The sequence below is a fragment of the Taudactylus pleione genome, unplaced genomic scaffold, assembly GCF_031769625.1.
Source record: "Taudactylus pleione unplaced genomic scaffold, aTauple2 ptg000040l, whole genome shotgun sequence".
Classification (NCBI taxonomy): Eukaryota; Metazoa; Chordata; class Amphibia; order Anura; family Myobatrachidae; genus Taudactylus; species Taudactylus pleione.
Genome location: NW_028284442.1, coordinates 10,191,519 through 10,335,697, shown reverse-complemented (window position 1 = coordinate 10,335,697; position 144,179 = coordinate 10,191,519). Strand labels below are relative to the sequence as shown.

Here is a 144,179-nt window from a genome sequence, read left to right as displayed (position 1 = left end):
CCACAAGTGTTCCGCAATGCCTTAGAAAGTCCATAAACAAATTGTAGACAAGCGACTTACAGAACAATACAATACAGGACCAGGACATGGATAATATATATTGCTACATTAGTGACCATGACATTCTAAAAATACGTAGAGAGGCATAGAGACCATCTTCTGCATCTCTCTTCGGGTGATAAGCGAGATCCACCAATCTGCATTGGCTCTTCTGTGTCTGAAGGCGGAACCCAACTGAGAGAACGAGGCAACCTGGTGGGAAAGTTCTGTTCTCATCTCCGTTCTCATAGATGCCAGTCAATCCTAATGGCCTGCTGCATGAGGTCATCCAAGGACTCAGAAGAAGAATGCTGAATGAGAATGTCCTTGATGGCCTCAGAGAGTCCGAGACAGTATTGGCTGCGTAGAGCTGGATCATTTCAACCCGAGTTGGTTGCCCATCTGCCGAATTCTGAGGAGTAATCTTCCGCCACCTTCTGACCCTGTTTGAGGGAATGTAATTTGGCCTCAGCTATAGAAGTTCAGTCCAGGTCATCATATAACAGGCCTAAGGCATCAACAATCTGTAATGCAGCATGGGTTGAAGGCAACCCGAAGGCATAAGTCTGTGGATCCTCCTGAAGCCAAGAGATTACGAGTCCCACTCATTGCAACTGTGTCCCTGAAGAGACTGGATGAAGCCTAAAGTATAACTTGCAACTTTCGCGAAAGTTTAGAAACTGTCGGCGATCCACAGAAAACCGATCTGGCAGATTCATTTTTGGTTCTTGGAGATAAACAGGAAGAACAGAAGAACCACTCTCTTTGACACACAAGGAGAGCTCCTGGATCTTCTGAGTGAGAACCTGAATTTGAGCTGCACGCACCTGGGCAGGGTTCTGCGCCTGTTCCATGTTAGCCATAGCTATCAGCCTGATATTACTCTTTCTTACACTTCTTTTGGGCCGACTATATTGTTATGAATTCCAGTGACCACTCCTAGTAAGCCATCTAGAACTCAGGCTTTTGAGGTTTTCCGCCACTAACAACCACCCATTGTTCCCATAGAGATTAATAGCTCCCCGGTTCTTAGAGAGCCACTTGGACTTACTGCTCAGAGTAGTGGCAGCTTACAGGAGTATCGGTTGGAATCCTGTGATGAGGGAAAAAATTTGAACAGGAAAATTCAATGGTGTAGCTTAGAGAGGTGTGGCTTGTGTGCCGATGGTGCGGCAAATGTGCCGATGGTGCATCAAATGTGCCAATGGTGTGGCAAGAGCTGATGGTAAAAGCTGATTGGGTGCTATAGCTTTGAGAGCAGATGGTGTGACAAATGTGCCGATGGTGTGGCAAATGTACCGATGGTGCGACTTGTGTGCCGACAGTGCAGCAATAGCCAATGGTAGACAGTTGGTAGTAGATGCTGCAGCTTTGGGAGCTGATGGTGCAGAAAATGTGCCAATGGTGCAGCAATAGCCGATGGTAGACGGTTGTAGATGCTGTGGCCTTGGGAGCCGATGGTGCAGCAAATGTGCCGATGGTGCAGCTTGTGTGCTGATGGTGTGGCAATAGCCAATGGTAGAATTTGGTAGTAGAGGCTGCGGCCTTGGGAGCCGATGGAGCAGCAAATGTGCCGATGGTGCAGCAATTGTGCTGATGGTATGGCAATAGCCGATGGTAGATAGCTGGTAGAGCCGATGGCAGCACGGTTGTATTGGTGTGGCTAGGAAAACATAGGAGAAGCTGGAGAGCTGGGGACAGCATGGAAGCTGCTGGTGTGGCTAGGGTACCACTGCTGTGGCAAAAGCCAATTGTAGAGAGTTGGTAGTAGGTGCTTCAGCTTTGAGAACCAATGGCAGCACGGTGGTATAGGTGCAGCTAGGAAGCTGTAGGAGAAGCTGGAGAGCCAGGGACAGCACGAAAGCTGCTGGTGCAGCTAAGGTGCCAATGGTGCAGCAAAAGCCGATGGTAGAGAGTTGGTAGTAGGTGCTTCGGCTTTGAGAGCCAATGGCAGCACAGTGGTATAGGTGCAGCTAGGAAGCTGTAGGAGAAGCTGGAGATCCAGAAACAGCACTGAAGCAAGTATGGAAAAACCAGAATCTTCACCACGAGGAGGATAGAAAATTGACCATGCAGCCGAGCCGGGGGAACCCACAGCAATGCTATAGTTGGTGAGGTGACAAAAGGCCAGTGTGTACAAATAGAGGGACTATGCAATCACGCAGTGCTAAGGATAGCATGTGACATCCTGAGGCATACCGATTGCCTAGGAACTAAGGGAACCGGAACAACAACATCCAGGGAAGGTGATCTGCTTGAGGGAGACAAGTCGTGACCGCAACTTGTAACAAGTCCCTAATGCTAACCCTTAACCCTAAACCTAACCCTAATACTTACTGTCAGGATGTCAGAAGCTGGGATTCTAGGTCCAGGATTCTGACCACTGGCATCCCAGTCACCAGGATGCGACTACATCCCATCCTTTCATCCTGTGCCTGTTGCATACTGCTAACCCTGTGTCATCCTATGCCTGTTTCTACCAGTTAATAAACCATTCCCTGGTTAAGTTTGTCAGCCATGTGAACTAATCTCCATCGCACACCTACTACCATCGTAGGATCTGCCAATACAAAAGATCTGTCTGAAATCAGTCATATTTAAATGTACACAGAACTCTGTATGACCATGCAATTCCATTGACATGCGCGCTGTGAACTACGTGAGATTGCCAAGTTACAGTCAATTTACGCACCTTCATTCACAAGTGGAGATTTATTACTTCACTGTGTATGCTTGGTTCTACTACATGTTCAAATACAGTGAGATGCACTCCGCAAATGATGTATAGAACACAGGGCCTGATTCAGAGATGGACGCTCTGAACGAGCGCTCGCTCTGAATCAGGGCGTTTTTTGTTTTTTTGTTCGGCCTCCTGGCCGCTCGCATAGCTGTGGGTGAACACCCACACCTATTGTGAGCGGCCAGGTTGATGGTCACAATGGTCAAGACCATCGTGACCATTGGGCTTGCGACGAGACCCTTGTGGTAGGGTCTCGTGGCCGCAAGCCCCAGAGAGCTTTTGGCTCTAATAGAGCCGGAAGTTCTCTCACTGACATCACTGGTGATGTCAGTAAGGCCGCCCCAAAACGACAGGCGTTCCTTCGGGAACGCCTCCGTTTGGCCAGCCACCCCCCCTATCCGCCTACCAAACGGGGCGAGCTGTCAACCACCATCGACAGCTCGCCCCCTTTGGTGCGAGACCTGGAGCGACGGAGCACCCGTCGCTAGCCAGGTCTCGCGCATGCGCATGACGGAGCCGGCTCTGTCGTGCGCATGCCCAGTGGGCAAACATCGACCCATTTGCGAGCGCTCAGCGCTCACGACCGCGTCTGAATCAGGCCCACAGTGCTGGAAGCAATAGTGAGTGAATTGTATAAAAACTATGCAAGAGACCTGTGTGCAAAATATTTATATAATCTATTATAAAAATATCACATTAAAACACCATAAAAGTATCCACTGAACTGTTTCTTTGTATTTTACAAACAATCACACCACATAGCCAATTAATAAGCATGAGTGCCCATATGAAAATATGGTAATTACCAGAAAGTCCATGAATATTGTGAGTGGGAGTCCAAATTAGCAAAGGGTCCTTCGCTTTAAAGAGGTCTCCAATCCACTTGTAATGATAGTCACGAAGATATATTGCTGGAAACAATACTTGATTGAGTTTCCGCAAATGTACATACTTTAAACTATTTTTAATGTATATTATAATTTTCAATGATTTTTTTATACTTTTCTTAACTTACAATAAATGATTAAATTACAATCACCCGGTCTGTTCTCTTTATGACAATCATTCAGTGTTATTCAGCAACCATTTTTGGACCACTCCATGTGAATTTTGCATCAAGTAGCTCAAAAAATGCATAGCATTTTTTATTTCTCAGTACAATACTTCCTTAACTGGGAATAGCTTTCCATTGATAATATTTTACCAAGATTCATTGTAAGTAATCACTTACAGTACACATGACTGGAAGCCGTTTTCTGAATACAATATCCATTACTTATCAGCCAATGAAAATAATAACAAAACAATCTGTTGAAGGTCATACGTTGGGACACTAGTGTCACAATACAATTGATAGTCTGTGAAGGACACAACTTCTATCTATAACATCCACAAACTTATGAATGCAACAGCTTGGCAAATGCCTTTTTGAAGTACAGTATATAGACAGATACGTATGTAGAGTCTAGCAGCATGAAAATCCCAAAGGAATTTTAAGCCAGGCACCAATTAAACCAGACTGACGCTGCTTAGGGATTTAGATAAGAGTATTAAATATGTGAACTCACATGCATTCAATACATTAGTAGACATTGCCAGAGGGGCCTACTGAACATGTTTCAGACCTTTCTGCAGAAAAAAAGGTTCATAACTTAAAACTTTTAAATACTTAAAAGAGTACTTTTATCATATGCTGCAGTGTTACAACATGAATAATCTGCTTTGGAAAATAAATTAATATAGTGACATACTAAAAGTTATTTAACATAACATAAGTGTATTTGATTACTCAACATTTATTTTTTTATGTTTTTTACAATCCGCTACTCTAGATTTTATAACAGGAGTAAAAGGGTTTATTACATGTACAAAGAAATCAAGGAATTGTTTTAAAGACATGTCTGTAAATGTTAAAGTGAGTCAACACAAATCTTGTGGAAATATTATTGCCATATGTATATGTTGTTTTAATTATTATTATTAGTACCTGTTTTTCATCGGGCGTCATAAGGGTTCCATACACATCAGCACATAGGAAATAGGACTAATGGCAAGTTACATAAGTACAAACTGATATAATTACACAACTTTACATAAATACACATTTACAGTGTTCAATTATTTAATTATGTAAATAAGACAATGGAAAGAGAGCCCTGCTTGCAAGAGCTTGCAATGTAGGGAATGTGGGTGGATACAATAAGGAGACTATTTTTTCTTGTAGGAAAACGGACGTCACTTATGAACTGTAAAAATTAGAGATCTGCAGCTCGGTTTTCCTGAAATAGACACAACCGAACTTAGGGGTTCCTAGTTGAATCGTGTCCTACACTATCTAGACAAAAGTGATTGGACACTGAAAGCAAATAGATCAACAAGATTTTATTGATGTCAGTACTTTGTAGGTCTACCACATGCAGTGAGCACCCTTCCTGGCAAACTGTCCATAAGTTCCTGGACAACAGCATGTGGTACAGTATGTTTTGTCATTCTGCCTTAAGTACAGTGACCAACTGCGACACTGAAGAATGTTGAGACCAGGACTCTGAGCTGGCCAGTCCATCCATGTTACCAATTTTTCTGTATACCAGTCCAGAGTTGCCATGGAAACATGATAGGTGGCATTGTCATCCATTTGTTGTTTCTGTAGAACTGCAAGTCAGTGGGCCTCCCCACAAAGTGTTCTTGTCGAAACTGCCACATTAATGGCCATTTGATACTCGTGTGCAGTGGTATGCATGGTACGCATTTTGCTTGTACAAGGTTCCCCAATCACTTATGTCTACATAGGGTAGTTCGGAATCACTTTGGGGTTCCAAGTCGAACGGAGTACCGGTTCAGTTCTGTAGACAATTAAAAACTGAACTCGGGTTTTGGATTGTTTGGAAACAGGTCCAAAATAGCTGTTTCATCAATTTGTTTGGATTCATTAAAAAACTATGAAAATCGGTAAAAGATCAATAAAAATGTTTTACCGATTTTCATTGATTTTTTAAGGAATCCAAAATTAACCAAAACTGAATTCAAACCGAAAAGTGACCAACCTAGCAACAGGCAAAACGATCGTCAGACCAAGGTATTCGCTGTGCGCACAGCGATACCCACAAGCACAGACCTCATCTCTGTCTATACCTGCAAGTCTTCTATTAATCTTCCTCACTGCTCTCATCGGCAGCAAGATGCCTAGGTGACCCACACGAGCCGACAGCAGAAGCTGCTGATTATAGCCAGCCATTGTGTAGCCTGACATTCTCCCCTCCTCTGCACACTACTGAAGCAAGAGGGGTAATAGTAGATGTCCTACACTTTGGTTCACTGAATCTGTTCTATGTTGCTCCTTATCTACAATTTTCTCTAGTGTTATGTTTACCTACTTGGGGGGCTGGATGCACTCATTTAATATTCAATGTTCATGTAACAAATATGAAACAGTAGTAACTCACCCTCCATTACATACAAAGATTCATTTGGGATCTTTTTTCTGTGTTTGTATGTCTTTTGCCTTATTTTAATTATATATATTAAAATTGTATTTTATCTGTTGCTGATAACTAGTACCCCCATAAAGAGATTTTTTTCCTTGCCTTGTGCTATTTACCCATATAAACTCTAGGAGAGCACTGCCAGATTATCTATTTCCTGCCCCTGATGAATACAGGTTGGATAACACTTTATTCTGGGTAATACTTTCTGTACCTGTGCATAGGAAAACCTAGTGAGGTGCACCTGCATCTAGAGGCATGTTTTATAGGACCCCTAAAATTAGGTTTCTTTATGAATAGGCTTGTGAAAGCATTTCAGGACCATAACCCACCCAATATATCAAGTCCCCTTTAAATCTCCAACCTCATTACTCCAGATTTGTCCCTCCAGCCCACTCCACTCTGCCATTGACCTGCTCTTCTACTCCTACCTAATTACTCCCACCACCAGTGCCTTAGCTGTACTGCTCCCAACATCTTAAATGCTATCCTAAGCTCAATCAGACTTTAATTTTGCCACCTGCATTTAAATGTGCCTTAAAACTCAACTTTTCACTCAAGCCTATACTGTATCTCCTCCTAACTCTTAAGCCTCTGCACCTCACCATTCTGTTCCTTCTGTGTGTCTTCCCATTTCCCCTTTAGAATGTAGGGAGTTGCATTCAGGACTCTCTCAATTTTTTTTGTAATTATGTAATTTGTAGCTTCCTGATCTTTCTGTATTCTTGTTGCATGTTCTACATAATCCTATACCTATGTATTTTGCTATGGAACCCTTGTGTTTTTGTGTTTTCATATAACTAAAATAATAAATCATCATCATCATCAATTATGGATGAAAAGATAACAGGTTTGGGACATAAATATCTGCATGGAATTTTATTGAATGTAGCCAGAGTTTAATAACCAGACTCTACCCTGAGTTTGAACTTATTTAATTTTAATGTTTTGTAGGCAAATTACTTATTTTGGAGATGGCAAGTTCCAGGTGTCTATTTGAAAGGGAGTGAATACATAGTGGGAGTTGGGATGAATTATCATCTGCAGCAGGGGGAACTGGTGATCAGTCCCCCCTGCACCATGCTGCACTGCGCTTTGCATAGCGGAGGTGAGGGGGCAGTGCTAAGCATGGAGGAGGATGGAGACAGGGGGGGCATCTATTGGCACTAAGGGGGTTGTGATGAATGTTAAAATATTTATTTTTGTCTGGGGGAAAATATAAATATATATATTTATAACTAGAAATAGTGATACATGGGGAGGGGGTGCTAAACTGGGGACCCATTGTCCCTGGGGGTATAGTTGGGGGGCTCTGCCAATGGATTTGTTACCACTAGGGGGGTGGGGGTTTATATTATTGCTGGTGATTTTTTTTACACTGTGTGTGCTATTTTGCATGGTGGGTGGGAACTGAAATTTGAATGGGGACCTATGGACACGCAGGTTGGGGGGGTGCAAAACACCCCCTAAGTATATTTTAACTAGGGATGTGCAGGCTCGGATTAGTTCGGATCTGCACGCCGGGTTCGGATTTTTCCCTCCAAAAAACGGGATTCAGAAAGAGGCAAAACATCATCTTTCATTGACAAACATCATCATTCCTGGACTTTTGTCAAGGAATGATGATGTTTGTCAATGAAAGATGAACTTTTGCCTCTTTCTGAGTTCCGTTTTCTGGAGGGAAAAATCCGAACCCGGCGTGCAGATCTGAACTAATCCGAACCTGCACATCCCTAATTTAAACATATGTTTTTTATATTTTTAGAAATAGTTTTTAAACTTTATTAAATTAATAAAAAACTCAGCAATTTTGATGCAGTTTTTATGAAAAAACGTGTCGGTTAAGTGGTTAATGAAAAAAAGACTTAAAGAGCAATTTGTTATTCAAATCTAAACTTTATCCTCTGTCATATTGTGTTTGCCTCTGTAATGTGTGATATAGCTTAAAATGAGGCTTGGAAAGTGATATGGCTGGCAAGCCTTTGTATCCCTTACTCAATGCAAGAGAGATAAATTAAGAGGTCTCATCATGACCTAAAGTAGTGGTTCACAATCGATCTTGAAAACACAGCACCCTAGAGTATCAGCATTTTTTTACAGCAACCCTAGGCCAAAAGTTTCTTACTGAGTATTTCAGCAAAAAAGTTTAAACTAAGTAAATTGTGCTTACTTGTCATCCTTGTGGTGGACAGGGATGTGCTTCTGTTTGTTCAAAAATGTTATGCGTGACAGCCACCAGCACTGTTTTTTCCTATCCTACTGACCTTAAATTGGACCTTTGGTTTGGATTACCAACAAGTACCCTGTGACACTTAGTTTGGGGACCATTGAGCTAAAGTATACATTTATAAAGATGCCCATACATGGTGCGATTTTTTACACAATTTGGCCATTTTCGATCGATCGTAACGACAAATCATGTAAAAAGTGGCGTTTTCCTGGACGATTACGATGCAAATGTGCATCCCCGGCGTCGTGTATTGGCATCGTAGATCATCAGAACCTGCAGTAAGATTTCGTCCTAGGGTGCACGATGTGACACACAACGTTCTGTGTTTGTGCACACAGAACGATGTCATGCACAATAGAGATGCATTTATCACGGACGAGGGAGATCCGTGCTACATGCATCTGTGTCATTGACACAGAAGCACGGACACGTTTAGTGAGACCCGTCTGTGCTGCTGTGTATGTCAATGACACGGATGCACGCACGGACCATGGAGATCTGTGCTACATGCATCTGTGTCATTGACACAGAGCACAGATGGGATCAGAAATCTCGCCTCTGTGCTCTCATTCGGGAAGTACTGTCCTTATAGGACGGTACTAAAGTCTGTGTGTCTGCAAAATTCGTGTTTAATTTTGCCAAGTCCGGTGATGCCTACTCTGGAAAAATTTTTTACAGGTACTCTATGGAAGAGGACGCGAGGGGCTTTAGGGATACATAGGTGAGTATGTGTGCATGTGTGTGTACATGTGTGAGTGCATGTATGTTTTAATAGAATTTAACTTTGTTCGGCGTGTGTCCTGTGTTTATTTTAATATTGCTTTTTTAGGTGAACTACAGGTATTAGCGGCCCCATAATGCCCCGCATGCTGGTATTTGTGTTTCTCCAAGTACCAGCATGAGGGGCAGGCTTGCTGGAACCTGCAGTTCAACAGCAAAATAAAATATTTTTAACACTTTCAAATGCACTACACTACGGCACCCACCGCCCAGGGGTTTGGGAGAAAGTCCTGGTCTATCAGCCTAGGACTGGGGTGCCCTAGAGAAAGGGACCCCATTATTTGGGGGGTGCCCAGCTCTCCAAGGATCCCCATATTGTGCACAACCAGCACTGGGTCACTAAAAGCCCACATCTGGTTGCTCTATTAGGGGGGTCGCATGCCATTTTTTATTTTTATTTTACACAGGTTGTTTTTTAACTGCAGCAGCACAGACGGGTCTCTCTGATCCCGTCTGTGCTCTGTGTCATTGACACAGATGCATGTAACACTGATCTCCCTGGTCCAAGCCTGCATATGTGACATATCGCACCAGAGATTTGTCTGTTTTTGTGCCTGCAATTAGTCTCATCAGGTAGCATCTCCCATTATATATATATTCAGGGTGTGCAGTCCAGGAATCTTTCCCATATACTCCATATAATGTGCTTTATTGCACACCTGAGGGAAAGGAGACGTCCTCAGTCTGGATTAGCACCCCTACCTTATTGGTTTAAATGCATGGAGCCTGGTAATGTATATGCACACTAGTATTAGGCACAATTCTAGGTAAGTCCTACAAGTTATATACTGTAGTGCAACTTTGGTTCATTTTTGGGGCGTGGGTCCCCCTGGATTGCTTTGGTTGATCTTTTTCAGGGCACAGCATTATAACACATTTTTCTTTTATAACACATTTTAACCCTTCCCTGTTTGTTTATTATACATGTACTTCACTTTTTTATTTTCATTCTTTATATGCAGCTGTGGCTGCTCTTAACTATCTCTTTTACACTGCACTTTTCTTACTATGGTGGTGCCCTGGGGTGGCTTAGCTGGGCCGGTTTGGTGGTGTCCTGTGCCCTGGATTTGAATCCTAGTATGTTAGGGACCTACCCTAAAGAGGTTACCTGGATATGTGGTGGGTAGACCCATAACCTTGGCCAAGATTATTCTAAAAACCTCTATTGATTGCAAAATTGTATTGCATTTATATATTATCAATAATTTGGAGTTGTGCACCTGAGATTTGTTTTTTTTTGTGCCTGCAATTAGTCTCATCAGGTAGCACCTCCCATTATATATATATATATATATACATATATATTCAGGGTCTGCAGTCCAGGAATCTTTCGCATATACTCCATTTAATGGCAGGCACTAAAGGTACATATCCACTACACCAGAGTGGAACGACTGTATGATTACAACATTGTAATCGTTCAATCATTCATCATCCTGTGCAGTGAATAATGTGCCCACACTGAATGATATGTCCTTCAGGGCAGGCACCCTCCATCATCCCCGAACATGCACAACCTGTCGATATCGACAGGTTGGCCTGCATGGTCAGGCGATGACAAATGCCGACAACGTATTCACTGCACGATTAATGAACGATTGAAATATAATGATGTAATCGTTCAATCGCTCATTTTTCTCATGTAGTGGATATTCGCCATTAGATCTGAATTTACTATGCAGCACCCTGTGCCCCTTTCAGGGTATTAGGTTATTTTCTTTTTTAAAGTATTTTGTAAATTGTTGCTTTTAATAGATTTTTTCACTGTATAATAGACTCTTGGGGATCTGTGCAGTACTTTACATAATACGTATTTTTTTTTTTTTCAACGGGTACCTAACTTACCCCATAATGAATCTGATGGTTTTTATACTTTTAATTTGGGACAATCAGGACAGCAATTCTGTGCTGATATGTGTTTTTTCTGCATTTCTGGGGAAGATTTGATTTTAGTAGAAAATGTAGCAATCATCCTGGGATTTCAAATCTGATATTTAGTAAATTTCCTCCACATACAGCCTTAACTAAAGATGGTTGAACAGTGTTGTCACCACTAAATTTTAAGGACTTTTAGGTGTTTTTGAAGAAATAATCTTGATAAACTATATTATATTAATCCATGTTTAATGTGCTCTTGCATCCTGATTTTTCAGTGATATTAGGCTTTAGTAATGCAGGTTACAGTCACATATTACCATTATTGACATAATTAATAATTTGATATTTATATATAACAAACATATAACAATGGCTTTACTATTAGAAATTATCGAAGTTGCAGCAGAATATTTTATAAATCAATTTTGAAATAAAAAATATGGAACAGCTCTATATAGGAATAAAAATGTACATCCACACAATGCGACAAGACATGGACATGACTCTAAGAAAAAGTTGATAAAAAACAAATATGTATTTAGTAAAATATAATAATAAATAATTAAACATTTCAATCAATATTACCAAACATATATGAAACAATATGAAGGATTAATCATTTTGTATGTTATGTTATTCTTGGTATATATCTGTAGTTACAAATGGCACTATTAAGATTACAAATGACAAACCTTCTAAGATGTATCTAATTGTAGCCTCTAAGAGAAGCAAAAATTAGATCACATAATTTCTACTAATAAATACTGTAAGTAGTACCAATAATAGTAATGTTTCACACTAATAACATATAGCAGATTTTCTCTGTCAAATCATTAATATAATATATATATATATATATATATATATATATATGTATATATATATATATATATATATATACGCATGATTATTTATATAAAAGGAAACATATAATAAAGTTAGAAACATCCATTGTAATACAAGGCTACATATTGTAACACCTTCAAGATGACATTCATAAAGTATTTTTTTTGTTAATATCAGTCTGTTTTATTTGACAGGATGGTAGACAACTGCAGAAAATAGACATTTTTCCTTGGAATCCCCTCTACTAATCTAACAGAGTTCACCTTTCTATTAGATCAGCCGGCTTTTCCAGCATTGATCACCCCATTACAGGAAAAGTCCAGCTTTATAAGCCCTGAACTCCACCATAGCTATATCCTAATTGGTTGGTTTTCTTCTTCCTAAATCAGATGACTACCTAAGGATGACTATACTCTACTATACTCAGACACTTTTAGGGAGAGAAGTTTTGATCAAACCTAAAAGATTATGCTCCCAATCATTGATATACAGACTTCCACAACCAAGATTGCCGAGGGTCTTGTAGGACCACAGGGGGTGGGGAAACATGTGGGGGTGTGGGGTCCCACAGTGCATACAAGGACTCTTTAAAGCAGCTACATGCTGTAAGGGATGTGGTTCCTCCTCCCTGACAGACCTGGGTACTCTGCAGCCCCTCTCAGTGCATCTGGCCAAAACAACAAATGTGTAGCAACAATCACCATGATGATCAAAATAAATGAGGGACATAGATACAGAGGGGACAATTTCTCATTAAATATGTTCGGCTTATTCCCCAAAAACCACCCATTTTTTGGGGGTAATCGCAAATATTTATCACCCCTATGTATGAAGGATAGACCGCAGCAAATATCTACGATACCTGCTGCAATCCCTCCATTTCTGCAGGCAGTTGCATCCCCCATAGGTTTCTAAGGTGGATGCTGCCAGATTTACCAATATCCAGAATGCGTTACAGATCTGAAGATGGCATAAGTCTGTTATAGCTAATGGGCTACACATTGCTAAACTTACTGGGAGCTGGTTCTATAGGAGCCTGCCTCTGGTAATGGTGGCCACACATGTGCAGTAGCCCTGACAGCACTCTGGGCACAACGCAAGGACGGGCTCCTTTCCCAGATGGTACATTCCAGCGCTATGATCGCATCTTGCAGTATGATCATGGGCGGTAATACTGTGCCCAGATCTCGCATTACAAATACGATCATTAATAAATGGGCCACAGAGGAAGAAGAATTAGTGGCTGAGAAAGAAAACACATGAAAGACTAGCTGGGTTTACAAGTTATCTGTTGAGAAATTGCTTCCATTCAGTTATCTTTATTCATTTTCCATTTCTTAAATGATCCTTTTAATCAGCATACAGAACCAAATCTTTCTGATCTATTTATTGATATTTATTGATTTGTAAGAAAATTATGTTTAATAATGAAGGTATTTAAAAAAAAGAAAAATGAGAGCATCTGAAAATAAGTAAAGTGAAGTTTATAAAAAGTTGAATTAAAACACACAGTTATTTTGATTACCAAAATGTTTCCATATGTCCTCAATATGTTAAATAATGTTTATATTAGGGGTGTGCACCGGCCACTTTTCGTGTTTTGTGTTTTGGTTTTGGATCTGGATCTTTCTCCGTGTTTTGGATCTGGATTGGTTTTGCCAAAACCACCCTTCCGTATTTTGGGTTCTGGGTTTTGTGTTTTGGATCTGGATTTTTTCTTAAAAAATAAAAAAAAACGCTAAAATCACATAAAATGGGCCTTTTTTTGTTCCTACGCTATTAATAACCCCAATAACATTAATTTCCACTCATTTCCACTCTATTCTGAACACCTCACAATATTGTTTTTAGGCCAAAAGGTTGCACCGAGGTAGCTGGATGACTATGCTAAGCGACACAAGTGGGCGGCACAAACACGTGGCCCATCTAGGAGTGGCACTGCAGAGGCAGACAGGAAGCCAATCAGCGTTATGGTGCCCATTTGCATGTAGCACGAACCCGGGAGATCCGTGCTACATGCATCTGTGTGATTGGCACAGAGCAATGACAGGTCCGTGAGACCCGTCTGTGCTGCTGTGGTAAAAAAAAAAAAAAAACCTGTGTAAAAAAAGACAAAAATGGCGTGCACCCCCCCAAAAAAGAGCAACCAGCCCCGGGCATTAGTAACCCAGTGCTGGGTGTGCTTAAATACAGGGGACAAACGACATATGGGTCCCCTGTACTTAAGCACAACCAGCACCGGGCTAGTCAGAACCAGCGCTGGTTGCCAAAATACGGGGGACAAACGACGTAGGGGTCCCCCGTATTCTGCGCAACCAGCTCTGGGCTCTGATCCGGTCCTGGTTCTGGAAATACAGGGGAAAAAAATTAGTAGGGTTCCCCTGTATGTTCCAGGACCAGCACTGGACTTTTTCTAGCGGGGGCTGATGCCACAGCCAGGGGAGCCCTTTCACCGGGCCCCCCAGCCGCAGCATCAGCTCTGACCGCTAGTCAGCCCAGGCCGGGGATCCCTGGAGAGCTGGGGACCCCCCCAATAAAGGGGTCACCCTCTCCAGAGCACCCCAGGCCCAGGCTGATAGCCCGGGGCTATCCTCGCCACCCCTGGTGGCGGGTTGATTGTGTGGTGTGGTGTAAATAAAGAATATCAAACATTGTCTTTACAAGTAGAACTGCAAGTCCCAGCTAGCCTGCCCCGCATGCTGGTACTTGGAGAACCACAAGTACCAGCATGCAGGGCATTAAGGGCCCACTAGTACCTGTAGTTCACCTGTAAAAAAATTAAAAAAAAAAACACAGGACACACACACCGTGACAGTATAAGTTTATTAAACATACATACACACACACACACATGTACACATACATGATTAGTGTACCCCGCTGCTGAGAAAAAAAATAGATCTCTAACAATAATTTATATTAATTGAATATCCAATAATCAATTTTTAAATAGACAGAGTCCATTGAATATTCTCACAAAATTGTATTAAAACACATTTAAACATGGTCGCAATCCAATAATGACAAAACAAATCTTAATTAAATATTTTAAAGGTGTATAATAAAATGTAAGTAATAATTACAAATAATTTACCATATACAATATGAATCGTGGCCCAGAAAGAGTTTTCTCTTTTTGATTCTTCACATTCTCACAATATTTGAGTATGTAGTGTTCAACTTTTGTTCTTGGGTGCACTGCCAACTTTTGATCTATACTTAATTACATACACAAATTATTATATAGATAGGAGGCTTTACATCATTGTCATGACATGTCACTGGGGTACCTCAGATGAAGGACTGGGAGTCAGAGTACTAGAGTGTGGAGTGGACAGCAGGTGAAGAGTAGGTAGGACTTCCTCAGCTAGATCCGAGTGTTAGTGACACCTGACCAAAGGCAAAGAGTCTTACTCACTGGTTGTTTTCACCAGTTACCCCTCCAATTGGGATTTGGGCTTTGCGGCACCCAGTGAGCAGGTTGCGGCCCTCTGGTCAGGTACCCAGAAACTAGAAATGAGACAAGGTGACAACGTTGAGAAGAGTAAGTACTTGCACTGAAGAATACACTGGAGATTAGATACTAAGGGATCACACAACACTGGGAGTGTCACGTAGAGATTAATCACTAGGGAATGCCACAGATGAACTGCACTAGATAATAGATACACAGAATATCGTCAAACAGTGACACTTGGAGTTGACACATAGAATATTCCAAATACACAGAGGAATATTATACAGGTTAGCACTGGAATATTTTTTAGAAGATCCAGACACAGGATAAAGTAAATTCTTGAGATTGTCACTGGAGATCCAGACGCAGGATTAGGTAAACACTAGAGAGTGTCACTGGAGATCAATACACAGGATTAGGTAAACTCTTGAGAGTGTCACTGGAGATCCAGATGCAGGATAAGTACTGAAGGGTAACACAGGAGGTCCAGACCCAGTATAGTATTGAGGTATTCACTGGAAATCAGTACGAGGAATGAAGTATATAACACTGGAAATCAGTATGAGGGCTGAAGGTTGTAACACTGGAAATCAGTACGAGGACTGAAATATGTAACACTAGAAATCAGTATGAGGACTGAAACATTTAACAGTAGAAATCAGTATGAGGACTGAAATATGTAACACTAGAAATGAGTATGAGGACTGAAATATGTAACACAAGAAATCAGTATGAGGACTGAAATATATAACACTAGAAATCGGTAGAGGTCTGTAATATGTAAAATGTAGCACTAGAAATCAGTACGAGGACTGATGTATTACACTGGAGATCCTGATGCAGAGTAGCACCAGACAATATGGAGCCTGGGGTGATGTAACAGCCACCGTCACTGGAAGTAGTGAAGCAACGTTGTTCAGGCCCCTTCCTGCTTCCTGGAGTCCTGCTTTATACCCGTAGGTAGCTGTCCATTGGAGGAGAGAATCAGGTGAAAGCTGGCAAGGCTACCATTGGATGAAGGACAAGTCAGGTGATACAGACCAATATAGCTGCACCCATGACCACCACCACAGGAACCAGGACGCATGCATGGAAGTCCTAGCAGACCCCGGGGAGAATACTCAGCATGCCAACTGCTGCTGCACCTGGCATCTGACCACCTGGGAGATCAAGAATGCCACTCCCATGAGGAGAAGCAGCCGATCCCAGACTGCACCCTGACATTGACCTTACACACACTTTCCTCATCCTTGGGAAGATGTATCAAACCTTCTAAAGAAGACAAGAGGAGAAGTTGCCCATAGCAGATAATCAGCTTCTCCATTTCATTATATTGAATACACTTGATAAATGAAAGCCAGAAGCTGGTTGGTTACTATGTGCAACTTCTCTATTTAACATTTAAAAGGTTTGCTACATCTCCCCCTGTGCAAAAGCTACTCCAACCCCCTGTATTTAATTTAATGAAAAGTCAGAAATGCGAAAGTCGTGGAGGAACTGGAATAAACTAGGAAGGTCATCTCGGTGGTTGTGAAAATAAAGCAGCAATTTGCATAGACAGAGACTTTCAACTCCTCTCTAGTACCTAGATGATGAGTGAAGGGCACCATGTTCCCCCTATTAATCATTAAAATGCTGTTGAAGTCCTGCATCTGAAAAAAATCTGTGCTAAATTGTATATAATGAAAAACTCTCAATAAATTATTATTATTATTATTATTAGTATTATTATTATTAGTATCCTTTATTTATATGGCACCACAAATGTTCTGTAGCGCCTTACAAAGTACATAAATAAGTGAAAAAGAAACCAGTGAGTTACAGTACAGTACAATGCAGGACAAGGACAAAGTTTATATACATATGCATTAGCGATCATAACACTGAACTAAGCAACAGGACGTAAGCAACCAAGTATTAGGTGCCCAAGTGGGCAGTGAGGAGTAGATGAAGGTATAAGTAAGGAGAAGCACAAGAGGGTAGAAGGCCCTGCTTGTGAGAGCTTACAATTTAATGAGGAGGGGCCGACAAACAGGTGTGACACATATGGAGTAGACAGGGAGGAAGGAGCAGGTAGAAGGAGGTTAGAATGAGAGCTGGACAGCTTTGATGAAGTAGTCGGTCGAGTGCCTGTTTGAAGATTTGTAGAGAAGTGGAGAGTCTGATGGGGAGAGTGAGAGGATTCCAGAGGTAGCAGCATGGGCAAAATCTTGGAGGCCGGAGTGTGAGGAAGTAATCAGTTGGCAGAAGAGTAGGCATGCATTTGTTGAGCGCAGAGGGCAGGAGTGTGACAGGAGATGAGGTCAGTGATGTAAATGGGAAAGGAGTGGGTGAGAGCTTTGCATGTCAGTGTAAGAACCTTGATTTGGGTTTGGAAGAGGAAAAGGAGCCAGTGGAGAGCTTTTAGGATAGGGAAGGCAGATGTAGAACATTTGGAGAGGAAGATTAGCTGAGCAGCAGAATTGAGGACAGGTTGGAATGGAGAGGGGTGGGAGTCAGAATGGCCAGATAATGGGAGGTTACAGTAGTCCAATCTGGAGATGATGAGTGAGTTGATGAGGGTTTTAGTAGCATCGTTCTGGCGTAGCACTGAAATACACTGAAAATGCTGCACAAGAAATTTAGAGAAAAGTTTCAGATCTTTGTTCAGCAAGGAAAGATTTTGATTGGATTTTGATTGGATTGGAATAATGTGAGATCATTCTCTGGCTTGGGCAACACTATGATGTGAGTCAGGTTATAGTCTGCAGTCAAACTGTCACCAGCCAAAATGAAGTTATACAGACTCAGTAAGGGTTAAACATACAAAGAATTGTGTTGGTGTGCGAACCGTAATCGTAGTTCTACACCAGAACGTTTCTCACTGCAAATCACAAATTTACTAAGAAGCGTGTTTGGCTATTTGCATTCTTTGGTGATACACACCGTGTTGTGGCATGTGCAAGTTCACTCATATTGACCCTAAATCGCATATGAATTTGCAAATCCTGAATGCGTTGAAACTCACATTAAATCTCAAAAGGTGGATTATTATTATTATCCTTTATTTATATGGCGCCACAAGGGTTCCGCAGCGCCTTACATAGTACATAAACACAGTGCATAAACAGTTGAGCAGAACAAGAAAACAGTGACATACACTTGAACACGCAACAGAAATATCAATCTAATTGAAGGCAAATAACAAAACTCTTCTGAATGGTCCAAAGTCACACATGCTCCTGTGTCATCACCATGCCCTAATAAATATGCCACCAAAACATGAACTTGTAGCGATTGTATTAAGAGGAGTGTGAACTGTTGGCCTGATTCAGACCTGGTCGCAAGCACTGTGCGCTCGCAACTGGGTCGAAGGTAGCCCAGTGCGCATGCGCACGACGTAGCCCAGTGGCGTAACTACTGCCCCCGCAGCCCCCGCGGTGGCTTGGAGGCACTGGGTAGCTTGGGGGAGATGGGGGCAGTAGTAGTAACTACGGAGGGTGCAGGGGGTGCGGTCGCACCCCCCGCAACCTCCATCTGCCGGGCACCCGCTGAGTGTGTTACCAGCGGGCACCCGGCTCCTATTCAAACCCCCGGCGGCAGCCGGAGGACGGAGCTCCCTCCGTCTTCCGAGTCCCGCAGGGCACTATTGGAGTGACATAATGACGTCACTCCCATAGTGCCGAGGAGCGGACGCCGGGGACTGAGCTCAGGAGTGAGCTCCGTCTTCCGGGTCCCGCAGAGCACTATGGGAGTGACGTAATGATGTCACTCCCATAGTGCCAAGGAGCGAACGCCGGGGTATGGACGGCAGCAGCACTGGAGCGGGGATAAAGGTAAGTGTTTGTGTTTTTTTCTTTTGTGTGTGTGTGTGTTTGTATGTGTGCGTGCGGAGGGGGGGAGCAACTACAGGGGGCTAACTACAGGTGGCTAACTACAGGCGGCTAACTACAGGGGGCAAACTTCAGGCTGCTAACTACAGGCGGCTAACTACAGGGGGCTAACTACAGGCGGCTAACTACTAGAAGGGGCACTACAGGTGGCTAACTACTAGAAGGGGCACTACAGGGGGCCCTGCATAATGGGCACTACTACAGGGGGCATTACTTTAAAGGGCACTACTACAGGGGGCCCTGCATAATGGGCACTACTACAAGGGGCCCTGCATAATGGGCACTACTACAGGGGGCATTGCATAAGGGGCGCTACTACAGGGGGCATTGCATAAGGGGCACTACTACAGGGGGCATTGCATAATGGGCACTACTACAGGGGACATTGCATAATGGGCACTACTACAGGGGACATTGCATAAGGGGCACTACTAAAGGGGGCATTGCATAATGGGCACTACTACAGGGGACATTGCATAATGGGCACTACTACAGGGGACATTGCAAAAGGGGCACTACTACAGGGGGCATTGCATAAGGGGCACTAGTATAGGGTGCATTGCATTTTGGGGCACAACTACAGGGGGCACTGTATAAGGGGCACTAATTTGATACACAGTTTACAGGTTATAAACTATGTTCCCAATAATCTGGTTCTACACGGACATAAAAACTGTGCAACCTGTCTTGAGCTGAGGTGACGGACTGGCAGGAGCAGAAAGGAGGGTTGGTGAAGTAGATCTGTCAGGGTGGGATGTAATGGGCATTACTGTTTGGCATAATGTGTATTTGGCATTACTGTGTGCACAATGTGCTATTAGGGGCATTACTGTGTGGCATAATGTGTAAGGGGCATTACTGTGTGGCATAATGTGTTGTATGTGGCATAATCTGTTGTATGTGGCATTACAGTGTGGCATAATGTGAAATAGGGGCATTACAGCATGGCATAAATTTGTTATAAGCGCTTTACTGTATGTCATCATGTGTTATATGTGGCATTATTGTGTGGGATGTGTAAGGGGCATTGCTGTGTGGCATGATGTGTTGTAAGGGGCACTCCAGTGTGGCATAATGTGTTGTAAGGGGCATTCTGGTGTGGGACACTGTGTTATAAGTGGCATTACTTAGTGTGTCATAATGTGTAAAGCACGTTGCTGTATCATGTAACCACACACCTTAAACGTAGTCTTTGGGTGTGTTTGATCTTTGGGCGGGGGGGGGGTGCCTGAAACTTTTTTGGCATGGGGAGCAAAATTTATAGTTACGCCACTGACGTAGCCGGCTCCGTCATGCGCATGCGCGAGACCTGGATAGCGATGGGCACTCCGTCGCTCCGGGTCTCGTACCAAAGGGGGCGTGCTGTCGATGTTGAGTGACAGCACGCCCCCTTTTTGTTGGGCAGGCCGGGGGGATGGCTGCCCAGACGGAGGCGTTCCCATGGGAATGCCTACCGTCTGGGGCTGGCCCCACTGACATCACAAGTGATGTCAGTGGGAGAGCTTTCGGCTCTGTTAGAGCCGAAAAGCTCTCTGGGGCTTGCGGCCACGAGACCCTACAACAAGGGTCTCGTCGCAAGCCCGTTGGTCACGATGGTCATCATTATGGCCGCTCGCTATAGGTGGGTGGCCAGGAGGCCGCTCTAAAAAACAAGAAGGCCGGCCCTGATTCAGAGCGAGCGCTCTGTCAGCAGCCTCACGTCAAGCAGAATATGGCAACTTGTGGCAGGAAAGGCAGCCTGGGTGAGGATATAAGGAGCCACTGTGCAACATTATTCTGCCAGAATTGGTGAAGGGTATCCATGTGCATGACTGATCCCCCGCTCATGAGTAATGTCTTCATAATAACCTTTGTATTGTTAGATAAATGTATTATCTATGACAGAGGACGGGATGTACATCCTACCTCTCATCAGGTACATACTGCGGTTAATTACCAGGGTATGTACTTAGAAATGCAATGACAATTGCAAAGGACAGCACTTCTGGTAAGAGCTATCTTTTGCGATGCCCTAGGATAGCTAACACCCAGAAGTCCCTCTGGCTATGGGCTGTGGGGGGGGGGAATGTAAGGGATCCAATTGGATCCCTCACAGGGGAGGCATCTTAATAAAAAGCCCATAGGCTTTGGGTGGCAATATTTTAGTTTGTTTGTCAAACTCATCAAAGTACTATTTTATTTTTTCTGACAAAAATCTGGTAAAAATCCATGTGTATTTCTTTCAGCCATTATAAGAGTTTTAAAATGTGTGGTTCCATGGGGTAAAGGGTAAACATTATGGCTATACAAGGTACGGTAGCTTGTATTGTATTGAAAAGGTTAACCCATTGTACATAGGATTCCTCTCTGATAGATTTCTACACATGTCCATGCACATTTTGCCAGCCTACATACATTTCTTTTAAATATTGTTTAACCATTTTACATCACAGGCAAAAGTACAAGTGTTTGTTTGTTTTTATTATCTCTTAAGGTACACTTTATCAACCTCTTTGCATATAATTAATTAATTAGATAATACACATTGAATGAAGGGTTAGTTAAGGTTATTTAATTAATATGCTGAAAGTTATTTCCAACACTGACATATTGGTCAAATAGTGTGTGGCCAAAATACAGTTACATTGGTATAAAACACTTGGGGGTCTAGTTACTAAGCAGTGTTAAGTAACAGAGTGAAAAGTGATGTCTGTGATAAGGTGCCAGCCAATCAGCTTCCAACTGTCATCTCACAGGCTGTGTTTAACAAATGACAGTTGGGAGCTGATTGGCTAGCACTTATCACAGACTTTTCACTTTTCACTCTGTCACTTAACACTGCTTAGTAACTAGACCCCTTGACCACACATGTTGATGGTCTGGGAAAATGGCAAAATAATGTGCAGCAGAGAGACAACCTTAAGAGAGGCAACCTAAAAGTCAGGTAATTTACCATGTTTTAGACACAAACATTCTAGGCTGATGGGTTTGTTCAGTTTCAAAACACATAGGCAATAAAAGTACATGTGAAAAAAGGAAATTGGCATTACTTGAGAAATACAGTAAAAAGAAAGTGGAAAAGTGCTGCAAACACAAACATCATGCAATAAAAAGTAATTGATATATAATATAGTTGTTTAACATACGCTCATAAAAAATGGTGTAATAATACTCTAATACATATATACAGTATGGATATATCACAACACCAGCAACATATCACTCATGACAAATAGTAAAAAATGGAGCATCTATATGAATATTGATAGCACATACAATTGAAAAGCACTATTCACAGACTTCACCTAAACTAATAAATCCAATATCGCAACAATGTGCAAAAATATTGTTACTTAGAGGACTAGAAGAAAGTGTCCATATTGCTGGAAAGCAAATAAGAGATACGTCTGTAGAAAAATAATGTTCTGTTGTAATCCACTACTGTTTGTAGCAAAAGTAACGTGGCTATATTATAGCCTAAAGCAAATGTCCACACATACAGTAGTTCACATACCGGAAAATATCACCTCCTCGGATAAACAGATCTTTTTGTGCTGTAATCAATAAGCTCTCCGGCAGCACACTGGGATCGCTGTTCCTAACAGCTGGATGGTAACCTTATCAGTCAGCTGATTGATCCGTGTGTTTCGAGTGTAAATGGTCACACTGTGTATAGCCGCACCCCAGTTGAGGAACAGTATAGTTCATCCCAGTTGAGGTAAAGCATTATTTTAGAATTAAGTCAAGAAACAGATAATTTGTTCCATATTATTATTATTATTATTATTATTATTATTATTATTATCCTTTATTTATATGGTGCCACAAGGGTTCCGCAGTGCCTTACAAAGTACAGAAACAAATGAGCACACAAGACAACAGTTATTAACTACAGACAATGCAGGACAAGTACATGATTTATAAACAATGCTGCATAACACCTAAATAAGCAGCAGGGTGTCAGTAACCAAGTGTTAGGTGCCATTGTAAATGAAAAAGAAGTAAGGCAAGAAGAAGCACGTGAGGGAAGAGGGCCCTGCTCGCGAGAGCTTACATTCTAAAGGGATGGGTCAGACAAACAGGGGTGACACAGATGGGCTAGATAGTGAGGAAGGAGCATAGAATAGTGGGTTAGGATGAGCGCTGGGAAGCATTGAGGAAGAAATGGGTCTTGAGAGCCCATTTGAAGATTAAGAGCCAGGAAGCTAAGTGATGGAGGAATTTTGAACGATGGCCAGGGAGACAAAAAAAGGCAGCTACTTGAAGAAGTTGGAAGAGGCAAATGTCATTAGTGTCCAATGGAAAGAATGAGATTTAGGATTTAGAAGGTAAGACTTGTTAGGAGTGAGCCAAGGATAGCAGGACCCCAAGACCACCACCCTGGAAACCTCCAGGCCAGGGTGTGTGAGAGAATGTGAGGTCCCCAAAGGAGATAGCTGCAGGAGCAGTGGCGTCAGATTGGTAAATCCAGGGATTGGTGATGGCAAGGAGAATCAAGGCGTTGCAGATGAAGTGCTCATGAACGGGGACCAGTTTATTATAGACAAAACTGGCTTTCCAGAGGGAACAGGAGAGAGGGACAGAGTTAAGAGGCAAGAGGAGAATGAGATTATTAGGGTTGATGTAGTGTAGAGATGATATTGATCTAGAGCAGGGGGATAAGGAGTGTGGGGGTATGTGGCTGGCTTCTGAATGAGGAAGGGTGACAGCAGATGGTGGGTAAGGTGGAGGTTTAGTGTGGTGTGGGGGGGAGAGGACAGGTAACTTGGAGAAAAGAGAGGGTGCAGGGTTTAGTGGTGGTGCAGCAGGACCATGGTGGAAGAGAAGTGAATAATACTGGAGTTGTGGGAGAACAGTGGAGAGACTATGTGATGAAGAGAGACAGAGAAGGGGAAGAAGGGGGAGAACGTAGAGGGGACTACGGATGGAGAAAAGAGGTGAAAACTGGTAGAGGAGAAAATAACGTAAATATACTGGAATGGGTCTGGTTTGGAGGCATTTTGTTTTGAAGATGCTCTGTAACTTTTAAGACCAACATTTTTAGTGAAGGTTCAAGTACCAAAGTTGTGTAAGATACTTATAGGTGAAATAGCTGGCAATCATTGAAGACCTAAATTGCCTCTCACTTTCTGTGGTCACTGGGTCACTGTGTCGAAGCTGGTTTAGTGGCTGAGACAGAATCAGTGTAAAATTAGCTTGGAGCAACGCCATATTGCGAATGGAAACCAGACTCCATCTTAAAAATAAGAATCTGCAAGACGACATTTTAAGTTACAACTCACAAGCTAAGTACAGATGGCAATGTTTTTGGTAATCCCTTTAGAAGCCATGACAGGCCCATTCTGGGGACAACCTTGCATAGAAATATACCAAAACAAACACAGTATCAGTTAGCAACTAGAAAAACAGCATCCTGAGAAAAGGAATTAGAAAAAAAAACAATACACCAGGAACTGTGGGTGTTTTTGCATGTAAAGGGAGAGACCCCACATGTGGATAGGTGTAGCTGTGGCAATTGTAATATGGCCCAGACACTTGAATTTGACTGAATGAACAATGTCAGACAGACTGGCACCAGCACGGTTGGGGGTCTCCACCCTGTTTGAGAGTAAAGCTCACTGCCCATAACACATAACACAATTTAAAAAAATGTTAGTAAGAAATTTTATATATATATATATATATATATATTTATTAAATCCATCCTAAATAAAATCACATGCATAAACACCGCACATTACGCACAGTTGTGCTGTTAATATGACGCACATTAGCGAATGCACAATATCCTGCATGCGAACGCTGTTTATTAGCTGCATGCGTGCACATCTGCCCCAAATCAGATAAACCTAACTAGCGTCTTTTCCCAAACCCCTAATACTTACATAATGCACACTCACATAAAAGGTTCTATAGCTTTAAAGTATAAGATCCAAGTTTTATTCATTTATTACAAATGCTGTGAAATAAAGGCTATTTTGGTGATAAGTAAGCCATGTTTGGTGTTATACTGATCTGCACTTTCTCAACAGCTTTCCGGTATCATCGGTGTGAAGATTGCAACATGCATTCTCAACGTATGGACCAATAATATATAAAGCACCAAAATGTATTTTGTGAAACCAACAGCCTAGATTTGCATGCAGGGGAATAGAGGAGACAATAGGCTGTCAGAGGCTGACCTGTGTCCATTTGAATCAACCTGTTAAATGTGCTGTAACAAACGCACCGTGATGGGGAACCAATGGGATCAGCAACAAACCTCTCTATTGTGTTGTCTGTTTCTGTAAGGGTATAAATGTGTGTGTTGTGACCCCAGTCTGGAGTCTTCTTGCTGATTGCTGATTGACGGAAGTTTCTTGCTGATGCCGGTATCTGGTCCAGAGCACGTGGGTATGTATAACTGTATCTTGGGTCTGTATAATTCTTTGCGCTAAATTGTACTTAGAACACAGCATGTAACTGATTGTACTTTACTTGAATAATACTTTGTGCTTTGGAAACACATGTTCAAGGTCTAAAGTCTTTATTTTACGGTATGACTGCGTACGCAAATAGCGTCAATTTTAGAGGTTTATAGGCAGGTTTTAGAAGGTATAGGTAGGAGCGTATAGAGGTTCAAATTCAGTATCCTTAGTTGGCCACACGCAGGGTTTACCTGCAATCACTCGATGCTGAGAAGTCGCTACCCATTATTGTGTGAGTCAAGTTACGCTGACTAGAATCCAGGGACAAGAAAGGAAAAAGTTTGTTTTCCTTTGTTGATAGTATTTTACTTTTAAAAGGGTGCCGCAGTATTGTGTACACGGCTGAGTCGCATTCTTGCACGCGCAGTAAAGACACACTTTTGCGTACGCAGCTAAAGGGTAAGTCATATGGTTGTATAGTAGTCGCATTATTGTGTATGTGACTGGTCGCACAACAGCGTATACGTACTTTCGGTAGTGCTGCCACGTGTTTAAACAAAGCTGTTGAGTTTACATTATCAATTGTTGCCAATAACTGGGTTAACGTGTATTTTCTGTGCAGGAAAAAAGTGTGTAACTGTGAGTATTTGTTTAGGGTGTAACATGGGGCCTAAATGTTAAGGGTATCGTAGGACCCTTAAGTGCTAGGCGCAGGAAGTTGGCCTAGTGACTCGGTAGCAGCTTACCATTTACTTTACACAAAGCAGGTGTATGGGTTGATATTTTTGTTAGGGTTCGGCTCCCAGCGTGATTATAGCGTTCAGTAATCAATGTGTGTGATCTGTTAGGTTTATTTGAACACTGTAATTGAACCACATAATTTTGGTTAGATTATGATTGTGAGCTGGTGAGAGGGCGGACGAAATCAACTGGAAAATAAAGGGTACTTTGCTGCCCCCTAGCGGTTGAAACGTAGTCAAAAAGGGATTTCTGCGTGGGAGCAGCTTTTCTCCCATAGGTGAGTGGAGGCGTCTAGAGGTCCTCCAGAGGGTTCGTAGATACACCCATTTTCAAAGGCGTCCGCAGGTAAGTGAAAGTATCTTGATTGTCACCAGTTGAAATCTTTATTGAAAAATGTAGGAGTTGTCTCAAGATGGGAGCCACGCAAACAGTAGAGATGTTAGACAATGATGTGCTGCTAATGGAAGCGCCACTTGGATTGGCCCATCGTATTATGCATACTAAGTACGGTGCTTATGCAATAAGGTATTGTGACGTATGGTTTAAGATAACGATGAAGAGTGTTAGACCGTTTCCCAGAATTGGTAGTTTTGATAAGGATGTATTGTTAGATGTCCGGGATCACATCAGTCTGATGCATTCTCAAGTGAAAAAGGTAAAATATTATGAATGTTTAAAATTGTGGCAGCATGAAGGGGATGCGTGGCTTAAAAATGTGCAAGCGGCGCAAACTAGCATTGCGAAAGCACTACCAGAAAGTACACCCATAGCGCTAAATTGCAATGCGTGCGAACCGTGAAATAGCACGCACGTGCAGCAAGGTAGCATTGCGGAAGGTATTGCCAACAGTTCATGCGCACCACCACCTTATGTGGATGGGCGTGCAGGTACAGTTATTGAAAAAACCCATAAAAATGTAACAAGCAATTTGTACTCTCTCTTAAGTAACCATAAGGAAAATGTTTATGATGTGGATAATGAGTCTATTGTTATGTCTGCCATTTCCCGTGCTGTACACATGTTAAATGCTGCACCACGACAATCACAAGGGGTGCCACCATCTCCATCAGTAACAGCACGGGAAGTGATTACATCCCCTGCACCCGTAGAGGAAGTTGTAAATACTATACGTTGCAGCAACAGACTAAGGGCCTGATTCAGAGCCACTCGTAAGCGGCAGCTCGTTCGCTCCGAGCGATGTTTGCCCAACTGCGCATGCGTACGGATCGTTATACGCATGCGCGAACCAGTCAGTGCGGCTGAAATTCATGTGCTCGCAAAATAGCGAATGCCTGCTAATTTAAGTGACAGGATGAGGCGTATGTGGGTGGTAACAGGGGAAGGTGCTTGAAAACGGGGAGTGGAGATCCGAACGCAGGCATGCTTAAAGGTCAAAACGGGCGTTTTATGGGTGTACATATTTAAAACAGCAGCGTCATTGACCACGTCACTGGGTTATTTTTTAGCCAGAACTGCTCGCAAAATTGTGGTAGCAAAAACCAACCACAAGAATAGCGAGCAGCTCATACCCTGTTCGATGTACTCGATTAATCTAATAAATAGCGGACATGACGTAGGATGCGAGCGCCCACAGGGCGTAGTTTCCCAAAAAACGACCGCAAGTTTTGTTCGCTCGTTCAGACCTAGAGGTGTGAACAGACCGCAAACAGCGAACGGTTCATTTGAATAGCCACCCCTATTTTCTGGATGAGCGAGCACAAATAGCGACCGGCTCTGAATCTGGCCCTAAACCTCCAGCCAGGTAATAAGGTCAAAGGTAGCAGCGCGGCCAGTCTGCATCCCATTCGGACAATAACTGTTCCGAATGGAAATGCGGATGCGAATGGAACAGTGCCCACTAGGGAAGTGGTAATGCATTGTGCTTGGACAAGAGCGGAGCTAAATTCCATCATGAATGATTTCCCCGATCCAAAAAAGGAATTAGCCAAATGTCAAAGATTTTTGAGGAATTTGGGTAGTTCTCATGAGCCAACTAACAAAGATTGGCGTGTGGTGTTAAGGGCATGTCTACCACACAATATCGACGTAACAAAATTTATCACGGATTGTGTATTGGATGGTGACGTTCCCTTAACAGATGAAGTGAACCAAGGTAACATTTCCCGTATTATAACTCAATTGGGCACATATTTTCCAGTAGTAGTTAACTGGAACAAAATTTTCACCATAAAGCAAAAGGAGAGTGAATCTGCAGAAGATTATTGTGACCGGGATCTGCAGGCAATCACCCAGTACACTGGGTTAGAAGCTATTAAAGATAGCACTCAACACAGGGGAATGATTGTCACTATACTCATGGACGGTCTTAAAGAGAACCTAAAAACCAGGGTTCAGACCTCACAGCCTGGCTGGAGGGGAGTCACAATAGATACCCTCATAGAATCCGCCATAGAACATGACAAAAACATCTCAAAGAAGAGAGAGATCCAGAGCGAGAAACTACTGGCCATTAGTATTTAAGCTCTAGAAGTAATGCAAATAACACCGCAACGCACTTACCACACACGGTCAAAATACACACCCCACACAACATCCAAACTCATATCCTCATGCACAACCTCAATCTTTCCAATCTTTTCAACCTGCCAATGGATCTGTTCTAATGTAAAATGTGGACGATTTATTGTTGTATTTAGGTCATGTTTAAATGATATTAAACTGTTGTGCTTTATCTCTCACACACAGGACACAAGGTTGCTAAGGACAAACGGCAGCCATGCCAGGCTAAGGTCAAATACTCTGAATACTGTCCAACCCAGGGGCCCAGGCAATATTTAGAGCAGTAGCTATTGATAACAGGAGTTAATTGCAGGAATTTGTATGCAGATACGATATCCCTAGAATTATTAAAAGTGATAGGGGTACTCATTTCACAGGTGACATCTTCCAGAACATGTGTAAGGTGATGGGTATTAATATCAAGATCATCCCAGATTGTCTTTTTATCTGTCCCTTTTTGAGATACTGTTTAACAGGTAGCCGCATGTGAAAATATGATAATGAGGTTACTGTGCAGTGTCTCAGGAAGATGAGTAAGAACAACTGAAATTGAAAATGTTATTTTCTAACATGTCTGATGCAAACTCATGATGTCAAACCTGAGGAATTTGTTATTATCCAAAAATTTTTTAGCTCAGGTTGTTTGACTGATCGTTGGGAAGGTCCGAATCAGGTGTTGCTGAAGGTGGCCGAGAGAGATACCTGGGTCCATTCCACTCACTGTAGAAAGGTCAACCAACTGGTGGAGATATGGGGCGGATTCGAGGCAGATAACGTGAACCTGTCGATTGCGAGCCTGTTCCGGGAGGGTTAAAAGGTGCGGTGAGATACCTGAGCTAAAGAACCGTGTAAATCAGTTCTTCCAGTAATGGAGTGATCTGCTGTGGTCATCCTAGTTCTTTCTTCCAGAGTTTCTGTTGTGATGATCTGTTTGGGGATACCCAGTTTCTGTGATGGAGGACTGATAGAGGAGATGGGAGCTGATGGCAGTGCTGATGGAGTGGAGTCAGGAGGAGGAGTGCTATGCCAAATCAGGGGAGTGTCTGACCAATCTTAGTACCATAATTGTTATGTTATTTGGGAAGACTACTCCAAGAAATTATGACCCTTACACATGGTGAAATGCTTGGTATTCATAAAAACGCACCTTCACCATATCTTCACACACAGTATGAACACAGAGGCAAAAGAAATATGATACCTGGTGACTTGAATAAAGCCACTCAGTTAATTAGTGAGACAAATGGCTTTCAAGTTTTAGTAGCACGGGGTACACAAAATTTTAGATATATTCAGGATCTTGCTAAATTGATAGATAATATCACCGAGATGTATGATGACACATTCTTGTATGCTTGCAATTCCCTATGGCCCTGGGAATTGCAAGCGTACAAGAAAGAACTGGTGCAACACAGACTAGTGTTAAATTATTTAAATGCTGTCACTGGAGGATATTGCATAACTTTGGCCACCCAATTTGGAGTGAAGTGTTGCACCTATGTCACCAATGATACCAGCGATCCCAAGGAGGTAATAGACTGAAAGATGGATGAAATTCTGCAGCTGAAATGGGAATTTCAAAAGAACCATAACGCTTCAGTGGCTGAAGTAGAGGAGAAGGTAGAGGAATGGGTGTCATGGTTGAACCCTGTGAAATGGTTCTCAGGTCTAGGCGAGTGAGTCCAGGAAATGATCGCAAGCATAGGTAAACTCCTGATCCTTATACTGGGTGTCGTCATAGTAATTGGCATATGTGTCAGGTGTGTTCCTAATGTGTTGAAGTGTGGGAAATGTAAAAATAAGGTAAACCGGAAGGGCAAAATAATGATGGTGGTTAGTAGTGCCCATATGAATACTGAGGTAAATGTAGAACTACATTACAACCCTGAACTAGAAATACCACCATATAATGTATTACATTAAGAAATGCGTAGCGTGTATTATTAAAATGTTATTTTTCTCATTTAAACATCTTAGATGATGTAAGTCTCTATTCCCCTTCAAAACTTCCTTTATAGGACTGGTGCAGCCCCACATCTTTCCCATCATCTCCCAAGATCCGCCTTGTGCATATAATGGTAATTTTATGTTCCCCCCCTAGAGACCCATCATAGATGGATTGAAACCACCTTGTGCCATCCCATAAAAATAATGTTAAAATAATACACCATATGCAAGCCTAAAATTAATTTTAAAATCAGAGTATGATAGCATGTTGTTTGCTATCAAAGGGTGGACTGTCGAAGCTGGTTTAGTGGCTGAGACAGAATCAGTGTAAAATTAGCTTGGAGCGACCCCATCTTGTGAATGGAAACCAGACTCCATCTTAAAAATAAGAAGTACAGATGGCAATGTTTTTGGTAATCCCTTTAGAAGCCATGACAGGCCATTTTGGGGATAACCTTGCATAGGAATATACCAAAAAAAACACAGTATCAGTTAGCAACTAGAAAAACAGCTTACTGAGAAAAGGAATTAGAAAAAAAACATTACACCGGGAACTGTGGGTGTTTTTGCATGTAAAGGCAGAGACCCCACATGTGGACAGGTGTAGCTGTGGCAATTGCAATATGGCCCAGACACTTGAATTTGACTGAATGAACAATGGTAAGAAATCTGCTCTTTTAAACTCACTGTCAGACAGGCTGGCACCAGCACGGTTGGGGGTCTCCACCCTGTTTGAGAGTGCAGCTCACTGCCCATAACACATTTGCATTGCAGTTTTAAAAAATGTTAGTAAGAAATTTTATATATATATATATATATATATATATATATATATATTAAATCCATCATAAATAAAATCACATGCATAAACACTGCACATTATACACAGTTGCACTGTTAACATGACGCACATTAGCGAATGCACAATATCCTGCATGCGAACGCTGTTTATTAGCTGCATGCGTGCACATCTGCCCCAAATCAGATAAACCTAACTAGCGTCTTTTCCCAAACCCCTAATACTTACATAATGCACACTCACATAAAAGGCTCTATAGCTTTAAAGTATAAGATCCAAGTTTTATTCATTTATTACAAATGCTGTGAAATAAAGGCTATTTTGGTATCTAAGGTTTAATACGTGATAAGTAAGCCGTGTTTGGTGCTATACGATCTGCACTTTCTCAACAGCTTTCCGGTATCATCGGTGTGAAGATCGCAACATGCATTCTCAACTTATGGACCGTAGAGATATAAAGCACCAAAATGTATTTTGTGAAACCAACAGCCTAGATTTGCATGCAGGGGAATAGAGGAGACAATAGGCTGTCGGAGGCTGACCTGTGTCCATTTGAATCAACCTGTTTAATGTCCTGTAACAAACGCACCGTGATGGGGAACCAATGGGATCAGCAACAAACCTCTCTATTGTGTTGTCTGTTTCTGTAAGGGTATAAATGTGTGTGTTGTGACCCCAGTCTGGAGTCTTCTTGCTGATTGCTGATTGACGGAGGTTTCTTGCTGATGCCGGTATCTGGTCCAGAGCGCGTGCATATGTATAACTGTATCTTGGGTCTGTGTAATTCTTTGCGCTAAATTGTACTTAGAACACAGCATGTAACTGATTGTACTTTACTTGAATAATACTTTGTGCTTTGGAAACACATGTTCAAGGTCTAAAGTCTTTATTTTACTGTATGACTGTGTACGCAAATAGTGTCAATTTTAGAGGTTTATAGGCAGGTTTTAGGAGGAGTGTATAGAGGTTCAAATTCAGTATCCTTAACTGAGTCACCAGATGTAACAAATAGCCCTGACTGTCCCCTGTCTATTGCATAATTTTGTGGGGAAGGTTGTTGCAAGAACAGCTTATGCAATAGACAGCAGCTGAGCACAATGTTAGATAGTTTATCAAACGAATACAGCAAAATCCCACCAGACTTATCAAAACAGCGGAACCTATATTTTAATAGTCCGAATGAACATTCTATCACAGATCTAGTAGTCTTATTTGCATCATTATACTTTGACTCAGCAGTACTATCAGGAAGTGACACTGGAGTCAGTAGCCAGGAAAAAACGCCATAGCCCAAATCCCCTATAAGCAAAATGCAAAAATGCATGTGAAGATTAACACAGCATAATTTATAGGTGTGTTTTGACAGTGTAACCATAGGAATGTGTACTTACCCAGCAATCATCCTTCTGGCATTTGTCCTGCCTCAAAGTTAGCATAGAGAAATGACTGACTGAGGATAAAGGCATAATGACATGAGCCAGGGTAGGCAGCACAACACTCATGATTTGTTATTTTGCATCACAAACCACCTGTATGTTGGTCGAATGCCCATGATTGCAATTTTGGTATATGTGGACCCTAGCTCTAGATGGTCTCAGCCCAATGTATGTGCAGTCTATAGCACCCAGGACATTTGACATGCCTGAGATGTTACAAAAAGCTAACCTAACATAACGTCACTATGATTCCTGGCTAAGAAAGCAGATATAGGTGTAGTAGAGGGTCTTGAGTGTGGCTAGGACTACGGCCAGGTAGCAGGAGAAGGTAGCTTGTGATATTCCAACCACCCTCCCCATCACTGACTGAAAGTGCCCAGTAGCAAAAAAGAACAGACAGCAGTTTGTGTAGACCTGATATGTCTCATGACCATGTTTTAGCGAGGTCATACAGGTGCAATAAGCTGTTGCGGTTGAGGCGGGACATCTGGATGACCTCATCATCAGACACTGCATTTAGATTTAACCACCCATGGAAAAACCTACAGTAGACCTATGTAGGCTCTACAGCATCTCTACCTGCTGGTTCCTCTGTTCTGTTTCTTGCTCCGGGGCCTTTGAGTCAGCTGGTGCAATCCACATGTAAGAAGTGCCTGTGCCCACATGACAGAAAATCCTGTTTGAGCCATGTTTTGAACCACAGACAGTGCATTTTATAAGCATCATGATTGAGACTGTCCTAATTAAAATGGTTTTCACATGGAAACATGCCACTGATTTGGTAGTCCATTCATTTCATGCATTGTGTTATGATTTCAGTGCGAGTTCTGTCATGTTGTCTAATACAATTCTTAGCAAATTTGTGATTGTATTAATATCAATGTTAATAACGCAATGTTTGGTCCAATGGTGATATGCCATGATTTGGAGTGCAAAGTTGTGTTTGACATGCGAAAATCAAGCCCCATATTGAGGAGTCAAATGTAGAGCCAAAAGCTCCTAATATTCAGTGCTAGGTCCATTCCGGGCCTGGGATCTTACCATTTGCCAAAGTTTTAATAACCACCTGTAGCTCCTGCTCAGTGTCCGGAGCAGTCATTGAAGCATGGCCTGATTGCTTGTGGAGTCATACCCACCTCCCTGAGAAATCACATACTGAGAGCAAGATTGTAAGCCAGCATAGTGTAAAGTGTTTTCTAATAATGATAAAGGAATCAGCTGTATCAGAAGGGTCAAAAAGCTGCTCTAGTAATTGAAACAATGGACAGGGTTCGAGTGAAGGAGTATGAATTATTGTTTGGAGGGAGGGAGAATAGTGGGGCATTCCATGACTTGCGGTCTCCCTAATAAAGTAATTATTTCCACCCTCAATAACAAAGGTTGTGGCCCCTCCTCCTCACACAGTGCATGCCCCCCACTTTCTATCTGTTTGCCTCTCCTTCTCAGACACCAGGTTTCCAATCAACTATCGGCATCTTGTCATTTAGCTGATGTCATGGAGTAAGGTATATAAATAATGAGACATACTTTAATATGAATGAATTATATGGCATAATATAATTTCAGGGCACTGTGTGGAATAATGTAAACAGGGGCACTGTATGACAGAAGGTGAGCTGGGGGCACTGTATGATATAAGGTGAGCATCGTGTTGCAAAATGTAAACTGATGTTACTATAATGTGGCATAATGTAAACTGGGAAACTACAATATGACATAATGTGAACTGGGGGCACTGCAATGTAACATAATATGAACAAGGGACACTGTGTAGCATAATGTGAACTGGGATTACTAAAATGTGCCATAATATTAACTGGGGCCACTACAATGTAGCATAATGGGAATTGGGGCACTACAATGTATCATAGTGTGAACTGGGGGCACTGTGGCATAGTATAAACTAGGGGGCATTGTGTGGCAGTGACATGGGGAAACTACAATGTGGCATAATGTGAATTTGGGGGGACTACAATGGCATACAGCTATGGGGTATAAAATCAACAAGGGCACTATTTTGGGCATAAAAGCAACTAGGGAATTAATAAGGGGTATAAAATTAACTAGAACTCTATTATGGTCATAAAATGAAATAGAGCACTACTATGGGGCATAAAAACAGCAAAAACAACCTCTGCGGAGAGGATAGTCTCTTTAGAAGCATTGAGGGCCCCTTTAACGTGTGGCTCTGAGACACACATTGTTTTAGTTATGCCCCTGCCAGTTGGTTACAAGCATTGCAAGAGAATGTTCATATTTGAATGGAATGGAAAAATATACATCAATGTTTTCACATCCAAATTAATAATTGTATAGATATTTATTTACATGAAAGATACAAAAAAAAAAGCTGATAAGGGGTTGTCAGTCCCTAAAGACAAGTGTCAAGTATACAAAAAATGGAAATCAGCGCTTCTAGAAAATTATATCAATATTAAAAAATGTAAGAAACGGATGTGTCATGAAATACTGTAATAAAATCACATTTTTAATGTACTACAATGTGATATTATTACAGTATTTCAGGACACATCCGTTCCTTACATTTTTTAATATTGATACAATTTACTAAAAGTGCTGATTTCCATTTTTAAGTATACTATTAATAGACATGAATATACAGTCAGATGCATAAATATTGGGACATTGACAGAATTTTGATATTGTGGCCTCTATTCACCACTACAATGGCTTTGAAATGAAACAAACAAGATGTGCTTTTACTGCAGACTTTCAGATTTAATTTGAGGGTAATTACATCCAAATCAGGTGAACGGTGTAGGAATTACAATGGTTTCTATATGTGCCTCCCACTTTTTAAGGGGCCAAAAGTAATGGGACTATCGACTCAAAAGCTATTTCATGGACAGGTGTGGGCTACTCCCTAGGTGTGACATTTGTATGTGGAATCAGTTGCTGTCGACTCTCAATATGAGATCCAAAGAGCTGTCACTATCAGTGAAGCAAGCCATCATTAGGCTGAAAAATCAAAACAAACCCATCAGAGAGATAGCAAAAACATTAGGTGTGGCCAAATCAACTGTTTGGAACATTCTTAAAAAGAAAGAACGTACCAGAGAGCTCAGCAACACCAAAAGACCCGGAAGACCACGGAAAACAACTGTGGTGGATGACAGAAGAATTATTTCCCTGGTGAAGAAAAACCCCTTCACAACAGTTGGCCAAATCAAGAACACTCTCCAGGAGGTAGGTGTATATGTGTCAAAGTCAACAGTCAAGAGAAGACTTCACAAGAGTGAATATAGAGGGTTTACCACAAGATGTAAACCATTGGTGAGCCACAAAAACAGGAAAACAAGATTAGAGTTTGCCAAACAACATCTAAAAAAGCAATTACAGTTCTGGAACAACATCCTATGGACAGATGAGACAAAGATCAACTTGTACCAGAGTGATGGGAAGAGAAGAGTATGGAGAAGGAAAGGAACTGCTCATGATCCAAAACATACCACCTCATCAGTGAAGCATGGTGGTGGTAGTGTCATGGCGTGGGCATGTATGGCTGCCAATGGAACTTGTGCCCTTGTATTTATTGATAATGTGACTGCTGACAAAAGCAGCAGAATGAATTCTGAAGTGTTTCAGGCAATATCATATGCTCATATTCAGTCAAATGCTTCAGAACTCATTGGATGGCGCTTCACAGTGCAGATGGACAATGACCCGAAGCATACTGCAAGAGCAACCAAAGAGTTTTTTAAGGCTAAAAAGTGGAATGTTATGCAATGGCCAAGTCAATCCCCTGACCTGAATCCGATTAGGCATGCATTTCACTTGAAGACAAAACTGAAGGGAAAATGCCCCAAGAACAAGCAGGAACTGAAGACATTTGCAGTAGAGGCCTGGCAGAGCATCACCAGGGATGAAACCCAGCGTCTGGTGATGTCTATGCGTTCCAGACTTCAGGCTGTAATTGCCTGCAAAGGATTTGCAACAAAGTATTAAAAAGTGAAAGTTAGATTTAGGATTGTTTAGTTTGTCCCATTACTTTTGGCCCCTTAAAAAGTGGGAGGCACATATAGAAACCGTTGTAATTCCTACACCGTTCACCTGATTTGGATGTAATTACCCTCAAATTAAATCTGAAAGTCTGCAGTTAAAGCACATCTTGTTTGTTTCATTTCGAAGCCATTGTGGTGGTGAATAGAGGCCACAATATCAAAATTCTGTCAATGTCCCAATATTTATGCACCTGACTGCATAATTGAAGCCCACACATTACAATTACATTATTAACATTCTTTAATAAGATTGTTTATACATAAAAAAGTGATTGCTTCAAACACAGTACATTTTTTATTCTAACAGAGCTGCAATACAATGGGCGTGATTCTGTGTTGGACTGTTTTCCATGAAGCCGCAGGCATCAGATTTACTACCTTATGCTAATGTGAAATTCCGTACAGCTAATGCATCCTCAAGATGGTAGATGAGCTGCCAAACAATACCAAAAAGTAATCTGCACTTGCACCAGCCCCATGTTAGTTGCAAGAGCTCTATAAATAACAGGCTTCCACTCTTTGTAGACACAACTCAGAATTGCAAGGGGCATTAACTACTCGCCCATGACACTCCCTTGAGACAGATCTCTTGCATGTTGTTGCCCACTTCCTGCCCAGTTTCAGCTCTTTTCATGCAAAGTGAGATCCAGCATAGATCTTTTCTATTGAGAATTGGTCATACAGTACATACAGATCAGTAGACATAGGGGCGTATTCAATTAGAAGCGAAAAGTCCATTGCCGGACTTTTCACAGTCATCGCTGGTTTTGGGTGTGAAAAAGTATCGCGCTAGTCCCCGCTTATCCCTGTATTCAATTCCAAATCGGCGAAAACGAGACCTGGCGAAACTGAAATCACCAAAAAGTTCTGTCAGTTTTGGAGAAATCAGCCTGAGACCCCCCAAAAGATGCACTGACATGGGGAATAACTATTTGTACCCCCGAATAGCCCTGCTAAAGGTATGTGGGGTCTTTAAGCGGTCTCAATAGGTGCTATATAGCGTCTTTGGTAAAGTTGTGAAGAATAGCATTTACCAACTGTTTTTGGGAAAAATAAGGTGTCCCATCAAAATTGGGGTACATGAAAATGGGTACAAGCATGTTTTATAGTTGCTAATATGGAGTTTTAAAAAACAAGAAAAATCCACCTGCAGCAACTACCTGCAATCAAAAAAAACACCTGGGGCATACTTGGGGACCCCCCCTGAGTCTGTTTCACTAGTTTAGAAGTTTGTCCCCCAACTTTGTTTTTTTTCACCCCCAAAACGAAAGTACTTTTTTTGGGGTGTCCTAAGGTACTTTTTTATTTTTTTACACAGATTACCTTTAGGGAACTGTCCAAGGGGTGCAGGGTGGTTTTTGGAAGTCTGCACCCCAAAACCCCAATTGTGCACTTTTTCTCGCCATCTATCAATGCGGATACTTTTTCACCAGGTCTGTAGCATTGACTTTTGGCTACGGCGAAAAGTCTGCCAAATTGAATACGTGGAAAAGTGGAATCGGCGAAAATTACGTCATCAGCGAAATAGTATCGCCGCAACTGACTTTTCGCTTCTAATTGAATACAGCCCATAATCTTGCTTCTGTGCATGCGCTGTATGCTAAAATCTCTATTTGCATCCATGAGGAGAGATCCATCTGAATCAGAATGAGGCCCAATGTATGATTGAGTACAAACTAAAGTTTAGTTTAATACTTTCGGAAGAATCAGACTATCTGTTGTTTTGGATTGCTTGGATATCAGAAAGCCTGCCAAACACACAAATGATTTGTATGAGTGTTACCAGTTAAGGATACATGTATTTTTATAAAGAAAATGGCATATATTTATTTAGCTTTATTTATACATTTATTATATTGCATTTTTATATCCGCCCCCATAGGCTCAGTGTAACAAGAGGGACAACAACTGCTGAAGTTGTATATTGAAAAGTAGAGAATGGATGGAAGAAAATAAAAGCAGTAACACAGTCCATGTGCTTATTACATCACCATAGGATAACTCTATCCGCTGCCCTGATTAATATTTTAAAAACAACAAAGGGATGAAAAATGCATGGGAAACACCCTTGTGCTCTGACCCTTAGCCTTGGCTAGGGATTAGTGCACAGACAAAAATGTATGTCATTTATCTTATAACTGTATTAATGAATGCCATTCAAAACTACATTTCCATTTTGGTTGAATTTCTCCTTTGATTGAAGCTTACTGTAGTGTAGGAGGGGGGAAATAAAATAAAAAATTTAACTAAATAGGAAAAAATAAAGTATCAGTATTTTCACCCAATTTTTATATTTTTGTCTTGTAGGGATAACGTTGGGTGAGCTGAGATGATGTCTCATGCACTGTATGGACCACTCCCTGGGACCAGGATGATGCACACAGCTTGCTACAGCTTGTACTGAGGTGGAGAATTTGTAGCAGACACTCAGCGTTCAGTCTCCTCCCTCCCACTCATTCCTCCTCTTAACCCAGCTTCCAGGGAACATGTGCAGATCCGTCATCATCACACAGTGTACACACAGCAGGCGTGCTCCCTGACCACATCACCGGCCATCCCCATCGTCCTTCTCTTAGCAGGTAAGAACTGACCACTGTATCTGATTATTCTATTAGCATCCTACTAATGAGTGTGACTAGGGGCTAAAGGTGATGGAGCGGATGGTGCTTGGTGATGGTGAGCATTACAGAGAGCTGCAGGCCTGTTTGATGCTCTGGGTATTGTATGTCTTGTTGGCTAAAGATGATAGCAGAGGGTGGAGGGCACATGTGTGTAGCTGCTGGTCTCATGCTGCCTAACAGCTAATGCTACACAGTGTGTGCCAGCACCTGCTTATTGGCACTGATCACAGATATTGTGTAGCATGTGATAATACAGCAGGACGGCTAGAAGACACCGCTGCATTGCTTTGCTTCAATATAAATACAGCAATAAAGATTGTACATAACCCGGTAGAGGGAAACACATGCATGATCGCTAGAATGATATGTGTGTGATGCCGGCTTATGTATTGATGCAAATACAGTAGTCATACAAGACATTAGATGGATTGCATGGGCTAGATGCAGTGTCTGCTTCCCTCTGCGCAATGAAAATTAATAATTTCTATAGCTATCAACCAAAGGCGCTGTGAAGGTCGAAATGTAGAAATGTGGTTAATATGCTGATGCCATTCCCCTTTCAGGTAGCATTAAATCTCATTAGGACTATGCAGGTCCTAATCATATAAGCTGACAGGGCGGATGAAGGGATGAAGGTGCTGCTGACTGATGCAACATCCCTGGGAGATAAAGCATGCGTTAGTACATGTTATTGTGTGCAGCCTCCTAGGAATGTCTGGAAAGCTTGTAGTAAGCATGCCTGGCACGTTGACCAAGGGTAGTGCACTGCCTTCCAGTTCAACCTCCATTGCCCCCCTTCCTCCATGTAAATTAAAGGGGGGTTTCCGAATCTCCAATCTCAGAAAAAAACAAAACAAATACGGTACATATTTTAATAAACATTACATTATATATATATATATATATATATATACATATACATATATATATATATAAAATATATGTATATATGCACATTATGTGTATATATACTGTGTATATATATATATATATATATATATAGATGCACGCCTGTGTGTGTGTATATATATATATATATATATATATATATATATATATATATGAAATATATTCGAAGCGGCACTCCTCATAAACGCCAAATATAACAGATGCAATGCGGTGCCCTCCAAGGTCTGCACTGGAGTCGTGTAGCCACAATAGGATATCCAACCGGCGGCACTCAGACAAATGAGACGTACACAGGTATGTATACAAATATTTCAATGCTCTATTTCGGCATTTTCGTCAGGGTGCAAGTGCTTGCACCCTGACGAAAATGCCGAAATAGAGCATTGAAATGTTGGTATACATACCTGTGTACGTCTCATTTGTTCGAGTGCTGCCAGTTGGATATAATATATATACACATACTGTACATATATATATATATATATATATATATATAAATATATGTGTATACAGTATATATACAGTATATATATATGTGTGTGTGTAGGTGTGTGTAAAAATACCATTATATGTATATAGCTAGCACTGGTAACAAAAAAACACCATAAATGAATATATAAAATAAAAAGTTCCTTTATTTGTAATAATGCCAGGGCTACTGATGTATTGAAAGACCCTTGTAGAAGTATTCATTGGCAATTACTCTTGAAAACATCAAGGTTTTCAAAGAGTTAACTAACCATTGTGACTGTCCGGGTTGTGCAGAGAGCTCCATGCAGCAGCCAGCATGTGTAGAGGGGGAGGTTTCAGAAACCTGAGTGCAGAGAGAAGGTTCCCTTCCCTGCCTCAGCGACAGCTACAGTAAAGCTGGCCACACATCTAAAGATCTGTCCAACCAGCCAACTAGTTGATTGGTTGGAATGAAAATCTGGTAAGATATGAAAGCAAATGACAATCAGCAATTTGCTCTCAAACGCCAGAAAACGGACAAATACTGTTGTTTGAATAAATTGTTTAGATCAAACATTTAACAAACTTGTCTGAACGACCATTTTCATCTGCTTTCTGGCATTTAGGAGCAAATTGCTGATCATCACTTACTCCCATACGTTACCAGATTTTCATTCCAACCAATCAACTAGTTGGCTGGTTGGACAGATAATCTAGATGTGTGGCCATCTTAACAGAGCTAGGTTTTTTGACAGCAGTAGCGCACGCAGGGGGGGTTCTGAGTACCTAGAATCCCCCCCTGTGCACATACCGACAGCCCGAACCTTCCTCCGCACGGGCTGTCAAAACTTTGTTACTGTAGATACCGCTGAGGCAGGGAAGGGAACCTTATTCTCTGCACTCAGGTTTCTGAATGCTCCCCCTATATACATGCTGGCTGCTGCATGGAGCTCTTTCCACAACCCGGACAGTCACAATGGTGAGTTAACTCTTTGAAAACCTTGATGTTTTCTAGAGTAATTGCTTATGAATACTTCTACAAGGGTCTTTCAATACATCAGTAGCCCTGGCATTATTACAAATAAAGGAACTTTTTACATTACCGGTATGATGTTGTTCTCTTTTTTTTTTACGAGTGCCATGCTATATACATATAATTGTATTTTTACACACACACGTATATACTGTATATATACATATATATATTTATATATATATATATATATATATATATATATACACACATATATATATATATACACACACACACACATACATATATATATATATATATATATATATATATGTGTGTGTATTTGCAATGTTTATTAAAATATATAATTCTTAGTTTTTATTCTGAGATTGGAGATTCGGAAACCCCCCTTTAATTATCTTACGTTTGCCCCTGCATGCGGAGGTAGGTTCAAGCTGTCAGTAGGTGCACAGTGGGGGTTTCTAGGTACTCAGAAGCCCCCCCTGCCTGCGTAACTGTTAGAGTAAGCCCCAGCGGCCGGCTGCTGGTGCACTTGAGGCATTGGAGCTGGGTGGCTCGTATGTTTTAGTAACCGGCCCTCCTCCTCCCTCTGCTCTCTGTGTGTTCTCCTAAATGACAGGGTGGGCAGGCCCCTCTCTGCTCGCTGTCATGCCCCAGGTCATTGTATTCTTGTCATCTTTAAAACATGAACTCTCCAGTGCTCCAGCAGATGAACATTTGCTTGCTAATTAGAATTGTATGCCTGCTAGGAGTACTAGTCTTTCCTAAATCCTATTCTTTTCTCATAATTTCTACCGATCATGCCCTATAGTTGTAAATATACTGTATACTGCTTTATCTTTGTAAATAAAAATAACCCTGCATGTTCCTAGTATACAGAAGATAGGCTTTGCATGAGTCGCTCAAATTACACCATGCATCGTTTATTGCTAGCATGAGTCATTAGTACAGTCATCATTAGTATAGTCATCATCTTGTCTGTGTATTGTTAAGTCTTTGTAAGTTGTAGGTAGTAAACATGCTTGAAATAAATTATGGACAGTACAAAAAGAGTATTGACTGTATTTAGAGTTACAAATTGAAATGTGGGGTTATACTGTACATTTCAAAAGGGTGTAAATCTGCACTACAACTATAGAAAGCAACTATTACTAACTTGCTCTAGACAGATTAGCTAGGTACTGATTGGTTTTAGTGCAGATTTGTACCTATGAGTATAGATAATAAATAAGCCTCCATAGAGTACCTTTATTTAGGGTCTAGTCTTTTGAAACACTTAAAAATATATATGTGGATGCAGATGAAGGAAGTGGAGCTAGCATAATCATGCTGTACACACTGTACACATATGCTTAGTATAAACCTTGCATGTTGTGCCCTATACTAGTGGCTCAGATCACACGTACAGGCATATGAATAGGAGTCTAGACTATAGTAGATGCATTTATCAAATCCTCGATAAACATGTCTCTTTTAATTTATCTTTAAAACTGTTTGGGTGTTTACACACTGGGGTGTATGTATGTCTGTCTAGGTATTTGTGTGTTTCTCCGGCACTGGATATGACATACTTTTTTATGTAGTAGGAGTAATTAATTAGATCAACACTGTGCAAGCCATAGTAAGCATTTTGTGGGCTTAAATTGACCAGGAGAAACTCACAAATACCTACAGTATCTCTATAACCCTTTGGGACTTTTTGGGAAGTCCCTTAGGGATCTATTTACTAAGCAGTGTTAGGAGACAGAGTGAAAAGTGATAAGAAAGTGATAAGGTGCCAGCCAATCAGCTCCCAATTGTCATTTTTCAAACACAGCCTGTGAGATGGCAGGTGGGAGCTGATTGGCTGGCACCTTATCACAGACTTATCACATTCACTCTGTCTCCTAACACTGCTTAGTAAATACACCCCTTATTCTCCCTTTCTATCTTGTTTATTCATTTATTGTTTTTGGTATTACTCTGGTGGCACCTTTCAGAACACTTACCTATATGTGCATATACTGTATGTATGTAACACCGAGCCGGCTGCATGGCTGGTAAAATAGGTATCAAACTGTCACTTTTTCACTTAACACTTAGGGCTCTATTTACTACAATACGCATTGGTAATGCAGATTGTAGTGTGATATTACCGATTGAATTCGCATTGCGAATTCAGGCAATATCACAGGGATTTACTACAAATCCCTTGCAGGGACAGAGCTTGCGAGAAAGATCTGTCTCTGCGAATCCCCTCCGCACACTAGTCATGGTATTTTTGCAAAAAATACCGTGACTAGTGCCCCGTGCATGCGCCGACCGACCATCGCTGCTACCCCCCCTGGCGCTAAGCCCCACCCCCATCATTAAGTCTCACCCCCCGCAACCCCCCTCTCCCTTAATTACACTTACCTGCATGACCCGGGTTCCGGTGATGTCTTCCATGTCTTCCGGTCAGGTGATACCCCATACTGCACTGGGACCCGATCACCTGATGACCGGGCCACAGTGCATGCAGCATGGGAGACCAGCTGACCAGAGGGGAGTCATCACCGGAGCCCCGACCACCGGTCCATGGAGTCAGGTAAGTTAATTTTTTTTTTTAATTTTTTTTGCAGTGTATCAGCGTGTGGTCTGTCTAGACCACACAGCTGATCACTGGGGCCGGATCCTGGCTTTGCTCTGCCATTTAAAGCAGAGCAGGTGTCCGGTAACCGGGAAGACCCTGGATAATGCCACCTCCAGGTGACGTTATTATCACAGGGCTTTCCCCGGTATTTTTTTACAATTTATTTTTAGTAACTCTGGTCGGATCACATTTCCCATTACAATTATGGGAAATGCGATCTGCTTACTAAAAATAAGTGATACTTAGGGGTCGGAGTAGAATTTTACAAATTCTACTCTAATTGCCCTATAGTAACTGTAGGTGAAACTAAAATAATAAGAAAAGGGTGTGAAAACACCCTTTTTCACTTTATTTTAGTAAAAATAATGTTAATAAATAGAGCCCTATGTGGTAAATTTACTAAAGTGAGAGTTTTTAGAATTGGAGATGTTGCCCATAGCAACCAATCAGATTCTAGCTATAATCTTCTAGAATGTGCTAGTTAAATGTTTCATAGAATCTGATTGGTATGGGCATAGGCATCCCTATAATGGGTGCAAGGTGTGCGGAACCCATGGGCCCCTAGGTCCAGGGGGGCCCACACCGCACACCCTGCACCCATAGGTAATTATGCTTACCTCTCCAACGATCCCAATGTGCTGCTCCGCAGCACCGGACCGGCACTACAGAGCAGCAAACACTCAATGGGAAAATGGACGCGGCCATGGTCCCAGTGATCTGCGCATGCGCAGAAAAGATGTCCCCGGGAAAGTAAGCGCAGGTGCCATTTTCCTGGAGACCCGCACATGCGCAGTAGATTCTGGCATCAAGCCAGAATCTACAGCGCTCAGTGCTGCTCAGCCGCTGACAGAGAGGAGGGGGCCCTAATGGAGGCTGCACACGGGTCACCTCCTCTCTTAAAACGCCCTTGGCTATGGGCAACACCTCCACTTCTAAAACCACTCACTTTAGTAAATATACCCCTTAGGGTTCCATTAAAGCACAATCCTTTTAGTACTCGCTAAAGTGGTTATGGCATCCATTCTGTATTAAGCAAAAAGTAAACTCAGCTTACTGCTGTTTGTGGCAATACTGCTAACACCATAGATGCCGTTAGTGGTATGGTCCCCATTGCTGGCTTTGCTGAGTAACCACTTGGTGAAAGTTGCACGTTCACATTGCTCAGCAGCCCATTGCCAGCAGTGGCAGGTTGCCAGCAGAACAGAGGAGGACATCACTGCAGAGGGGGACACCGTATGACCTCGCTATATGTTAAATATGGCGGCATATTTGTTAGTATCACTGCAATAATAAACTAAATATGCAACTGGTAACAAGGATTGTTATAGACTGGAGCCCTTAATAAGAAGAATAGGGCTTTGATAGTGTATCAGTATTTACAATAAAGTGTCACTATAGATCAATGCAGGGATTAGGGATCATTATTTTAATAGATATTCTAGTGGCATTTACCATATGATCATCACAGCGCAAAATATCAGCGGGTACTGCACTTGGCTGAATGCCAATGTGTAATCACTTTTTTTTTTTTAAACATTCAACCTATTACTGGACATAAATGAAATAAATTAAAGTCTGTTTTTTTTTTTTAATAATACAACCTAAATAAAATCAACATTTATAATAAATTTGTTACGGAGGTCAAAGTTGTTTTCTATTTTTTGCAGATAAGTTTTGTTATTCTTTTGCAGTCATATATATCAGTAAACACATTAGATAAAGGAGACAGTGAGTTATTTTGGTGTGGTGCAAATCGGTTAAAAATAAATAGAAAATTAAAATTTTATTTGTATTCATTAAAATTATATACATTTTGTTATTCAATTTCTTCCATTTGATATTGTTAAGTAATTAGTGCCAATATACTGATCGTACTATTTAAAAATTTCCATAATTGGGTCTCATATTTGATTAATTTAGATAAATATTAAAAACAAGAAAAAGCTCATAGAAGATGTGTTAAGAAGTATAATGATGGTTAACATTGCTAAGTGTTTCATGCTTCAAGAATCTCTTATATAAAATATAACAGCAATGTGTGTGTAAAGGGGCCTACCCATTACGCGACCTGAAAAACTGAACGTCTAGCGTTCAGTCCATCAGGTTGCTGGGTGTGGTGCCCGCACTGAACGGTGCTCACTGAAGGTCATTCAGTGCAGGAGACCGACCGCCCTATCTGCGAACATGTGGAACCTGAGGTTGACCAGCATGTTCGGCAGGTAGTCGGGGTCGGCAAGGACCCAGCGTGCACGCGCAATGCTGGTCCTTGCTGGCTATTCATTAGACAACTTTCTAAACGATGTGTCCAAAGCTCCTGATTTTGGTTGGATCATTTAAAAAGTCGTCTAATGGATAGGCATCTTTACAGGTCCTCAGTCCACAATGTAGTCAGGGAAAGCTACAAAGTTTCATTGCTATGATACAATGTTAATTTGTAAAAGTGCCTTAGCTTACAACATATGTATCCAATAGCTGAAACTCTCTATTGTATATATACTGATTTTACTATTTAATAATTTCCATAATTGGGTCCCATATTTAACTAATTTAGCGAAATATTGAAAACAAGAAAAAGATAATAAAATATGTGTTAATAAGAAGTATATTGATGGTTAAAATTGCTTAGTATTTATTGTTTCAAGTGCCTAAAGCTGGGTACAATATAGAAGTTATGTCGTCCAGTCCTGCGGATTGGAGCAATATAACGGGCACATTGTCTAGTGTCTACCCGCTATGTCGCTGATGACGTGCACTTTCACGTCATCAGCGACATCCTCCATCGGCCCTGCATGCAGGTTCGACAGGCGATATCATTAGTGGGGGCCATGCTGCTGTATGCAGTCTAGCACCCACCATCGCTCCATCACTGCCGGCATTGGAAAGTGTGTATGCCGGCACCCCACCGGGTCCTGTCGCTAACAAGGTCGTACACCAGTGTTTCCCAACCTCGGTCCTCAAGGCACACCAACAGTCCAGGTTTTAGTGCTATCCATGATTGAGCACAGATGGTTAAATCAAAATAACTAGGGTACTAATTAACACACCTGTGCTCAAGTATGGTTATCCTTAATATCTGGACTGTTAGTGTGCCTTGAGGACCATGGTTGGGAACCCCTGTCATACACACTAGACATTGTTTAGTGCAGGGGTGGGCAATAAGCAACCCTGTAGCTGTTGAACTACAAATCCCAGCATGCATTGCATAATTATTAGCTTGACCAAACAGCAAAACTGTGTCAGCGCATTTGCTAGGATGTGTAGTTTTACAACATCTGGTGGGCCGCTTATTGCCCACCCCTAGTCTAGTGTGTACCGGCCTTAAGCTTGCAGCATATGTATCCCATAGCTGTGACTCTCTATGGTACTTAATGCCCTTTTTTCCTTCTGCTCGCGGGAGGTGTCTGTTCTCCCGGAGCTCGCCTTAGGACCCCTGCATTACAGTTTGACAGATGTGCTGCCCCAGTCAGACTCTCCACCTGCTACTGTCCCCCTGCCTATAATACCGATTGCTACTGTGCAGATCTCTGATGGTTACCATCGGGAGACGCAGAACAAATTTGGACGAATGAGCCAAGGATTTCAGTGGGCATTTCTGGGAAATAACAGGGAAGTGGCTAGGCAGACATGGGCATGTAGCAGGCATATTGCTACATCAACTGCATCTAATGATGCAGTAGCACTGGCTCAGAATACCATGTTCAGAAGGAGAAACTGCGTTTGCCATAGGGCCGATGCAAGTTTTGATGTAGCGACTATTGCTGCATTAGCACCAAGATGCATTAGCACCACTGCCTGTGGACTCTCAATAGGAAGATTATCTGTCACGGCATTAGCATAAAGGTGCAGATGCAGCTGCAGTAATGGATGCAGCTGCTGTTGTGTCTGTGTGCATCTCTGAATCATTCCCAAAAACTAATTAGGAGCTGTGCAGTTATGTAGAGATATCACTGGCTGGTCATATTCGTTATTAATATTTAATTGCAGGATTGTTACTCCCAGTGTGGATGTATCATGTTTAACCTTTCTGGTAATACCTTTTTTGTTAGCAGTGTGTAGATCTCCTGTTGCTATACCAGTGGTTCTCATTCTCAACCCTCAATGTTTCCGAACAGATCATGTTTTGATGATCTCTGTCTATGTAAGCAGGTGGGATAATTATTGACCGAGCAAAACATATTAACTCACCTGTGCATGTCTAAGGAAATCCACAAAACATGACCTGTTGTTGGTGCTTAAGGACTGGAGTTGAAAACCCCTGTCCTAAATTCTGAGATTGTAAGGTACAAATATGTCCTCTTGCATCTTTGCTACGTACAAGGCAAATCACGCCACCCATGGCGTGAAGCGTGCGCTCCATAGGATTGAATGATGTGATCACAGTGCGCGCCATAGCGTACCGTAGTGTAGGCTGCTGCTGGTAAACATATGGCATGATGAATGCGCACGTTCGTAACACGATTGGCAAGGATGTAAGAGGACACATCTGTACATTCATATAATGCATTCACTTATGTGTTATGTCCTTGCAGGACAAGAACACACTGTAATGGGTAAAAGTCGGCATCCAGACAGTCAGGATGCCGATGGTCACAATACCAGCCACAGCATCCCGACTATCAGAATACCGACAGACTGCGGAGGTAAATATTAGGGTTAGGGTTAGGCACTAAAGCAGTGATTCCCAACCAGGGTCCTCAAGGCACACTAAATGCCCCCATACATCAGAGATTGATTGCAGCAATAGTGCAATTTGCAATCGATGGTGTATAAAAATCTTTCCCTTTTTCAATCGATTGTGTCAATTCTGCAATTGATTGAAAAAGGGAAAGATTTTTATACACAATCGATTGCAAATTGCACGATTGCTGCAATCAATCTCTGATGTATGGGGGTCTTAACAGTCCTGTTTTAGTGATATCCATGTTTCAGCACAGGTGGTTAAATCAAAATAACTGAAGTACTAATTGAGTCACCTGTGCTCAAGTGGCTATCCTTAAAACATGGACCGTTAGTGTGCCTTGAGGACCGTGGTTGGGAACCCCTGCTCTAAGGGGAAGGTTAGGGTTAGTCTGCGGGACAGGAGAGTTAGGTAGAGTTTCTGCTAGGCTGTTTTAGTAAGATGCCACACCCTGCTTGATTTTAAAACTGTAAAAGGTGCCCTGTCCTTATGGTGGCACCCTGCTGAAGCAGAAAACAAAGAAGGGAGCGCATTATTTAGCGCCCATCATTTCTTTCCACAATTACACTGCAGAAACAGCCTGCCATCTGTGCCGTCTTCACCTGTAGGTCCCAGTGTCCAGCGGGTGGGAAAAGTTATGGTAAAACAGTCACCATTGGGTGAATAGATGCCAGTCACATGCACATGGCATCTTTTCACTCTGCAGGGAGAGCTTTGGGGCTGGCCAGCATCTTCGTAAGTGCTGGGCATGCCTCCTACAAAAAGGGGGTATATCTTAAGGATATTTAGTGCCTGTTTTCATGCCAGACACCCTGCCCCTTTCCGGCTCTGGGGTGAAAACTAGTTGGGGTTAGGTTGCGGAATGGGAGGTTTAGGGTTAGGGTAAGGGTTAGAAGACTTACCTAAATCGGTTGGGATTCTGACTGTTGGGATGCCACTATCAGTATTCTGAGTGTCAGCATCCCGACCGTCTAGATCCTGTACCCAACCCATTGTAACCTGTCCTGTGCAGCATTCACAAACATAAACATTCTGACCAATAAGAGAGTGAGCACAGTGAATGCAACATACATTTCGCTTAACCACACTTTGGCAAAGTATTAATCCAGAGATGACCAATCTATACCATTAAAATCCGCGTTTTAAGGATATCTATGCTTGAGCACAGGTAACTTAATTAGCACCTCAGTCTATTTTATTTAACCATCTGAACTTAAGCATGGATATCCTTAAAACCTAGACTGTATTGGTGGAGTTTGGGAAACTATATATTAAGCAATATATACCCTGTAGCGTACCTGCATTCAGGCACTTTTTATGGGTAGGCGGAATAGGCTACAGCCTAGGGGCTTCCACCACCAAGGTGTTCCCACCACCAGAAAGCAGGACCTATTGTATGCTAATATTATCTGGGTGACAAAATACATATATACCCAATATGTAAAGAGAGAGCCTATATAAGCATAACAATCCTACTTATGGCAACAGTAAACACTTGTTGGCCTTGGCCTGGAGGTCCCCTACAACATTCTCTATGGTGGTGCTGTGTGTCTCTAGTTGCACAAGTGCACCTTGATTTCTGCCAAAGTGCATATGATATATGTAGGCTTACCATACTATGGACCTCATTTACTAACGAGTTTTATCACCAAAACGAGTGATAAATTTCACTGTGTATGAATGGTGCTCCAGCCAATCAGCTCCCGACTGTCAACTGTTAGAAAAATGACAGTTGGGAGCTGATTGGCTGAAGCACCATTTATCATACACAGTGAAATGTATCACTCGTTTTTGTGATAAAACTCGTTAGTAAATGGGGGCCTATCCTTTTAAACCGGGACACTCATGAATTACACAGGTTCTGTGGCTGATTAAAACCAAGTGAAATGCAGGCTTGAAGTCAGCCAACCACATAACCTGTATAATTCATGAGGGTCCTATTTATAGGAATAGTATGGTAAGCCTAGATATACTGTACGGAGCAAGATTCTGTGTATGAACAGGAACAGAAAGTCTGGACTAGTCAATAGGCCTGACTCAGAGTTCTACGCAAATGCTGCAATAGCTGTGATTTCCGCACCTGCTGATGTGCAAAATTATGCTAGTGAACAGCTGCAGCTCACACAGGTGGAAGTGTATCAAGCCTTGGAGGGAGATAAAGTGAAGAATTTGCCCAAAGCAACCAATCAGCTTCTAACTATCATTTATCTAACACAGTCTATGAAATTACACTGGTTAAATAGGTATAAAACTATCACTTTTCACTTAACACTTAAGCTGCATACACACACAACGATTTTTTTAATGAACGATTTGAGTAAACGATTTTTTCCCTTGAAAAAATTTACTAAAATCGTTTACTAAAGTTGTTCATTTATTAAATGTCATGAACGATTTTTATGAACTACAAACGATTTTTGCATATTCCCTTAATGAAAATCGTTGAGTTGACAATTCCGACTGAACGACAAACTACAAACGACAAACTACAAACGTGAACGCGCATGAACGATAATCGTTCATCGTTTGACGATTGAACGATTTTTGCCATCAATTATCGTTAAACGATATCGTTTAACGATAATCATTAAAAAAATCGTTGTGTGTGTATGCAGCTCAAGGGGTATATTTACTAAAGTGAGTGTTTTTAGAAGTGGAGATGTTGCCCATAGCAAAAAATCAGATTCTAGCTATGATCTTCTAGAAGGTGCTAGTGAAATGTTAAGTAGAATCTTATTGGTTGCTATGGGCAACATCTCAATTTCTAAAAACTCTCACTTTAGTAAATATACCTCTTAGAAGCTGATTGGTTGCTTTGGGCAAATTCTCCATTTTATATCTCCCCAATGCATGATACATCTCTCCTATAGTGTGTTCAAGGCAGCACCACCAGGGGCGCCAAGAGGGGGGGGGGGGAGTGGGTACTAATTACCCAAGCCTGGGCTTGCTGGAGGGGCCAGGCAGGAGCTGCGCCCCCTCCCTCTTACATCACAGCAGCCCAGCACATGCTGGGAGACTGCTCACAGCAGCCGCAGCAGTCTCCTTTGCCTGTGGAAGGATCAATCACACTGATCGCGCCCCCCACTGGCTATGTGCCAGGCTGAGGGGCTCACAGCCCCCTCTCCACAGCACTCAGTACCGCTTTGCAGCAATGCAAAATTTTTTGTTTTTTTCCTAAGGGGACGTGGCCACATCACCTGCAATTAGGCCACGCCCTCTTCACCCTGACCCGGCTGTCAGTGTGCCTGAGCATGATTGACACTTTGAAGAGTCATGAGACGTTTACTGTATTATACCTCTTTTCCACCAAAAACCCAGGTCCGACCTGGGTTTTTGGACATGGTTCCAACCCTGGTCAGACCCAGGTCAGACCCATTTACACTGCACCTTTCATCTGGGTTACTCCCAGGTCAGCCCTGTTCACACTGAACTCAGGTCTGCCCTGCTAAACCTGTGAGGTCATTAAAAGTGGGAGGTGACTGTTCCACAGCCACCAATCAGCTCATTTTAGGCATGATCCAGGTCAGATAACCCGGGTTGCACCGTTTACACTGCACCATTACCCGGGTCCATCCTGGGTCCAACCCTGGTAGCTACCTGGGTTGGATTGCAGGGTCACTTGACCCAGGTTATTTTTCAGGGACCCATTTACACTGAGCTGCGACCTGGGTAGACCCAGCAAAAACCCAGGTTTTTGCTCTGGTGTAAAAGGGGTATAATAGTTAAAGCAGAATCCAACTAAATTATGGCCATCTCTTCTCTGTTTATCATGGACACATCTGTCTAATTTGGCAAAAGTCACCTGGTAATTACTCTTTCCTTGACAATTTGGAATAGAGAGATTAGGCTGTATTTGTTCCTGTTTCTTCACTATTGATCCCTATATTTAACCCTTTCTTAAACTAGCCTGGGTCATGTCCTCATGTCAAAGCTCATCGTTAGAAGTAGATGTTAGATTTTTATACTAATGTACATAACATAAACATTTTCCACAATAGGGTCTTCATGTTAATTTTAATCTTTGGAGTAAGAGTTTATTTTACTTTTTCAACTCTGAGATTTCCATCTCGCACAAAACATCTGCATCTTATTGCATCTTCTAACAACATTTGATATTTCTATGAGAAGTGCCCCCACAAAAGGGCTTACTTCAACTCTCTCTTCATAAACCTGCATGGGAGTGTTTATATTGGAGAGACATTAGATAATGAGGAATGGGCTGACATCTCGGAGTGTATTTCCTCCAGCTCATTCTGTGTTAAAATGAAAGAAAACTCATATAAATGGTTGTTCTGTAGGTACTGCTTTCCTATCAGAATGAATGACTTTTTACAAGACAAATCTGAAACTTCTGGAGAAACTGTGGGATACTCAGATATTTTATCCATATCTTTTATCCATATCTTTTATCCATATCTTTTATCCATATCTGAAGCTTCAAAAATTTTGGAGAGCTATGATGAGCCTAATACTAAATATTATCTGCTTCCTTTGGCTTCCTAGGAAGATAGAAAAATATGAAGGAGGATTGGGTGGTCATATATATATACAGTATATCTATGCAACGGCGTCCGAAAACAGTGAGACGCCTGTCACGAACTGATGCGATGAAACTGCATCAGTTTCATGCCCTAGAAGCCAGTGTGTCTTCCCATTGGAAATGTTCTGCTATTTGCAGCCTGGACTGGCAGTCCCAGGGGGAGAAAACACACTACCCTGGGACTGCCAGGCCAACTGCGATTAGCAGGGAGCACTTCCGATGGGAAGCCACTGCCACTGCAAAGGCAGTCCGGAGATTTTACTGGGAGGACTGCAGTCCCTGGGTAAAATCTGCAACTGCTTGTTGTATCTGCTAAAAAACTGGTATACTCTCTACATCATAGGTCTACTTATAATAGGTGCAGCGAATGCAGTGCACATAGGTTCTTGGGTCCAGTGGGGCCCGCACTGCAAACCCTGCACCCAGAGCCTTTGTACTCTTGTGCGCATGTGTCACTGGTAAGATGGTGCAGCAGAGGAGGATGGACTCGCTTTTTGTGAAAAGAAACCCATAACCTTATAGATGGCATTGCCTATATGGCACAAGCTCCAGGAAAGTTTCTTATTCTGGAGATTGACACATATGGGGATTGCAAAAAAGGGCTGTCCCGGGCGAGAACTGGGATGTGTGGACTGTTGTTGTGCCGTCTTTTAACAAATGGAAAAGGTGGCAAGAAAGCATTTCTCCAGTGTAAGCATTATGTGGCCATCAAAGATGTTGCTACCTATGGGGACTGCAGGAATATGAAAGGAAAAAGAAAGGATAGAGAAATCTGATTTCTCAGCACTTTTCTCTTTCCTAAATTTGGAGATGCAATGTTTTAGGCTTTCTCCAGCTAATATGCTGGCTTACACCATCTCCAGAACGGCATGGGTATGGGATCCCGGAGGTTGGGATGTCGGCAGTGGGAAAACTGACAGCGGCATCCCGACTGACAGAATCCCGACGCCCAAAGGTAAGTTGCCTAACCCTAAACCTAACCCACCTTTCCCACATCCTAACCCTCCCCCTAACCCTAACCCACCTGTCCCACATCCTAGCCCTAACCCTCCCCCATGCAGTCTAACCCTAACGCTCCCCATAGTGCCTAAACCCAAACCTAACCCTCCCCCTAACCCTAATACCGTCAGGATCCTGGTGCCGGAATTAAAAACTGCTGACGGGATTTCGTCACCGGTAATTTGAGCGTCAGCATTCTGACGGCTGGGTTGTCAACTACATCCCTCCAGAACATGTTTACCTTTCTCAAAAGGGATTTTTTTCTTTAACATAACTTAAAATCTTGTTAAGCAAAACAATGTGCATTATTGTGCCTAGCCCACACTCTGCAAGGGACACCGGATCCATCCTCCCATGTACAGATGCTGAATCCATCTGATTTTCCTCTTTTGCAAATTACCTTTATAGTGTACTATACTGTATATAACTGTAATAACACTGTGGAAAATTAGTAAACTCTCAAAATCAGGCAGATAGCAGTACCTTGTAAAAAGACATAGGCCCGTATTAAATTAGCCGTGAAAAGTCGGAATCCGCGAAAAAGTGTAGCGGATTGCGAGTTTTCGCCAGTCAGAAACATTTTTCGCCGTATTCAATTGCAAACATTTATCGCGTATGCGAAAACGCAATGCAATGTAAGAGGCAAAAAAGATTTGCTCTGAATAGGTGGAGAAAAAAGTGCAAAATCACTATTTACGGGTGCAAAGGTAAGGAAACCACTCTGCACCCTTGGGACAGCTCCCCAAAGGATAACTGCATCAAAAAACTCAAAAAAAGTGTGGAACACCCCAAAAAAGCACTTTGAAAATGAGTGTGAAAAAGTGTAAAGTGGGGGTACAAATTTTTAAACTAGCGAAATAGACTTTTGGGGGAGCTGAAAGTATGGGGGAGGTGTTTTTTGATTGCAGGTGTTTGCTGAAGGTGCGTTTTTTACATTTTTAAAAACTTCACTTTAGCGACTTTAAAACCATGCTTGCACCCATTTTCATGTACTCCAAATTTGGCAGGACTACTTATTTTCACCAAAAAAACTGCTTAATGCTTTTCTTCACAACTTGACACACCTTAAGTACCCCAAATATCTTTATTAGGGCTACATTGATCCCTAATGTTAATGCACCTTTTAGGGGGTGTCAGGCTGATTTCCCCAATTCTGACAGCACTTTTCGCCTGGTTTGCGTTTTCCGGTTGCGTTTTTGCGTGTTTTAGTATTGAATAATAGCGAATATTGGGGGCGCTCACAAAAACTGATCGCGGCTAAAATACATGATGTTGGCAAAAAGTATGGCATGCGAAAAAGTATTGCAGGTGCGAAACTAATTGAATACCGGCCATAGTCCTATAATAGACACTTTGGGATTTAATGCTACTAACTTAATATGATTTAATAAAACTGTGCAACAATCTGTTCCTGAATTATGGAAATGGTAATGGGTTCCTTGCGCACTGGATAATAAAGGTTTGGGGTTTGCTGCAGGGAGGGTAGAGGTGCCTCACCCCTAGGTTACTTATATAGTGTGAAGTTTTACCACGCTATACCCCTATATGTGGTGTGTGCACCTTAGTCTAATAAAGATTTTATAGATAATGAGTGAAAAAATCTGATTAATGGTTAAACACAGTGTCAACCACAGAATTGTAATACATATATTTGTGACAGAAACTATACAGGTGTGTAAAAAGATTGTACCGACTGAAATACAATATCACAACCCAGTAATAAATGTACAAATGAGGTTGCTCACAACAATATACACTCATAAAAAATGACGATACTACGGAGTATAGACAAGAAAATGAAACACAGTATTAGAGTAAATGCACACTGAAGTGTCCAGATGGTTAGCGAATTGACACTATGCTAGTTCATTCAATGATATAGGATAGCGGCGTCCCGCTTACCTATAGGTCTGTTCCGTTCCAGGCTGGGTACTAGAGGGGTAGTGCTGGTTAATGGCAAAAAATGATAGTCCCGACCAATGGTGTATGTGGGGGGGGGGTTATGGATGAGGTGGTTTGGTCGCTGGATGACACTTGTTACCTGCAGACTTGCTTTGAAGGAGCTTGGAGTGGAGTACTGCTGGTTGCCGGGATGTGCTGGCACCCCGGCAAGAGTTATGCAACCTCAACAGACAAGCCACACCAGGTGAAGCTTTTGTATTGCACCTTCATCCACAACGACATCATATGGCAATTAACTAAACTTAGAGAGAAGCAGAGACAGCCTGTTTAGGAAAGCCAAGGAGTATTGTTATGTTTCTAAAATAGTGCTAAATGCTTCAAGCTATCCCTAAATTTAGTTTGAAAATAAAATCAACATTATAGATTAAAAGAAGAACTCATCCAAAGTTAATATAAAAAAAAAATACCCACTACAAATGGTCTCTCATGTCAAGGGCCCATATGGTTCCAGATGGACCCCACTCCAGGAGAAAGGTGAAAAACCTACTGCGTGGTGCAAATCTTTCAATACTGATTGGACAGCTGCCTTTTACACCACATCAGCAGTACATTGCTGTATTCATTCACATTTATCCACCGTACTGAAAGAGCAACGTGCCAATTAGGTAAAAGGGCTGCTAGTCAAAAAATTACATTTGGGTGGAGTTCTTCCGTAACAATGTAAACATGCCTGAGATTTCCACTTGTCTTTCCTAATACTAACCAATATTCAGGGACATTATTAGAGTACATGTAAATATTTAATAGATAAAAACATCTAATTGATTGCTGACTCAGGGCACTGCTGTGACTTCTGTAAAAATCACATAAAATAATTAAGACTTTGTTTGCTCTAATCCTGCAAGGATTGCTGTCACATGACGGAAACGCCAAGGTTTTTTGGCCGACTTTTCAGACAATTGTATTGATAGCTTTGAAGTTGCTTTGGGGTATGTCATGTGAATAAGATATTTATGATATGCTTTGTCTTCCCAAATTACATTTTCTTTTAAATCATTTTTGAAGCAGAAGATATGAGATTTGTGCCCAGTTCAAGAGAAAAGTTGTGTTAAATGTATTAAAAAAATATTACATTAATCTTCAGTAAAAAAATGAGCTCCTGAATGTAAAAACCTCACATGAACATTAGTGTTAATCTGAGAAAATTTCATTTCTAAAATCTCAGAAGGTAAATCAGGGACAATTGGCAAGTTAAAGGTTTACTCAGCTTAAATGTAAAAGATCATTATTAACGGCCTTTGGGCAGAACATAGCAAATTAGTAATAGATGCTGATGGACTCCCACAATGTAGAGAAAGTCCTATGTAGTTTCACTCTCTGGTGGGTTGTATAAGAGTGCAGGGCTGTCACTGCTAAGCTGGCTGTCTGCTCTGTTTCAACTTGGATTTGAAATTACACCTACCTAAAAGTGTTGGTCTGTGTTATCCAAGCCTTGATCAATGTAGACAAGATGTCAAATGCAAATTGAAACAGATCAGACAGCCCTATTAAACAGCTGATGGGAGCATTAAAAGTCTCCATCTTTTCTCAGATTGCATGATGCAGGGATTCGAGTGAAGGTGAGTATAACTTCTTTATTCACTGCCCTCAGTGATGTATCTATAAAGGATACAGGATGTGCACTGCCCATGGGCCCATGAGTCAGGGGAGTTCCTGCATCCACAAAAACTGTTTAATTGTGACGTACATTGAACCTCACACTCTATACCTGCTGCCGGTGGCTATCTTCATCTTTTCAAAGATTGTGCCGTCAGCAGTAATTATGGGGAGAGGGGGATGGACTGCACAAAGGAGGGTAGTGTAGCTGCACACAGACCCCTATCTTTTAAAAATATCCCTGAATAATCAGATTCTGTACAAATTTATTTTTTATGCTTAGGTGGAGAACCCTTTACTTCACTGTTTCCTAAGACTGACCTAAATTTGACAATGTATATAATTTACTTTTTAACTTTTTATTTTTATAATATAACCCTTTATTGTTTAAAAGCTTTTTAAAAGTTAGGTGGCCCAGCAGCATTTAATTTTCAATACAGTCTACAGCCCATCAATGGGCATGCACTGCACTTTATTACCATCTGACACTTGTGTTGTGAGTTCCCATACTCAGCACATGCTCTCTGATGTCCTGGAGGTTTGGTGGAAGGTAGACTTCGTTTACATACTCTTGTTGCAGCTATTCTTATTCTTCCAGCATCTCATCCTGCAAGGATAACTGAGATTGTCACTCAAATGCACTCAGTGCAGGTGAAAGGTATAGTCCAAATATGATTTTAAAAGTTGAAATTAAATGGTTCAGCAAAATATGTAAATCAAGACATTTACATTATCTAAGTGTATATTATTTTTATCCACAGTAATGTTATATGTACAATCCCATTGTAAACTAATGGTGTTTAGAAATGTAGATTTGATTGTTCAATTTGATCATTTGGCTAGTTGACAGACTGTTGCAGATTGTACTGTATAGTCCTTTCCTGCTAAATCAAAATCGAAGTTGGTATAGCACAGTGCAGGGGCAAATTGAGGTGGTCTTTCTCAGGAGCCATCACTGAGTTACTAGAAGTTGTAGGGAAGGATTACCTGCAAGTATGCTGGGAACAGTTGTTCCACACCAGCTGGAGGACAACAGATTATATAATACTAGTTTGCTTCATAAGAACTGAAACAGTCAGTATTTTGCAATCGGTTGCCTTTCTGTTGCCTGGTATGTTGGGGCGTACTTCCATAAGTGGAGACTGCTGAGGGTGGTGGGAGGAAATTATCTTTGTGAATATGAACTTAACAAGGGTATGCATATAGAATGGTATGGTAAATGGTGCAGGAAAATTTCATTGTAAAGGCATTTTGGTATGGCTGATCAAAGGAGGGGTCTTAGGAGCTCATTCAGACATGATCGCTAAGCAGCGGGCGCTCGCTCTTGCCGATAATCGCACATCTGCGCTTGCATATGGTTCGCAATGCGCGTGCGCAAGCCAGTCTTAGCGATCGGGAATCGAGCGCTCATTGCACACAGACTGGCCGCTTCTTTGAGTGACAGATAGCGCCTTTTGTGGGTGGTAACAGGGGAAGGTGCTTGTGAATGGGGGTGTGTATGTGCGAACGCAGGCGTGTCTGGGCGTCAGAACGGAGTTTAATGGGTGTGCATAATTAGCAAAGTAGCGTCATTGAACACGTCACTTGGTTGTTTTTTAGCCTGAACTACTCACAGTGCTTGCGGGAGGGTAGGGTCTATCTCAAGCGCTGTGAGCAGCACTGATGGCTCTCGATGTTCAAGATTAAATACACACTTCCTGGAGATGACGTGTGCAGCGAGTGACAGGTGGAAGGTTTTATTGTCCTTCGTACGCTCACTGCCATCGCTCTCTAGGACAAAGTGCGATCGCTTGATTTGCATACCCGGCCCCTTCTACAAGCGAGCGCCCACTGCTTAGCGATTGGGTCTGAATGAGCTCCTTAGTCCTGCTCTGCCAACCTAACACTCCTCATATCTGTCATCCTTGTATTTTTGGATTTCCAGAATGACGATGGTAGGTGTTCGGACATACTCACAAACACCAATATATTGTAAGAGGATTCCAATTATGAAAAATATAGCAGAGTATGCATTTAGGGGGTCATTCAGACCCGCTCGCGAGCGGCACTATGCTCGCAAGCGGGTCGATGTTCCCCACTACGCATGCGCACGACGGAGGGAGCTCCGTCGTGCGCATGCGCGAGACCCGGGGAGCGACGGGCTTTCCATCGCTCCGGGTCTCGCACCAAAGGGGGCGTGCTGTCGATGTTGATTGACAGCACACCCCCTTTGGTGGGCGTGCCGGGGGCGTGCCTGCCAGACGGAGGCGTTCCCATGGGAACGCCTACCGTCTGAAGCCGGCCCCACTGACATCAGTGGGAGTGATTTTGGCTCTGATAGAGCCAAAATCACTCCAGGGCTTGTGGCAAGGAGACCCTACCGCAGGGTCTCCGTCGCAAGTCCGATGGTCGCGATGGTCAAGACCATCGCGAGCATCTTTTTGGCCGCTCGCATATCCTGTGGGTGATCACCCACAGCTATACGAGCGGCCAGTTATCCGCTCCATTTTCATGGAGGAGGGCCCTGATTCAGAGCAAGCGCTCTGGTCACAGCGTTCAGCTCTGAATCAGGCCCTTAGTGAAGAATGTCACTTGGTAATTACAATAGAAAACATTGATCAACAAATACAAATGTTTGATTGAGAGATCTCTGTAGGTGTAATATTTTAAACTCTGTTATAATAATGAGAACAATATTTCTAAGCTTGTGGAGAAATGGATATTTAAATAGGCATTAAATAAAATAAAATAAGTAGTGATTGTCTTTGGAAAGTACATAGAACTTATTACACAGAGCTTAAGAACATTTGTGAGAATTACGAGAACTTTGTACAAATTCCTTATGAAAATTATAATTCCATATTATAATACATTGTGAGGCTACTTTCCTAATGCTGTGGAAAATTCTGCATATTCCCGTGCCTTCCCGTATGCCATTAAGTGAAGTGAATAAAGGCATTATGGTTTCACAATGAGGAGTTAAAGCAAAATAATCCTTTCTAGCTAATATTACAGCAACTTTAATCTCATGCTTGGCTGTAACCCCGTTGTTAATAAATATTCTGTACTAATGCATTCTGTATCCTGTCTAATGACTATTGTAGAAAGTGAAATGCAGAACTAGAGGTGTTAAAATGACCATGAACAAATTTGACATTAATAAGGTATTTTATATATTCTCGTTGACTTTCAAGTGAATAAAATATATCTTTCTTTTCTAGATACCCGAGCACCATGGATCTTTGAAAAGCATTGTTTGTGAAATATAGCATTTCAAATAGTTTTGCCAAAACTGACTTTATGATAGAAAGTGGCACTTGTGGACTTTCCATTGTGATACCTTGAATAAATACGGAAAATACAGGCTTACTACTTCAGATGCCTAAGAACAGTAAGATAACTAAAAGAGAACTGGACGATGATGTTGTGGAATCAGTTAAGGATCTGCTTTCCAATGAGGATTCATGTGATGAAAGCTTTAAGAAAAGTGAGCTGATGGTCCATGATGAGTTAGAGAAAGATAGAGATATTGAGGATGGGTCGGATATTGAGGATGAAAGACCAGCCTGGAACAGCAAACTCCAGTATATCCTTGCACAAGTTGGATTTTCTGTAGGCTTGGGAAATGTGTGGAGATTTCCATATTTATGCCAGAAAAATGGCGGCGGTAAGGAATATACATGATTTTACTATGATTGCATATTGAATACAGCTCACATATCCACTATATTGTATTATCCTGTATTAAATACAACCAATACAGGACTGGGACATGAATGGCCCACCGGGGGAATGCAGTGGTGATGGCCCATGCTTAAATGGTGTGGTCATCCACCAGAGGGGGTGTGACCAGCCACCACAATTGCTTGGCTAGCAATGGGCAAATCTTGGTGTAGTTACAATAGAAGTTAACCAAGTCCCATGCTGATCAGTGGTCCTGCTCCACCAGGTAACTGACCATCTAATAGAGTAACAATCGATAATTTAAGGTCTGGAACCTAACACCTAGAGCAGGGGTGTGGGCCCACAGGCAGTGGGGGCCACCGCGGGTTTCCCCTGTACCCCTGTGATCCAGTCCAAACCTGAATAGAACTCATGTATTAATTACTAGAGTTTTGTCCAAAAATGGATATGCCCATCTGACCATGAATAGGAACTAAAAATAAATTTGTCTTGAAGTAAAGTCTTCCTGTCGTTATAACTTATTGTTGTTATTGAGTAGTATATCATTCTTTCTATTCATTTCTGCACTGATTATTATTTTACATAATATTCTATTTTTTGTTTTTATTTATTTATTTTTTAATTTCCTACTACAGATGTGTCCTCATACATCATTGCCGAAGCCGAGCCAAACAGCCCCTTCTCTGCTAGTGCCAGGTGTCTTTTTTGCATCTTACTTTCTCGAACATGCATCTTAATCGCAATGTGATCTGACTAGGATGCACCAGGATTAACTTGCACTGGTTAATTTGATATGCAACACTTGTATATCTGTGTGTGACAATCTCTGAATCTGTATAAAAGTGTTATGATGCAGCGTACGTGGCTTCCTTTGTGCTTCCTATACAGATTCAGTCGCATACAGATAAACAAGTATGGCAAAATAGTGCGTCTTAGTACATCACATTGCAACTAAGGCACATTTTCAGAAAAAAAGATGCCCGCGCCAGCAGAGTCACATGGGAGCTGGTAGCTTACTCATGCCAGGAATCTCGCACCACATGGCGCATTGAGGCTAGATGTACTGTATGAGGACACAACTGTATCCTCTACTGCTTAAAACAACTTTCTCCAGAATGTAAATGACTGTAAATAGATTCAGTAGCACTGTAATCATTGGCATTGTCAGCTTCTGACTTGAAAAATAGGCTCCACGGGCCCAGGTAATTTCCACTGGTCCCTATAAGTCCTATAAAGCCACACATGCCTAACCATTTGTATGTCCTGTTTTGTGCTCCCTTCATCTGCATATCCTGTACCTGTTTGATATGTATTATGTACTGTATATCCCACTCTCGACCCAAAAAAACTATGTCCTGTATTGTACACCCCCCAATTCAATGTTTTTGTCTTGTGCCCCCACACCCCTTATCTGTATGTTCTGTTGTGTGCTGCCTCCCCAATTTGCATGGTTTTAGTGTTCCTTCTCCTCTACCTTAGTCTCAAAATTTTTTACTGTATTTTCAACACAACCTCCCCCCGTCTGCTAATCGGACCCCTCCAGTTCTCTGCATTGGAATACAGTCTCTGCCCAGCAGCATTGCAGAATTATTAGATCATGTCCATGACGCTGCTGAGCACATGGGATCATGTACCTCTTATGGTGCCCAGAAAAATTACTGTATGACAGTGCAGGGGCAGTAAGAAAAGTGTAGTGAGTACACCAGTGCCACTGGGACTGGCTTAGCTTAGCTTCTGATTAGTTGCTTATTTTTAGCTGTCCTCCCCCCATCCACCCTGTCCTGCCCCAACCAGGTGGCCTCCATCCTCAACCTCACTCTCTCCTCTGCTCTCAGCTCTGCTGCCCCCTACATTGCTCCAAACCTCAGCCCTGGCACTCCAAAATAACCCGGTACCTACAAGAATGCATCGGCTCCACCAAACGCCACTGGAGAAATTCATGCTCCTGGGAAGACTTTGGCCCTGATCCAGAGCTGGCCGCTCTGAAAGAGCACTCGCTCTGAATCTGGGCGTTTTTTTTTTTTTTGTGCAGCCTCCCAGCCGCTCGCATAGCTGTGGGTGACCACCCACAGCTATTGTGAGCGGCCAGGATGATGGTCGTGATGGTCAAGACCATCGCGACCATCGGGCTTGTGACGATACCCTTGTGGTAGGGTCTCATGGCCGCAAGCCCCAGAGAGCTTCTGGCTCTAATAGAGCCGGAAGCTCTCCCACTGACATCACTTGTGATGTCAGTGGGGCCGCCCACAAACAGCAGGCGTTCGCTTGGGAACTCCTCCGTTTGTGAAGCCACCCCCCGGCCACGCCTACCAAATGGAGCGAGCTGTCAATCACCATCGACAGCTCGCCCCCTTGGGTGCGAGACCCGGAGCGACGGAGCACCCGTCGCTAGCCGGGTCTCATGTATGCGCACGACGGAGCCGGCTCCGTCGTGCGCATGCCCAGTGGGCAAACATCGACCCGGTTGCGAGCGCTCAGCCCTCAGCGCTTGCGACCAGGTCTGAATCAGGCCCTTTGTCCACTTTAAGTTCATCCTCTTGGTCTACAGTTCTGCCTTCTCCCTCGCTATCTTTAGTTAACTTAAACCCGTTATCTCTGCCCACTTTAATAGCTACAGGGTCCACTTAATATTTCCATTGTACCCCTTATATCAGTGGCTGTGTTGAGATTTGTAGTGTTATTTGTTACTTTTCAAGTGTATAGTATTGAGGGAATCGGTATTTAATGCCGGCTGTCGGGATGCATCCTGTCAAAATACCGACAGCGGCATCCCGATGGTTGGTATCCTGACAGGGGTTGGGTAAGTATACTTGTAGCCTAACTCTCCCCAGCCCGCACCCTAACTCTCCACGTGAGTGCCTAAACCTAAGTATCCCCCTAAACCTAAATCTCTCCCCTAAACCTAACCCTCCCCGCTTAGTACCTAACCCTAACCCCCCCCAGTGGTGTCTAAACCTAACCCTCCCCCTAGGGGTGCCTAATCCTTACCCCCCCCTCCAAAAAAAAAAAAAAATTACGCTAAATTTGCTATGCTATTTAAACCTAACCCCCCCTTGCGCGGCTAACAGCTAAGGGTGCCCCTGACTTAACTCATTCGGTCTGGCGTCCTTCTGGAATCCGGCATCGGGATTAAGATAGGCATCAGTATTTCAGCACCTATCTTAAGTCCCTTGTCGGGTTTCCCCCTTTGGGATTTAGACTGGCGGCATCATAACTACATCCTGTATTGCAGACCATGTGTGGCACCCTATAAATAAAGTGTAATAATAATACCTCCAAATATTGACCTATTGTTCTATATGTCCTGCAAGATTTGTATGGTTCGTGTACTATGTACATTTGCGTATGAAAAAGAAACTTTACTGTTTCTGTCATAATTCTTGATAATAACTGTTATTATTTATGTGGTCTGCTTGCACTATTTAAGCTTACAACATTTTTGTAGTTATTTTAGGGTAAAATATTCAGTGCTGTTGTATACTGTATAGGCTCAAAACTATACAAATCATAGGTTTGGTAGACAAGTGAGGTACTTAAGTAATTATATATGAGCACTTCAGATAACAGTGTCTGGTTATGACAAGTGAGAAGGTCAAATAACTGTGGACTCATCTGAACTCACAGCACCGATTAGGATCACAGCTGAAGTTTTGCTAAACCTATTATATTCCTTCTAGGTGCATATCTCGTACCGTATTTGATACTTCTCCTGGTTATTGGAATTCCACTTTTCTTCTTGGAGCTATCTGTAGGACAGAGAATACGGAGAGGAAGTATTGGAGTTTGGAATTACATTAGCCCTAAAATGGGTGGGATTGGGTTTGCAAGCTGTATTGTAAGTTTTCATTTTTATATATATATTTTGTATAACCTTCTACTATTTCAGTATAATGCAGTACTGGGTTTTAAACAATTTCTCCCTGAAAATGTGTTTCCTGTTATAAAATGTAAATGCATCAAATCCATACTAAATCCTTTTCAGTATTCCATGAATCCAGACTAACAGTTGCACATTACAGTGAAACAGAAAGGCTCTGACGCAAAGTTAAATGCAGCCATAATTGCTCCATTATTGCATGCATGGAGTTAAATCTGTATATTCATCCTTATGCATAGTTACACGTACTTAGAAGGGCAAACCTCCACTATCTGTACACTTAGTAAGATAGCCTAAACTTGGTGCATATGGTACGTCTGGAAACACTTTATACTTATGTCCAACTTTGCATAACCCGCATTTGGGTTGACATGCCTTTACTTAACTTTCTGTGCATAAGAACATTTTGTTACAGATAAGTTTTGCCCATTCCCTTGTAAATGGAGATGTTCCTGATAGTGTGAAAGCATGCAAGAAACACAGACAGGTGTACATTCAAACCTGCATTAGCCACAAAGAGCCTAAAGGCCTAACTCAGAGATGACGGAATGGCAAAGCCACACACACGCGGCTTTGCTGAAGCTTACCGCAGCCTGGCCGGTTCCTAGCAGCTTGCAAGGCCAGGAAATCTGTGTCCACCAACATGCCCTGGCATCGTGCCTTCTGGAACGCTGTTCAGGAATGCCCCTGCTCCACCTCCCAAACACTGCAGCCTGTGAATCAAGCTGGGAGGCACTGCAAGCAAACTCGCAGATGGAGGGCTGCACATGCACAGAACACATCCTGCGCATGTGCAGTCCTCTAACAATCGGCAATGTGTGCTAACCATCGGGTTAGTGTACATCTCTAAATCATGTCCTAAATCAGCTAATATCATCTGTAATTTACACCCTGTATATGGTTACGATGAATTGAGGGTCTAGATCTGGTTGGCTTGATTCAAATGATGAATCTTGTTAAAAATTGCTTCATATTTAGTTGAGTCCAAAAATGAAAATCCAACCAAATGCACAGTAGTAAGCCTAATGTTATAGAAGTGGCCGTAAAGAACCAGCCCCCGCCCCATTACTATTGAGAGGGCGTGGCCTAATTGTGGGAGACGTGACTACGCTCCTTTAGAAAATAAAAAAATTAAATCTATTTTCAGTGCCTGCGCACTGGGGAGGGGGGCGTTGTGACCCCCTCAGCCCAGCACAAATCCAGGGGGGGACCATGATCAGTGTGATCACACTCCCCACAGGCAGAGGAGAGCAGACTGGTCTCCCACTGACAGGTAAGAGGGAGGGAGGGCGTCATCAGAACTGGGCCCCCGCCTGATCCCTCCAACAAGCCTGAGCCAGGGCAGTGGCAAACGCAGGTTTTCCAGAGGGGGGTTTCCAAATGCTTAATTTTAGAGCGAGTGTGGCCTGTCAATGAAGAGGGCAGAATTAGTACATACAAAGTGTATTGTGTGTAATAATTCCAGCATATACAGGACCAGTGATCACAGTAAGCCATTAGATGCGTCAGTAGGCCATCCTGCCTGAGCTGAATGTATTTATTTTAGATGTGGGCACCATTCCAGACTATTGGAGCAAGTCCGGGAGTCTGGGGGAGAAGCAGAAGAACCTAGCACTGCCCTGGACATATTGGGCTCTATAGCAGTGCATCTCTAATAGTGCATGTTTTCCAGATCTTCTAGTTGGTGCACAGGTTATTTATTACTGGCTGATACATGTTAAAAGATCCACAGGTGGTGCTAATTATTTCATTTGTGATACTGCGTATTATAGCGGTAACCATCGGGACACGTGCAGTGCAACTTAGATGCATGCGCAAACTGAAAACATCGGCCACTGCTTCCCCCTGTGAATCAGCCACATAGGGGCCAATTTATCAATGAGTTTTATTATACGCAATGAGTTTTAAAACTTGTTGCGTATTAAAAATGGTGCTACGGCCAACCAGCCAATCAGCTCTCAAATGTCATTTTTCAAACAGATGACATTAAAGAGCTGATTGGCTGAAGCACCATTATCATACGCAATGAGTTTTAAAACTTGTTGCGTATGATAAATGAGCCCCATAATGTTTACAAATAGAAATTTGAAACAAAAAGGAAAGTAGCAATATAAGATCTGGCAAAAAGTCCTAGTAGTATGAAATTAGAACAAACTAATACTGGGTACACATTTGCAGATATATTGGGCGATCAATATATCGTATGTGCATTGGCCAGTGTGTACCAGCATTATGTCTGTGATCGACGTAGCTCACAAACATATTGCATCAGTTCTGCTGCACAGCCAATGCCCAATATATCTGCAGATCAGTGGTGTAACTAGGGTATTTGGAGCCCAGGTCAAATTTGAAAAGGGAGCTCCCCCCCTTCCCCCCATGTGCGCGCCGAAGGCGCGTGCGGCAAAAAAATGGACGTGGTCACTTAAAAATGGGGCGTGTCAACATGACACACCCCCTTATTTTCAAACTGAACATTCCTATCCATATGCACCTTAACCCCAGTAGTACCCCTTATACAGTACTCCCAGTATGCAGTTGTGGTCCCTCTCATGCAGGCCCATAGTAGTGCCCCTTATACAGTATCCCCAGTAGTGGTCCCTCTTATACAGCCCCCAATTAGTTCCCCTTACTCAGTACCCCCAGTAGTGGCCCCCCCAAATGCAGTTTTCCCAGTAGTGGTCCCCTTATGCAGGCACCCTGTAGTGATCCCCCCTATCTAGTGCCCCCTGTAGTGGTCCCCGCAGTGCCCCTAGCAGTAAGCCTCTTATATAGTGCCCCCAGCAGTAGTGTCCCCCCTCCCATGCAGTGCCCCCAGTAGTGGTCCCCCTGATGCAGGCTCCCAGTAGTGACCCCCCCCTATCCAGTGGTCCCTGTAGTGGCCCTTCCTATTATTGCCCCCAGTAGTGGTCCCCCGAGTGCAGTGCCTCTAGTAATAGGCCCCTTTTAGAATGCCCCCAGTGGTAGTCCCCCCCCAAGTAGTAGTCCCCAGTAGAGTAGCCCCCCCAGTAGAGGTCCTAGCCACACCCCCCCCAGTAGAGGTCCCCCCAGTAGTAGCCAACCCCATCCCCGTTGTGCAGATAGGTTAAAAAATAAATAAATAAATATATATAAAAATATACTTACCTGATTCCACGCTGCTCCTGCTCCTGTCCGCGATGCCGCTCCCGCCCGCCAGTCCGCCCGGGCTGGCGCGCTCAGCATTATGGGACTGACGTCATGACGTCATGACGTCAGTCCCATTACCCACTGCAGGAGCCGGACGGAAGTCTGGCTCTTGCAGTGGGTGCTGCAGCAGTCAATGAGAGTCTATCTGACTCTCATTGGCTGCTGTTTAACACACGCATCGCCGCCAGCGCTGGCGGCGATGCGTGTGTTATGCACAGCCTGAGCCCGCCTCCTAGCGCTATTGGGCAAGCGCTCAGGGGGAGGGAACGGGCTCAGGCGTGCAGCACAGGACCGGCGCTGGAAGCCTAGCGCCGGTCCTGTGCAAATGTGTAGCGCTGACCGCACTCATTGCGGTTGGCGCTACACTGGCTATCTAGGGCGGGCGGGCCGGTACCGTGGCCGGCGGCGCTCCCCCGCTCCGCCGGTCCAACGGCGCCCAGGGCACGAACCCCGCTCGCCCTGCCCTAGTTACGCCACTGCTGCAGATACTGTATATTGGTGCTTCGTGTTGTATGTACGGGCAGTCATACATTGTTCTGTGTATATATATGCATAGATCATTACATCACTCGGCCCTTCACCCATTCAGTTGCATCATGTGCTTTGCCATGGCAAAACCATGTTGCATTGCTGGTGGGGCAGATTTAAAATGAAGGGACAGATTTATAGTTAGGGAGGAGTATAGACTGGCTCTGGGGATTGGCTGCAAGGATGGGGGGTTAGGCACTAGGGGGAAGGGTTGTAGTAGAAGTTAGGGATAGGTAGTAAATAATAAGTAATAGTGTTAGGTCAACAATCTATCATGTCGTCATGTCATCCGTGTAGATGTAGATGAATGTTCACATGGTCATCACCGACATGCTAAACATGTCGACATGATAACTGTCGACCTAACATAGCACACCCAGCTAATTATATACAGTAGTGCATTTTGTTGATTTAAGTGACTTTCATTTAAGAGCAACAAGTTTTCTGTCAGAATACAGAATACAGCATGATTCGGTAAAGAAGCTAAATGTGTTATAATCTGCACAGTTTTTATTACGCTGTAGTGTGTGTAGAGTACTGTGCTTGCAGCATATTTACATGGAAGCAGCACTGTTCTTTAACCTGTTTTGCAAATGATGGCAGATACAGTATGTAAATGATGATTCTAGATCATTGGTGGCGAACCTGTGGCTCTTGAGCCACATGTGGATCTTCCGTTGTTCTGATGCAGCTCCCCTGACTGACACTGACTGCCAGCTCTGATAGGCGCACAGCTGTTCAGAGGAGGCTCGTCCTTTGATGCAGCAATCTGCTCCGCTCCGGAGGCATGAATGTGACACATGAGGGCGACTGGAATGACACATGGGGGGCTGGATTGTATTTTTTGTGGCTGTGGCTTTTTCAGCTTGTTTATGTAGATGTGACTTTTTCAGTGTATTATATGTGGATCTGGCTTGTTTCAGTGTATTTTATGTGGATCTGTTTTTCTTTCACATTGTTCTGGATTTTAATCTCCCTTTTAATTGTTACCTCCATGGTGATTGTGTGTATGTGCTTTTACATGCTCCTTCAAACATCATACCAGAGGCGTGGCCTATCTGACAAAGGCTATGCCCCTTTTTGCATGTGCGACTTCGGTGAGCGTATGATCTCGGCTCTATGACAGATATTTTTGGGCTCTTTGACTCTGACTGGTTGGCCACCCCTGTTCTAGGTGATTGCCAATATATGATATAAATATAATATAAATATATTGCTAAGAAGACTGGAGTTTCCTATTACTACATGAAATTTCCCTCGGAATGGCAAAAATGAATTATTGTTTACATTACATTACTACAAATTGTTTTTTATATATTATTTTACAAATAGGATAAGAAGGAGTCCCATCAGGTATCAGGATGGAAGTTAACCCTATTACCCCATGTCCCAATTTTTTTATGTTACTATTCGGAAAAAATAGTTATATTCTACACACATATGACATACAGTATATTTAAAATATACCATGTACAGTAGTAGGGAAATGGTTAATATGCCCTTATTATTAGGGGTGTGCACCAGCCACTTTTCGTGTTTTGTGTTTTGGTTTTGGATCTGGATCTTTCTTCGTGTTTTGGATCTGGATTGGTTTTGCCAAAACCATCCTTCCGTGTTTTGGGTTCTGGGTTTTGTGTTTTGGATCTGGATTTTTTCTTAAAAAATAAAAAAAAACGCTAAAATCACATAAAATGGGCCTTTTTTTGTTCCTACGCTATTAATAACACCAATAACCTTAATTTCCACTCATTTCCACTCTATTCTGTACACCTCACACCTCACAATTTTGTTTTTAGGCCAAAAGGTTGCACCGAGGTAGCTGGATGACTATGCTAAGCGACACAAGTGGGCGGCACAAACACGTGGCCCATCTAGGAGTGGCACTGCAGTGGCAAACAGGAAGCCAATCAGCGTTATGGTGCCCATTTGCATGTAGCACGAACCCGGGAGATCCGTGCTACATGCATCTGTGTGATTGGCACAGAGCAATGACAGGTCCGTGAGACCCGTCTGTGCTGCTGTGGTAAAAAAAAAAAAAAAAACCTGTGTAAAAAAAGAAAAAAATGGCGTGCACCCCCCCAAAAAAGAGCAACCAGCCCCGGGCATTAGTAACCCAGTGCTGGGTGTGCTTAAATACAGGGGACAAACGACGTAGGGGACGCCTGTACTTAAGCACAACCAGCACCGGGCTAGTCAGAACCAGCGATGGTTGCCAGATACGGGGGACAAACGACGTAGGGGTCCCCCGTATTCTGCGCAACCAGCTCTGGGCTCTGATCCGGTCCTGGTTCTGGAAATACAGGGGGAAAAAATTAGTAGTTATGGTCCAGAACCAGCACCGGACTTTTTCTAGCGGGGGGCTGATGCCACAGCCAGGGGAGCCCTTTCACCGGGCCCCCCAGCCGCAGCATCAACCCTGACCACTAGTCAGCCCAGGCCAGGGATCCCTGGAGAGCTGGGGACCCCCCCAATAAAGGGGTCACCCTCTCCAGGGCACCCCAGGCCCAGGCTGATAGCCCGGGGCTATCCCCGCCACCCCTGGTAGCGGTGGGTGGCGTGTATGTATGTTTAATAAACTTATACTGTCACGGTGTGTGTGTCCTGTGTTTTTTTTAAACATTTTTTTACAGGTGAACTACAGGTACTAGTGGGCCCTTAATGCCCTGCATGCTGGTACTTGTGGTTCTCCAAGTACCAGCATGCGGGGCAGGCTTGCTGGGACTTGCAGTTCTACTTGTAAAGACAATGTTTGATATTCTTTATTTACACCACACCACACAATCAACCCACCACCCACCACCACAAGGGTTGGCGGGGATAGTCCCGGGCTATCAGCCTGGGCCTGGGGTGCCCTGGAGAGGGTGACCCCTTTATTGGGAGGATCCCCAGCTCTCCAGGGATCCCTGGCCTGGGCTGACTAGCTCTCAGGGCTGATGCTGCTGCTGGGGGGCCCGATGAAAGGGCTCCCCTGGCTGTGGCATCAGCCCCCCGCTAGAAAAAGTCCAGTGCTGGTTCTGGAACATACAGGTGAACCCTACTAATATTTTTCCCCTGTATTTCCAGAACCAGGACCGGATCAGAGCCCAGAGCTGGTTGCGCAGAATACGGGGGACCCCTACGTCGTTTGTCCCCCGTATTTTGGCAACCAGCGCTGGTTCTGACTAGCCCGGTGCTGGTTGTGCTTAAGTACAGGGGACCCCTACGTTATTTGTCCCCTGTATTTAAGCACACCCAGCACTGGGTCACTAATGCCCGGGGCTGGTTGCTCTTTTTTTGGGGGGGGGGGGGGGCACGCCATTTTTTTTTTTTCACACAGGTTTTTTTTTTTTTTTTACCACAGCAGCACAGACGGGTCTCACGGACCCGTCAGTGCTCTGTGTCAATGACACAGATGCAAGTAGCATGGATCTCCTGGTCCATGCGTGCATCTGTGTCATTGAAATACACAGCAGCACAGACGGGTTTCACTGACCCATCTGTGCTCTGTGTCACTGTCAATCACACAGATGCATGTAGCACGGATCTCACAAGTCCGTGCTACATGCAAATGAGCACCATAATGCTGATTGGCTGAGAGCCATGACAGACGGCTCTGTCAGCCAATCAGCACTTTGCCCATTAAAGGCAAAGGCATTTTTTTTAAAATGGCCGCTCGAGGCAAAACCTTTAGATCCGACAGCAGATCTCGAGGTTTTGCCTCGGGAGAGGGATCCGGGGCAGACAGGGAGATCCGAGCTTGGGCTCGGATCGCCCCGGATCCCCGAAGTTCGGGTGGGTTCGGTTCTCAGGGAACCGAACCCGCTCATCCCTACTTATTATGTTGTCTCCAATACATAAATTAGAGAATCTGTTGGAAATAATCTGTGCACACTTGTCACTTGACATAGACCTAGTATTGGACTGTGCCACACAATTATATTGAGGTCTAGGACATATCAATGTATGTTCCTTCAAAAATGTTTGCACTGTTATTTTGCTATGATAATTCTACTACAGTGAAATTTATCAGAGCATCAACAGAATCATGGGGCTGGCACAGTACTATGTATGGTTGACATGGGGCTGCTATACTGGAATGGTGCAGTGTGCCATTTTCATGGGCCTGCTATACTAAGCCTTGATGATTTAGCATTTATTACTATAGATGACTGTTGGGAACATGAAGCTGTTATATTTAGGGCCTGATTCCGCTTCAGACGGAATAGCTAAGCTGGTTGCAAGCAGCTTAGCTATTCCTTCTGTGCTGATATAGTAATGCAGCAGGAGGCATCATGCCTCCTGCTGCATTATGTATTCGAGCTGCGTTGTCCAACGCAGCATCGGATACTCTGCGGACCATTGGCCAGCTAAGGTGACCCATGGGGTCACGCAGACAGCTGCCGCAACTGCAAAGAAGAGGCAAGCCGACGGAGATCCTGGCCTCTTCTCTCCCCCCCAATGGCGGCAACATGCCTCCGTTTCAGGAAATGGAGGCCATCGTCGCCCCCTCCCTGCCCCCAAACGGCAGCAGACTGTCAATCACTGACAATCTGCTGTCAGTTTACATGTAGGCTCGCAGATCCGTTCTGCACATGTGCAGAACGGGTCTGGCCCCTGCGCAGTTTCCAGAACACCGTGCACTGCTGAATTAGGTCCTTAGTCCATACCTATGTATGGTGTGCATTGGTAAAGTATGTATGGGGAGCATTGGGGCTGTTTTTGGCTAGGTGGGGTCTGTATGCCGAACATTTCACTGATTATGTGCATAATATATATCTTTCACCTTGCAGCACGCATTGCAGAGCATGGTAACTTATACCCCTTTTACACCAGAGCAAAAACCTGGGTTTTTGCTGGGTCTAACCAGGTCGCAGCTCAGAGTAAAAGGGTCCCTGAAAAATAACCCAGGTCAAGTGACCCAGCAATCCAACCCAGGTAGCTACCAGGGTTGTACCCAGGATGGACCCATGGTAATGGTGCAGTGTAAACGGTGCAACCCAGGTTATCTGACCTGTAGTGGCGTATCTAGGGCAGGGCGAGCAGGGTGCGTGCCCTGGGCGCCGTGGGACCGGTGGCGCGAGGGGGCGCCACCGGCCATGGTACCGGCCCTCCCTAGTTAGCCAGTATAGCGCCGACCGCAGTGAGTGCGGTCAGCTCTACACATTTACACGGGACTGGCGCTAGGCTTCCAGCGCCGGTCCTGTGCTGCACAGTTGAGCCCCTTCCCTCCCCCTAAACGCTTGCCCAATAGCATCAGGAGGTGGGCTCAAGCTGTGCATAACACATGCATCGCCGCCAGCGCTGGCGGTGATGCGTGTGTTAAACAGCAGCCAATGAGAGTCAGATAGACTCTCATTGACTGCTGCAGCACCCACTGCAAGAGACGTCTCTCCCATAATGCTGAGCGCGCCAGCCCGGGAGGACTGGTGGGCGGTGGCGGCAAGAGCGGTGTCGCGGTCCGGAGCAGCAGCATGGATTCAGGTAAGTATATTTGTATATTTTTTTTTTAAACCTGTCTGCACTACTGGGGGCACGGGGGAAGGGGGTGGCTACTACTGGGGGGACCTCTACTGGGGGTGGCTACAACTGGGGGTACCATTACTGGGAGGACCTCTACTGGGGGGGATCACTCCTGGGGGCAATAATTGGAAGGACCACTACAGGGGGCACTGGATAAGGGGGATCACTACTGGGGGCCTGCATCAGGGGGACCACTACTGGGGGCACTGCATGGGGGGGACTACTGCTGGGGGCACTATGTAAGGGGCTTACTGCTAGGGGCACTGCACTGGGGGGACCACTACAGAGGGCACTAGATAGGGGGGATCACTACTGGGTGCCTGCATAAGGGGGACCACTACTGGGAAAACTGCATGGGGGGGGAGTACTGCTGGGGGCACTATATAAAGGGCACTGCATAGGGGGGGACTACTACTGGGGGCACTATATAAAGGACACTGCATAAGCAGATACCACTACTGGGCGCACTGCATTGTGGGGACTGCTACTGGGGGCACTGCATAAGGGGGAACACTACATGGGACACTGCATTTGGGGGGACCACTACTGGGGGCACTGAATAAGGGGAACTAATTGGGGGCTGTATAAGGGGGACCACTACTGGGGATACTGTATAAGGGGCACTACTATGGGCCTGCATAAGAAGGACCACAACTACATACTGGGGGTACTGTATAAGAGGCACTAATGGGGTTAAGGTGCATATGGATAGGAATGTTCAGCGTGAAAATAAAGGGGTGTGTCATGTTGACACGCCCCATTTTTAAGTGACCACGCCCATTTTTTCAGTGCGTGACTTCGGCGTGCGCACATATCGGTGGGAGTGTGGGGGGGGCTCCCTTTTCAGATATGCCCTGGGCTCCAAATACCCTAGTTGCGCCACTGCTGACCTAGGTCATGCCTAAAATTAGCTGATTGGTGGTTGTGGAGCATTCACCTACCACTTTTTATGAGCTCACAGGTTTAGCAGGGCAGACCTGAGTTCAGTGTGAACAGGGCTGACCTGGGAGTAACCCAGATCGAAGGTGCAGTGTAAATGGGTCTGACCTGGGTCTGACCAGGGTTGGAACCATGTCCAAAAACCCAGGTCGGACCTGGGTTTTTGGTGGAAAAGAGGTATTACACCTACAGTACACCAGGGTTGTGTGCCCCAAGCAACACTCCATGTCGTTGTAAACATAAGAGTGTCATCTCTTATATGCTAGCAAACTTCTTCAGTAATACCCCTTTCACATCGCAAACCCGGCTCTGACCCGGGATTTTAAACTCGGGCCCAACCCGGCTGCGACCTGGGTCAGACCACTTTCACACTGCACCTTCAACCAGGGTTATTTCCGAGTTGGCCCTGTTCACACTGAACCTGTGATGGCCCTGTAAAACCCTGTGGATGTCTAAAAAATTTACTTTTTCAGCCTCACAAACATAAGATTACAAAAGGGAGGGGTGCAGACTGCTCACAGCATTACAGGAATCATGGCTGATGGATTACCACTGTGTAGTACTGAGTTCATGAGTGTGTGCTTTACTGCTATTTGATACAGCCGGTGACAGCATGATGCAGCTTCTTGCAGCATAGTGTACAGTTCACTACTTCGTCACTTAAATTAGCTATCACTGTAATGACAGTAGTGGTATTAAGTTTAACCCCTTTCAGACTGCTGGAATGCCACCTCTGCTGTTGTCTGCAGTGTGGGTCTGGCTGCTGACATCATCAAGTGAGACCCAGGAACATCCAATCAGCGTTGTTTGCTGAGTCCCGGGTTGGAAACTCGGGTAGGGCCTGTTCACACTGCACTTCAACCTGGTTTGTTCCCGTGTTCAACCCTGCTGGACTGCAGGGTTGAAATGCCAGGTTGCACGACCGGGGTCGGTTGGTGGCGTGTTCACACTACACCTCGACCCGGGTCGACCCGGTAATATCCCGGGTTATTTTTGAGGTATGAAAGGGGTATAAAGTAGGCTATACGGTTTGGATTTACCTAGTGGGTAGTTAGATGTAAAATGGTATAGAGAAATATATTTGTAATAATTTCTGTTTTGGATACAAAGTCAATCCAGCCAATACAAATATATTTATCTCTCTCATGAAAAGTCACAAAAAAGCAATACATAATATTATGGCTACAGATAGAGGGGTTCGGGTTAAGCCTATAAACAACAAGACAAGTGTTAGTGTGACCTTGTCCGTACATAGAAAACAATAATATATACAGGTTGAGTCTCCCATATCCAAATATTCCGAAATACAGAATATTTTTAGCATGACTGATATAGTGAAACTTTTGATTTTTGATGGTTCAATGTACACAAACTTTATTAAGGCACAAAATTATTAAAATAAAGTATAAAATGACCTATAGGCTGTGTGTATAAGGTGTATATGAAACATACATTAATTTCATGTATGTACACAAACTTTGTTTGAGCCATAAAATTATTGAAAATATTGTATTCAGGCTGTGTGTATAAGGTGTATATGATTCATAAATGCATTCTGTGTTTAGATTTGGGCCCTATTCCTAAGACATTTCAATATGGTATGCAATTATTCCAAAATATTCCGATATCCAAAATACCCTTGGTCCCAAGCATTTTGGATATGGGAGACTCAACCTGTACTGAGAAATATATCCAGCATACAGGACAAGAAAAGTGACCCTGACCCGTTGTCTATAGTTATAAAATTAGACCAGAACTTGTGAACTGAATGCAAGATACGTGACATGAGCTAAATAGAAAAGCATACTGTGCATTAGCAAGGATTTGATATAAGAGTAGCTGAACCAAGAAAACTGTATAAAACAAAAACAATAACTGAAAATGAAATCCAACATAAAATCCAACCGATCTTCTCAAAGTGATATATCTATAACCAAATAAAGTTATTCCACAATAAATCATCCTGATTATTATTATTTACTTTTAATAAGAAAGGCAGTTTTTAAACAAATAGCTATTTGAAACAAAAAGAAAAGTAGCAATACAAGGTCTGGCAATAGTATCCTTGAAGTATCAAATTATAGCAGAGTAATCCAATGGAAATACATTGTCAGATAAATGACTGTGGGTCTGACAGACATTTTATCTGACAACCTGAAACAGCCCCACATTTCCCCTGTTCCTTCACAGGAAAGGAATGGGGAAGTGTTTCCTCCCCAGGGAGGAACCCATATACCTACCCTTCAACATGACCCCTTCCATCAGGTACAAAATGCTCTGCTCCTGGACTTGCCACCTAATGTATAATTGCAGTCACCTGTGTTGAACTAGTCAATTGATGAGAAGGGTGTTTCACCACAGGTGGCTGCAATCATAAATTAGCTGGGAAGTCCAGGAACAGAGCATTTTGTACCTAATGGAACGGATCTTGTAGGAGGGTCTGCATGTACTGTGTGGCCATTCACTATGATATATATCACAGCATATGGCCACAATAATTGCTGGGTTTCAGGCTGTCATAAAATGTCTGTTGGTCTGACAGGCATTTTATCTGACAATGTGTACTGTACGCCCATCTGTAGGAGCAATACATCCTAATGTGCCGCTTCATCTGCATCACAGGAAGCTTCTTCTATCTTACAGTTTCTTCCATCTTTAATCACAATAATATTGTAGTAATAATTGTCACATTTCCCCTTTTTTAAAATGTTTCGCCCCCTCTCAGTGATCTCTGGTGTTGTGTTCACATTAACCTTTTCACTGCAGCGACATTGTCTGCTACCGCTGATGTGTAAAGCCAGTAGAAAAGGAAGTCCTGCAATTTAATTCAATAATATCGCATAACTTGCAATTAATGAAATTAAAAGTGATTTAACCAATTAAATTTCAGTGAATATGCCTCGGTTTCTCAGTAAACTGCTTGGCTTCAGGATGGTTGCCTAGCAACCATGGCTTCAACCAATACAATCAATGGTTGGTTTAGTGAAGCCACAACAGCTATAAACATGCCAGTTATGTTCTGCAGCTATAGTAAAACTGTTGAATGCTGTCAGGCCCCAGTAGGTGAACAATTATGCTGTATACTGTATATCATATTTAGGAGCATGTACCAGTGAACATTATCCTGTTACTGAATTAATATATTACACAAATTTGGGGTTACAAAAATTGTGGTTCTTTTAGCAGTTACTTATTTCATGGTTTGTCTCTAACATCCTTTAAATATAGACACTGATTAAAATGACTGATTTGCTGTAAAGACATTATAACTGCTACTGATATACTTGTTTTATTTTGCAGGTTTGCTTGTTTGTAGCTCTTTACTACAATGTTATAATTGGATGGAGTTTATTTTATTTCTCACAATCCTTCCAGCATCCTCTCCCATGGGATCAGTGCCCTTTGGTGAAAAATGGCTCTAATACCTGTAAGATATATCTATTTTCTCTAATTACTTTTATTACTTTTAAGTCAGATTCAGATATGCTTCTGTACTTTTAGTGCAGATGTGAAAAAAAACAGATTTTTACAGTACTAAGGAGCTCATTCAGACCCGCTCGCTAAGACGCATACTCTCGCCGCTGCCGATGGTGTGCAGTGTGTATGCATTGTGTGTATGCATCGTAGTGCGCATGTGCATACCTTAGCGAAAGTTTACAATGCATTTGCTCGCTGCACATAGACAGCCCAGCAGAGTGAGTGACAGGGGAAGCCGTTTGTAGGAGGTAACAGGGGCTGGCCATTAAAAACGAGGGAGTGGAGGTGCATACCCAGGCGTGTCTAAGCATCTCAATTGTGTTTTAGAGGTTTGCATAGTTATAAGACAGCATCATAGTACACGTCACCTGGCTTGTTTTTACACTGAAGTGCTCGGAGTGCTTGAGGCAGGGTATGGTCAACCTCAAGCGCTGCGATCACATCCGATGTTAGCCGATGTACCGATGGTTGCATACACTTCCTAGACATGACGTGCACAAGTGGGTGTCTTAAGACAGGCTGGTGGGTGTCTGCATACACTATGTGATTGCTCTCTAAGAAATACTGGGCGTGCTAATGCATTGCTGTGCGATTGCACTGCCTACGCAACATATCGTGCGAGCGGCTCTGAATCAGCTCCTTAGCACCATAACAGTCACATATTCTGTATTAGCCTACAAAGGAGGGATGTCCTAAGCTTTGGAGAGTGATAAAGCGGAGATAGATAAAGTACCAACCAATCAGCTCCTAACTGTCACGTTACAGACTGTGGACCCCATTTGTCATCGAAGCCTATTACCAGCGGCAGTTTTCATTTAGTATTGCAGTGATGCAAACGAAAATGCCACTGGTATTCATCAATACTTACCCCACTGGCAAGGGGTCCAGCAAGGTCCTACTCATTGGCGAGGTCCACCATTCAGCTGCTGTGTAATGTGTATGTGTGATGGTCCGTTTGCGCATGTAATAGAGCAGGAAGCACACTACTGACATCACTCGTGATGTCAGTAGGGCCGCCCCCACACGGCAGGCGTTCCTTCAGGAATGCCTCCGTTTGTCCAGCCACCCCCCCTCCCCGCCTACAAAACGGGGTGAGCTGTCGATCAACATCGACAGCCGCCCCGTTTGTAGCGAGCCCCGGAGCGAGTGAATTTCTCACTCGCTCCGGGGCTTGCGCACACCGCACATGTGCAGTGGCCGAACATCGACCCGCTGGCGAGCGCATAGCGCTTGCGAGCGGGTCTAGTACATCTGCCCCAAAATCACTTAGAAAACAAATACACTAAGTGGGTGGCTCAACAAAGACAAAAGTAATTGTGGGGTTGAGGAATCTTAAATTCGGCCATTATTCTAGTGAGTAGATGGGGAATGTGATTGTATGTTGGGGCATATGACTAACTGTTCTCTGGGGAGTACAAAAACACAAATCATACAAATTTTCTAACACAATTAACTATTCTAGTTTGTAATGTGCTGTCTACTTGTACATTAAATTACCCCTTTATGTGTCGCTGTTTAAAACAGCCTTATTGTAGCTTACAAATGAAAGTGGAACACCTTTGTACATTTTAAAAGCAGTGGCAGATATAACAAGTGAAAACGTAAATCAAACAAAGCCAATATTTCCTCTGTTTATTTACAGTACAGGACAAAGCGATATTTTCAACTGTCTGATATACAGTATATCTTGCAGATTCTAAATCTAGTGGAAGTACTTGCTAACGTATTCCTAGTTATATACTCATACAGTAAGACTTAGTCCAATTTAAATGATTTTTCATTACATTTCAGATGTTGAGCCTGAATGTGAGAAAAGTTCTGCAACCACATATTACTGGTACAGAGAAGCTTTAAACATTTCTGGCTCAATCACAGAAGGAGGAGGACTGAACTGGAAGATGACTCTTTGCTTACTTGCTGCTTGGATATTGGTGTGTCTCGCCATGATCAAAGGCATCCAGTCTTCTGGCAAAGTAAGTATACAGTATATGGGGATTCCATAGTAAGTCTACTGATAAAAGTTGTGTTACTTTACTTTGCAAGTAGTCTATCTAAATTAGACAGGAATTCTAATAGTATCCTGTTATTTTAATAGCATTTCACTTTTGCTATATATTATTACAATAAAGATAGCAATCATATATTATAATGAAGCTACAGAATATTATTAACTCTTTGTATTCCCTGCTGTGTGTTACCCTGATTCACTGTACAGTAAGTACCATACATACATCACAAAGAGAATATGTGCATAACCAGTGTGAAAGCTTCTGCTCTGGCATTGGCACAATCATCACGTGGCTGAGGGGAGACATACTAAAGGCAGAGGAGACTTGGATGAGATTTTACTCTTACTATAGATAGCATAAAATTAACACATTGCTTGTGCATTGGATAAAATAATGATACATCACAGAAGTTGTGAGTTAGAATTACTTTTTGAAGTTAAAATTAATATCTCATAAGTGGAGTAACCAGTCTGTGGGATTATGGGTCTGATTCAGCAGCGACTGTAATTGTGATTATTCTCACAATCGTCCGATTGTTGCGTTCTGCACATGCGTATACATCGAACTCCATTGCGATTGGGATGTGGGTCTCATTCAGACCCGGTCGCAAGCACTGATGTGCTCGCAACCGGGTTGATGGTTAGACCTGTGACCGCGCAGCGGCCGCACTGCGCGTGCGCAAGCCCCGGAGCGAGAGAGAAACTCTCTCGCTCCAGAGCTCTCGACAAAAGGCGGCTGTCGATGTTGATCGACAGCTCGCCCCGTTTTGTAGGTGGGTCGGGGGTGGTTTCCAAAACGGAGGTGTTCCTTAAGGAACGCCTCCCGTTTTGTGGGCGGCCGCACTGACATCATCAGTGATGTCAGTGGGGAGCTTCCTGCTCGATCAGAGCAGGAAGCTCCCTGGGGCTTGCGGCTGCCGAGACCCAACCTTAGGGTCTCGTCGCAAGCCCCGATGGTCACGATGGTGTTCACCATCGTGACCATCAACCTGGTCGGTCGTTAAGCTGTGGGTGGTAACCCACAGCTTATCTAACCACCAGGAGGCCACACTTCAAAAATGAAGCGGCCGCCCTCATTCAGAGAGAACGGTCGCTTCTTGCGACCGCCTCTGAATGAGGGCCTGTGATCGCCGTCAGGGCCGGATTATGGGAGGGGCGACAGGGGCGGTCGTACCGGGGCCCCCACACATAGAGGGACCCCACAAACAGCACAAAAAAAAATAGAGCACAGAGTTTAGCTGTCTGCGCTCTGGTCCCTTTTTCTGTTCCCTAACAGCAGCCGCCGAGGAGCTTCAGTGTTGTACAGTCTCGCGAGACTTCACGTAATCTCGCGAGACTTTGACTGCAGAAGGACCAGAGCAGCGGCTAACGGCCGCGGCTTGAGAGAGAGAGGCTGTCAGCTGAGCAGACTCTGACGTACCATTTTTAATCTGCTCCTCGGCTTCCCGTGGTGTGGTTGTGAGCTGACAAGCTCTCCTCAATCAAGGTAAAATTTGTTGTATGTATGCTATATATATATATATATATATCTATATATATATATATATATATCTATATATATATATACTGTATGTATATATGTGTATAAACTGTATGTATGTATATATGTATATACTGTATATATGTATATACTGTATATATATGAATATACTGCATGTATATGTATATATAATATATATACACAATATGTGTGTGTGTATGTATATGTGTACTTCACCAAACTGATAACTTTATTCCAACAGGTCACAAATTCATGGCAATGTTACATTACCCCACCGATACTGTCAGCAGGCTATGTGTATATATAAACTATATATATGTGTAGATAGATATATTTGAATTTTAAATTCCAGTTTGTTACAGCAATTGGTTTCAATTTTAATAAACTGGAATTTCAAGTTCAAATAAAGTTATCTACACACATAAATATATATAAAAAGAGAGAGAGAGCTATTTATTCATATACTGTGTGTGTATGTATGTGTGTGTATGTGTATATATATATATATATATATATATATATATAGCTAGATTTAAAGAAGCACACTCACCAGACTTGTTTAGAAATAGTAAGAAAAATTCCAACACTTTATTCTTTCATAGGAATACCCAAAGTAGTCATAGGTCGACGTTTCGGTCCCTGCAAGGACCTTTCTCAAGACCACCACTTCAGCATAAAGTCAGCACCATGTGAACATGGCCAGCACCAGGCACCCATTCACCTCTATATAGCACACAACCAGGAAGTGGCCGGAAATCACATTAACCGATTATCACCAGCATTTACCAATAACCCACTTATCACTCAATGTATTGAGGCTCATTACCTTAAATCACCATTGTAGGACCTTCAGATTGGTCACAGAAAACCGTCTATCACATAGGCGGCTTCACTCCAACCCACCGGAAGTAACGCGCCACATGCAGCATCCGGTGGTGTGGATATTACTGAGACGCACGCCATGTCAACACATGGCAGGCTTGCGTTTCACAGAGCCAGGAAATCAATCACCACATCGCGTGCGGAGCATAGTTAACAAAATACTTTGGGTATTCCTATGAAAGAATAAAGTGTTGGATTTTTTCTTACTATTTCTAAACAAGTCTGGTGAGTGCGCGTCTTTAAATCTAGCTATTGTGGACTGGGTCTTATGGACAAAGCCTGAAGAGCATCCCAGCTGTTGCAGACTTCAAAAAGTGAGTGGTACTCCAAGATTCACATATATATATATATATATATACACACAGCATAGAACATTGGTACAGTCAGCATGTGCTGAGTAGTTAATTTCTTGCCGCCCATGTTTGATATATATATATATATATATATATATATATATATATATATATGTATATATATATATACACACACACACACCTTGTAAGCGACGGGACCAGACGGGATGTCGGCATCGGCAAGTGCATACACACTTGTAGATGCCGCCAGCAACAAAGCAATGGCAGGGGCCATGCTGCATTCTGCAGCATTGCCTTCGCTAACAATGTCACCCATTGGACATGCATGTATCGGAGCGCGCATCATCAGCGGGTACACACTGGCCGGTGTGCCTGATGTTGCTCCAATACGCCTGATCGGACAGCATATCATTTAATATGTACCTGGCATAACTGTTTTATAACATTACAAATATATCACTTTAATAATGTTATTGATAGGGGCCCCCACAAGTTTGTTTCCCAGGGGCCCCCACAGACCTTAATCCGGCCCTGATCGCAGTGACTATGCAGACCCATCGCAGAGAGATTGATAGGAAGTACCGTTTGGGGGAGAAGATGGGGGGGGTGGTCAGCGAAACGCAGGCGTGCCACTGCGTTTGAACGCCATTGCATGGGCGTGTATAAATTAGCCACTGCGATGCCATACACAGCTTAGGCTTTCACTGCATGCAATGAGGTTAGCAATTCCTGAGTAAGGTCAGACCTTGTGCAAGTGTGCGTGAGGCTGCAATTGTACTCTATTTTACCGATGGCTTTGCGGTCTTGCTAAGTATTACGGATGTGTGTGTGCGTCCTTATGTAGTGCTGCGATGGCATAGCGATCTCAGAGGATTAACATATCTTCGCAGTGAGACTGCGTGCGTAATCACTATTGCGATCGCAGTTGTGATCCATACTGAATCAGGCCCTATGCCTGCTATCGCTGACATTCCCTAAAAAAGGATTCTAATACGTTGCCCATTTGTCAGCACAAATAGATCCAACATAGATGTTATAATATGACAATTTTAGCTTTACTTTCCTCCCGCATGTGCTTCCTTCCAATGAAAATTGTGAAGCACTCAGCACATCTGTATTATTATTATGTACAGTAAAGTCCATCCAAATCATTTTTAGTTTGGTTGGAATATCATTTAATTCAAAACTCCACTGGCTAAGCTAAAAGCGTTTCTGCTCACTTTCTGACCAGAAGATTATCTATATTTCTAAATGATTATTGCACTATTATTATGACTCCATTAATTGGCTACAATTCTCAGCTGAGGAATGATCATTTTAATCTCTATCAAATTTAATATGAATAGTTTTAGTTACATAAATGATCATTTATCTTTTCATGGTTTCCTTTATTGTTTGTCTAAAAATGGAATCAGTATGAGAGTGGGAAGTTCCATTACCCCAGTGCGACATTGACATGAATTGGTCTAAAAGGAATAGATTTATAATGATGCCAGTCCCATTCAAAGTTACTATTTGCAGTTACATTAACTAGCACATCTTGGGTTAAAAATAAATCAATCAAATATTTGATTATCATATCTATTAAAACTTGCAAGAGTGGAACTCACTTATTTTGTGTTTATTTATTTCCCCCAGATCATGTACTTCAGTTCTCTCTTCCCTTATGTGGTCCTTACCTGTTTCCTTGTGCGAGCATTACTTTTAAATGGCTCCGTTGATGGCATCCGACACATGTTTACTCCAAAGGTAAGAGTTTAGCACACAGGACTATCTCTAAGAAGCCAGAGCTGTAACTAGACATTTTGGGGCCCTGGGCCATAGATAGCATTGGCATCCCACCCCAGCCCCCCTATTTTTCAAATAGGGACATAAGACATGCACCTGAAAAAGGGCTGTGGCCTCATGGGTAAGGGTCATGACAAATCTGATTTGTCCTGTGCGATGATGAAAGGGTACCGATCTCGTTGTACCTCTGCTATCCAGGTATCACTGCCAAATACAGTGTAAATCCAATGGCTGCAGTGATCCCACAATAATTCTGCAGTGTAACTCGCCAACTCTAGAGGTAGGAGAGTGATGGTGAAGCTGAACCTGCAGCAGGATTTGTCAGAACAGCCATGCACAAGCTTGGAGCTGGCAGTTTAGATTATCAACTGAATGTATAGAAAGAGCGCTGCTTGTAGTGTATATGCAGCAAATAGCAGCGGGAAGATCTGTGTATGTATTTGGTGCCAGGGCTGCCACCAGAAATTGCGGGGCCTGGTACAGAGAAAATAGGAAGGGCCTCCCCTCATCACATTACTGTCTCCTCTCCCCCTCTACCCTCCACCCCCCTAAGTGTGATGCCCCCCTCCTCAGTATTACACTCCTAGTGTGGCCCCCTCCTCACTATCTGGCCCGTCCTATAGGGGTCGTTGAGCTTGAGGTGGAATACCCTCTTGTTCCGGGACCTAAGAGCCTGGCTGTCTCTGCTCCTGCAGTGTGCATCTGCAACCATGGAAAAGTAAACAGCGCTGCCGATGGCACTTCAGATATATGGTGCTGGCCGCGAGCCAATCGCAGCTCGCAGACCGGCAGTCAATCAGGAGCGGACGCTCCTGATTGGCTGCTGGTCTGCAAGTTGTGATTGATCGCGGCCAGCCCTGCAACGTACACCTGAAGTGCCGGCGGCAACGCTGTTTCTCACTGACTGCCGGTGCATATTTAATTCTGCACCACTGCAATCCGTGCCCCCGCTCTCTCCGGGCTCGGGACTATGGGCCCGGCAGTCCCCCCCTGATGGTGGCCCAGTTCGGCGCCGACAGCTAAACTTACCCCCAGCAAGGGTACTTAAGGTGTGCTGGTAACACCTGAGTCCGGAATCGGTGGCTGTGTTCAGGGCTGCCATCAGAAATTGTCAGGCGGATAGCTGTGTGTATTAAATAAAAGAGAATGTGACTGAAGGTGCATGGCCAGATGGAGGTGAAGTCGGCCATGGAGGAGATGGGGTGGCCAGGAGATGCTGGAGATAGGAAGCTACAAGTAAGAATGATAATAAACAAAAAATTGACAGGCCTGATCAGCACATGTTATACAACCCTAGTTACAGCTCTGCAAGAAGCTTCAGTAACTACTAACTGCAAATAGTTTTGCACAAATCAGACAATATGTCTACGTAGCACCTATTTAGGTACAATTTCCTCTTTTGCAAACTACACCATAAAATTGGGATGTGTCTACTTTTAGCATGTTCATAAATTACACTTGTGGATATATTTACTAAAGTGAGAATTTTTAGAAATGGAGATGTTGCCCATAGCAACCAATCAGATCCTACTTAGCATCAGGGTTACCTACACTTCCGATTCAGCTGGGCATGTCCCGAAAATTGTGTGCCCTCCCAGAATGGCAAACTAACCACGCATACCCATCCACCCCCCCCCCGCCCCCCGCGCTGTTACACTACAAACCCCCGCAGCAGGGGGGTCTGATGATGCGATTCACAATTAATTTCGGCATTGTGAAGAGGGGGTGGGGCCATGATGACACGATCACGTCACGTCTCATGCTCCACCCCGAACGGAGCATCACCGCTGCATCACACCCCCCCTGCCTGTGTAAGCCTGACAGCTCCCTCCCGGAAGGAGCTGAATGTAGGCAACTATGCTTAACATTTAACTAGCACCTTCCAGAAGATAATAGCTAGAATTTGATTGGTTGCTATGGGCAACATCTTCACTTCTATAAACTCTCCCCTTACTGTTTTGTGTATTTTTATTGCTTGTTCATGCTGATAACTATCAGAGCAGTAACTAGGGCTCTGAGTGCCCTGTGCCAGCCCCGCCCCTTTTCCGCGTGATGTCATGATGTTGCACATACTGGGGTGGGGCCGCCGGCACCTAAAAACCTTCAAGACGCTCCGGGCAGTTCTAATTATGGCAGGGTGCCTGCCTGTAGTGTACAGTGGTCGCTACAGAAAGCACTGCCACAATGGTGCTGGCTGCAGGCATTCTCCAGCCAGAAGCAGGGGCCATGGGATGGCGCTCTGTGCCGTTGCACCGGCCCCACACCCCTAGTTACGGCCCTGTTAACTATAACATGTTCATGCAAACTAGTTGTTTTGCTAGTTTCATAAAATTACTGTTCTTATTACAGTGAATTAAATGACAGAAATGTGACAGTCATATAATGTAGTGCTGTCATTAGCAAGAAAAATGTATATAAAATGTAAGTGCAGCTAGAACCATGCACAGTTTTGTAGTAGTGATTAGTGAATATAGGACTCGATTCAGACCCGCTCGCTAGGCTGCGTTCGCATGCTGCTGGCCGATTTCCACTATCTGCGCATGCGTATAAGATGCAGTGCGCATGTACAAACCAGTCACTGCGATCGGGAAGCGATCGCACGTTCAACATAGACGGCTCGCTAGAATGAGTGATGAAACGATCCGTTTGTGGGTGGTGATAGGGGGAGCTAGATGAAAACGGGTGTATGGTGATGCGAACGCAGGCGTGCCTGTATGTTATAACGGTGTTTTAGGGGAATGCATAATTTACATGCAGTGTTATAGTACACGTCACCTGGCTGTTTCACACTGCAGCGATCGCAGTGCTTGCGGTAGGGTATGGTCAACCACAAGTGCTGCGGGAATCAGTATGTATTACCGCCGGTTGCATGGTTCAAATCCCGACACTGGAAGCCCGGCAGGGGTGAAGATCCTAACCGCGGATTTCGGTAAGTAATGCTAACCCTACCCCCTAACGATACTGGATGAGAACCTCTATACACACCATCCTATACCTTCTAATATCCTGCCTATACCTTCTGAGGATAACACTAATTTGCGTACGCAGTCATACCATAAATAAAGACTTAGACGTGGAACCTGTGGTTTCAAAGCACAAGTGTTATTCAGGTAAAAGTTCACACAGTTACACGCAATTGATCTAGACACAATTTAGGCGCAAAAGGAAATTATACAGACCCAAGTACAGTATACATACGCAGCGCTTCCGGACCCAGAGATAGGCATCAGCAAGAGACCCCCTAGTCATACATACAGCGTTCAGCACGAAGACTGAGAACCAGCGTTCATGCACACATATTTATACCCCCCCAGAATAAACAGGACAATAAGGAAGTTTGTTGCTGATGTCATTGGTTCCCAGGGGAGAAGCATCTGTTACAGCACATTTAACAGGCTGGTTCAAATAGACTCTCCCTGCCTCTAACAGCTGGGGATCTTCCTCTTCACGCCCCCTGCAACATTCTAACAGTTGTTCATGAAATATACATTTTGTTGCTTGTAGGCTCTGCGATCCATAACTTGAGTTTGCATGATGCGACCTCCCCACCGATAACACCGGAATACTGTAAAAAGAGTACGCATCAGTACAAGACCAAACACGACTTGTTAAGCATGTAAAATACCTTAGTTATCAAATACCTTTATTTCTCAGCATTTAAACTAACTGAACCAACTTAAATCATACACTTTAAAGCTTATTGAACCTTATGTGTGAATATGTAATGTGTGGGTATTGAGGGTTTGATATAAGGATGCTAGTTAACTTGGGGCAGATGTGTGCGCATAAAACTAATAAAACAACGGTTTCATACAAAGTCCTATGCATTCGCTAATATGCGACTAATTAACAGTGCAATTGTGCGTATTAATGTGTGTATGAGAAATGGTTAAAAATGCAATTGAATGGTGCTAATAGTATCATCGCCACATGTACTAAAATGTGAGTTTATCTAAAATGGCGCTTAGGCGGCCATTCGCAAAATGGCGTCTTGCAATCTCATTTTCAAGATGGCATCTTGCGGCCAGTCGCAAGATGGCGTTGTCGCAATTAAATTTTAAACTGAACTTGTCTCAGCCAATTATTCAGCTTCGACAGTCCACCCTTTGATTGCAAACAACATGCTATCACAATCTGCTATTAGAATTTAATTTAGGCTTACAGTTACATATTATTTGGTGTTATTATGGGATGGCACAAGGTGGTTCTTAATCCATCAATAATGTGTCTCTGAGCAGGGACATAAAACTACTATTATACGCACACCGCGGATCTTGGAAGATCATGTGAAAGGTGTGGGAATGCTCCAGTCTTATAAAAGCAGTCTTGAAGGGGAATTGAGACTTTACATTATCTTAGGTGATCTTTGAATAACATTTCAATAATACATTCTATGCATGTCTAAATATAATACATTAAATAATGGTGTTTCCTAGCTCAGGGTTGTAATGCAGTTCTGTATTTACCTCGGTATTCATACTGGCCACCATCATGATTTCATTCCTTCGTTTTACTCTATTTTTACGTTTTCCACACTTCAACACAATAGGAACACACCGGACACATATGCCAATTATTATGATGACAATTAGTATAAGGATTAAGAATTTGCCTATGCTGGCGATCACTTCCTGGACCCATTTCCCTAGACCTGAGAACCATTTCACTGGGTTCAGCCATGACACCCATCCTTCTATCTTTTCCCCTACTTCAGCCACTGAAGAATTATGGTTCTTATGAAATTCCCATTTTAGCTGCAGAATTTCATCCATCTTCCGGTTTATCACCTCCTTAGGGTCGCTGGTATCATTGGTGACAGAGGTGCAACATTTTACTCCAAATTGGGTGGCCAATGTTACGCAATACCCTCCAGTAACAGCAGTTAAATAATTCAACACTAGCCTGTGTTGCACCAGTTCTTGTATGCTTGCAATTCTCTCCCTGTATACCTGAATGTGTCATCGTACATCTCGGTGATATTATCTATCAATTTGGCAAGTTCCTGGATATATCTAAAATTTAATGTACCCCGAGCGATCCTGGTGGGGTCCAATGCGACCAGAACTTGAAAGCCAGTTGTCTCACTGATTAACTGAGTGACTTTATGTATATCACCAGGTACCATATTTCTTTTGCCTCTGTGTTCATATTGTGTGTGAAGATATGGTGACGGTGTGTTTTTATGTATACCCAGCATTTCAACATGCGTGAGGGTCATAACTTCTGGGACTATTCTTCCCAGGTAACACAAACCTTCGGAACTCGGGGAGAGCCATTTATACGCTTTTATTCCACAGATGAAATATACATTTTCAGGGAGAACATAAGGAATGGTATACATCATTATCATTAAGCACATTTCCCTTGCAAACAATCCTATTTCTGGTTCTTCCATCTGGTACATGCAAGTTTCTGGCTGTATTATTTTAGCACAATAACCATTTGGCACCTTACCAATAATTTCTTTGGTGCAACTCAATGTATACCGGTACCTAAAATGTTTCCCACCAGACTTAATGGAGCGCAGCAGGTCATGGTCAATGGACTCATTATCAGCTCTATGTGAGAAGGTCATCGTCTGATTATTACCTGTCAGTTCCCAACTCCCAGGTTTATTGGGGTTGGTTATGTTTAGACACAAAAGTGATCTATCTACTTGGAATTGATGGAGTTTGAAATGAGGTGGTTTGGATGAGAGGAATTTTCCATTGATTTCCCTTTTTGCAATTCTAAAATTTCCGTGATATTCAGCGGAAATGGCACCAACCCTACATTATGCTGTCCCTGTGGCACATGTGAACACACCCAGCAATCGGTTTGATTTAACACCTTGCCTACCATGCTATGATAATCCTCTAGAGGATACCCACCCCAGTACGGATTATATTTAGGTTGGCACCGTTGGATACAATTCTCATCAACTAGGGACCCACAAAGCTCACAAATACAGGAATCTTCAGACGATAAACCTCCACACCTTCCCCGAGTATCCGGAATGACAGCTCTCTTAACAATAACAGTACTAAGATTGGTCAGACACTCCCCTGATTGGCATTGCACTCCTCCTGATTCCACTCCATCAGCACTGCCATCAGCTCCTGTTTCCTCAATCGCCCCCCCATCACAGACACTGGATATCCCCGGACTGACCAGGATGGTGAACACTCTAAAAGAGAATATGAAAATGAACACAGCATGCCGGTCCATTGTCACAACAAGAACTGCAAATTTCTCTCAGTTCAGGTATCTTACTACGACCTTTTCAATCCTCCCGGAACAAGCTCGCGAGCGACAGGTGCACGCTATCAGCTTTGTCTCCAACTTGTTTCTCCACCGGTTGATTGACCTTTTTGCAGTGAGTGGAATGGACCCAGGTATCTCTCTCGGCCACCTTCAAAGATGTAGTACTCGTCAGCAGCACCTGGTACGGACCTTCCCACCGATCAGTCAAACAACCTGAACGCAAGAAATTTCTGATCATTACATATTCCCCTGGTTCAACATCATGAAAGTTCGTTTCAGGAATATCATTAGACAACAATTTCAGTTTCTGCTACTGTTGCTTTAACTGCTTACTCATTGATATAAGATACTTCACAGTTACCTCGTTGTTACCCTTTGGATCTTCCTGTGGACTTATAATCAAATGAGGTTGTCTACCGAACAATATTTCAAATGGGGACAGATTCAGAGGAGGTCTAGGAGTGGTCCTTATGCTATGTAGGACCAAAGGTAACGCTTCTGGCCATCCTGGTCCAGTCTCAGTCATGATTTTACTTAGCTTATTTTTAATAGTCCCGTTCATCCTCTCTACCTTTGCACTGGCTTGTGGTCGGTAGGGGGTGTGAAGTCGGCTATTAATACCCATCAGCTTACACATATTTTGAAAAACATCACCTGTGAAATGGGTACCCCTATCACTCTCGATGATTTTAGGGATACCGTACCTGCATACAAATTCCTGAACTATTTTCTTGGCAGTAAACGCAGCAGTATTAGTGGCCGCTGGGTAGGCCTCAACCCAGTTAGAAAATATGTCTGTGCACACTAATACATACTTAAGGTTCCTGCAGGGCGGTAATTGGATGAAATCAATTTGTATCACCTGGAAAGGTCCATCAGTCGGTGGAATGTGGGGCGGTTCGGTAGGGATCGCTTTCCCTATGTTCTTTCTCAAGCAGGTCAGACAGGACATTGCTATCTTCTCTGCTTGTGAAGAAAAACCTGGTGCGCACCAGTATGCTCTCACCAACTTGCACATACCCTGTTTACCCAGATGAGTCAGACCGTGTGCTGCCTCAGCCAGGCTGGGGTAATATGCCTTGGGGGCTACTGGCTTACTATGTCCGTCCCTCCAGAGCCCAGAGGACTCTTGCCCACATCCCTTGGACTTCCAAATGGATTTTTCCTGAATTGAACACAAATTTTGCATCTCAATTAATTTCAGCATATCAATAGTTTGGAATTACATAATTGTTTCAGTTGGAGAAAACATTTTTAACCCTGCTGCCCATTTTGCAGCTTCATCAGCTCTGTTGTTGCCCAGTGACACCGGGTCATCCTCACATGTGTGGGCTTTGCATTTAATTACTGCCACTGCTTTGGGCAGTTGGAATGCTTCTAAAAGATGTTTTATGTGTCGGGAATGTGCAACTGGTGTGCCTGCTGCTGTCATATAATTTCTCAGACGCCATAGAGTCCCAAAATCGTGCACCACCCCGAACGCATACCTCGAGTCAGTGTAAATGTTAGCAGATTTGCCTGCTGCCAGTTCACATGCTCTAGTCAGTGCTACTAACTCTGCCACCTGGGCTGAGTGAGGAGGACCGAGAGGTTTAGCTTCTATGATGTCTGTGTCACTTACAACAGCTTGTACATAATTCACCTGTGTCTGTTTGTCTATGACAACTCCCATCCGTATAAAAAGTTACATCCACATTCTCTAAAGGTGTGTCATGTATGTCAGGTCTAGCAGTAAAGGTCTGATTCAGATATGTCATACAATCGTGCGTATCATTATGTCTACCGAACTCACCTCCCGCCAGCAACTCCTCTCCTTCCACCCTTTGTACATCATGTTGTACATATGGTAGGTATGTTGCTGGATTCAGTGTACGGCAACGTTTAATGGTAATATTTGCAGGAGCGATTAGAGCTAGTTCCCATTTGGTGAACCTAGCTGAGGAGACGTGTCTGGTTTGAGCTGAATTCAACAGAGCAGATACAGCATGGGGAGTGTAGACAATCATATAATGGCCCAATACTACGTCCTCACTTTTACTCACCAATTAAGCGGTAGCTGCTACACTTCTCAAATGGGTGGGGAGTGATCTTGCTACCGTGTCCAATTGGGCACTGTAGTATGCTACGGGCCTACTGGCATCACCATGTTTTTGTGTAAGGACACCTGCAGCACAACCATCGGCTTCCGTACAATTCAAATCAAAAGGTTTTTCATAATCAGGTATTCCCAATGCAGGAGCTCTTGTCAGACTATCCTTAAGATTAAGGAAAGCCTGTTCTGATTCCTCTGTGTGTATGACATGATCGGGCTTTGAGGAAGAGACTAATTCCTGTAAAGGTAATGCCAAAATAGAAAAACCTGGTATCCACATTCTACAATATCCACACATTCCCAAGAAGGTACGAATTTGCTGTTGATTCTGCAGCAGTGTCATGTTTTGTATGGCCTGGATTATATCTGTTGTGAGGTGTCATAACCCCTGGGTTAGGCAGTGTCCCAAATATTTTACTCTGGATTGGCACGGCTGTAATTTGTCCTTAGCCACCTTGTGTCCTCTTTGTGAGAGATGAAGTAACAAAAGTTTAGTATCATTCAAACATGACATAAACGAGTCAGAACATAGCAATAAATCGTCCACATATTGTATTAGAACAGATCCATTGGCAGGTTGAAAAGATTGTAAACAGTCGTGCAATGCCTGGGAGAAGATACTGGGGCTGTCTGTGAAACCTTGGGGTAATCGTGTCCATGTGTATTGTAAACCTCTGTATGTAAATGCGAATAGATACTGACAGTCAGGATGGAGAGGCACAGAGAAGAAAGCTGAACAGAGGTCAATGACAGTGAAATGGGTTGCATTTGGTGGGATCTGCATCAAAATGACAGCTGGATTTGGCACTACAGGGAATTGGCTCTCTACTACCTTATTAACACCTCTAAGGTCTTGTACCAGCCTATAACCCCTCCCACCACTCTTCTTTACCGGGAAGATGGGACTGTTGGCTACACTAGCTGTATGGACTAAAATTCCCTGTTGTAATAATTGCTCAATTATTGGAAAAACCCCTAATTCTACCTCCTGTTTTAGTGGGTACTGGGGAATTTTTGGAGCTTGCCTTCCGTTTTTTAAATTTACCATTACTGGGCTTACGTTTGCCATTAATCCAGTGTCCTGTCTATCTTTAGTCCAAAGGGAATCTGGAATTAGGGACAACATTTCATCTACCTGTGATGGAGTTTCTTTTAAAACTGTAGAGTGGTACATTATCCTTTGAGGAGTGTCTAACATATCCCGCACCTCATATACCATTCTCTCTGGGATATCTAAAAATACGCCATCAGGGGTGCAATATGTAACACATCCCATCTTACATAACAAGTCTCTGCCCAGTAGGTTAGTAGGAGCCGCAGCAGCCAGGAGAAAAGAATGCCTCGTATGCAACGGCCCAATAGTAACCTCTGTGGACTTTGTTAAAGGATAATGTTCCACTTTACCTGTTATACCCATTGTTGGTACTGTCTCGTTGGTCACCTGCAAATTAACGGGAGATTTTATCACCGACCTGGTCGCCCGTGTGTCTACAAGAAAAGGATATTCAGTACCAGCTACATCAACCATCATGACCGGTTCTTCCCTAGTACTTCCCGTTAACCTGACCATCTGAAGACTACAGGTATGACCTGACCCCTAGCGTTGGCTACCATTCCCCAATAAAGCATTTACGGCTACAATTGGAGCTGGTGCCTGCTGAACATTTTCTGGCCTCTGTGTATATCCCTTATGGGGATATCCAGGTCTTCCCTGATGTGGGATCCCTACTCCTTTTATTGTACAATTTCTACTTAATTGTCCTGTTTGTTTACAGTTAAAACATGTTCGTGTTTCGAGTGAAGACATGTGGTGTTGTGAGGTTTGCGCAGAGGGTAAAGGTGGTGGATATGGGTAAGGATAGGGAGGGTAAGGGTATTGTGGGGGATAAGAAGTTGGTGGATAGCCTGGGACCTGTGGTTGCATCGGGTTAGTGGGATAGAGTGGTGTTTGTTGTTGAGTGGGGTTAGTGAGAGCACATACTTGTTCAGACGTGAGTGAGTGTGCAAGTGCAAGTGTGTCTGTTGGCTGTGATGTTACAGTCATTTCCTCCAGAGCTTGTATACTGACAGCCATTAGTTTTTCGCTCTGGGCTTCTCTCTTTTTGGAGATGTTTTTATCATGTTCAATGGCGGTTTCTATGAGGGTATCTATTGTGAGTCCCTGCCAGCCAGGCTGTGAGGTCTGAACCCAAGTTTTTAAACTCTCTTTCAGACCGTCCACAAGTACTGTGACTATCATCCCCCAGTGGTGAGTGCTATCTTTAATATCCTCTATCCCAGTGTACTGGGTGATAGCTTGCAGAGCCCGATCGCAATAATCTTCTGCAGTCTCACTCTCTTTCTGCTTAATGGTGAAAATTTTGTTCCAGTTAACTACTACTGGAAAATATATACCCAATTGAGTTACAATGTGGGAAATGTTACCTTGATTTACTTGGTCTGTTAAGGGAACGTCACCATCCAATACACAATCCGTGATAAATTTTGTCACGTCGGTATAGCGTGGCAGACAGGTCATGCCAATCTTTATTAGTGGGTTCATGTGAACTACCCAAATTTCTCAAAAATCTTTGACATTTGGCTAATTCCTTTTTGGGATCGGGGAAATCATTTATGATGGAATTTAGTTCTGCTCTTGTCCAAGGACAATGCATTACTACCTCCCTCGTGGGCACTATACCGTTTGCGTCTGCATTTCCATTCGGAACAGTTATTGTCCGAATGGGATGCAGACCGGTAGCGCTGCTACCTTTGACCTGATTACCTGGCTGGGGGTTTAGTCTACTGCTGCTACATATGGTATGAACAACTTCCTCTACGGGTGCATAGGGCATTAACACTTCCCTTGCTGTTACCGATGGAGACAGAGGCACCACTCGTGATTGTGGTGATGCAGCATCTATTATCTGCACAGCATGGGAAATGGCAGACATTACAATAGGCTCATCATCTGTATCATGAACATTTTCTTTATAGTTGCTTAAGAGAGGGTACAAGTTGCTTGTTACATTTTTATGGGTATTTTTGGTAACTGTACTTGCACCTCCATCCACATAAGGTGGGGGAGGTGAGCGTGAACTGCTGGCAATACTCTCCACGATGCTACCTTGCCGCATGTGCGCGCCATTTTGCGTCTCGCCCGTATTGCAATTCAGCATCGCGGATGTATTTTCTGGCAATGTGCTCACGACGCTAGTTTGCATCATTTGCACATTTTTAAGCCACTCATCCCCTTCATGCTGCCACAGTTTTAAACATTCAAAATATTTAACCTTTTTCTCTCGGGAGCGCATCAAACTGATGTGATCCTGGACATTATCTAACCCCTTTTTTTTCAAAACTACCAATTCTGGGAAACGGTCTAACACTCTTCCTCGTCATATTAAACCATAAATCACAATACCTTATTGCATAAGTACTGTACTTGGTATGCATGATACGATGGGCCGGTCCGATCGGCGCCTCCATTAGCAGCACATCATTGCCTAACATCTCTACTGTTTGCGTGGCTCCCATTCTGAGACAAAATCCTACGCTTTTCAATAAAGATTTAACCCGGTGAAAGACAATCAAGACACTTTCACTTACCTGTGGACGATTTAAGTCGGCGGCACCCACACACCTGGATAAGATTTAGTAAGGCAACTTTCACTCCTGGATAAGATTTGAAAAAGGCAACTCCCACACCCGGATAAGATTTAGTAAGGCAACTTCCACACCTATGAGAGTTTATATGTCGGCTACTCTCACGCACCTCTCTACAACAAAGACAACATGTACACCTGCTACTTTGTATAGAACGGTAAAGCTGCTTACCAAGCGGCTAGACTAACCCTTGCACCTAGCCCTTAAGGATCATACGATACCCTTAACTTTGTTCAACAAATATTCACTGTTACACACTTTTTTTCCTGCGCAGAAAACTACACGTTAACCCAGATATTGGTAATAGAAAAAAAATGTAAACCTCAATGGCTTTGTTCAAACATGTGCCAGCACAACCGGAAGTACGTATACGCTATTGTGCGACCAGTCGCATACACAATAACGCGACTACCAGACACCCTAATAGTGGCTTTTTAACTGCGTACGCAAAAGTCCGTCTTTGCTATGCGCAAACCTGCGACTTAGCCGCGTACTCAGTACTGCGACACCCCTTTAAACATAAGGTTCTATCAACAGAGGAAAACAAACTTTTTCCTCTCTTATCCCTGGATTCTAGTCAGCTTCCTTGATTCACACGGAGATGGATAGCGATCTTTCAGCACAAAGCGGTTGCAGGCAAACCCTGCATGTGGCCACTCCACCCTTTGCTGAAATATCGATAGACGTATGTACCATGTGAGCAGGTAAGTGACTTCACTACGAGCCCCCAACTAACAATACTGGATCAGAACCTCTATACACACCTTCCTATACCTTCTAATATCCTGCCTATACCTTCTGAGGATAACACTAATTTGCGTACGCAGTCATACCATAAATAAAGACTTATACGTGGAATCTGTGGTTCCAAAGCACAAGTGTTATTCAGGTAAAAGTTCACACAGTTACACGCAATTGATCTAGACACAATTTAGGCGCAAAAGGAAATTATACAGACCCAAGTACAGTATACATACGCAGCGCTTCCGGACCCAGAGATAGGCTTCAGCAAGAGACCCCTAGTCACACAGTGTTCAGCACGAAGACTGAGAACCAGCGTTCATGCACACATATTTATACCCCCCCCAGAATAAACAGGACAATAAGGAAGTTTGTTGCTGATGTCATTGGTTCCCAGGGGAGAAGCATCTGTTACAGCACATTTAACAGGCTGGTTCAAATAGACTCTCCCTGCCTCTAACAGCTGGGGATCTTCCTCTTCACGCCCCCTGCAACATTCTAACAGTTGTTCATGAAATATACATTTTGTTGCTTGTAGGCTCTGCGATCCATAACTTGAGTTTGCATGATGTGACCTCCCCACCGATAACACCGGAATACTGTAAAAAGAGTACGCATCAGTACAAGACCAAACACGACTTGTTTAGCATGTAAAATACCTTAGTTATCAAATACCTTTATTTCTCAGCATTTAAACTAACTGAACCAACTTAAATCATACACTTTAAAGCTTATTGAACCTTATGTGTGAATATGTAATGTGTGGGTATTCAGGGTTTGATATAAGGACGCTAGTTAACTTGGGGCAGATGTGTGCGCATAAAACTAATAAAACAGCGGTTTCATACAAAGTCCTATGCATTCGCTAATATGCGACTAGTTAACAGCGCAATTGTGCGTATTAATGTGTGTATGAGAAATGGTGAAAATGAAATCGCATGGTGCTAATAGTATCATCGCCACATGTACTAAAATGTGAGTTTATCTAAAATGGCGCTTAGGCGGCCATTCGCAAAATGGCGTCTTGCGATCTCATTTTCAAGATGGCATCTTGCGGCCAGTCGCAAGATGGTGTCGTCGCGATTAAATTTTAAACTGAACTTGTCTCAGCCAATTATTCAGCTTCGACACCCCCAACCCTCCCTTAGGGGTGCCTAACCCCCCCCCTCCAGCAGCCTAAACCTAAATCTCCCTGGGGGTACCTAACCCTAACCTCCCCCGGGGGTGCCTAACCCCAACCCCCCTTTTCCTTAGCCTAACCCTCCTGGGGGGTGCCTAACCCTAAGTTCCCCCGGGATCCCTGAAACCTAACCCTCCCTCCCCGCGGCTGTCCGCGCCCGGTACCTGGCTTACCTTCGTTCAGTATGCCGGGCGTCAGGCTCCGAGCTTAGGTCTAATGACAGGCATCAGGATTTCGATGCCTGTCATTACTACCATGCCGAGATTTGACAGTCAGGACGCCAGCGGTCGGCGGCGCATGGGTCCGATGGTACTCGATGTTACTGATTATTGCATACACTTCCTGGAGATGATGTGTGATACTAAGGGAAAGTGGGCAGCTTATGACTGCGTAGGGGCATCTTACATACAGTCCGCGATTGCACGCTAAGACATAGAGGGCGTAATAATATTTTACCGTGTGATCGCAGGTTTTGCATATATTAGCAGCTGACAGCTGCGTGCAAATGCATCTAGCAAGCGGGTCTGAATCGAGCCCATAGTTTTAACAGAAGCCAGGCTCCATTTAACAAATTTAGGTAATTAATTTGTGAATTATAGATTACTGGAAATGTCTGTGATTTAGTTATTAGGCAAAAGACGACTCCTGGAACTAAACATTTATAAATAAATATACAAATATTTCAGGTGATTATGGCAATTATGGCAACAGATGAATGTAAACAAAGGCTTTGAATTTATTGAGATGTTTTTCCTGTGCACTTAAAACGTCCTGTGAGTAAGCCTACTGACGTTTTCAGTCCCTAAAATGTCTTATTACAGAGTTCATTAGATTGAAGTAGCGTAGACATTACATACATTGTAAATCATCTTAAATTGTTTCTGAACCCTAGAATCTGTGACCCACGTTTGGGTTGCCCTGGGCTCCCTACTTCACAGTTATGTGCTATGTATCCTAGTACATTGTAGTGGAGCTACATCTTCATATATCATGGAACAGGGAAGCCAGAATATTTGAGATTAATGCATTTAATCAGATGGTAATTTGGGTTAATTTATTTCCACAGTAATGAAGCTGAAGACATAACACAATGTTTTAGAATGAATTGTTCCAAAGAGTCGGTAAACAACAGGAAAATAATAAATGAGTGATTGGGAGTGAGCATTTTGTGACCTTCATTACTAAAACAGATAGGACACTGGGATTGTATCTAACTGCAAAATACATACAGTCAGCATAAGAAATTCTGTCTTGTTCTGTCAGTGCTGATTTAGCTAACAGTTTTGTTGTATGAAAAATACTCGCCCCATTGAAGAATTTATCACATAAACAGTATAAAGAGGTTACCTACTGCCTTACCCTTTCCATTTAACATATCAATTCAGAAATATGCGCTTCCTTAACAAATAGGCTCCAAAAAGAATTGAATTATTGATGGAATAATATTATATATGCATTTATGCTCCACTAGATGGAAGGTTTATATATACTTATACAGAAGGAAAATTGTGCAGGATAATCTCTAATTTTGCAGACACTGAAGAAAACTGAAAACAAGATACCTTGAGAAATGTATCTGAGCACTTCTGATACATTGAAGGAGTAAAATTGACCTGCAGGGAAAAGTCCATAATGTAGATCACAGGTTCTCAAACTCGGTCCACAGTGCATGTCTTTCAGGTCTCACAGAATCAAAGTGAAATAATTAGCTCCATCTGTGAATCTTTTAAAATGTGTCAGTGAGTAATGATTACACCTGTGCACCTGCTGGGTGACTGGAAAACGAGAACTGTGCGGGGTCCTGAGGACCAAGTTTGAGAACCACTGATGTAGATGATTATCTATATGTGTCGACACAGCAGAGATTCAAACATAAAACAGAGTGCAAACCACAAACACAGATAGAGCTGCACAGCCTGTGCTGCTGCTTCCATGGTGGCAAACTGAGGAAAGAGAACCAAATGGTTGAGCTTGATAGGGGATTACCAGCACATGCAATCCTCTCATTTAAGCTTGCCTATCCCTCTGGGCTCCAGTGTTGATGCTACCATTTCTATCACTGCTTTAATGCCATGCATTGTAGAACTTGACAGTTAGCAATTTTCATTAGACAAGTACCAATTGGGCCGAATTAAGCCTTCAGGAGTCCCAGAGCACTTAAGACAGGGGGCCCTCCTTCCTGATTCAGCTTAGGACAGAATTGCAAATCTGCACACAAGCAGCTTTGCAATTCCGTCCTTGCAATTCCGACCTTGTACAACGCATCATTGGATAATCTGCAAGAACATTGGCCGGCTAAGTGACCACAAGCCAATCGCTGCAGATGAGAGAAAGAGGCTAGGAAATCTCCGTTAGATCCTGGCCTCTCCATACCCCCCCCCCCCCCCCCAACGACAGCAACACACTTACATTTTGGGAAACGGAGGCCATCGCTGCCCCCACACACTCACTCATCAATTTGCCCGCGAACAAGTGGGACCCGTACTGCACATGCGCAGTACGGGTCAGGCGCCTGCGCAGATTCCCGAACATCGAGAATCTGCGTTTAGCAGTGTATGCCCTGGGACTGCCACAAATCTTAATTTGACCCTAACTACATACTTGCTTTCTCAGTCGGGATGCAATGATGTTCCTGCGGAGAGCGGCTGTTGCTATGAGAGACATGTGCCCCGGCCTCCCGAGGCACCTCATATGTTTTATTGAACTTTGTTTGTAAAGTTGATTATGTGAAGCCTCTCTTGACAAAGAGCTTGATTCAGCAATGATCGCTATTCTGCTAATACGCACGCAACGCAGTTGCTAATATCAGCGGTGATATGCAAATAATTGCATTCGCATTGCAATCACAGCATAAGATAAGGACCCCATTTCCCCTTACTCACATCTGTATACTTTAGCAACATAGCAAAACAATCTGTAACATCGGATCCATACACACAGATACACACAGATAAGGCAGGCCAGACCTCACTCAGGAATTGCTAACTTTGCTATGAGGCCTCAGGCTGCATATGGTATTTCAGTGAATAATTTATGCACGCCCCTGCAACGGCGTTGAAACACACTGGCACGCCTGCGTACACCGACCGCCCTCCCGTCACCACCCACAAACGGCACTACCTGTCAATCACTCTGCGATGGGTCTGCGTAGTCACTGCAATCGCAGTCCCGATCCCAATGACTGGTTCACGCACGTGCACTGTGATGCATACGCAAGCGCAGTACACAACAATAGGCCGATTGCTTGCGTATTAGCAACTGCGTTCCTTGCTGAATCAGGCCCAAAGCTTCTACCTAAATCGAAATGGCTGGATTGTGCTAATCACTGGACGAACCTTGTTGTTAAACAATTTCACATGGAGAGTGCCTCTGTTTAGGATTCTAAACACAGTACAGTAGCTTTATGGACAATGTGTTTGTACAGAACATATCAATAAAGAACTACATTTCAATGCTATCACAAACTCTTTAGCACCAGGTTTGAATGCAAACTGAATGATTGCTTCCTAGTTTTTTTTACAATGGACCCAGCCACCACCAACTCATTAAAATTTGATGTCTGGCTGCAAAATAAAATACTATTTTATTTTCTTTATGTGAAAACATTATTTTTTAAAAAGAAACCATATTCCCGGGTATAACTTTGTATAAATCACTTAATTGTCTGTGTGCATGATAGCAGAGTAAATTACAGGAATATAATTCTTCCTATATATGGAACAGATTTATTATTCTTTTAAAAATAAACATTGGGTAAGGAACCTTCTGAATACTGTATGTGCTGCCACCTAGTGTTACAAATCAAAATTGCTTCTCAGATACATATTCACTAACCAGGCACAGTAACAGAGCCGTAACTAGACTTTTTGGTGCCCTGGTGCCCAGAAATACCATTGGCGCCCCCCTCATTTTTCAAAGGGACATAATGCACCCAAAAAAGGGCCATGGCTTCATGGGGAAGGACCAGGGAAGAGATAGGAGAGGCCAGGAGATGCTGGGGATGAAATAAGAGGAAGCTACAAGCAAGAATGATAATAAACAGAAATTTGACAGGCCCAAACAGCGCCTCCTGACCTGTGGTGCCCTGTGCAATGGCACCGGCCGCACTACCCTAGCTACGGCCCTGCACAGTACATTAGATATATTTAATAAACCTGTATTTTTTGTTTTTTAGTTGAAAACCTTCTTCTCTGGTCTGAGATATAATTTCTGCAATTTACCTTCATGCAACTGTCACATAAAAACAAACCACATTAAGACACAATGAACAGATTTCATTTAGGTCTGGATTATTATTTTGCAACATTACTCTGTGTATGTTCGTGTGACACTGTGTGTGTGTGTAAGTATGTATATATATATAGTACAGTACTGGAAATAAATAAATATTTTACTTTTGAAAAAAATGCTGTTCAAAAGTTATTAAATGAAGCTATCATTCTAATTTCAGCTTGAAATAATGCTGGAGCCCAAAGTCTGGAGAGAAGCAGCAACGCAGGTGTTCTTTGCGCTGGGATTGGGGTTTGGAGGTGTTATTGCATTTTCAAGCTATAACAAGCGAGACAACAACTGTCATTTTGATGCTGTTTTGGTGTCATTTATCAACTTTTTTACCTCTGTTTTGGCAACACTGGTTGTCTTTGCTGTATTAGGATTCAAAGCAAACATTATGAATGAGAGCTGCATCGCTAAGTAAGATTCCAAGTGAATTAATTTATTAATTTTAACATACAATATTTAATCATTAAAACACCTTATTGGGTATCCTTTTCTCTTGCAGGAACACAGGTAAGGTTGTCAGGCTTTTGGAAGCTGGCAATCTTAGTTGGGACGTTATTCCTCATCATGTAAATTTCTCCAGTATTACAGTGCAGGATTACCAGTTGGTTTATAGTATCATTAAAAACATTAAAGAAGAAGAATTTGATAGCCTTGGATTGGATGCTTGTCAGATAGAAGATGAACTTGACAAGGTAGGTCCTTACATATTCTCACTATTTATACACTATGTAGACAAAAGTGATTGGACAATGACAGCATATAGATCAACTAGATTTTAATGACTTCAGAACTTTGTAGGTCCACCATGTGCAGTGACTACTGCAGACACATTTCTTGCCAAACTGTCTTCAAGTTCCTGGACAACAGCAGGCGGTATGTTTTGCCAACTGTGACACTGAAGAAGGTTGAGTCAGCCTATAATGCACCTGATGCTCCAATTCGTCCCAAAGGTTCTCATTGGGGTTAAAATCTGGACTCCGAGCTGGTCAGTCCATCTGGGTTACCAAATTTTCTGTATACTAATCCAGCGTTGCCCTGGAAACATGACAGGTGACATTGTCAGCCTGATAAAAAACATTAGTTGTTTCGGTAGAATTGCAAGTGCATGGCCCTCCCTACAATGTGGTTTTGTCATAACCGCATCATTATTGTATGCATTTTGCTTTCACAAGGATGTCCAATTACTTTTGTGTACATAGTGTAGTGTACCTGGCTCACACTCTAGTGTGACACATTGTATAGTACGGAGTATGTTGTGTTAATTTGAATATAAGTATAAAGAATATTTTTTAAGTAATATGTTACTATTTCATCCTAATACTGTTTTCTCGTCCACCTTACTCTTTGTAATTCCATATTGCTCTCTACATTAAGACCATATTCACACATTACAATCAAGACTGCCTAAAGCATTCTAGAAAAATGTAATGTACATTTAATAGATTTTTTAGATGTTACAGGTACATAATAAATTTAATTACAATTATAATATGCTTACAAATATCTAAATATACTCATAAACAGCATTCAGCAGGTTTCAAAATGCTTTGAGAAAAGTTTCCTCCTTAGCTTTCATTTTTTTTCAATGTTCTGGTTTGAACATATCTTTATGCTCTAAGGCCCTGATTCAGAGCCGGACACTCTGACAGAGCGCTCGCTCTGAATCAGGGCCGTGCCTCTGAATTTTAGAGCGGCCTCCTGGCCGCTCGTATAGCTGTGGGTGGCCTAAAAGATGGTCGCGATGGTCAAGACCATCGCGACCATCGGGCTTGTGACGAGACCCTTGTGGTAGGGTCTCGTCCGCCGCAAGCCCTGGAGTGCTTTTGGCTCTATCAGAGCCAAAAGAACTCCCACTGACATCACTTGTGATGTCAGTGGGGCCGGCCCCAGACGGTAGGCGTTCCCATGGGAACGCCTCCGTCTGGCCAGCCACGCCCACCAAAGGGGGCGTGCTGTCACTCACCATCGACAGCACGCCCCCTTTGTAGCGAGACCCATAGCGACGGCTTGCCCGTCACTATCCGGGTCTCACGCATGTGCATGACGGAGCCGGCTCCCTCGTACGCATGCGCACTGGCCCAATATCGACCTGCTTGCGAGCGCTCAGCGCTCGCGAGCGGGTCTGAATCAGGCCCTAAGTGTTAATAAAAATTGTGTAATTGAATAAGTGTGATCAACAGAAACCTAAAAATCATGGCCATAATTAGGGTAGTGCACCGCAGGGTAGGGGGCACTGTTTGGGCCTGTCAATTTTCTGTTTATTATCATACTCAATTGTAGCTTCCTCTACTTTTATCCCCAGCAGCTCCTGGCCTCTCCTATCTCTTCCATGGCTCTTTAATGTGCGTCTTATGTCCCTATTTGAAAAATATGGGGGGGGGGGGGCGCCAATACTATTTCTGGAACACCAAAAAGTCTAGTTACATCTCTGCTAAAAATCGTAGATGATTAAGGAACATGAAAGGTTAACAACATGGAACAATAAAAATGGCCATTAGATAATTAAAAGTATGGGCTCATATACTGTATAAATGTAAAATAATATGATATTTTTAGACTTTTATATGTACCGTATTGGCTCACAAAATGTAATCTAGTATTTGCACTAAGTATAGCCTTTTTTTTTTATTGAAAAAATCATATTAGACCCAAACTGATACAACTCAGGTGTATTTGTTCTTTTAAATTGTCTTAAAATTAGATATATTAGTTGACATTTCTAAATAAGTCCTAAATAAGTGTGACACATACCTTAAGGAGTGAAGCAGTGCTTTAATACAGGCTCGTAGTGCCATGTCAGTAGTATAAATTTCTTAACTACCTTCTTGTTCTATGACAGTTGCTTAATTTATATTACATTCACTTAAATGGGATGGAATCGTATGCTGTCCTCTGCATTTGTCTGGTCACCATTGCTGTAATATCATTCTGACATCTGTAACTGGGCTATTCAAAACCATTAAGTTGATGGTTAGGCTAGGAGCACTGCTTTTCTCAGCTCTGCTTGTGTTAGATCCAGGCTGAACAGATTTATGCACAGGCAAGGGGGGGTCACTTCAGTCATTACAACAATAGATTGTCAGCAAATACAAAATTCATATGATCTTATGGAAAAACAATAACAGGTAATCATTCTTTTCAATGCTCCTTTTATTTTCCAGTCTGTCCAGGGAACTGGCTTGGCTTTCATTGCCTTTACTGAAGCTATGACACACTTTCCAGCTTCACCTTTTTGGTCTGTGATGTTTTTCCTCATGCTTGTAAACTTGGGTCTTGGCAGCATGTTTGGGACCATTGAAGGGATTACTACTCCCTTAGTTGATACTTTTAAAATAAGGAAGGAACCTCTCACTGGTAAGTTTTTATATTTTATATCAGCTCAACATGTGTCATAAAATTATTAGGGGCTTATATAATAGGTTGTGATTTGCAGCCACTGCAGGAACTCCTACGATTCTTCCCGTATTTTTAAAGCGGCAATCATTTTAAAAGCAAAACCAAACTGCAACCTATTGCATAAGTCCCTTAGTCTTATCCTAGAGTGATTGTGTAAGGATTCTGTGGAACTATTTTGCTGATAAATCAAGTACACACTTCACAGAGGAATGAGTTTACACAAAGGTATTTGGCTAGATACTGTAAAACAATACACATAACTAAGCAACTACTCTTGTACCAATAGCCACATGTATACTTTATATTAATATTTAAGATGGAGCTGTTCAAGAACAATGAGACCCTGGGAGCCTGTTCTGGGCCTTTCACTGGATGGATTTGGATGACATCCGTAATTTGGATGAAAACTTCAGAGTGGTAACATTGGATCCCAGAAGACATACTAGGGGGTTGAGGCCTGTGACCCGGGGAGCCTGTTCTGGGCCTTCCACTGGATGGATTTGGATGAAAACTTCACAGAGGGGTGGAAATTGGTCATGAATGCCTAATGGATTGGTTGGGGTCCTGGTAGGACCTCGTGGCAGAGTGTGATGGGCAGAACTTTGACCCACGGAGCCTGTTCGAGGGCCTTCCACAGATTTGGATGACATCACATAATAAAACTTAATAACTTCAAGATTTAAACTTGGGCAACACCAGGTGCTTCAGCTAATTTCAAATAAATGAATGTTCATTACCTGATGCAGCTGATATTTTTCTATGTAGCACATGGAGTCTCTTTACAGGGAAAATGAGCAGGATTTCAAAGAAATTGTCTCTGCTTGGTGTATGATGGGTTTCCAGCAAGAGAGCCAACATTTGCTGTGCATGAGAGGAACCTAATATTATTGAAAGCTCCACTAAAGTTAAAGATCTCTTTTAAATAAGTAGTGAGAGCCATGAAAACTGTCTGCACATAATTAAATCTCACATCAAACAAAGTAGTTCAGCATTAAATAGTATTGTTACAAGTCGCTGTCACGTTTGCCTTGCGGACTATAGTGTTCCTTTAGGTTCCCTCGGCTCTGCTGCACAGTCAGTGTTTCTGCATCCTCTCATGTGTTGCATCCTGTGTCTCCAGCTGAAGTGTGTTTTCATTGCCACCGGCTCCCAAGCCACTCCATCAGCTTTCCAGCTACACCAGCAGTTCCCCTACTGCCACCGGCTCCCAAGTCATTCCATCAACTTCCCAGCCACACCAGCAGGTCCCACACTGCAACCGGCTCCCAGCCATACCATCGGCTTTCCAACCTCATCAGCAGTTCCCATTCTGCTACCGACTCCTAAGCCACACCATCAGCTCCCAAAGCCATATCTCTGGCATCCAAGCCGCACCATCATCTCTCAAAGCCACATCTCTGTCATCTAAGCCACATCATCGGCTCTCAAAGCTGCACCTTTGGCACTTAACCGCACCATCAGCTCTCAAAGCCACACCTCCAACATCCCAGCCGCACCATCGGCTCTCAAAGCCGCACCTCCGGTATCTAAGCCGCACCATCAGCAATACAAAAGTCTATGGGAACAATTCAGTTTTCAGTGATGGTTGTGAGTGGGGTATGGACCATTTCCCCGGCAACTCACAGCCACCAAACATTGCAGATTTTACTTTGCAGCCCACAGAGGTGCATAGGAAAATCTGTGAAGTTACTGCATTGTAACTTCACAAGCACATCACCAAGAACTGAATCACCCCCTAGAAGATAATTTTAGCTGTTGCCGTTATTTCTTTTGTAAAGGAGTTGTCCATTGATATTGAATATTTAATTGTAAATTTATTTTCCCTCAAATAGTAAAACAGCAGACGTCCAATGTCCAAGCCATTGACTCCAGTGAAACAGTTGCTACTAGGGGTCCAATTACCGCTGCCTCCCTCAAATACAACATAACAATTTTCTTTAACAAACCAAAGCTGTACACAGTATAGTAACATATGTTTGAATATAAAGAAAATAAAAAAATGAAATGTTTCTAGAATATCTATCAGTGATTTGTCACAGAGTGCATATTTATTTGTACATAGTGCAGCAATGATCTTATTGGTATTTTTTTTATTTTCCCTTAAGTTGGATGTTGCCTTCTTGCATTCTGCATCGGCCTACTCTTTGTGCAGCGATCAGGAAACTACTTTGTTACTATGTTTGATGATTACTCTGCTACATTACCACTTCTCTTTGTGGTCATCCTGGAGAACATCACAATCTCTTGGATATACGGAATTGACAAGTAAGTGCTAAAGATCTGTCACCAAAATTAACTATCATTACTTATTATGGAACAGGCTCAATATGGTCAATCCTGCATATAAACCTTTAGGATGGTGGTTCTCAACCTCAACTCTCATGTATGTAGCAAATATATATATAAATATATAGGACTTATCTTTGTGTATCAATGCCTATTTCCTTATAGATTGTAAGCTTGGGAGCAGGGCTCTCGACCTCTTTATCTGTTATTACCCAGTCTTGTTTTATTACTGTTTTTTTCCCAATTGTAAAGCACAATGGAATATGCTGGTGCTCTATAGGTAACTGTTAATATATTAATAAATAATAAGTATCCCCAGCAGGTCGTGTTTTGAGGATTTCTGTCTGTGGAAGCAGGTGGGATAATTCACTGACCCAACATGACCTGTTGGTGGCACTTGAGGAACACTAGTCTGTGCCCAGAGTTTACTGCGCATGCGGAAAATGCAGGCAATTCCCTACTGCGCATGATGAAAACGCTGGGAAAATGGCTGCTGATAGCATCGATGTGGGACTCCGGAGAGGTAAGTATTAAAAATATGGGTGCAGGGTGGGTGCAGGCTCCCGCACATACTACACCCATTATAGGTACGCCCCTGCTTATTCCCACGTATGTATGCAAATTTGCACCTCCTTTTATATGGAGAAGCAGAAAAGGGAGCAAACACAGCCTGAGTATAGCAAGAGTGTGCTGGCATAAAAGAAAACAGAGGCACACCTCTATTATTTGCAGGCAGGGCAGGATTAAGGCTTGTGGGGGCCCCTGGGCAATTACATTAATAATAAAATTGACACTGTGTCAGTATGCCCCTATACTTGCCCCACAGTGCCCCCCTATATGTCACAGGGTCCCCCCTTATGACCCACAGTGCCCTCCCTTTATGCCACATGGTGCTCAACCAATATGCTCGACAGTGCAGCCTTGTATGGTATACAGTGCCCCCCACCCCAGTGCCCCAGATTACTCACCTCCAGTTTCTGGCTTTGGGAGATCTGTGTCAGTGCATACAGTGCAGAATGGTTCCTGAGTTCCCTTCTCAGCGTCACAGATGTGATGTGTAACATAACGCTGATAAGGGGATGTGAGAGCTGCTCTGTACTTTAGCATGCAGAACACAGAGCTGTGGCAGATACCGTCCGAGAACAGATGCTGCTTGGTACCTGTTCTGTGCAATTTCAGGGTCACAATGACCCTTTTTTGGGGGCCCCACCAGGGTGACTACCTCTGTCAACCCCCCTACCTTAATCTAGTGGTTTCTGATGCTACTGAATCGCGTTTTATTGGCTGTAATTAATAAAGGTTATCTTTTACCAGTTTGCGAACAGGGTGTGCCCCATTGAGAGAGTACTATACTGTCCCCCCCACACACATACTCCTTTCTTTTTCCATATACTATAGATTTACTCTCGGAAGCACCCCTTTTCTACACAGCATTAGTAGTACATTATTTATGGATAGTTATATAAGTATTTATTGTATTGATTATAATGTTTGTCAGCATTCGTAAACTGCTTCTGATTTGCTGATTTTGGATTCCCCTCTGTAGCTGCTATCATTGTGCCTATAGAATATTATTTTTGGGGGCAGTTATTGCCTTCATATTATAGAGGCTTGTTATGTAAGTAAACCTAATAGTGAATGTGTTTTTCTCTATAAAAACAAATATTAATGACATGGGAATAAGTGTATCAGGGTGTCAGTATACCTGATGTAAAACTTCCGCATATACTACTGATGTAGAGATGGAAGCATCTTGTTATTCCTGTATCCCGGCATATGAGCATAAATATAATATTTTTACATTTTTTTTTTTTTATGCAAGCACATCTATATCAGCATGAGCTGAGTTGAATGATAAGGATATGATGAATAAAAATAAATATTTTATAGCCCCTGGTTTCATATGATATTGAATGAATTCCATTTTAGAAACATTCTGTACACTATACACTTCAGTGAGACCAGGGTTTTTTTTCCTTAAATAATAATTGTAGGACCCCAATTCTTTCTCTAAATCAGGCTGCAGTCTGGTTGCTTTTATACAAGTCACAGAACTCTGATTTCTTTCTTATTCCATACAGTTTTTCATTATAACATACAGGTTTTAAATAAAAAAGAACAAAAGCCATGACCCGCAAATCTGGCACCACTTTATAATATGCCACACATGACTACATAGAAATGCCCCAACTAAAATGCCACACAGCAGAGCCCCAAAATCATACTGTGCTTCATCACACAGCCCCAATTCATTATATGCTATACATCTGTGCCACAAATTCTTTGAAAGCTACACAGCTGTATTCCCAATTCATAATTATGCTATACATCAATACCTCCAATACATATGCCACACAGCTGTGCACCAAATGTATTGTATGCCACTGCCGTAAATTATGCTATACAATGCCCCTAATACATTTGCCACACATGTGCCCCAACTCCTTTATATGCCATACAGCTGTGCCCACAATACATTAAGCCACACATCCATGCCCCAATATATATTTGACACCCATTATACAGTATGTCAGCACCAATTAACCCTCCACATACACCACACACCCTGCCAGCACTCATTAAACTTACACACACATACACTTACCCTGTCAGCACTCAATAAAACCGCCCCCACCCACACACACACTAAGCCTGTCTGCACTCATTAACACACACACCTGCATCAGCCTAGGTCATCAGAAAAACCAGCCGGGACTGAAAGAGACATCCTTCTTTTTTATGTGGACTCAGCGGCGCCCTTTCAGTGGCTGGCACCACGAGACAGCCACCTAAAGCTGCCTAATGGTAGCATCGGCCCTGATACTGATAGTGGCCCACTGCTGCAGACTGAAACTCACACTGACAGACTGGAAATTACCTTTACAGTTACTGACCATAGATGTACAATTTCCCCAAAATTTGATTCCACATGATGCATCTGAATATAACGGGTCACAACACTGATCTAACAACTTCACTGGCCCCAGCAGTGTGATTATTAGTTTACTTAAGATGCCTCCTATGGCTTTTGCATATTTTAGCAAAGCTACTGTGTACAGATACGCAACGGATATGCTATTGTGTCCATCTCTGAATCAGGCCCCAAGTGTATAGATGAGTACAACTGCCTACAGGCTGATATCCACATTTTTCTCCTTGCAAGCAATGCGGGCTGCATTCAACTCTAAATCGGCCTTATCTGTGCTTGTGTAGCTTTTGTACTGCACATTTAAGAATTTTTATTTAATGGTAGCATTTTAAGTTTTACTTCTGGAAACATTTGACCTGTTTCTAATGCAACATTGTTATAAAAATGTGATAAACTGGTTTAAATATTCATTTTTGATTATAGAGTTGATGCATCAGTCTTTTTATACTTCCATGACCTCTATCTTCATCATACAATCTAAGGTTAATCTAAGGACAAGAGAAGATTGAAATGTACCTAAAGAGAATGTAGACGTTGTTTAAAGCATCAGTTGGGCTTGGAATGCAGAGTCCAGTGGACACAATGTGATAAGACCAGGAGAGGTGTGATCAAATATGGAAGAACAAAAAAAAAAAAAAAAAAGATAATGGTGCGTACACACAGTACGATAAAAATGCACATTATGAACGATTACGATATCGTTAATTTTTTGGAGCCTTTCAACCCACAATCGACCAGTGATGCGTGGGCACGTATGGACGATAACAATATTGTCCATCAGCCGTGCTTGCAGGCCAACCTGGATATCAACCAGGTTACATAGGGACCCACGATCATTGATCGCGGATCGCTGGCCCGTCGTTGGTGGGTTAGTGGTGTGCTGGATGATTGATAATGATTATCCAGCACAACGGGAAGGTGCAGGGAGATCAGTCAGCAATATCGTTGTCGCTGACTGATCGTACCGTGTGTACGCACCATAAAGATGGTTTGTAGGACATTCAAGGGGGCAATTTCCTTAATTTATGTAAGAACCTGTTAACTGCACAATAGATCCATTTTGAGCAAGAGTTTGCATTATATACCTACTAATATGTTCAGAATCAGATTATATAAATCTTACTCTGAAAAGAATTTCACATGTAGGTTTTGTCACATATGCATAATGTCAGCACCGAAAGGAGTGATGTTACACAGGTGATTGAGAGATCTCAGGATTTTAAGTGGTCCCCTTTGGCATCCTATACCCACTTTAAAAAATTAAGGACTTAGGAGTGGTTTCTGATTCGAAGAACCCGATGTTAGGAAGTGACAAGTGATAATTCTGATTAATTTTTTAAGAGAAACCTGATTACATATGGCAGATCTAGGTTTTATACATCCGAAAGAAGAAGTACTCTTGTATCCAGGGGCACACCTCATAATAGATCTAGAAAACATAAAATATAGCCTTTAATTGATATGTTTCATAAAATCAGAGCAACAGCATGATACAGTACATATGAGCTTAAATAATTCATTTGCTTATGTCCTTGTTTCTTGAAGGATATCTAGCAATATATTGCAATAATAATATAAAAAATGAAAGGGGTGATGAGAAAAAAATTGTAAAAAATAACACTTAATATAAATAGAGAGTACCTGATAAAGTACCTGAAAGAGGATTGCAGTGTATTCCCAGCTAATTATGGTCTGGTGGTGCGGGGTCCTCTGTGCACACAGATGTACCCCTGGAACCGTGCCGACGCTGGGGACTTTTTCACAGGAAGCTCTAGGTTTTACCCAGTTAAGTTCAGAAGTAGTTTTCTGTACATATTTAAAAATTCAGTGTAAAAGGGCTTCTGTAAATAGGCATTGTGCCACGCCTAATAAGAGCCAGTAGACAGATCAGGAAAATTAATTGCATAGTCAAAAGGAACACTGATAAGGGAGGGTGCACTGTGGTATTGGATTCAGATCCATGCTGGTTTCATGAGACAATGATGGGATGCATCAAGAATCTAATTTTTCCCTCTATTGACCACATGAATACCAGAGTTTAGTAACGCCATATGCATAAAGATTTTAGCAAAGGACAGCTCTCCCAATAAGAACTGTCCTTTGTGGTGTGGGAACTTCCAGGTTTATGACCTTGGAATCCATGGGCTTCCATGTTGCCTATCAGGTCCAAGCTCCGGAAAGCTTAGCTTGCCGGTGTTTGGTGCGTATGGGAAATGTGGTCAAATCTCAGAAAACTGTGATTTTCATCATAGTGCATTCTGCCCAAGGAACTCCTATAATCCTTTGTATACAAGCCTGTCAAAAATTTCCAGAGAGAGTTGGGGTCACTCTGCATAATGCTAACAGAGACTGACTTTAAAATCTTGCTAAATAAAATATATACACACACAAGCATTCTTATGTTTCATTGTTTACCCATGGTGCTCATAGACTCATAGTCTTTGGCATAGAAAGGTCTTTAATAATACATATCTCAAATAATTTCTACAAAAGTTGATAGCAGCTCTATCATCATATATTAGTAATCCTCTCTTTTGTCACTTATTGACTGTTACAAGTCCAGTCCAGGTCTCCTGCCAGTATTCCTCCTGCTCCTGACCATGCTTCTAGGTTGCCGGTTGCTAGGAGACCCAGACGTCAGAGGATTTCACATGTTTCCTCCTAGTGTTGCCTGATTGGCAGCTGATCCTATTTGAACTTCCTGGACTGTCGCCGCCCTGTCGGCTATAGAGTTTTCATGTGGCACTTTTGGTTATACAAGCTTCTCTCTGTGCATCCAGACTTCCAGCTATATTTTCTACATGCTGTGTGTATTCTGCTCACCGGCTTTTAAGTGACCCAAGTACCCTGGGTCCAAGCAACGCTGTCTCCAGGGCCCTCCAGGCCATCCAGCTATCCTGCTTCTATACCACGTTTCAAGTAACGCTGTCTGCAGGCCCCTACAGGCCATCCAGCTATCCTGCTTCTTTACCACGGTTCAAGCATCACTGTCTACAGAGCCTCCAGGCCATACAGCTATCCTGCTTCTATACCACGGTTCAAGCATCGCTGTCTACAGAGCCCTCCAGGCCATACAGCTATCCTGCTTCTATACCACGGTTCCAGCATTGCTGTCTACTGAGCCCTCCAGGCCATACAGCTATCCTGCTTCTATACCACGGTTCAAGCATCGCTGTCTACTGAGCCCTCCAGGCCATACAGCTATCCTGCTTCTATACCACGGTTCAAGCATCGCTGTCTACAGAGCCCTGCAGGCTATACAGCTATCCTGCTTCTATAACACGGTTCAAGCATCGCTGTTTGCTGAGCCCTCCTGGCCATTTAACAACTTTAGTTTGGACTGTAAACCTACAGTATACTCTGTTGACTGTCCTATGGTTTCAGCTTCTTATTGCACCATCGACATGTTGTGTTTTCACTGGTCCATCATATCATTTATTTAGTAAACTACCATGATTTAACTATACTTCTTGTGTTTGTTCTTCGATGTGCCACGTATCTTAAACACCTACATCTCGGTCCTAGCAATTGCTAGAGGATCGTAACATTGACCATATTGAATGGAATCTGAATTACATCTGGATTAACATGGATGTAGGTGTAATACATAAACATGGTTTGCAGGTAATTACACACTATTTAAACCATTGTATTGACTTCTTACACATAGATCTCCTCATCGCCATTACCTGTATCATTGTGCTAGTTACTTTCAAGAGTGAGAACCACTTAGCTGGGGTAGTTATCACAGACACAACATGACCAGCCAAGCTGCTTTGTCCTGAGTGGACAGGTTTTATGGTGGACTCATGAGGGACAAAATTAAAGACAATGGCCCTCATTCAGAGCCACTCGCTGGCGGCAGTACGCTCGTTCCGAGCGATGTTCGCACATCTGCGCATGCGTACGGATCGTTATACGCATGCGCGAACCAGTCAGTGCGGCCGAAATTCATGTGCTCGCAATATAGCGAATGCCTGCTATTTTGAGTGACAGAATGAGGCGTATGTGGGTGGTAACAGGGGAAGGTGCTTGAAAATGGGGAGTGGAGATCCGAACGCAGGCGTGCTTAAAGGTCAAAACGGGCGTTTTATGGGTGTGCATAATTAATACAGCAGCGTCATTGACCACGTCACTGGGTTATTTTATAGCCAGAACTGCTCGCAAGATTGTGGTAGCAAAAACCAACCACAAGAATAGCGAGCAGTTCATACGCTGGTCGATGTACTCGATTAATCTACTAAATAGCGGACATGACGTATGGTGCGAGCGGCCAGGGGGCGTTTTTAACAAATAAACGAGCGTATGTTTTGCTTGCTCGTTCAGACTTAGAGGTGTGAACCGACTGCAATTTGCGAACGGATCATTTGAATAGCCACCCCTTGTTTTTGAACGAACGACCGCAAATAGCGAACGGCTCTGAATCAGGCCCAATGTGTTGAGAATGTCTTGTGAAACGAAGCTAAAGTTGATAAACAGACAAACAAAACTAGACTGAAGTACCAGCAGGGAAACAATATTCCAACTTTCCTCATGCAAAGGTTGGTAGGAGTGAGCACTTTATCAATTCTGCATACAGTTGAGGTATCTTAGGGCCTGATTCAGAGCCGGACGCTATTTGCGCTCGTTCGTTCAGGAAAAAGGGGTGGCTATTCAAATGAACCGTTCGCTCTTTGCGGTCTGTTCACGCCTCTATGTCTGAACAAGCGAACAAAACTTGCGGTCGTTTTTTGGGAAACTACGCCCCCTGGCCGCTCGCATCCGACGTCATGTCCGCTATTTATTAGATTAATCGAGTACATTGACCAGCGTATGAACTGCTCGCTATTCTTGTGGTTGGTTTTTCCTACCGCAATCATGCGAGCAGTTCTGACTATAAAATAACCCAGTGACGCTGCTGTATTAATTATGCACACCCATAAAACGCCCGTTTTGACCTTTAAGCACGCCTGCGTTCGGATCTCCACTCCCCGTTTTCAAGCACCTTCCCCTGTTACCACCCACATACGCCTCCTCATGTCACTCAAAATAGCAGGCATTCGCTATTTAGCGAACAAACGATTTTCGGCCGCACTGACTGGTTCGCGCATGCGTTTTACGATCCGTACGCATGCGCAGTTGTGCAAACATCGCTCGGAACGAACGAGCGGCCGCTTACGAGCGGCTCTGAATCAGGCCCTTAGTCCAAACTATCTTGAGCATTAACAAAGTGATAATTGCAGTAAATGAAATAGAATGTGCAGTTGTCAGCATATTTGGTGCACTGACACCAGTTGTCTCTATCTTTTATTGCAACAAATCTTCAGATATTGCAGCTGTTATTGTTGATGGCGCATTACCTCCTGTCGTCTGTAGCTGGTATTGTGGTGGATCCTCACAGCTTGTTTTCTTTTCACTCATAGTTATTTTTTGCTGGGACTTTATATCTGCAGGTGCATGGCACACCCATGGGAACCAAATGTACTCATTCCTACACAAACCTCCTAATGGGTTGGTGGGAATCACGTCACATATTGGATATAAAATCCTCATCTTTTTATCATAAATGTATAGGTGGCCTTTCATTTGGTCTGACTCTGTTAGTAATTTATTAGATTTTTTTCCAACTATGTCAGAGACAATAGTTTTTGGACTTCACTGTGAAAAAGTTTTAGGGTCACATAGTTTATCTTGGTATCACATAAAGATGGAATGTGGATCAATATATACAGAAATCTTTAGATAAATGAATTAGGGCAGATATCTGTCAGAAGATTATTTGGTGGCATTTCAGTTTAAGATTATGTAGAATTTGCACAGATTAGGATACGTCTGATTGTTGGAGCAGAGAATTGTGGGATAGGTCCTGTCCGGGCATTTGTCAGTGTGGTCAATTTTAGGGAGGCTAAGAACAATAAAATGTAAATTGATTTGATTACATATGAGAGTTATCCTGTTTTTGTTACTGATTATAGTTCTGAAATTGGGACTGCTTGTAAAATTACCTAAAGGATTAAGAGTATTGAATATAGGCCTGATTTTCAGTGAGATTAAGGCCAATATCCTATTAGCCGCAGCAATTTGCCACAGCTAATTACAGCCAACGGGACCGTCCAATTAGCCCCAAAAGCTGGCACTTATCGGGGATTGTGTTTCACCTGCCTGAGGCATGCAAAACAAAATCTCCGAAATCAGCCATTTTTGTTTCTGCGATCGTGAGAACACAAAGGTTTCATGGACCCTGTGTGTCTTCTCACGAAAATGGGGCATTTTCACACTAAAAAAAACAGGCTTAGATTGGATAGCCCGATAATGACCATCGCGCAAAAATCACGTTAAAGCCCATATTTTAAAAAAAAAAATAATAATGTTTGTGGCTATTAGGATACTGGCCTATAAGTACTGTAGTAGTTGTAATTTAGTTATAGAAGAACTAGAAACATTTGTAAACCATGGGAAATTTATTACAGATTTCAAACATTTTAAATTTACATATGATGGAGACCTGGAATTTATGGTTATTGAAAGACCTATCTTACCAATAGGGGACTTGATGAGAACTTAATATAATGAAGGCTCAGTAGCAGCATTTTGGAGAATCAAACTCCTTTCATAAGCTTGGAAAAGTAGTGGGAGAAAGGAGTTGGATTCTGCAAAACATCGCTGCTGAGCTTTCACTATATTTAAGATAAGTTCTCATCAAGTCCCATTTGAGTGCTGTGCACCTGAGCCATTAATTACAGGAAGGTTTGTGCCTATCTAAGTGCTGATATATGTGTGTGTGTTTATGATAAGAAGTGGACGCAGCATCTGTTGGGTCACCTCAGCTGCCCAGCCCCCTCACAGTCCCTATCTTGGTCCCCTCACTCCCATCCCTGCCCCCTCCTGACCTGTTATACTTACCATTCCCGTTCTTTTTCTCTCATGTGGGTGCATGGCACGAGCAGTGGGAGCTGAGGTATGTGCCATGATGACCTAATTTAGATCAGGAACCAATTAATAATAATAATAATAATAATATATGTGTTAGTGTGTATGTATGTATGTGTTGTACTCCTAATATATAAAAACTGATTGTCTTGATATAAATTGAACAGTAATAAGCGGTAAGGTAAATGGCAGGGGAGGCACTGGCCAGGTTGGTTGGACAGGTTGGTGAGATGACAACACTTGTTACCTTAGGACTTCAGTTCTTTGAGCTTAATTGGTGGGATCCTGCTGTACTTGGGATGCACTGGCCTCCATTGCTTTAGGTGCAACCAAGAGCTTCACCTGGTAGGGCTGGACTATTGGGCAAAAATCAACTCTTGCTGGGGTACCTGCTGGTTGGATTGGAGTAGTCGCGGTGTTGCCCTGTATGGGCTGTGTCATGGTGCCTCTTCTCCTTCCTTCCCGATGGTGGAACTGTGTCAGCAGCGTGGGACCGCTGCCTGCAGTGCAGCGGTCTGGCTCTTACTTCCGGGTATGCGCCGGCACATCCTATTTACAGCAGGATCCCACCAATTAAGCTCAAAGAGCTGAGGTCCTAAGGCAACAAGTGTTGTCGTCTCACCAACCTGTCCAACCGCCCCCCCCACCCCCACCCCAGGATGGGACTATTTTCTCACCTCATAGGACAACCCCCCACTTTCATCCAACATCATACAGAAGGCATCCAGCACATCAAGAGGGACGCTGCCGTCCCAGTAGATTTGCCACTTGGTAACACACCCATTCCAAGAGTGTTACAAGACATTAGCCATTCACAGCATGTATGCTTCATGACTGTGTTTTGCTGCTGAGCATACCATTGATAAATATCTGTTCGAATTCATAATCTGATTACATTTATGATTTATACTGGTTGTAAAGAATACAAAGCTTACTATATTCTGTCATTCTGTTACAGTATTGTATATGTTAATTAAGTCACCAATTTTTTACCCACATGTGTTAAAGTTCTGAGGTTAACATTGTGATTAACCATTAAAAGATTTACAAGAATATCCTATTTAGCCTTCATTAGATGCACAGACATACACCATATATAGGGGTCAGAGCGCGGTATATACCTTTGTTCTTATTAATATACATAAATAATGCCCTGATTGTATATGCGTATATAATGAACTTGATTGTTTATATATAAATAACTTCCCAAGTTGTATTTAAATAAATTGCATCAATTGTTAATAAATAATTTCCCCAATTATATTTAAATAATGAATACCCTGATTGTATTTAAATAATTAATGCCCATTGAATACATTTAAATAGTGAATGCCCCGACTCTACTTAAATAATTAATACCCCATAAATATTGATTATTTTTGGCACAATAAAAAAAATATTCTGCATCCATAATACTGTAAATAACTAACTTATTATTTCTGTCTTGGTCCAATGTAATCCAATGTTAAAATGGAATAGGAGAAAAAACTCTAATTGAACCGACAGACCTCTCTCAAGGAGCACACTATATGAAATGAGGCCAGTTAGTCATTCCTAATTATTTAAATTCAATTGGGGGAACTAAATATTTAAATAAAACTGGGACTCATTAATTATAAATACAATTACGTAATTTATGTAAATATACTTGGAGTCATAATTTATTTACTTACAGCTGGGGTCATTTTTCATTTACATAAAAGTAGAGTAATTCTTTACATATATGCTATTAGGGACAGTACTTATTTCATTTATATATAGACATTATTTTTTATATATTTGAAGGGCAAGATTTGTAGTGCAGGCTCATGTGGCACTGCAAATGCAAGTTTTGTATTCAGTGTTATTCAGTGGTACACATGTGAATGCTTGTACTCAGAAATAGGCTGGCACAGGGGATAGGGTGGCATCTGACCTCCAGGCTGGTACAATTCTACAACGTTTGGGTCTTCGTGCATCCTCTACCTTCCTAAAGATGGCATTAGCTACTGGAGTCAAATTCTGGAATGCTTCGCATTCTGGAGCTTGATAAATGCAGCATTTTAGCAGCCCGAGAGAAACCTATGGGGGCAGCTTTAGACTTCGAAAAGGGGGTAACGCAATAGATATCTCCAAAATCTGCTTCAGTTCCCTGTACTTATATCTAAATGTTACTTAATATTTGTGGGTACTTCCTGAAAACAGTTTTTTTGGGGGAATATCCCACAAGTATCCTGCAAATATATTTTAATAATTATTATTATTTATTTATTTAAAAGGCACCACAAATTTCCGCAGCACTTGTACACAAGCTTGCCCAAGTGGCACTCCAGGCCACCGGGAAAATTGGGCAAGTCTTCCGCACCAGCCTCCCGATAAGCCAATAAATTAATTAATTCCACTCTTGGCTAGTATCACCCTGGCAGTTTTGTGTCTCTTAGCTGCCACTGACATATTTTATTTATTAATTCTAGCAACAGATTTGTTTTTTGATGATGTTATAAGTGGTGAAATAAACTAAAAACAAAACCAGCCTTAATACCGCATATTAATAGATAGGCTCCTTAACTTAACAAGTAGTATAGCCTACATTCTTACCATATGTTATGCCAGATGGCACAGTAGTTAAATATGTTAAATGTGTTTGTGTTGGGTTTGTGGATGCTGGAACCATAGTAGCCACCTATCCTTGTTGTGCCATATGGCATGAAATCCCTGGCACAATTCCTGCGCTGAGCACATTTTCCTCATTTTTGCTACTTTTTCCTCAATTTTGCATCTTAGTTCACATATACTAGGTACTTATGATAAGTTTTTTTGTCACAAAGAAATTAGCATATAAGCATGCTGATGCATGATGTAGGTCACTTGTATCGGATCTTTAATTTGTGTTCATTATAGTGTTCTTCTAGGTACTTAGGATTAGTATTTAATTTTTGTAGCAAAGGAATTATTATAAAGTCGCAGACAAATCATAAGGATGCACGGAGCGGGTCACTCACATTTGACCTATCTTTTTCCTTTTTACCCTAGATTGTATACTTTTTCCTCAATATTGGTACTTTTTCCTGAAGCTTGTTATATTTTCCTCCATTGTGCTACTTTTTCCTCAGTTTGGCATCTTAGGGCCTGATTCAGAGATGGACGCTAATGCAATCGCAGCTGCGTTTTCATATGCAATGCAGCTGCGAAGATATGCTAATGTTTGCAAAGATCACCAGAGCATAAAGACGCCCACTGCTGCCTTCTTACCTGCGTGCCACAATGCATACCTGTGTAAATATTGGTACCATCGACGCACAACGGAGGCCATCTTGCCCTTGCCGAAGACTTGGGAGCTCTCCTCTCACGCAGGAGGCTCTCATGCTGCGTAAACACTTGCAGTGGCTAATTTATGCACGCCCATGTAATGGTGTTTAGATGGACAGACACGCCTGCATTTTTCTGCCACAACCCCGTAACCACCCCCAAACGCTGGCAACCTGTCAATCACTGTGCGATGTATTCTGAAGTGCATCTATAATCGCAATGCGAACACATCGCACGTGCAGTGCAGTTTATATGCAGGGCCGTTAAGAGCCAGCCTGGGCCTTGGAGGAGTGTCCTAATCGCTGGGGGAGTGGCCACGCCCCCTTAAAAAAGTAAAAAACCCTAGTTACAATGCAGCAAAGTGGCGCTGCGTGCTGGGGAGGGGACTGCTGGAGGCCCCTCAGCCCAGTGCAAGTCTGGGGAGGGCATGATTACTGTGATCTCTCCTCCCCCACAGGCAGAGTAGACTGCTCTTGCTGGTTCTCAGCAGCAGCGTGCAGTCTCCCACTGCAGCCCAGCACACAGCAGCGTGTGCTGGGCTGCTGATAGGTAAGAGAGAATCGGGGACGGTGTCTGACCTGGGCTCTTTCTGGCACAGGGCACCAAAAAGTCTAGTTACGGCTCTGACTAGGGGTGAGTGAGCATTGCCACCGCACAGAGTTATGTGGGCGGCACTGCCACTTACACATGACCCCTGCATCCAGCTAGCAGGGTGCCTTTCAGCCAGAATCTCTGCAGCAGTGCCACCTGGAGCATCCTTAGGACTCTTTATACATGCACACTGCTACCCTTACAGCCTACTGGAGCTTTCTGAGGATGCTCCGGGCATTGCTGTAATTCCTGGCTATTGTGGTGCCAGGTCCTCTAGTTACGGTGCCAGTCAGTCTGTGCAAGTTGCCTACTTGGAATCCAGCAGAAGAGTGACTACCAGCATGCTTCCTCCTATATGTTTAACCGTTTGTGTCACAGACTGACTGGCACAGGGTTTATTTATTGAACACACCTTTGTGACATGTTAAAGCACAACATTTAAAAGGGAAATGCTTTTTATAGCAGAACATGGGGTGTTTATGTGGGTTAGGTACGAGATGCCGGCACTCGGGATCCCGGCGGTCAGAATCCCGATGCTGGCACCCCGACCGGGTGACCATCCCGACGGCTGTAAGTAAGTATCCTAACCTAACCCCTAACCATACCCCTAACCCTCCCTCCCCGATGCCTAAACCTAAGCTGCCCATAGGTGAATACATGGGGGGTTTCCGTCTGCCTGGAAACCCCCCTCCCAAGCCCACACCATGACCACAATATAAATAGTATTGTAATAGAATTTTACTAGTGCTGCATGTTCTTCACAGTATCACAAATGAAATAATTAGCACCACCTTTGCAACTTTTAACATGTATCAGTCAGTAATAAATAACCTGTGCACCAACTAGGAGATCTTGAAAACATTCACTGTTAGGGATGTGCTGCTATAGAGCCCAATATGTACATATATGTCCAGGGCAGTGCTAGGTTCTTCTGCTGCTCCCCCAGACTCCCGGACTTGCTCTAATACTCTGGAATGGTGCCTACATCTAAAATAAAAACATTCAGCTCAGGCAGGATGGCCCTACTGCCACATTGAATGGGTTACAGTGATTCCTGGTCCTCTATATGCTGGAATTATTACACACAATATACTTTGTATGACGCATATTAAAGCTGGTTAAGTGCTAATTCTACCCTCTTCATGGACTGGCCACACTCACTCTAAAATCAAGCATTTGGAACCCCCCCTCTAGAAATCCTGCGTTTGCCACTGCTCCCTCTCCCCGCACCCTAAACCTATCCCTTCCCCCTAGTGCCGAACCCTAACTCTCCCCCTAACCCCGGTACTTACTTTTGGGATCCCGGTGGTTTGGATGCCGGCACCGGTATTCTGATAAGCATCAGGATTCTGCCATCGGCATCCGCTGTTGGAATCCTCAATGTATCCCATTTTATATGTGCAGCAAGTTGGCGTGCAGGTTATTTTTTCATTCATTATGATATCTATTTGATTTTTGTTCCAGTAACATTAATATTCTAATAATTGAATAATGTCTCCTTTTAGATTCATGGATGACTTAAAGGATATGCTTGGATTCACACCCTACAAATACTATTATTATATGTGGAAGTATATTTCTCCTATACTGTTAACAATTTTGCTTATAGCAAGTATTGTTCAAATGGGCTTCACCCCACCTGGTTATTATGCCTGGATTGCTGAAACGGTTAGTACTATAAATCTAAAATCTATTTTTTTTTATGTGAATGATTGCTTAATTGAAATAATGAAAATGTTTTGTGAGTAGAAGTTGTCTACTTGTTATGCAGTCTACAGTTGGATAATCAGTATCAGTATTTATAGCAAAAAAAAAAGGTCATGTGTGAGTCCGAGGAACCTTCTCCCAGCTTGTGCAATCAGCTGGAGGACCATCTCTTTTGGTGCTTCATTAGAGGCCGCTGTAAGTGGGCTGTGGATAGGTTCTAGTCTGCTCATTTACAGTTTGCACAATTCAGTGAGAGCCACCTTTTGGCTTCTCATGGAGGGGAAGCACCACTTATTTGCTGTGTTTAAGAGGCATGCGTGATTAATGAAGGATTGTTGAGAAACAGGCAACCACTTTAAAGCAGCTGCCTAGGGACATATATGCAGAGAAGTTTAATTGTTATAGAACTTATCTTTACTGCACAGACGCATCAAAATGCTTCTAGATCGATCTAGAGTTGTGTGTCCCTTTAGTTTGAAAAGACAGAACAAGGGTTGCCAAATAGGGACAGCTCCAGTGTAACAAAGCAGAGGTGTGGCATTGCCTGAGTGCCCACGGGACACTTCAGCCTGTGGGTGGAACAGTGGGACAGTGCCCGAAAAATCCCCCTGGAATCGGGATAGTTGGGAGGACTACCCCTCTATGGGGTGGCGCCCCTGGTCCAACGGCCCTAGAGCCAGCCCTGCCAACAAGCATTTTTTAATAACAGTAGAGACATGTTGACATAACTATATTGCCCCAGTAGGAATAATAGAAGTGGAAGCATACCCAAATATGATGCTTGGTAAGCGCAATCTCTGTAGGTACTGAAGCCCCGGTTTCAAACATTAGTTACTAATAATGCATTCGGTATGAAAACCCGGCTACCGCATGACCGGCAGCTCGACCCCCGGCTGCGGCAGCCTGACAAAAGAGCAGATCCCGGCAGCGGAAGCCCGACAGCGCTGGAAATCCCAATCGTCCCTAAGATGAGTACTTACTAACCTAACCAGCCCCCCTAACCCTAACCCTCCTTAGGGGTGCCTAACCCTAACCTCCCCCCCCAAGTGCCTAACCCTAACCCCCGCTTCCCTGCTGCCTAAACCTAAGTCCCCCGGGGGGGTGCCTAACCCTAAGTCCCCCCCTGGGGGTGCCTAACCCTAACCCTCCCTCCTCCTAGCCTAACCCTAACCCTCCCTGGGGGGTGCCTAACCGTAATTCTCCCCCCGGGTGCCCTAAACCTAACCCTTCCCCCCGCGGCTGTCCGCTCGCGGCGCCCAGGATCCCTTCGATCGGGATGCCGGGCGCCTAGATTTTAGATGCCTGTCATTTAACCATAGGCGGGATAGAGGATTCGGGAAGCTGGCGGTCGGGATTGCGGCCGCCGGCTTCCTAAACGTATCCCACTAATAACTTCTGATTGTCTTTTTGCTGTTGACCCGTCATGCTGAAGGCTGAAACTTCAGTACTTCATCCATTAGTGTTGTAGCTATATTATAATCAAGTCTCTGCCATTTGTTCAGATTACTTATTTGTCATTTCCCTTTTGGCTACTGCAAGAAAGAAGATTACCACTGGATTTTTTAAAGGGGTAAACAATGGATATTGAACTGTTTGTATTTCAATACATGGAAAAGGCATCATTTGTCCTATAATACCACTGTCAAGACACAATTGTCTCCTGTTCTTGTTTATAAAACACATCACTGTTTATGCCACTCTTGCATTTGCTGCTAACATTGTCATGCCGTGTCTGTTCGTTGTCTTTAAACATACACATTTGTGTGCTTGATGCAGAAATACAACTGTATATGAGTTGAACATATAATGAGATACATGCAACTTACCGTACACACATAAGTATGCTTAATGAGGGACTAAGCTATGCACAGAAGCAATTGCATGATGTATGGTATGCATGATGATTCAGCAACATGTGGCTCTCCAGTAGTTATACTACTGGAGAGGTATAGGTGACTGAAGCTTGGCATACATTTTCATTCATTTTATGCAACTTTGACTATTTTATCTGTTTATGTTTTTCTTATATTAGGCCACTGAGGAACGTTTAAGTTATCCAACATGGGGACTTGCTGTGTGCATATCACTCATAGTATTGGCACTGGTGCCTGTTCCGCTGGTCTTTATTATTCGCTTCTTCAATCTCATTGATGATAGCACTGGGAGCTTGGCTTCTGTCTCTTATAAAAGAGGACGCATCATAAAGGAAATATCCAACCCTGAAGAAGATGATGCGAGTCTCATTCATGAGAAGATTCAAAGTGAGACTCCATCTCCGAACATTGGAAATAGTATCTACAGAAAACAAAGTAGATCACCAACTTTGAAAGTGGATACCGCTCCCAATGGACGTTACGGCATTGGGTACTTAATGGCAGATATGCCAGACATGCCTGAATCAGACTTGTAATTGAGATGATGAAATTGCTATTACTTTCTTCTTGGCACTGCACTCTAGCTCTTCTTAAGTGAAGAGGTTGGCTTTAACGCTTGTGAAGCACTGACAGCTGTACAATGTTCTCAGGACTGAGAACACATGGTTTGAGAGGGGCATTGTGGGTTGTTACCAGAAGGCATGAGACTATTGTGTTCTGGATATGGCTTTAGCCCTTAGCACTTTCTAGGACCTTAAATACTGTATGTGTCTTACCTCTCTGTGCCTAACTTTGCCCCAACAACAAGTGGCAAATTACTTACTGACATTTGTCTTTACATGCATAGTAAATTCCATATATTGTAATACATCATTAATACAATCAACAATAAGGGCAATTAAATAAAAAATACAGGCGGAAGCAAGCAAATTGTACATGGGAATAAGTTGCTGGTCCCTACATTCCTTTTAAGCCATATGAGTGATTTGGTTATGAGCTACAGTATTGTCATGTATTATGGATATTTTTCAGTATGTTAGTAGCAGAGGATCGTTTCTGCTGTGTTGCTCAGATGCAGCTCAATGAGCCACGATTCCATTTTCATGTCGTCCAATAGAAAAAAATAGTTTTCTGTGATTTTATTTTAGTTACTTTTCTGGCTCTTTCATCAGTATTATTAATAATCATTTCAGTGTGTCAGATTCACTCAATGGTTAAAATGTAAAGGAATGTTTTTCTCCTAAATATTTAGTGAAAAACAGCTTATCCTGCAAATGTATACTTATCGCGCTATCGTATTAGCCATGGTTGTCGCGGGTGCGAATTTTGACATGCATTTTTCACGAATTAGTTTCTAACACCTCCTGAGCAGGTGAAAAGTTGGAGGAAATCCCTATTTCAAGGTAAAAATGTCGGGACTTGGTTCAGAATCCTCTTTAATGACTAATTAGGCAATTTAAAAAGTACATTATTTTCCCCAAAATAATTATTTTCGGTCAGAATTTCACTGTTTGATAAAAATGCATATAACAGCCATTTGACACAATTTAAGAACTCCAAATACTCTGTATTGTTATCCTATCACTTTGCCTTTTGTGGGGGCACAGGCATATTTCCCCATTTCACCTATACTTATCACAGTTAAAACCAGGAAGAATTTTTGCCCGATGAGACATTTGGAATTAAATTGCATGAAAAACGGGTGGACACATAGAACTGATAAGCGAAATTTGCATGCGAAGGGTGTGAAAACTTAGCACGCAAAAAAATATCGAATTATCGCAGCTAATTGAATTACCCTTTTAGTGTTCACATGACTATTTTTTGACAAAAAAATGGCTTTTGCCACAGAAGTGTTCAGTATGGCACTGAGGTGCCAAATAAAAGATCTGTAGTTCACATTAACGGTTAGGATCCTCCTCAAGTATTTTCTATATGGAAGAACATTATTACAAGACAATACAATTTGTGCCAAACAAAACTGACCTCTATAGAAGTGGATATGAGCACTTACGTACTAACCAACCCATCCCAATCTGAATATGTACAGTTAGTCGTTTCTGTATTATCAAAACATGCCTGCTGATTAATACAAGGAAAGCAGAAACAGTTCTAGTACCTCATCTCTTTCAATCACAGACGTCAAATTCAGAAGGTAGATGTTTCTATTTTCACACACAGGTGCAAATAAGTTTGTTTTTATTCAATTTTCAAATTCTCACATAACAATACCATAAACTAGTTAATAAAACTTGCACAATGATAAGAATGTACAACTGTTAGATGTATATGATTTTCCAGAAGTAGCTGAATGTTAAATTGACCAAATAAAACCCTAGAGCTTTTTTGTCTGCAAATAGACTACCAGCCAAATAGAATGTAGACATTTAAGCACACACATTTGCGTATGGTATTAGCCAAGATAAATATATACATGCACACTTGCAGAGATACAGTATATCGATATGGCACTTAACATGTAGGTCAAATTTATCCTTTGAGTCACTACAGACAGAAGCCTAGTTGCAGAGGGTCACTCAAAATATATAATTGGTGATGTAAGAATTCACTTTAGTTTAGTTTTTAAAGAAGTTTAAAGAACAATCTGTCTGCATAAATTAGTACTGTAAAGCCAGATTGTACAGAGTTTCACCCACTCACTAATTTAGTACAATATCATGGAAGCAAGATGTAATATTTCAGCTCCTGCAATGCTGAGCATAGTAGGTTGGAGAACAGCACCACAGTCATTAGCAGGCAATTGTTGGATACAGTAATTGGCTGGTCATTATGCATCAAGTTTGAAAGATGTATTAAATTCAGATCCACTAATACATGTGGTGAGAAAAGCTATTAACATAATTTCTATCAAGCTAATCAGCTCCCCTTGACTTCCAATACTATTATAACACTTATATTTACTTACAGCTAAATTTGTATTAGTTTTAATATTCATTTATATAGATGAATATGTATTATTCTGACATTTGTGCAGGGAAAGCCCACTTTGTTGTCTATTCTTTTGCTAACATCATACTACTAAATATAAAAAATTATAATAAAAATATTAATAAAGTGGATTAAAACTGTACTTATTAGTGAATATTTGTTTCCTGCTTCTGAAAGCTATAGCGCTACAGTACCTAAAAACATATTCTTTTACTAATTTCAAAAATGTAGATTCATTTTAATACAGTACATCTGCACTTGACTGTACTATACAATATAAAAGCCAATAGGGTACATTTATGTTATTAGGCCTAATAGTTGTTTGGACATATAGATTTAAAATAAATTAGTGTACTTATTATTTTCTTATGTCTTAGTTGTATAGATAATTATTAGTAAAAAAATAAAGTATAGCACTTAAATGCTGTGGGATGTAACCTGTCCCCTTATTTGCCGTGAATGTATGACTTAAAGCTGTATATTTTGAGTAAAGAACTTGATGTTAACTACCAAATGATGTGTTCTTCAATCAAGTTATGGTATGTTACAGTAAGAATTAAAGCAAATTATGCATTTTTTCCATCTTGTGTTTATTGAAACTCCTTGATATTTATTGTGGTCACATCATGTACAACATGTAGTATATTTATACAAACTACTTGTACTGTAAATATGTATATTACTGTACCCTGACTAAAGCTTAAATACATGTTTCAAGCTAGTCGTGGAAGCAAAATTTCTCTTTTATCCATAGAGAGCATATTTTTTGAGTTCTTGTGAAAGTATATACAGTGTAACATGCATAAACTATAAAAAAAACATATTTTTTATGTTTGTTTTTTCCCCTTCTAACCTAAAGTATAACTATTGACTCTGTTATTCATTTTCAGCTATACTTTTAATAAAATTTCAGTTCTATGCATGTTCTTGTATATCAGTTCATCATGCCTAATTTGTATATAATGTATGTTATTAAAACATTAACTAGAAGTACAGTTTTGTGTTTTTCTTTTGTGTATTATTATTTTTTTATTTGTGTTTGATTTTGGAAGATCCCAGGTTAAAGTTTATGATCAGTGTTAAGCAAGCTGATATCACAATTGAAAAAGTTCAAATTGTCACAAGAAATAATATCCAGAATTGGTCAGTATTAACAAGAAATAGAAAAAGCAAATTAAATATTAAATATTTTTTTCTCTTGACGTAATCACTACAAATAATTTCCACTAGATGGTGCTATTGTGTAACTAATGCCTTTCATTGTTTCCCAAAGGAAAGATAAATCTATTCCCCATTTGATTTTAAAGATAGATTTAACTTGTACCTGGATTTGAACTGTTTATTAAAATATTTTTCAATTTGCAGATGTGCTTTAGACCATGAATTAAAAATATTAAGTTGTAAACTCCCATTAACAAAATGTGGTAATAGGCATTTGTTTTTATTTTAATTGGAAATAAATAAATTTTATGGCAGATTTACATTAACTTGGATCATGTGAGATGGGTCGGTCAGCCCACTCCTACCTAGCAACTCTCTCTAAATTAAGGTGAGGGCACCGACTGAATCTATTCTGTGGTTCAAGGGTGTCTTTTCTTTTAAATCGAGCATGCATGATCCACTGTCTCAATACTCAATAAGTATCGCTGTTCATACTACACTACCTTGCCCACCACAGAGCATCACTGAACCTCCATGTAATACAAAGAATATCAGTGAATGCCATGTAATTCAGAGAGCATTGCAGTGACCAGCATATAATGCAGAGAGCATTGCAGTAACTGCCATGTAGTACAGTGAGCATTGCAGTGTCCTCCATAAAATGCAGTGAGAATCATAGTATCATAGTATAATCATAATCTCTACTATACAACAGAGAAAGCATCAGTGACCACCATATAATACAGAGATCATTGCAGTGACTGATGTTTTTTGCAGAGAAAATTACAGTGACCGCCATACAATACAAAGAGCATTAATGCCTACCATATAATAAAGAGATTATTGCAGTGACCGCCATATAAAGCAGAGCATCACAGTGACCTCCATAGAATTCAGTGAGCATCATAGTGACTGCAACAAAATACAGAAAGCATCAGTGACTGCCATGTAATACATAAAGCATTGCAGTGATTTTCATAAAATGAGAGCATTACAGTAACCTCCATAAAATCCAGTGACTGCCGTATAATACAGACAGCGTTGTACTTACTGCCATATAATACAGAGAGCATCACAGTCAGAGACACAACTAGGGATATGTGACCGGTGCCACCACACAGAGTGCAGGGCTCTGTGGGCAGCCCCATTGCTGCCCTACAACCCTTGTTTCTAGCTAGCAGGGTGCCTGGAATGGCACCCTGCAGCCAGTATCACTGACAGTGCTGTCCAAAGTGTCCTGAGCATGCCATGCACCCTGCCGCCTGTAAGCACAGCCACTCTGAATGTCCTGAGGACACTCAGGGCAATGCTGCTCTTCCCAGTACTGGTGCAGTGTTATGGCACTGATCGCAGGTACCACCACATAAAGCATAGGCCATCATAGTGACCTCATATAATACAGAGAGCATCACAGCAAAGCATGATAATTTATGCATACAACAACAGAAAACTAGGTGCTTCAGTTGATCGTGTGATACTCTTAACTTTGAATGCGGCTCAATAGATGGGTTGGCTAATCCCTTAATGGAGTCAATAAAGAAAAGAACTGGGAGCGCATAGATAGCAATAAAGAATATTTATTAAATAATGCAATAAATGCGGTGTGTGTACATTAATAATGCACACAACTGGTAAAAAAATACCTAGAATACATAGGTTATGGTAAACAAAGGGAATAGACCACATATAATATAATAAGTGCATGCAGATGAAAATGCTAAAAATATATCATACCGGTGGATGTTCTGGCAGGTAAGTATGAGATGATATTTGTTAGTGATTGCATTTTAAATGTGGTTATTAATACATCTTGCCCTCAGTCTCACAAAAAACTCTCAATCTTAATTAACCCCAATAAAGCATTAATCTTATACCCCCTTTATTCATAATATTACTACCATAAGCTACATATACCCATCCCCTCATACCCTAACACACGTTTGGTCCTCCTATACCCTAAGTTATGTGTTGTTGATCTCATATGTTCCTCTTGTTGCTGCCACAGCAGTGTTCAGGCTGCCTGCAGCCAGGCAGGACCCGTTGTGGATGTGAGTGTTATAACAGACTATAATGTCTGTGATTAAAACATTAACTAGGAGTACAGTGTTGTGTTTTTCAGAAGAGAGACTATGTAGGAGCCTATTGCAGCAGCACACAAGAGGGGTTAAGATGTATGCTCAATTCCGCCTGGAGTTGTGGCTCTGGCTCCCCTGCAGGTGCCCCACTCTCACCAGGAGCACATGTCCTGCCAGCCTTCCCTTAGCTTTGACCCCAATTCTTTCTTTCATTTTAAGGTACCAAACGTTTCTGTCACACCATAAAAGGGTTATACACAGCAACATAAAAACATGACATTGCAATGGAACAGTAATGTAACTTGACAAATCAGTTGGATACGGAGCAATACACAGACAAACTAGGTCGTATTCTGAGTAGAGGTAAGGGTTGGGAAAGGCAAGGGGAAGGCAGTCAGCACTCAAAGAGCCTGTTCCCATGGAAGGGTGAGCGCAGAGAACCTGAGTGACTGAAAGGGACATGGGACAAGGAGCACTTACATCAGAGATAGTGCTAGGGAACTACATAAGGAAGGAGGGCCCTGCCTATGAGAGGTTATCCATGCTTGAGATGGTTAATGAAAATTAGAATGGAAGAGATACTAATTAAGTCAACTATGCTCAAGCATTGATATACTTAGAACTAGAGATGTGTGCAGACAATTGTGTTTTGGTTCTAAATCATTGTCGTGTTTTATTAAGACCACTCTCAATTGTTTTGGTTCAGTTTTGGTTTTCTTTAAAGATAAAAACAGCTAAAACTGGACCTGTTTTTGTTCCTGTAGTTTATTAACATCGTTAGCATAACATTATTTTTCAGTAAATTTTGACAACCTCACAGCACCTGAAATCAGAAAGGAGGGCCTTAAATGCAATCCAAAATTCACAAGATCCGTTTTTTAGACCCCAAATTCCGAACTTGATGAAAAGTCCTGAGTCGGGACACCATTCTTCTCGGAACCCCAAAGTTCTGATGTGTTCGGTTTTAAGCAAAACCGAAGCGCTGATCTATACTTAAAACCTGAACTGTTTTGATGTCTTGAAGACCTGGTTTGAAAAGACATTATCTCAGGAGTTATGGTATAACATCATTACAAAATAGTAACTTTAGTAAAGAAAGATATATATTTAAATGAATACTTATATTTTTCTTTTCAATTCAAGATACAGACCAGGGGTGGGCAATAAGGGGCCCTCCATCTGTTGTTGAACTACACATCCCAGAATGCCCTGCAACAGGTTTAGCATGGCCAAATAGCAAACCTGTGGTAGGGCATGCTGGGATGTGTACTTTTACAACAGCTGGGGGGCTGTTTATTGCCCACCCCTGCCCTAGACAGTGTCTTATAATATGTCTCTATATTGCTTGTCATCTATTCTAACTAGATAGCACATTATATAGATACACTTCCACTCATTTAATTTTGAAATTAGACATGTTTTTGTATGTGGAAATTAAATATCCTATTCTAGTTAACATACAGCTTTGGCTTTCGATCATATGAAATGTGATTTAACACAAACAAGCAAACAGGTCTCATTATACAATTATTATATTCTAGAATACCATTATATATTTGTGCAGGACAAATGTTATTCTCAGTACAGTATGTTCAAAAGAAAAATCTGCTGTGAACCTGTAAATCTAGAATTTTGACAGCATTTTACATAAAACATGATGCATAAATTGCTATCCGAGCATATCCTGTTGGCTATTTTCCATTAATACTTCAATATGACTTCTGGCTTATTTCAATATTTAAAATTTTTCTGTAATTATATCACATGGTTCTTAATTCATTTCCTGCATTATATTCCAGTTACTCTACTGGGAATGAGAATGTGTTTTAAGAATTTTTCAGTGAAAAAAGTGCTTCCTTTGTGACCTGAAGCTTGTCTGTTATTTTATTATTCGTGATCGGAATTTTGAAACTCAAATGTAGCGATTGCCGGAAGCCAATGCAAGAAGTGAAGTATGTTATTTGCATTATAATTTTACACTGATGATACATGTACAGTGATTGGCAACATTTGAAGGCAGTTTTTGATGTTACTTTGTTATCAAACATTGGCAATCACTGCAAATCTCATTAGTAAGAAAGCACAAACACACTGGCCATAGTGATTGTCAGCCCCGAGCTGTCTGAGGCTGGTTAAAAATTTGGTAGAACGCAAGGAACATTATTTTTACACAGTCCACCGTGTATTGGACCCTTTTTTAGGAATTTATTTTATTTACTGTACTTTAAACAGTGTAAGTCCTGTAAAAGCCAGAAGTCTATTGGGAGCAGAGCTGGCGCTGCAGGAAATATTGGTAGAACAGCAGTGTTTGGATGACAGACTATCACTTGGTCCTCTCTAATTTGTTGCCCGATTTACAAGTGGGTGTTGTTTTTCATCAACTATTTGATGAACCAGGAAACAATTTGTGAATTAATTTACCAGCTGCAAAACTCTGATATCAGCCAGATCATGTGACCACCTCTACTCAATAGGCTGTAATTATCTTTGAAGTAGCAATAACAGCTCTAGCAGTATCTTATTATACTATAATACTACAATATTATACTTTGTTAAAAGCATCTGCTACATGAAAATATGATTAAAGTGTACTATGTGCTTTAAGCGTATGATGTGATAGAGGGCCTGATTCAAAGTTGCTACTACAGCTGCGATCCCTTACGCCGCTGCACTGCGAAAATATGCAAATGTCACAACTTGCATTGAGACATTTACTGGCGGCATCGCAAATCTAAGCAACTGAGTAGACATGCAGAATTAATACAAGGACTTCCCAACCTCTGATTATTCAAAGGGGAAAAGTATATATGGATCAAATAACATTGCTATAGCAGGATGGTTACCATCCTAACCTTCCATAACGAAACAGAGTAGGACCATTAGTGGCTCCAAATAAAATAGTCCAGATGGTATGTATCAAGCTAGTGGGTTTAATCCCAGTTGTATCCTCAAACTGCTTATTGCTGGGTGTAGTTGTCCATATTAAAGTACTTTAGGAGTGCACTGCAAATGTCCTTATTCCTAATAAGTCGGGCTAATTACTGAACATCCCTGATGTCATTGTCAGCATATCTTATGGAGACCGTCAGGCTAAAAGACACCCGGTCTCCGAAACAGTGTGAAACTCCTTCCGAACAGGGATAGTGACAACACTGGTGCGTGTTTAGTGACTCCACCACTGCCACTGACAGAAATGACAGAGGTGATTAGAGCTGTCTCAAATAATGAAGCCTGACAATTGCATTCAGCGTCTCTGTGGGTTGGAGACTTAGGTGGAGACAGCCAAACGATAATAGATTATCCTCCACTGCACAGATAGCGCTATTTCTATTGTTGGCACTGGTCATAATGCAATTGGAAAAGCATCATCCACAGTATAAAAGTCTATCTGGTGCATACATCATAGAAAGAAGTACAACAGAATGGTAAATAAATGAAGCACTAATTTCCAAATCAAACGCAACTCCATGGCTGTGGAGAAATAAAACAAATAACACTTACTGGTAAGTCCACCTTAATTAAATGCGAGAGGCCACTATTTGAACTTTCAAAGTACCTGCATTACCTTAACAAGCTTGGCTGGGTAACCAATTACTACAGAGGAGAGGTTTGATCATCCAGCACCCAATTTACACCGACAATATACTGTGGCTGTCTACATTCATTGGAAAAAAGACTTTCTGCATACAGTAAATAAGCTTTTCTTGGCATAATTATTAACAACTAGCTGGGATAACCGGCATTTCCCGGGTTAAAGAATGGACCTTGAAGTACTTTTTCAGCTTTCATTTTTTACATTGTCCTCACCTATAACCCGATTCCATTGATCCTGAAAAAGACCCCACTGTTTGCTATCCATTTATATAGAGATTTAGACACTGTTACATCAATACGGAGGTATAAACATGGTTGTTTGTATCCCATTAATAGCCAGAATGAAAAGACTGTTGGAAGCCCCTACTCATGAACATGCCACATACAACTGCCCATGGAAAAAGCAAGGAGTTTGCAGGTCAATACCTGCTACTTTCAAAGATTGACCTTGGGCCTTATTGATGGTCATTGCAAATGAGAGTTGGATTGAAAATTGCAATCTCTTGAATGTAAATTTCATGTCTGTTGGTATGAGTGGGATGTGAGGAATGAACACATTATGATAGTGGCTTCAATGACATGGGCTTTTAGAGTTTTTATTCTAAGTCTTGTACCATTGGAAAGCTTTGGAGCATGATTGAAAAATAATTTGTGCAGAGGCATCCCTTGTGGTTCCTGGCAGTTTTGAAAATCAGTTGGATAATGTACAGACCATGACTGGTAATTGTTAATAAACCTATGGAGGTGTTAAGAATGAAATTGAGGGGACAATATGCTGCTGCATTTAAAATGAATACTTAAGAAGTGGCAAAATGTGAATGTAACTTGTTTATGGCACACACACACACACACACACACACACCTACACACACAGTGACCCGCTTCTCAGTATGGCCCTCAGTCAGATGCGCTCGCAAAATGCGAGTGCTCGTTCTGAATGAGGGCGGCCGCTTGTATTTTGCAGTGCGGCCTCCTGGTCGCTAGCTAACCACCCACAGCTTTAGCGACCGACCAGGTTGATGGTCGCGATGGTCAAGATCATCGTGACCATCGGGGCTTGCGACGAGACGAGAAGGTTGGCTCTCAGCAACCGCAAGCCCCTGGGAGCTTCCTGCTCTCATCGAGCAGGAAGCTCCCCACTGACATCACTGCTGATGTCAGTGCGGCCGCCCACAAAACGGCAGGCGTTCCTTAAGGAACGACTCCGTATGTGAAATCATCCCCCCGCCACGCCTACAAAACGGGCCGAGCTGTCGATCAACATCGACAGCCACCCCTTTTGTAGTGAGCTCCGGAGAGCTTCGGGGCTTGCGCACGTGCAGTGCGGCCGCTGCACGTGCGCAGGGCCTAAACATTGACCCGCTTGCGAGCGGGTCTGAATGAAGTCCTATGTTCCATGGAGCAGACATTGCTGGTGATTTGGAAGCACTTGCATTTCTTTGTGAAACACATTCTTGTTTTTGCTTTCTTGAAAGATGGCAGAGGATTCTTAAGTGCATTCCTTGCAGCTATAACATTTCCTATGCTGGTCTGATACCATCCCCCTATCAATCAAGATGTCATCACTATTATTATTCCGTGACACTGACTTATCATCACCAGAAATATAAATGATCAATTTTAAGGCCAGGTGATTTATCATTCTTATTATCATTGGTGGTAGTGCAACAGCAGTAATAAATAATGCCATCACCATCACAACAAGCATCACTGTGTTGTAGGGGAATGTAAAAACAATGGATGTCAGCATTGAGTATAATAACTGTTTTCAGTTTTCACCGCCCCCATTTTTAAATGATGTATGTTGATTTTTTTTCAATTCTAATTTATGTAAATCCTATCTGTCCCTTCTTGCCTTGTTTCTCACTAAGGGTCTATTAAAAAAAAAATAGTCAAATGTGGCACAAACATTGCTACTTGTCGCTTTGTAATTTTTACCTTATTTAGTGCTGGGACAGTCCGGCATCGCCGCTCCTCCCCCACAGCAGCTCAGCACAGAGGTTGTGCTGGGCTGCAGTGCGAGACTGCTTGCTGCTGCAGCAGCTGGAGCTGTCTCCTATGGCTGTGGTGGGGAGCGATCACACTGATCACGTCCCCCCCTGCTTAGCGCCTGGCTGGAGGGCTTACAGCGCCCCCCTCCCCAGCGCGCAGCACCCCTACGCGGCGCTACAAAAGTGATTTATTCTTTCTTTTTTTTGTCAAGGGGGTGTAGCCACACCTTCTGCAATTAGGCCACGCCACCTCCTTTACCTGGGCCCGGCCGGGCTCTCTACGGCCCTGTATGTAGATACCATTCCTGAACAGCCCTCATCATATCCAAAGGGGGCTGTAGAAATGTGACAGGAGAAATGGTAAGGCAGAGATATCGCTTGTCATATAATTAGAGGAAAAGAAAAATATTTTTAAATAAGTAGCCGCCTTATGATCAGAAATATCCTCAATTTAGAAACTTTTATCCACTATTCAGATTTGGCTGATTGAACACTTTTACCAATTATAGTAACTTTTCCATAATCATTGTTAATGTGGATTTTGGGGCTAAAGTAGAGTTGGCCGTAATTGCTCCTGCTTTGGATACAAGGAAAAAGATGTCAGTGGGAGTGCTCTCGGCTCTGATAGAGCCAAAAGCACTCCAGGGCTTTGCGGAAGACGAGACTCTACCACAAGGGTCTCGTCGCAAGCCCGATGGTCGCGATGGTCTTGACCATCGCGGCCATCTTCCTGGCCGCTCGCTATAGCTGTGGGTGGTCACCCACAGCTATGCGAGCGACCAGGAGGCCACTCTAAAAAAAGAGAGGGAGGGCACTGATTCAGAGCGAGCTCTCTGAAAGAGCGTCCGGCTCTGAATAAGGTCCACTGTTCACTCCGATAACCACAAGTTTTATACATAAAGCACCTCACTTTTTTTGAGGGCAATTAACAGTCCCCTCCTCCCCCTTTTTGGTGGATAGCTATTAATCACACCAATCCGGATTATACATATGCACAAATTATTTTGGTGCAAATAATCCAATGCATCAGCCTCTGTGGCCGTAGCCCACTTAACTGGGAATAGATCTTACGACCCAATTCAGACCTGGTCACTAGGAAGCGAACGCCCGCAGCCAGCCAATTTTCACATTGTGCGCATGCGAACATATCGCAGTGCGTGAACTAGTGCGAGAGATCTGGAAGCATTCACTTGCTGCGCATAGACTGCCCAGCAGAGTGAGTGACGGGAAAAGCCATCTGTGGGCGGTGACAGGGGTGGCTGCTAGAAACTGGGGAGTAGAGAACGCAAGCGTTGCTGAGCGTCTCAACGCTGTTTCAGAGGCATGCATAATTTAGAGGCAGCGTCATAGTACACGTCACCTGGCTGGTTTTACACTGAAGTGCTCGTAGTGCTTGCGGTAGGGTGTGGTCAGCCACAAGAACTGCAGTCGCATCCGATGGTACCGATGGTTGCATAGACTTCCTGGAGATGAGGTCTGCAAGTGGGCATCTTTAGACTGGTTGGTGGGCGTCTGCATATACAAAGCGATTGCACGCCAAGACATAGTGGGCATGCTAATGCCTTGCCGTGCAATCGCCTGCTGAATTTGCATACGCATCGGGTGAGCGAACGCATCTAGCGAGCTGCTCTGAATCAGGTCCTTAGCCCTCTAATGAGTTTTTATTTTCATAAGTCAGTCAAGTGGTTATACTCACTAAGAGTTTTAAAAAGGATATTTATTCTTTCAGCGGCAGAGCCCTCAAAGACACCGTCCTTTACTGCATGAAGTGTGGAGCACAAACCTTGTGGGAATTGTAACGTGTTTCCCTGCCTCTCAGTGAGTTTCAGCGGCTTTCTCAGACAGAATATCCTCAACTTTTTAGTGGTACAGTATATGATATTATCTTTGGATCATTTATGGCCATATTTTTATACTAAAATAAAAAATATTAGAATTATTAAAAAATTGTATGATTAATTGGTCCAATTAGCAGCTCTACCAGTTTAATTTTTCTTTTTTTCGTGTTTGTAAAAATAATCTACCAGATCCTGATTTGTGAATGTTTATTTGTAAAAAAAAAAAAGAAAAAATGTAAAAACTTGAAAAAGAAAATGGAGTTGGGCAGGGTCATAACAAGGGGTGTGTGATCGGTGCATGCAGCCAATAACGCTGCAGCAGTGCTGCTCAGAATGTCCTTTGGGCACTCCTGGCTGACACCCCATGCAGCCGTTCAGAGTGGCCTCAGGACTTTCAGGGCAGTGCTGCACTTTCCAGTGCCAGCAACCCAGTAATGCCGCTGGCATAAGGTCTCCCCAATTCTTCATTAACCAACACTGGGCTGAACCAGACAGGTCTGGTAACACTATGGTAGGGAGACACATTACATGGGTACATGGGGTTCCCCTGCCATAATATCAACCAGCACTAGCACTAGGACATCCCAGGTCTGGAATCCTTAGGGAATGGGGGACTCCCCCAAACATTAGCTCTCCCATCATTAAGACAACAATCCCTGGGCTAAAACCCCAGGGCTCTTCTCCAGGGGTACAGAGGTAATACTTAATTTATACAGTATATATATATATATATATATATATATATATATATATATATGTATATATATATATATATATATATATATTGTGATAGGATCACTGGTAAAGTGGCCTGTGGCAGGTACATTTGTCCCAGATTCCTGTCTTTTGTGTTTTAAACCCCCAGGAGAAAGTCTGCAGTGTAGCAGGCTTGAGTTTCGGCTTTTTGAAAAGCCAGTTTGGGACCTGGGGGTTGTGGGTGAGAGGAGAGGGAAGGCTCCACCCACGACCACTCCAGGTTTTGGTTCTCGCAGCCTGGTAACAGGCTTGTTAGTTTTCCACCTGAGAGTGGCCAATATAAGCCTAGTTTGTTTAGGGCTGATTGTCTCACCTGGGAGAGCAGGCAGGGAGTTTGCTCAGAGACACTTGGATACCTAACTGTGAGTGTTGTGCTGTGCTTTTGTTGCTGGCGAGGGCATTAGGCCCTGCCAGGTTCTGGTAGTGAGGGAACTACCTGTGAAGTTAATGCCCCGACAGGGCTAGGATTTATATTTATGTTTTCTTTATGTTTCTGACATTGTACAATAAAGACTGGCGCCGACCAGCTTGTACTTGCATCCAGACTGGTGTGCTGCTGTGTGTGTGTGTAAGGAAGGAGTCCTCTACCCAGGAGAGGGACCCCCTAACGTAACTGTGTCACAATATGGTGGAGAATGCGGGCACCCACACACACTGAAGCTGCAGCAAGAGGAAAACTTTCCATTTAAAAATTAAAGGGACAGACACCCAATTTGTGAGTGTGGAAATAACACTGTGTCCTTGGAGTCCCATAGAGGAGGCGTCAGCCAATGCTCAGAGAGGCAAGGTTCAGCTTCCAACCTACACCCCAGGACAAAATGGAGGAAATTGTGAAGGCCTTGCTCCAAGCTACAGCAGCTCAGCAGGAATCTACCAGGGCTCAGCAGGAAGCTACAGCAGCTCAGCAGGAATCAACCAGGGCTCAGCAGGAATCCACCAGGGTGCAACTGTTGGCCTTGGAGACAGCCCAGAGGCAACAACAGGTCACCATCGAGGAAACCCACCAGGCCTTAGCGGAAAACAGCCAGGCCATAAGAGAGGTGGTACAGCACCTGGTCGCCCGGCCCAGAGATGTTACTACTGGTCCTCCCACCACCACTCACTCCGTACGCGCCAGTCACTTCCTCCAAAAGATGACTTCGGGCGATGATGTGGAGGCCTATCTCATTTGAAAGAACGGCCGAAAGGGAGAGTTGGCCCAAGGAGCAGTGGGCAAGTCTGGTGGCACCTTTTTTGTCTGGGGAGCCACAAAAAGCATATTTCGACTTATGCCTGGCTGATGCCAAGGACTATAAAAAATTAAAACAGGAGATCCTAACTCACTTGGGAGTCACCACCTTTGTTCGTGCCCAACGGGTCCACCGCTGGGAGTTCCATATGGAGAAGCCTCCACGTTCACAGATGCATGACCTCGTCCATCTGTCCTCAAAATGGCTACAGCCCGAGACGCTGACGGGACCACAGATCGTGGAAAGGGTCGTGATGGACCGGTACCTGTGATCATTACCTGCGACTCTGCGTAAGTGGGTGAGCCATGCAGACCCTAAGTCCGCGGACCAGTTGGTCGAGCTAGTGGAGAGGTACGTGGCGGCTGAGGAGCTGATGAGTATGCCCCACCGAGCCCCGATGGCGCACCGGTGAACTCCCACAGACACTGGTAAGACTGTTCCAGGGGAGAAGGGTGCTGGGCGGTGGAATGTACCTAAGACTGAGGGTGTAGAACCTGGAGACAGGCCTGCCAGGCCGGGAAGGTTCTTGCCCCGTAAACGACTAGACATTAATATGACTCAGTGTTTCCGATGTGGTGACTTCGGCCATATTGCCGCTAATTGTGCACTTACAACTGAACCTATGCAATGTGATACTGCTCATGTCTACCGCAGGGGGTCTTTCTTTGCACAGCTAGCCTGTACAGCTGACCGGCAGGCTGAGACTGATAAGCACATGTGTGTACTCACTGTAGATGGCAACCGAGTAGAGGCACTGTTAGACTCTGGTAGCTTGGTGACACTTATAAAAGCTGAGCTGGTGAACCCCTTGAGGCATACAGGGAAAACTGTTGGTGTGACCTGAATACATGGGGATACTCGATATTATGTTACGGCCGAGGTGAACATCGAGACACCATGTGGCTCTGCTATAGTTTCTGTGGGTTTGGTGCATGGTCTGGTGTACGATGCAATATTGGGGAGAGACTTTGCTCACTTCTGGAAGTTGTGGGAAAGCCGTTTTGTTCCAGAGGTGAACAACCCCGATCCATTTGAGAAGGTTGTCGATGTAGTGGAGGAGGGAGTTTCTTCTGAGTCAGAGTTATTCCCTTTTTCTACTATGGTTGGCGAACTAGAGAATGCAGAACGTGACGGTGGCCCGCCAACTGATGTGCCTCCCATTGAGGTGGGAAGTGTTGTTGGGCCAGGTGATCGTCTGCCTGATTTAGAGGTCAGAAGAGAGGTCTTTGCCGTGGAGCAGTTGAATGA

The 144,179-nt window shown here is 42.7% G+C and overlaps 1 protein-coding gene across 1 annotated transcript; it reads left to right on the top strand.

Annotated features, from left to right (window-relative positions):
* The first annotated feature begins 39,664 nt into the window (after nucleotides 1-39,664).
* On the top strand, nucleotides 39,665-131,230 carry SLC6A15 (solute carrier family 6 member 15). The gene is made up of 12 exons (XM_088454391.1): nucleotides 39,665-39,754; nucleotides 61,736-62,181; nucleotides 65,876-66,033; nucleotides 79,507-79,633; nucleotides 81,475-81,656; nucleotides 86,027-86,137; nucleotides 104,528-104,769; nucleotides 104,858-105,050; nucleotides 107,520-107,712; nucleotides 109,860-110,019; nucleotides 125,263-125,425; nucleotides 127,497-131,230. Exons 2-12 carry the CDS (start codon nucleotides 61,893-61,895, stop codon nucleotides 127,872-127,874), a joined length of 2,196 nt encoding a protein of 731 aa, XP_088310517.1. The 5' UTR covers nucleotides 39,665-39,754; nucleotides 61,736-61,892; the 3' UTR covers nucleotides 127,875-131,230.
* Nucleotides 131,231-144,179: the final 12,949 nt, after the last annotated feature.

Excerpts from the sequence above, each read along its gene's own strand:
- SLC6A15 (XM_088454391.1), top strand. The coding sequence starts at position 61,893 with ATGCCTAAGAACAGTAAGATAACTAAAAGAGAACTGGACGATGATGTT. Across the intron at positions 79,634-81,474 it reads GAAAAATGGCTCTAATACCT|ATGTTGAGCCTGAATGTGAG; the intron begins GTAAGATATATC and ends ATTACATTTCAG. Across the intron at positions 107,713-109,859 it reads AAGGAAGGAACCTCTCACTG|TTGGATGTTGCCTTCTTGCA; the intron begins GTAAGTTTTTAT and ends TTTTCCCTTAAG.